The 137,679-nt window shown below is 40.6% G+C and overlaps 4 protein-coding genes and 3 pseudogenes across 14 annotated transcripts; 2 read left to right on the top strand and 5 right to left on the bottom strand.

Annotated features, from left to right (window-relative positions):
* Positions 1-13,369: 13,369 nt before the first annotated feature.
* LOC137888928 (serine/threonine-protein kinase pim-3-like) lies at positions 13,370-16,844 on the bottom strand (annotated as a pseudogene).
* A 20,411-nt stretch (positions 16,845-37,255) lies between these two features.
* LOC137888862 (E3 ubiquitin-protein ligase Mdm2-like) lies at positions 37,256-48,668 on the bottom strand. Of its 3 annotated transcripts, none has more exons than XM_068732374.1 (12): positions 48,617-48,668; positions 47,710-47,793; positions 46,068-46,185; positions 39,963-40,024; positions 39,762-39,836; positions 39,446-39,579; positions 39,206-39,327; positions 38,846-38,892; positions 38,452-38,545; positions 38,233-38,372; positions 37,999-38,130; positions 37,256-37,909 (listed from the first exon to the last, which is right to left on the bottom strand). In XM_068732374.1, exons 3-12 carry the CDS (start codon positions 46,078-46,080, stop codon positions 37,592-37,594), a joined length of 1,137 nt encoding a protein of 378 aa, XP_068588475.1. In that variant the 5' UTR covers positions 46,081-46,185; positions 47,710-47,793; positions 48,617-48,668; the 3' UTR covers positions 37,256-37,591. The 3 variants fall into 3 exon arrangements, with proteins under 3 accessions (XP_068588475.1, XP_068588481.1, XP_068588488.1); XM_068732380.1 differs by having other exon boundaries at positions 37,256-37,906; XM_068732387.1 differs by having other exon boundaries at positions 39,278-39,327; positions 48,617-48,667.
* Positions 48,669-59,697: 11,029 nt separating this feature from the next.
* Positions 59,698-70,626, top strand: LOC137888852 (serine/threonine-protein kinase pim-3-like; annotated as a pseudogene).
* Positions 70,627-80,772: 10,146 nt separating this feature from the next.
* Positions 80,773-94,511, top strand: LOC137889026 (UDP-N-acetylglucosamine transferase subunit ALG13-like). 5 transcript variants are annotated; one of them, XM_068732609.1, is made up of 25 exons: positions 80,773-80,953; positions 83,541-83,624; positions 85,726-85,776; positions 85,967-86,013; positions 86,135-86,207; positions 86,283-86,364; positions 86,465-86,630; positions 86,972-87,035; positions 87,505-87,622; positions 87,763-87,827; positions 88,198-88,298; positions 88,382-88,467; positions 88,985-89,258; positions 89,432-89,536; positions 89,638-89,788; positions 89,947-90,118; positions 90,196-90,231; positions 90,319-90,374; positions 90,482-90,550; positions 91,835-91,952; positions 92,048-92,167; positions 92,293-92,333; positions 92,423-92,537; positions 93,229-93,333; positions 93,760-94,510. In XM_068732609.1, exons 1-25 carry the CDS (start codon positions 80,834-80,836, stop codon positions 94,074-94,076), a joined length of 2,736 nt encoding a protein of 911 aa, XP_068588710.1. In that variant the 5' UTR covers positions 80,773-80,833; the 3' UTR covers positions 94,077-94,510. The 5 variants fall into 5 exon arrangements, with proteins under 5 accessions (XP_068588710.1, XP_068588701.1, XP_068588728.1 ...); XM_068732600.1 differs by having other exon boundaries at positions 89,429-89,536; XM_068732627.1 differs by lacking the exon at positions 85,726-85,776 and having other exon boundaries at positions 89,429-89,536; positions 93,760-94,511.
* A 7-nt stretch (positions 94,512-94,518) lies between these two features.
* LOC137889049 (protein EOLA1-like) lies at positions 94,519-95,725 on the bottom strand (annotated as a pseudogene).
* A 7,960-nt stretch (positions 95,726-103,685) lies between these two features.
* On the bottom strand, positions 103,686-112,908 carry LOC137888831 (serine/threonine-protein kinase pim-3-like). Of its 3 annotated transcripts, XM_068732345.1 has the most exons (6): positions 112,894-112,908; positions 112,650-112,725; positions 109,455-109,540; positions 105,020-105,359; positions 104,608-104,784; positions 103,686-104,501 (listed from the first exon to the last, which is right to left on the bottom strand). In XM_068732345.1, the coding sequence occupies exons 4-6, from the start codon at positions 105,273-105,275 to the stop codon at positions 104,320-104,322; spliced, it is 615 nt and encodes a 204-aa protein (XP_068588446.1). In that variant the 5' UTR covers positions 105,276-105,359; positions 109,455-109,540; positions 112,650-112,725; positions 112,894-112,908; the 3' UTR covers positions 103,686-104,319. The 3 variants fall into 3 exon arrangements, with proteins under 3 accessions (XP_068588446.1, XP_068588438.1, XP_068588452.1); XM_068732337.1 differs by lacking the exon at positions 112,894-112,908 and having other exon boundaries at positions 112,650-112,740; XM_068732351.1 differs by lacking the exons at positions 112,650-112,725; positions 112,894-112,908 and adding an exon at positions 112,241-112,330.
* Positions 112,909-124,417: 11,509 nt separating this feature from the next.
* Positions 124,418-135,049, bottom strand: LOC137888810 (E3 ubiquitin-protein ligase Mdm2-like). 3 transcript variants are annotated; one of them, XM_068732308.1, is made up of 11 exons: positions 134,965-135,049; positions 133,324-133,441; positions 127,227-127,288; positions 127,050-127,124; positions 126,734-126,867; positions 126,494-126,615; positions 126,134-126,180; positions 125,740-125,833; positions 125,521-125,660; positions 125,293-125,424; positions 124,418-125,071 (listed from the first exon to the last, which is right to left on the bottom strand). In XM_068732308.1, the coding sequence occupies exons 2-11, from the start codon at positions 133,334-133,336 to the stop codon at positions 124,754-124,756; spliced, it is 1,137 nt and encodes a 378-aa protein (XP_068588409.1). In that variant the 5' UTR covers positions 133,337-133,441; positions 134,965-135,049; the 3' UTR covers positions 124,418-124,753. The 3 variants fall into 3 exon arrangements, with proteins under 3 accessions (XP_068588409.1, XP_068588418.1, XP_068588427.1); XM_068732317.1 differs by having other exon boundaries at positions 124,418-125,068; XM_068732326.1 differs by having other exon boundaries at positions 126,566-126,615.
* Between the last annotated feature and the right edge of the window lie 2,630 nt (positions 135,050-137,679).

Raw genomic sequence — 137,679 nt, 5'->3', positions numbered from 1 at the left:
CGACACAGTTAAAGACTGTCAGAGGTGAATTTAATGATGAAATATTATACGAAACTTATAAAAAACTTACATTTCTGGTCTGTTTCTCTGCTGCGTTGGTGCTCAGCCTTCTGGTATCTCCGGACCGGGTAGCCTACCTTTGGACTACTGGAACAAAAAAATAAAATCACTCTTCTTCCACCTTAGCTAGACTAAAGTTAGCATATAGCAGACACCTGTAACGCCTGGAAGGGTGGAGCCAATCGAGGGCAGAGTAGGGGGCGGGTCTTTCCACAAGGCATTATGTCCCCTCCATTTACTGCCTGATAATAATCAATATAATATGTTGTTATCATAAGTAGTAGTGAGCTAATGACTGCTTCTGTCTGAAAGCTTCTCACACTGAAGTACACTCAAACAACACAAAGCTTGTTGTGATTGTATGTAATGGTGTGTGTGTGTTGGAGAAGTTTGGATGTGAGCTGCTATCTTCTTAACTTTGGACATTTCTCTTTTGTTAGCCCCTTCCCTCAGGATGCTCTGCCTTCTGAGGGAAGGGGCTGAATAAGAATTACAAATTAAATTAAAGCTGCAAGCAGCATTGATCGGGCCCTCGCAACGTCACACACGTCGAGGGTACTGGCAGGACTCTGGTTGATGCGGCAATAAATTTCTGTGACCATCATACACTGCATGCACAAGTTAGATGATATTTCCTGCGTCGACCAGCAGCATAGCAAGACCATGTTGCCAGGTCTTAAGCCTCAAATGTTTTGAGTGTACCTCCGATACAATCATAAATGTAAGCCTGTTAAGATCATTAAGAAAATGAATGTGTGAATGTGCTTCAGTATTTGTAACATAACAGACTGTCAGGTTACTGGGATGGAGTTCAACTCCCTGCAGTGTCCTACTGATTGTATTTGGACTTACATGAAAGTTAACAGAACAGCAGTGTCATTTGTTTTTACTTTAACACTTTAATTTAACACTGTTTTCATTTTAAGCTCTTCTGTAACTTTAGATTGTAGTGTGAAGCATTCATTGTAATATTTAACCTGATTCTCATGTAGAAGCTCTAGACAGATCATTTATACTAATGCCCACTGACATGGTTTGAAAAACACTGTTGATTAACTTTTGTTCTCCAAGCATCTTAGTTTGCACATATTTAGATCAGAGAAGTCTTTTTCTCATGGTGTGTCCACAAACCCTTTTTTTAAGATCAGTGTTCGGGCCGCTGTAATTATAGAATCCTGCTTACGTCCGTGGTTGCCAGTAGGTGGCGCTATGACTATGAGTTAATATTGGCATGCAGATGCCCTAAAATCATGACAGTAATCAAGCATGTCAACTTTGGGACAGTTTTGACAAAGTACAGTTGAGTTACAACAGCTTGATGGATGATGGCGAACCATGTAAAATGGCCACTACACCAAGTCCATGTTTGATGAATTCTAAAGTTTTAATCACAAAGGTCTTTAGATTGTTCTGACCAAATTCTAAGCTGATCTGATTAATTACCTAGGACTAGTTCGTAGTACAGCACCTGGAAATGGGAAAAATACACGAGAAATTCATAAAAAATTAGAAATGGCTGACTTCCGGTTGGGTTTAGAGCATGGACCCCTAAGACTTTTTTTTAAATCCACATGTGATACATCTGCTTACCAAATGTTATACATCTAGGTGAAACGTACTGCGAGGGCTGCATCGTCGAAATATTGGAGGGGGCGCTATCGAGCCGAGTTGCCACTCTGAAGCATTAAAATCACATCAGATAACTACATTCAGGATTTTAAATGTGTGTGACAAGTTTGATTTTGTTTTGAGTATTTTTAGCCCCTCAAAAACACCTTTGTTTTTCATGGCGAGGAATGCGTCGCCACGGCAACGGCATTTCACGAAACAACAAGCTTTGAGTAACTTTTAATCACAAAGGTCTTTAGATTGTTCTGACCAAATTCTAAGTTGATCTGATTAATTCCCTGGGAGGAGTTTGTTAAAGTAGAGCGCCTGGAAATTGCAAAAACAACACTAGAAATTCAGACTAAATTCAAAATGGCTGACTTCCGGTTGGGTTTAGGGCATGGCCCAAGAGACTTTTATTTAAGTCCACATGTGATACATGTGCCTACCAAATTTTGTTAATGTATGTGAAACGTACTGCGAGGGCTGCTTCGTCGACATTTTGTAGGGGGCGCTATTGAGCCGATTTAACACTCTGATTGAATAAAATCATATTATAGAACTACATTTTGGCCTTGTGATCTGTGTGTCAAGTTTGCTTGTGTTTCGAGCTTTTTTAACCTCTCCAAATGACCATCGTTTTTTACGGCGAAGACTGCGTTACCACGGCAACGGCGTTCGACGAAACATCAAAAGCTTAGAGAACTGGCATTATGAACTTCTTACATTTGTGTGGAACAAATTTGATGTTGATCTGATTTTCCAACTAAGAGAAACAAGCCAAAGTATAAAGACTTTAACTTACTGTTGCCAGTAGGTGGCGCTATGACTATGACTCAAAATTGGCTTGCAGATGTCTTCAGGCCTGGAGTTTAATCAAACATGTGAAATCTGGTAAAGATCTGATGATGCGGAGTCGAGTTACATCAGTTTATTCGTTCATGGCGAAGGATCGAAGTTCGCCGAGCCGCCACGTCGCCGCCCTTCGACAACTTCTTACAATCTTCACAATGAAGCATTATCAACATCTTAAGGCTTTTCTGACAAAACTTTAGAGGGATTGGAATAATCAGTGAGGAGCAGGATGTCAAAGTACAAAACGTACAACTTCCAGTTGCCACTAGGTGGCGCTATTACTATGATTCTAAATTGTCATATACATGTGTTCAGGGTCAAGATGTTATGACATCTGAGAAATTTGGAGCAGATTAGGCAATGTACAGCCGAGTTACAACAACTTCCTGTTTCATGGCAAATGGTGTTTTTTTGCCGCCACGCCACGGACACATAGTTCGATAACTTTTTGATCTTTGAGTATCGTTTCACTGCCAAGGTCTCAAGAGCATACTGACCAAATCTGAAGGCAATCGGGTTTAATCTCTTGGAGGAGTTTGTTAAAGTACGGTGCCTTGAAACGGTCCAAAAACGTCATAAAATTCAAAATGGCCGACTTCCTGTTTGGTTTAGGATATACCTCCTTTTGACTTTTTTGTACGTCCCATCACGTTCCACACACCTACCAAATTTCATACAGCTAGGTGAAACCCAAAGTTGGGGCTACTCTGTAGGGGGCGCTATCGAGCCAAAATGTCATGCCGCAGCTGGACACCCCAATAATACTGGAATTTTCACCACGATTGAATTTTGTGCCAAATTTCAAAAGATTCCCAGTATCCCAAGCACCTCCTTTTTGCGATGAAACTGGTACGATAATAATAATAATAATAATAAAAAACATTAGAATAACAATAGGTCCTCCGCTCCGACTACGTCGGTGCTCGGGCCCTAATTAAAGCTGCGAGCAGCGATGAACGGGCCCTCGCCTCCTCCCGCACGTCGGTGGTGCCGGCGGGACTCCGGCTTGCGCGGCCACCTGATGCTGGAAAATGCAAATAGTCCACCGCTTCCTGTGTCCACTGTGTGGCGCTACAGAACACGCTCAAACATGTATTATGTTGCTCTATAACAACTGTAAACCACATCGTGTAAAAGTCATGTCAATCGGATGCTGTTTGTCAGAAAGCGCAGATTTCCTTTCGCCAGCAGGTGGCGCTGTGAGTATTAGGGGATATGAGCTTGTAGACATCCTCAGGCAGTTCAGCTATTGGAAGAGAAATAGAGTTGCATGATGTTTGGACAATGATCAAAAAGATGAGTGGGAAAAGAAAATCAGTTAAAATCCCAGTTTTGATAGATGGAGACTATCGGGCAATTACAAACGAGGAGAAAGCTGAGTTATTGGGGAAGAAGTTTGCAAATGTTCATAGCGGACGCCATTTACATGAGATGCACAGACAGAGAAAAGAAGAAATTTTAGCAGCAAATACAGAAGTTAAAAAGAAAAAGGTCAATGAAGGAACACCTCTAGATATGGAGTTTACAATACAGGAGCTGAAAACAGCGTTGGAGGGAAGTGGGTATACTGCTCCAGGTCAAGACCAACTATGCTACGCTATGTTTAGACAATTACCAGAAGAAGCCTTGGAAATAATTCTAAAATTATTTAATAAGATTTGGAGGGAAGGTGTAATGCCAAGCAGCTGGAAGAGTGCTTTGATTCTACCTTTTGGTAAACCTGGTAAAGACCTAGCAAATGCTGGCAATTACAGACCAATAGCACTGACATCTCACTTGTGCAAGTGGATGGAAAAGATAGTTACGCGCAGATTAACTTATTTTATAGAACAAAGGGGCTTGCTAAATAAATCTCAGAATGGTTTTCGTAAAGGTAGATCGACACTTGACGCTTTAATAAAAGTCAGTAACGAGGCAGAGAAAGCAATAAGTATGAAGGAGATTATGGCTATAGTTTATTTTGATATAGAGAAAGCATATGACTCCATGTGGAGAGGGTCTACTGATTAAAATGTATAGAATAGGTATTGGTGGAAGGATGTATAACTGGATATTGGATTTCTTGTCAAGTCGATCATTCAAGGTAAAAGTTGGAGATGCTGTTTCAGATGAATTCAATATTGAAAATGGGATCCCTCAAGGTAGTGTTATTAGCCCTATATTATTTAATATTATGATAAATGACATCTTTATGGATATTGACAGAAATATTGGCTCCTTACTCTATGCTGATGATGGAGCGATATGGAAAAGGGGAAAACATATTAGACAAGTGATCAGTAGCATCCAAAAGGCTATATTTAATGTTGAAAAATGGTCATATGACTGGGGGTTTAAGATGCCTGTTGCTAAGTCCTGCTACATGATAATTACCAGAAAGAGAAATATAAACAATACTCATCTTAAATTATATGGACAAAGTATGGAGAGGGTGGCAGAGTTTAAATATTTAGGTTTATGGTTTGATGAAAAATGTTTGTGGAGAACTCATATTAAGCATATCGAAACTAAATGTAAAAAGGTGCTTAATGTTATGAGAGCAGTTTCTGGTCATGAATGGGGAGCAGACAAACGGTCACTAATGGATATCTATAGGGCCATTATACGATCAAGTATAGATTATGGATGTATGGTGTATGGAGCAGCTGCTAAGAGCACATTAGAAAAGTTAGATATAATTCAGTTCAGAGCTCTGAGACTTAGCTTGGGTGCAATTAAATCTACCCCAAACAACGCTCTTCTAGTGGAAGCTGACGAACTGCCATTGAGCTTAAGACGTTCAAAACTAGCTCTGGCATATTGGGTGAAGCTAAAGGGATCAGGAGAGGAACTTCCCACAACTAATGTGCTGTGTGAATGCTGGGAATACACCCGAATTAAAGGCAAAGGGTTTGGTTGGACAGTCAGTGCAATAGCCAAAGAATATGGTTTAAATGGGTTACAGTATGGTCCCAATGCAATGTGGGGAAATGTTCCTCCTTGGATATTACCAGTTCACAATGTAGATTTATCACTCATAGAACAGAGGAACAAATGGATGGAAAGAAACTCCTATGACATTGGACATCAGACTCAAGTATACATCAACAATAATTATTATAACTATCTGCAGATTTATACAGATGGATCTAAAGACAACGGGAATGGACACGTAGGATCAGGGGTTTTCATTCCAGAATTCAGTGTGACCTTATGTAAACGAATTAATGACAGACTGTCTGTGTTCACAGCTGAAATGACTGCAATCATCTTGGGACTGCAATGGGTAGAAGAGGTCAGGCCTGAGAGAGCGCTCATCTGTTCAGATTCTGCTGCAGCTTTAAACAGCCTAATCAAAACAAGCAATAAGAGAGGATTTAGTGATGGAAATATCTCTGATCATGTTGAGACTTCAAAGACTGGGAATAATTGTTAAATTTTGTTGGGTTCCTGCTCATGTAGGAGTGGAGGGCAATGAGAGAGCAGATATGATTGCAAAGAGAGCACTAAAACTAAAAGAAGAGCAAATATTGAATATTCCTTTTGGGAAGGGGGAAGCCAAAGCATTAATAAGAGAGGCAGTACGGGATTTATGGCAGAAGAAGTGGGACAACGACAACAAAGGAAGACATTATTATAACGTTCAAAAATCCATAAATGTGAAGACATACAAAGGGAAGTATAGAAGAGAGGAGGTAATAATATCGAGGTTAAGATTCGGACATACAGGACTTAACTCAACGCTGTATTTAATGGCAAAAAGGGATTCAGATAAGTGTACTGTTTGTAATGTCACTGAAGACGTGGAGCATGTTATCCTAAAATGTCGAAGATACAATTCAGAAAGGAACATCTTGAAGCAAAAAAATTCGTCAATTGGGACGGAGGTGGAGTTTGGAGGGAGTTCTTGTAGTGGACGAAGAATGGCGTGAGTGTTGCAGGGCACTATTGAGATTTCTTAAAGAAACGGGATTAGACCGTTAGCAGGTGTTGATTAGGTAAATATTATTAGTAGTATTATGTATTTATTTATTTATGTGTTTGAATTTATTTAATTTTTTTTAATTAGGGCCCGAGCACTGACGTAGTCGGAGCGGAGGACCTATTGTTATTCTAATGTTTTTTATTATTATTATTATTAATATTATTATTATTATTATCGTACCAGTTTCATCGCAAAAAGGAGGTGCTTGGGATACTGGGAATCTTTTGAAATTTGGCACAAAATTCAATCGTGGTGAAAATTCCAGTATTATTGGGGTGTCCAGCTGCGGCATGACATTTTGGCTCGATAGCGCCCCCTACAGAGTAGCCCCAACTTTGGGTTTCACCTAGCTGTATGAAATTTGGTAGGTGTGTGGAACGTGATGGGACGTACAAAAAAGTCAAAAGGAGGTATATCCTAAACCAAACAGGAAGTCGGCCATTTTGAATTTTATGACGTTTTTGGACCGTTTCAAGGCACCGTACTTTAACAAACTCCTCCAAGAGATTAAACCCGATTGCCTTCAGATTTGGTCAGTATGCTCTTGAGACCTTGGCAGTGAAACGATACTCAAAGATCAAAAAGTTATCGAACTATGTGTCCGTGGCGTGGCGGCAAAAAAACACCATTTGCCATGAAACAGGAAGTTGTTGTAACTCGGCTGTACATTGCCTAATCTGCTCCAAATTTCTCAGATGTCATAACATCTTGACCCTGAACACATGTATATGACAATTTAGAATCATAGTAATAGCGCCACCTAGTGGCAACTGGAAGTTGTACGTTTTGTACTTTGACATCCTGCTCCTCACTGATTATTCCAATCCCTCTAAAGTTTTGTCAGAAAAGCCTTAAGATGTTGATAATGCTTCATTGTGAAGATTGTAAGAAGTTGTCGAAGGGCGGCGACGTGGCGGCTCGGCGAACTTCGATCCTTCGCCATGAACGAATAAACTGATGTAACTCGACTCCGCATCATCAGATCTTTACCAGATTTCACATGTTTGATTAAACTCCAGGCCTGAAGACATCTGCAAGCCAATTTTGAGTCATAGTCATAGCGCCACCTACTGGCAACAGTAAGTTAAAGTCTTTATACTTTGGCTTGTTTCTCTTAGTTGGAAAATCAGATCAACATCAAATTTGTTCCACACAAATGTAAGAAGTTCATAATGCCAGTTCTCTAAGCTTTTGATGTTTCGTCGAACGCCGTTGCCGTGGTAACGCAGTCTTCGCCGTAAAAAACGATGGTCATTTGGAGAGGTTAAAAAAGCTCGAAACACAAGCAAACTTGACACACAGATCACAAGGCCAAAATGTAGTTCTATAATATGATTTTATTCAATCAGAGTGTTAAATCGGCTCAATAGCGCCCCCTACAAAATGTCGACGAAGCAGCCCTCGCAGTACGTTTCACATACATTAACAAAATTTGGTAGGCACATGTATCACATGTGGACTTAAATAAAAGTCTCTTGGGCCATGCCCTAAACCCAACCGGAAGTCAGCCATTTTGAATTTAGTCTGAATTTCTAGTGTTGTTTTTGCAATTTCCAGGCGCTCTACTTTAACAAACTCCTCCCAGGGAATTAATCAGATCAACTTAGAATTTGGTCAGAACAATCTAAAGACCTTTGTGATTAAAAGTTACTCAAAGCTTGTTGTTTCGTGAAATGCCGTTGCCGTGGCGACGCATTCCTCGCCATGAAAAACAAAGGTGTTTTTGAGGGGCTAAAAATACTCAAAACAAAATCAAACTTGTCACACACATTTAAAATCCTGAATGTAGTTATCTGATGTGATTTTAATGCTTCAGAGTGGCAACTCGGCTCGATAGCGCCCCCTCCAATATTTCGACGATGCAGCCCTCGCAGTACGTTTCACCTAGATGTATAACATTTGGTAAGCAGATGTATCACATGTGGATTTAAAAAAAAGTCTTAGGGGTCCATGCTCTAAACCCAACCGGAAGTCAGCCATTTCTAATTTTTTATGAATTTCTCGTGTATTTTTCCCATTTCCAGGTGCTGTACTACGAACTAGTCCTAGGTAATTAATCAGATCAGCTTAGAATTTGGTCAGAACAATCTAAAGACCTTTGTGATTAAAACTTTAGAATTCATCAAACATGGACTTGGTGTAGTGGCCATTTTACATGGTTCGCCATCATCCATCAAGCTGTTGTAACTCAACTGTACTTTGTCAAAACTGTCCCAAAGTTGACATGCTTGATTACTGTCATGATTTTAGGGCATCTGCATGCCAATATTAACTCATAGTCATAGCGCCACCTACTGGCAACCACGGACGTAAGCAGGATTCTATAATTACAGCGGCCCGAACACTGATCTTAAAAAAAGGGTTTGTGGACACACCATGAGAAAAAGACTTCTCTGATCTAAATATGTGCAAACTAAGATGCTTGGAGAACAAAAGTTAATCAACAGTGTTTTTCAAACCATGTCAGTGGGCATTAGTATAAATGATCTGTCTAGAGCTTCTACATGAGAATCAGGTTAAATATTACAATGAATGCTTCACACTACAATCTAAAGTTACAGAAGAGCTTAAAATGAAAACAGTGTTAAATTAAAGTGTTAAAGTAAAAACAAATGACACTGCTGTTCTGTTAACTTTCATGTAAGTCCAAATACAATCAGTAGGACACTGCAGGGAGTTGAACTCCATCCCAGTAACCTGACAGTCTGTTATGTTACAAATACTGAAGCACATTCACACGTTCATTTTCTTAATGATCTTAACAGGCTTACATTTATGATTGTATCGGAGGTACACTCAAAACATTTGAGGCTTAAGACCTGGCAACATGGTCTTGCTATGCTGCTGGTCGACGCAGGAAATATCATCTAACTTGTGCATGCAGTGTATGATGGTCACAGAAATTTATTGCCGCATCAACCAGAGTCCTGCCAGTACCCTCGACGTGTGTGACGTTGCGAGGGCCCGATCAATGCTGCTTGCAGCTTTAATTTAATTTGTAATTCTTATTCAGCCCCTTCCCTCAGAAGGCAGAGCATCCTGAGGGAAGGGGCTAACAAAAGAGAAATGTCCAAAGTTAAGAAGATAGCAGCTCACATCCAAACTTCTCCAACACACACACACCATTACATACAATCACAACAAGCTTTGTGTTGTTTGAGTGTACTTCAGTGTGAGAAGCTTTCAGACAGAAGCAGTCATTAGCTCACTACTACTTATGATAACAACATATTATATTGATTATTATCAGGCAGTAAATGGAGGGGACATAATGCCTTGTGGAAAGACCCGCCCCCTACTCTGCCCTCGATTGGCTCCACCCTTCCAGGCGTTACAGGTGTCTGCTATATGCTAACTTTAGTCTAGCTAAGGTGGAAGAAGAGTGATTTTATTTTTTTGTTCCAGTAGTCCAAAGGTAGGCTACCCGGTCCGGAGATACCAGAAGGCTGAGCACCAACGCAGCAGAGAAACAGACCAGAAATGTAAGTTTTTTATAAGTTTCGTATAATATTTCATCATTAAATTCACCTCTGACAGTCTTTAACTGTGTCGTTGAGAATATTGGCAGCGTGACTGGTCGTTTATCCAGATATTTAGTAAGCTTTTATCAATTTATCTCAAATAATCAGTAAATATAATTAAATTTCCTTCAGAGGATTAGTAAAACCAAAACAAGTTCACCCAGATATTGAGTAAATCAAAATTACTTTTTCTCCGATACTTAGTAAATATAAATCAGTTTTGCTTTAGAAATTGATTTGGATATACTTATTATTATATATACTCTTTTTTTAATTTATTCAATTTTTTTTTATCAAACTTAAAATCTATTCAAATATATTAAGTGTCACTTTATTGCCATCATTTTTAAATATATGTATGTATATGTACGTGTGTGTGTATATATATATATACACACAAATAAATGTATGTATATATATAAATATATCCATAATTCTATGTATGTATCTATATAAGGTATATATATATATATATAGAGGCAGTGAGTCATGATTTCAGTGATGAATACATTGTGTTTCCTGTGAGTTCTTCACAATAAAAGCTCCCATTGTGATTGTCTTGTTGAGGTGTTTTAATGTGAAGCAGCATCAGCAGGAACTGTTGAGTCAGCATTAGCAGTAACGTGACGCTGCTCTGATCCGTCTGTAGGAGAGTGAACAGGAAACAGTGAGGCTGATATCACTGATCACATGCTGCATCGTTTCCTGTCTATTAGTCATGAGTGTGAATCTATGGAGGACTCTACCACCAACACTATAAAACACTGCACACAGAGACCATTACTGAATATACATTCATTACAGGAATATTGATTTACTACAATTATAATCAATGACTTATGATTAGATTCATTTTTGGGGGATTTTTAACTTGAATGTGTTTGATTTGACAAAGTTCAGGAAACATCATCACGTTTTCTAAACCAAGAGGAAACTTTCGTGGTGTTTTTATTTAAACATGGAGGCCGGTACAGTTCATGCAGTCAATAATTAATAACACATCGATTTATATTTTTCAGTAAGAAGTTTTCTATTTGATTGTAATAATCTTGAACTGTTTTGTGAAATTTCAATGAAATAGTTTTTCAGTTTTATTGTTTCTTCCGTGTGTTTATACCTGAAATGTTGACCTTACATGGTTCAACACGTTTTGAAATATTTTGTCACAAGTTTCAAAATCATTCAAGTATTTTTTTAAATCAAATTCAAACCTGTATTTGTTCACAATCCATTTGTATTTAGTCTGTAGTAGTGTTGCATTCCAGTTGCTGAGCGTTTTAATTTAATGTTATATGTAATGTTAATACGTTTGATGAATGCATTTGGATACTTTTAAATCACTTTTGTGTGTTACTTTATGAAAATATCAAAATAAGACATTTACAAAATAAGTATGTGTTTGGCATTGTAGACACTCTGAGGGATACTTGTCAAAGTATTAGTGATAATGAATAGTAGGGAAATAGATATATATATATATATATATTTTTACAAATATGTGGTGGTGCCACCTGACATTTTTTAGTTGAAGTTAAAAAATACTGTTAAAAATATATTTAACCACTTTGAAAAGTGAACAAATGAGACCTTATTTTGTGAGTTTAAACACATTGTTCACAAATATGCATTACATCCAATTTGAAAAGAGTTATTTGTGGTTGACCCGTGTGTGTGTGTGTGTGTGTTCTCTGATTTAAAGATACAACAGAAATATTGTAATAAAACACATCATCTCTAATTCAGAGTCCTACCTGAGATCCACAACAACAACAGCAGCATCATCAACAGGTGATCCATGACGTCCAGGTGGACCGTCTCTCTGCCCGTCTGTCTCTCTGATTGTCTCATGTGCTGTCCTCAGTTTATGTCTGCGTACAGGATGAGGTGGAGCTTTACTGAGACTCGTCTTTAGTTTTACAGATCATATTCACATCTTTCCGAACTGCGGTTGTGTGAAACTGATTATATCTGATTTCACAAGAAGCTGCTGACTGACTGCAGACATAGGAATGTTTCCATGACAACCAGGACAGGCTGAGATGTATATCAGATTAATGCTGTCGGTGTTTTCTCATGATTTCCGATAGATGTGTTAACATCAGCAGCTACAGCTACTAACTACGACTACTACTACTACTACTACTAGTCAGGAACTCTAAAATACTTCAATTTATTAGCTGTTGATATGGTGGTATTTGGTTCTTGTTCATTTGAATATTAATCAAAGTTACAAATTGATAGTTTAGTATTAGCAATGTTATGAGTCTACCTTAAATGGCTGAAAGGTTCCTTTGGTAAAAAATGTGATTTCCTGTTAATTACATTGTATCATTTTGATAATAAATAATTACTTTTAGTAGACATTTTCATTCCTTTTTGAACTACTGAACCAACATCATTGTGGTTCCCCATTATTATTGAAATCTAATGTTTTTAAACATTGAGTTCTATTGATAACATTTATTATATTTGTCATTTCCTAACAACCAGACCAGCTCAAACTTCAACATAATGGTGTCCCGTGTGAGGCGTAGTACTGTTTGTAATCATCCATAATAGTGATTTCATAATTGTGAAATATTCATTGGTCAATGCCAACATTTTAGATTCCACTTCTAAACTTAAAAAAGTGTTTAAATTCATTAGAACTAAACACAACGGTGTCGTCCGCATAGAAACTATATTTTGTATTAAAAAGTTTAATTTGTCAGAATTTTATAAAGATAAAATACAAAAAGAATCCCTCTCTCAATGATCTCTTATGGCCCACTAGAAGTGTGTGGTGGGGTCTGTTTTCTCTGTTCTTCGGGATGTTTCTGGGTGTCATGTGTGTCCTCCAGTCAAAGTACCGATCCACATTCAGAGTGAACAGTGACGGTTTGAATTCAAGCAGTGACTACAACAACCAGCTATTACTACAACACATGTGCACAAAATAATCACAGAACGTGCTGCTTAAAATATAAGAGTTTACTTCTTTACCATCACTGATTAACACCAATGCTGTCCACGTGTTCACTGAGGGGTTTGTTTGCCCATTTCGTGGAGCTTCAATGATTATTAAATGGATTACCTTCAATTCAGCAATTAAATCATCAATAAATTATATTGTTATATTCAGTTATTCAGCGATTTCAACATTCGTTGCCTTAATGGAAGACTATGAGACTTCTTTAACCCTTGAAATGAGAAATAAAGAGTTGTGTCTTCCTATATTGTTCATTTCATTATCAATTAAATAGTCACAACATTAAGTGTTTGTTCAGGGCGGTCTTAAACAAAAGTTCAAATTCATGTATTTTGCTCCTCTATTAGAGACTTCATTATTTATGTTTTTTTTTTAGGTAAAAGACACACAAAATCACACAGAAAATCAGTTTATATACAAACAAGTTTTATGAAAAAATTGTTTGAACTAACATGAACTAACAGAATCAGAATGTGAGGAATCCTGATTCTGATTTTATTCCCGTTTTCAGGAAAAAAAAGAAAAAAATTTACAAAAAGTAAAAACATTTTAGAAAAGTTCGACAACTTAAATAAATAAACAAATGATGAGGAATGTCTCTTACTAAAGAAATATAACAGAATGTACAAAATATATATATAAAAAAAATATATATATTTGCATTGACCGTGCATTTAACACCCAGAGACCGAGGGCAGAGAGAAGACGTTGTAGTTTATCAACACAAAACATTTAACAACAGAAACAATCAACCAACCGTCTCCATGAACCGACACTGTAGAAAAATAAAGCTTTACCTGAAGAGGGGAGCAGACATATTCAAAAAAACATATCTTTTCCGACTCCTGATCTGCAGCTTTTCAAACTCAAGGCACTCTGAACACGAACCCTCGACGAGTGTCGAGCCTCTACGAGGAACTGCTCCGTCCCCCGTGAACAGCAGGGGGTCACTGTGGAGCACACAGAGTCACTCAGAGAAAAAAAAAAAAAAAAACTCTTCCCAGCAGCCAAACGCTGACCAATCAGAGGCTCTGCTGGCTGGGGGAGGAGTCAGGTGTGATGGGGTTGGCAGCGTTGGCAGCGTTGGCAGCGTTGGCAGCGTCGGCGGCGTCGGCGGCGTCTGTGCGCTGCCCGTCGCTGCCAGTCACCCACGTGTGGAGGAGGATCTGCTCCAGGGTTGGCCGGTCTGACAGCTGCTGGCTCAGGCACCAGCCAATCAGCTGCTGGCACTCTGAAGTAAAAACAAACAAGGAGGAGATGAAGAACACTCATCTCTGGTTTTGTTCCGACTTCGATGTAAAAACCTGGTCGCGTGATCTCGTCACGCTCCGGCTCACCTGAGGAGACGTCGCGTCTGAAGTAGATCCGTCCTCTCAGGATCTCCTTGTCCTGTTGGAAGGGGATGTCCCCGCACACCATGTCGTACAGCAGCACGCCGAGAGACCACACTGTAGCCGAGCGACCGTGGTACAGACGGAACCGGATCCACTCCGGAGGACCATACACCAGCGTGCCTGGAGGGAGGAGAGTTACATCACTACAGGTGTAATGTTCAGAAATTTCTCAAACAGAGAGGAAGAAGGCCATAGTTGAGAAGAAGGCCACTGAGGAGAAGAAGCAGCAGCCCCCCCCCCCCCCTTGCACTCTTTGTTCCATCAGCAAGCAGGGCAGGAGTCAGCAGGTCCAGGTCAAAATCAAAAGTATTTAATATTGTTAACAGAAGCCAAAACAATCACAAACCAAATTACACTATCGATAGTAAAATATTTCAAGAAATATGAGACCCCGTTCATACCACAGGACAGATAGATGTATCTGCCCCATGGTACGAAGGAAGTCTGATTCTCTCAGGGGACAAACAGCTCCTTTGCCCCCCCAGAGTTACATTCCTCAACCTATCGATCAGCTCCTCGATTGGCTGAAGTCCAATGGGCTCCTCCTTGGATCCTGACCCATTGTCCTGGGCAGACACCTCTGTGAACTACCCACTTCCCCCGCAGATTTACACCTTCTGACATTCCTCAAACCCCCATCACAGACTCAATATACATTCAATGACCACACTCCTTGGTTTAACACTTCCTAAGTAAACACACTGTGACACATAATATCCAGCACTAGGAATGCTTTAAAACTTAAAATTCCTCACACAGGTACAGTGTGTGTCAGAGTGGAGCAGGAAGTGACGGATCACCATCGTGCGGGAAAATACTCCCGGAGACGCTGACGACATTACAGAACCGGTGCATGATGGGACGGTAGTCACTGACCCAAAACACCTTCCCAATATTTTAAAACGTCTAGATTTTCAGAAACAATCCCCACAGCTCTTCAGATTCTCTCAGCTGATCGGACTCACCATTGAACTCGGTGAAAGCCTCGTCTTTGAGGAGGGCCCCCGAGCCGAAGTCGATCAGTTTGAGCTGCCCGGTCCTCAGGTCCACCAGCAGGTTCTCGTCCTTGATGTCCTGGCTCAGCTCGGGACGCTCCATCACCATCAGCCAGCCGTCCGCCTGCTCCCACCAGTCCAGCAGACGCACCACGCCGCCGAACGCCCCGCCCACTTTCTTCAACATCACCACCTCCAGAGGAACCACAGCGCCACACTGAGGAAGAAACGGATCATCAGCTCGCTGTGCATGAATTAAAATGCATGCAATTACTAAATGTGGGACTAATTAGTCTTTTGTGCTGGTAAATAATGCGTTTTAATTGTTCATTGTTGTCATCTTGTACACGGGCATTTTTCATAAAAGGATGAATGAACTAACATAGTAGCTGAAGTGGTGGTTAAACTGACAGGAAGTTGTTATACAACAGTTATATCTGCATGTATGATCTCACCAGAGAGCCCCACCCCGTCACTCTGTCTCTGCACACGTGCTTCACAGCAACCTGCATGTAAACAAACGCCATCAACACACCGTACAGTTATAACATACTATATAAGAGGGTAGATGATGGTTATCTGTAAAAACACATCATCAACTGCCATAATATCAATCTCTGACTGTTAACAGTCACACAAAGCTCTTTGTTTTTCTTCAATATTGAATTAAAAAGCATTCCCCCACCAGTTTTTGGATAATTTCATAAAAATATGATCAATCATGTAACTATTACCGTTTCCTCAAAGAGAATAAAGCGAAGTAACACGATTGATTTTCACTATAAGAGGAAGTGTAAGCGTCACAGACCACGTTTCTTTGTGAAAACAAAGACCACATGCCAGGCACACCCGGGATGAGTCAAGTTACACAGCTGACATGAGGGGAAACTGGAAGTAAGGTGGAATAGTCACCGCCTTCCAAATAAAAGCCAAACCATAATGCGCAGTTGGTTTTCACACATGGGAATTTACCTCGGTGTTTTGGTTCTGAACAATAAATATATGAAGAGAAAATTAAATGAAGTAAGAAAAACATCACAAAATAGAAATGTAGGTAAATAAGAAAGTAGAATATGGGAAAAAAAAAATAATATATGTGAAATATATCTGTTATCTACAACAGCTAGGATAATCGGAAGATGTTTTAGTTTTAGTCAATTTACAATTCAAATAACTTTTGCTAATATTTTGTAACGCTTTAGTGCTGCTTTTATTTTTGAAGGCAGAAACCGGAAGCCCAGCCGCCTGCGGTGTGTGTAGCTTGACGCGTGCTCGCCCAGCAGCGGCCATGTGCTGTGGGACCAAAACAAAGCGGCTCTCCGCGCTCTTCTTACCGGCAGCCCGTCGGAGAGGCGCGCGGCCGAGTAGACGGTGCCGAACCCCCCCCCTGCCGAGCACCGAGCCCAGTCGGTACAGCTTCTCAAACGGCTGCTTCTCCTCCGCTTTGACTAAAGAATAAATACAAACTAGAAAATGCATTTCCTGCTAAAAATGCGTTGGAATGCTGAAAGCTGAAATGAATTGCAAAAACATTGCTGAAAATACAGAAATGAGAGACTACCTGTCTGAAAAATGTTGAAGCCCGAAAGCATTTAAACTGCACTGCTGAAAACCCTTCTATTGAAACGTCTAACTATGGTGTCTGTAGCAGAAAGTATGAGAAAGAAGAAGGCTTTGAACGTTGAAGAAGTTTAACAGGATTTGAAGATTTTCTCCATAGATATCCCATTCAAAACAAATTGCAAAAAGCTTAATATTATAAATAGTTTAAAGATTACAAATATGAAGTCATATCACCCTCTCCTGAAAGAGCTGAACATTTTGATATTCTAACGGTTTCTGTGGCTTAAACAATGTCAGCAGTAGTGATATTTGTAGTAGTAGTAGTAGAAGTTGTAGTTGTAGTAGAAGTATTATCATTAGTAGAAGTACTAGTAGCATTAGAATAAGTACTAGTAGTAGCAGTAGTGATATTTGTAGTAGGAGTAGTAGTAGTAGTAGTAGAAGTATTATTAGTAGTAGAAGTATTAGTAATTAGAAGAAGTAGTAGAAGTAGTAGTATCAGTTGTCGTAGTAATAGCTGTAGTAGTGGTCGTAGTATTTAATATAACAGTAGTAGTAGTCGTAGTAGTAGTAGTTGTAATGGCAGTATTTGAAGTAGCAGTAATAGCAGTAGTAGTAGTACTATAGCAGTCCTACTAATAGCTGTAGTAGTATTAGTACTGGTAGTAGCATGAATAGCAGTAGTAGTAGCAGTTGTAGTATAAGTAATTGTAGTGGTAGGAATAGCAGTAGTGGTAGTAATAATATTGATAGTAGCAGTAATAGTAGTAGTAGTAGCAACAGCAAAAGTTGGAGTTGTAGTAGTAGTAGTATTAGCAGTAGTAGTAATACTAGAAATATTAGCAGCAGTAGTAGTAGTTGTCACAGTATTAATAACAGCATTAATTATTTCAACAAAAAAGCCTCATTTTGAGCTTAATGTTTAAATACAGTTAATCCATGGGGCTTTTATTTTGAAAGAGTTGGGCTGGGTGGGGGAGAGAGGAGGAGAGGACACAGAATCGGAATGTATGAAACACACAAACAGAGGTTATTAAATGACAGGATTCATTCACAGAAAGGGAGAGAGAGAGACAGGCAGACAGACAGACAGATGGACTGAGTGTGTAGAGAGAGACAGACAGACAGACACAGAGAGAGAGAGAGAGAGAGAGAGAGAGAGAGTGTGTGTGTGTGTGTTACTGGTTCCCACGGTGACGACGCAGCGGTTGGAGAGTCAATGAGTCTGTGTGTTTATAAACATCAGTAATTAGCTCAAGCACGAACACCTGGCAGCCTGGCAGCCTTTTCATGAGAAAAAGACTGGAAAACACCTGTCAAACAAAACCACAAACCCCCATAACCATACCCCCTATTTTTCCAATATTAATACTGGAGCGCAAGGATGACTTGAAGAACAGATCATGCGAAAATTGGATCTGTAGTGTAAAAAAAAGTGGCTTCAATGGCGATTTAGAAATGGGGTACGGTTGTCTGTGCAAGACTTTTTTGAAGTACGTTTTAACATTGGGGTCTATGGAGGAGAAAGTTGGTTTTCCTCTCAATTAAAGGCTTTTGTTCCAAATGTGTAAATATGTGGGATTCCACAGTCATTTGTCTACGACAAGGACAAGATTAGCTACGTTTCCATCCAAAAATTATGCATGAAGAGTGAAAATTGAGGAGTTAGTGGCAAAAGACAAATATTTTTTTCACAGGAATCTCAAGCTCCTCTTCACTCTAGCGGTGACATCACGCACTCTAAGCTGCGCAATACACACCCATTATAAAAGCAGAAAAGGACTGAAAAACACATAAAAGCAAAATTGCTACAGTTCAAAAAGTGTAAAAGATATCAAAATGATTATAACATACAATGATTGATCAGGGTTTTCTCAACATTCAAAAGTTTAAATGGTGTCTGTAGCTGAAAGTATGAGGAAGTAGAAGGATTTGAAAGTTGAAGAAGTTTAAGAGGATTTAAAAATATTCGCCATAGACATCCCATTCAAAAAATAGGTTGCAAAAAGCTTCATAATTCAAAAAGTTGAAAGATTGAAAATATGAAGAGACATAGCACACATGAGCTGAAAGAGCTGAACATTTACATAGTTGAACGGTTTCTGTAGCTTAAAAACTGAAGAAGAAGAAGAGTTTCAAGCGCGACGGAAGAAATAGTGGAATAAAGATTCGAAGAACAATACTTAAAATGCTGAATCAGCATGGCTGTCATAGACTGCATCATATATGATGAAGAGGCCCAGATGGTGTATATGTGGCACAACAAGTCATATGTCGTTCAGAAAGTACAATAATTGTTTGGGTGTAATGTAAGTTAAGAGAGTTTACTATGTTTCCTATGTGTTTATGAGGAGGAAGTGTTAATTGTAGTTAAAATTGAGGGTACAGCGTTATTTATCATCAGCTACATGTTAGGCAGTAGATCCAGTGGATCGCCAGTAGGTGTCAGTGTTGCGACATAAGCAGTGTCTGTGACGGAGAGCCACACTGAAGTCTCGCGAGGATGAGAATCTCTGTACAGGATAGAAGTGGAACGCGCTGTGGAGCGACTGTACACCTAAATGTATATTTTTGTATGTTACAGAGCACTTTCATTAAATGTGTAGCACCAGATTGAGCCTGTGTGACGTCATTTTGTGCACGCTACATATAGTGCTGGGTCACGTGGTGCAATTCTCCTGAAACTTGGTGTGCGTGTTAGTATGAAGCCAGAGCAGGTGTGTGTCAAGTTTGGTGGCTTTAGCTTGTTCCTATGGCATGGGTGTCATGTGGGCATGAATGATTTGATAGCAAGGGTGTGTTCTGGAGGCTAAGCAAAAACCCTACAGATGGCCATACTGAGCAATTTACTGAGGAGCATGGGGGAATGAATGCCTTCAAGGCTGGAGCGACTGCCCCCCGATTCCTCTACTTCAGGGCGGGGCGGTTCCACGCCATTTCAGCAGGCAGCAGCAGCAGATAACAGGCAAACAGTTTGCCTCTCCCCGAATTGCATGATGAAATACCGTATCTAAATGGCTCTTTTTCCTTCCTTTTCTTTTTTCTAGATATGACTCGCACAAAGATGGTTCACGCTTGCCCTCTCTGTCAGAAAGTATGTGCGGCCATGCCCCACCATCTGAAAAATGAAAGGCCACCTCGAGCTGGACCGTGGTGCTCGGGAGCTACAACAAAAGGCAGCCAAATATCAGGTGACGGTGATGCATCTGGCGCAGTTGAGAGCCTCGAACCCTGCCGTCCCCATGCACACGGAGATGGACTTGAGTCCAGAACATGAGCACGATGAGGAGGCGGTGGAGGAGGATGAGGAGACGGAGGAGGCGGTGGAGGAACCCCGTGATAGCGGGATTTTGGAGGCCAGCAGGCTAATGGAGCAGTCTAACATCTTCTGAAGTAAAAACACAGTGACATCTGATGAAACTATTACAAATACATAAAATATAGGGATTGAGGTGGAGACGAGGAGTTACCTGATAAACTATTTAAAGTACAAAGAATATACAGATTGAGATGCATACAAGTAAACATTTTAAATGTACGTCCTAATCACTCTTGACAAGTTCAACAGTAGACGGGGGATATGTGGCTACAAATGGGAGGTCAGAGGTCCCTGCTGTAGCTTGAGTTTGCTCAAAGGGCCTGTGACATTTTCTAAGAGAGGTCCTAGAGTGCCCTCTGCTGGCCAGAGCTAGGAACAGCAGAATCAAACTGCTGTCTGTCAAAAGTCCTACTGCGTGCTTCGCGTGGAAGCTTGTCTTATAGAGCAGAGCGAGGGTGTCTGCCCCGTAAAGAACCCTTCTACGTCCAGCGTGTGACTTTCAGGGAACCTGTCACCCGTAAAAGCGGTGGTGCCCAGGAAGTCACAACAGAGGTGAAATTGCTGGTCGATTTCACTCTTGATTGAGTCACTGTGATTGTTCAGAGTGACTAGAAATGTGCATTCTAAACATTTAGAATGTCTAGATAGCCCATGTCTAGTTAACGAATGTACGATTGATCCTCAATAAACGTTTCAGAGAGCAGGTATGAATTTGTCACACACTTGCCCATGGCAGCATAGTCACGTGCCTTACGGGTTTGGTGAGCGAAACTCTAGGCTCTAGGCTATCAAGAAAAGAAAGAGGACAGGAGTGGGGTTGTATTGAAGACCAACTCTGACTGGATGATCTGTGAAACCTGACACTCTGAGTTGAAGAGACCACCACCTGACCTGGGAGTGTCTAAGAGTGTCGGAGAAAGTACAAAAAAATGAAATGCAAAGATTTTTTTTTCGGTTTGATACTACAATATCAACAAGGCCATCTTTCCATCTACATGGACTGGAGAGGGAACGATGAAAATGTGAAAAGGAGTGTGCAGGATGGCGAGAGAGGAAAAGTATGATGGCATGGAAGAGAGGGGAAGGATAAAGGTATGAAGAGACATGAAATAACGTCAGAACGAAAACAATCTATCACATCTGTCTTTTCTCTGATAATGATCAACAAGTATGCCCAACAAATGGAAATGCTTGAGAAAAATGGTTGCTAATCTATTTCTGGTCAAAACAACTCAAGTCAAAACCTCTAGCATCCCTAAAACATGGGGGGAAATAATGAAAGTGATAAGAATATTAACATTTACGTTATCTCATCATTGTCTGTTCTTTAAATTTCCATGATGACAGCGGGCTCACTTTGGGGGTCACGTTGCCCCCCTGAGCTGCTCAGCCAATCAGAGTATGGGGTTTGGTAAAGCTTCTCAGAACGGCCCACCTCTGGCCTGTCGACACTCATCTTCAGACACGGTAAAAGCAGGTCCCTCTCTCTCTGTGTTTACCTCCGTTGCTTTTAATGGAAATAGAATGAAAAAAAGTGTGACACCTCTCTGCAATTAGCGCAATCATTTGCGCCCTGTCAGTTATGTGAACTGATACAGTAGTGTGTCAGTGGAATTATTCATTAGAATTAGTTGCTTCGCCTGGTTTAAGTGTTTGAACCGTCAAAGTTTTCCTGTTTTGTCACGCTTTTAGAAAGTTTGGACTTTAAAAAGGCATTACATGTTTACCCCAAACGTTTGCGCTGATTCAAGACGGGGGGAGGAGGAGGGGGGGCTGCGCCATTGTTAGAGGTGTTAGAGGAGGTTGCTGATTCATGAAGCATATCGGGTCAGAGTTAGGTAAGGGTGTGATAACCACCATGACTGAATCGGTTTCCTATCACAGACAATCTTTCTGCTTTGACGGTGTTTCTCCAAACTTTATTCTTTCCAGATTGCTCAAGTGAAGAGAAGACAATGGCAGAAGAAACTAAGAAGTAAGATTTGGTTGTGTCGTTAATGTTCCCTTCAGTGGATTTCTCTGCATTTTGAGTTGAAGAATTCCTTATTTCAATGTTAATGAAATGTTCATTTCAATAATAATTCAATGTCCAACCTTTTGACATCATCTTGAAGGTCCCCAGAGGATGGACTTTCAGGGGATAATATCTCAGTGTTGCTCTCAAAGTCCAGGCTTGTTTCCTATAAGGGAAAAACAAAACAATATAAAGCACTGGCAGTAGTTACTGTTATACAGTTAGGTCCATAAATATTTGGACATTGACACAATTTTCATCATTTTGGCTCTGTACACCACCACAATGGATTTTGAATGAAACAATCAAGATGTCAGCTTTAATTTGAGGGTATTTACGTGCCAATCAGGTGAACGGTGTAGGAATTACAACACATTTTATATGTGGCCCCTCCTTTTTAAGGGACCAAAAGTAATTGGACAATTGGCTGCTCAGCTGTTCCATGGCCAGGTGTGTGTTATTCCCTCGTTATTTCATTGACAAGGAGCAGATAAAAGGTCTAGAGTTCATTTCAAGTGTGGTATTTGTGTTTGGAATCTGTTGCTGTCAACTCTCAATATGAAGTCCAAAGAGCTGTCACTATCAGTGAAGCAAGCCATCATTAGGCTGAAAAATCAAAACAAACCTATCAGAGAGATAGCAAAAACATTAGGTGTGGCCAAATCAACTGTTTGGTACATTCTTAAAAAGAAAGAACGCACTGGTGAGCTCAGCAACACCAAAAGACCTGGAAGACCACGGAAAACAACTGTGGTGGATGACAGAAGAATTATTTCCCTGGTGAAGAAAAACCCTTCACAACAGTTGGCCAGATCAAGAACACTCTCCAGGAGGTAGGCGTATCTGTGTCAAAGTCAACAATCAAGAGAAGACTTCACCAGAGTAAATACAGAGGGTTCACCACAAGATGTAAACCATTGGTGAGCCTCAAAAACAGGAAGACCAGATTAGAGTTTGCCAAAAAAACATCTAAAAGAGCCTGTACAGTTCTGGAACAACATCCTATGGACAGATGAGGCAAAGATCAACTTGTACCAGAATGATGGGAAGAGAAGAGTATGGAGAAGGGAAGGAACTGCTCATGATCCAAAGCATACCACCTCATCAGTGAAGCATGGTGGAGGTAGTGTTATGGCGTGGGCATGTATGGCTGCCAATGCAACTGGTTCCCTTGTATTTATTGATCATGTGACTGCTGACAAAAGCAGTAGGATGAATTCTGAAGTGTTTCGGGCAATATTATCTGCTCATATTCAGCCAAATGCTTCAGAACTCATTGGACGGCGCTTCACAGTGCAGATGGACAATGACCCGAAGCATACTGCGAAAGCAACCAAAGAGCTTTTTAAGGCAAAGAAGTGGAATGTTCTGCAATGGCCAAGTCAATCATCTGACCGGAATCCAATTGAGCATGCATTTCACTTGCTGAAGACAAAACTGAAGGGAAAATGCCCCAAGAACAAGCAGGAACTGAAGACAGTTGCAGTAGAGGCCTGGCAGAGCATCACCAGGGATGAAATCCAGCGTCTGGTGATGTCTATGGGTTCCAGATTTCAGGCTGTCATTGACTGCAAAGGATTTGCAACCAAGTATTAAAAGTGACAATTACATTGATGATTATGTTAGTTTGTCCAATTACTTTTGGTCCCTTAAAAAGGAGGGGCCACATATAAAATGTGTTGTAATTCCTACACCGTTCACCTGATTTGGATGTAAATACCCTCAAATTAAAGCTGAAAGTCTGCACTTGACGCACATCTTGATTGTTTCATTTCAAATCCATTGTGGTGGTGTACAGAGCCAAAATGATGAAAATTGTGTCAATGTCCAAATATTTATGGACGTTATATAACACTGACTGTAACGTTACCACAGCAAACATTACTGCTTCATATTGTTGTCAGGATAGTTTGTTAAGTTGATGAAAATGACTTGTTTTATATTAGAAATAACCCGTTAATTAGCTTACTGGTTTCTTGTCAGTTAATAGAGAGATGAAGTCACGCCCTTGCCGGTGTCCTGTGGGACTTTATAAATACTATGTATAGCAGCTAACTGTGAGAGATAAATGTATATTTCATCCCGTTTGAATTGTGCCATGAATTACACATATGTTTGTGATTTTAATATTTAATTTTGCAAGTCAAGAAAGTCTCAGATCGTCATACATTTGTCATAGTATCATTTAGTTTTGTGTGAAACCGATCAGTGAACTACATCTCTGGTCTAGCATCATGCAGGTCAGCCGCACGGTCGTTACCGTGGCTAGCTAGCTAGCTAGGTAACTTAGCTACATTCATCTACAAATGTACCTATCTAACATGTGTTTTATCCTGCTACTGTTTTTATCAGCAAAGAATGGGAAATACCTGTTGTTCATGCAAGTACAGTCTTTTTTACAGTCTTACAGTTCAACACTTTGACAACAAAATGCTATGTTCTTGACTTAGAAATTAATATTTTACATTGACAAACATCATATGTGTAATTCATTCAGAAAATTCCACAGTCACGGCCGGCACGTGGTGCCCGTAGGCCCAGCAAGTGGACGTGGCGTTTGGTAGTTTAACACTTACATGTACACTTTACATGTCTAGGGATAATACAAAATAGGCCAATTTGTTTTAGATGCTTTCGAAACAGGTCTTCAAAATCTTAATATAAGTAAATATTTTGCAGCCTTTGTTTCTTCATAACGCATGTAATACTTGACAATTTCTTTACAGTGTTTGTATTAAGGCAATAAAGTAGTCCATGAATATGAGATATGAGTTGACAGATAATTACAAAGCCTCTTCATTGTAGATGTTTGATTATGGCGGTTTTGGTACACCTACAGTATATGAGCATATATATGACTTACATATGTCTATGTCTATATATGTCTTTTTAATTCTTCAAGTTAATTTTATTTGTTTGCCCTCTGGCGTTTTTGAGAATAATGCAGCGCTTAGCATAGAGTATAAACGCCTCAGTTCATGCTAGGAGCTCGCGCTACGGCGCGAAGCGAGAGTATAAACAAAGTTTAGGGTCACGTGGTCAACCGGAAAGAGCCGGACTTCGCCTCTCTGTATGACGAACGTTAGCGTTAGCAGCTATGCTAGCGTTAGCACTTCGCTAGTATTAGCAAGTCAATAACACAGTTTTACTTTGATTCACCGGGAAAAAGTTTGCTCTTCTTGCTAAATTTGAATCTTGTTTGAGTTAGAACCCAATTGCAATGCCATTGTAAATGAGAAAGCTTAATTTTTCACGTTGAGTATAGAAACACACTTTGTTACTCACCGGTCAAGACTCAAGAGAACAATGTAGAAGGTCTGTTTAGTTCCGGAGTGAGGTTAAGATGAGGCGTTTAAGGGTACTTGGAAATTCAAGAGTCAAAAAAAATTGATACATCATGTCTTTTACTTTTCATACAACATGTACACATCAAAATATATAAACGTGCTCTTTAACCATAAAGCAAGAGTACTTTGTCACAGTTGATTTTATACACTTTTGCTCTGGGTTTATAATGTCTAATACTCACCTCATCACTGCTTCTGCTTGACTCAGCAGTTCAAGGTGGATAATCTTTTAGAATTTTGAGAATTCTTTCCATTTTTTAAACTATTTATACAGTCAAACCTTAAATTGTTTCAGGCCCTAGATTCATTAACACAGAGCCAAGAGGAAAATATTGTACTTTTACTGCACTACCTTTGTCCAACAGCTTCACTTTCTTTTCAGATTGAAAAGCTTGAACTGTACTGCTGAAAACTGTCGGAAGCTAAACTGTATTATCTAAAGAAGCTAAGAGCTGAATTACAATGCAGGAAAAGCTTGAAGCTAAACGATTTTACTGTCAAAGTTATAGTAGTAGTGGTAGTAGTAGTAGTAATAGTAGAAGTAGTATAACTATTAGTAGTTTTAGTAGTAACAGTAGTAGTAGTAGTAGTAGTAGTTGCAGTAATAGTAGTAGTAATAGCAGTTGTAGTAGTAGCAGTAAAAGTGGTAGTTGTACTATACATAGTATTAGTCATAAAAGTATTCATATAATATATAGTCATATTAAAAGTAGTAGTAGTACTAGTAGTAACAGTAGTGGTATTTGTAGGAGTAGTAGTAGTAGTAGTAGAAGTAGAAGTAGAATTATTTTTCCCAAGGGGCGACATTAGAGACTGAGAGACTGAACTCAATCCTGCTCAATATTATTCCAACCCTTTATAAAAAGCAGTAAATTGTATGGTTTTGATAAGCTGCGAGTGGTAAGAGTAAATATTATGATCAGTGGTGGAATGTAACTAAGTATATTTGCTTAAGTACTGTACTCATGTACAAATTCAAGGTACTTTACTTGAGTCTGGCAGCTTAAGTGCTACTTGCACATTACAATTTTCCAAACTCTTCCTAACTAACAACAGAGTATAAGGGAGTAAAAATGAGCTCCACCTGAAACATCTGCAGCAGGAATAATGATCCAAACAAATATGTAATATCCATATATAATAGTAAAACACTGACAGGGATCATGTTTCTGATAAATTTGTACTTTTATTACTATTGTTTATAGTCCTGTGACCTCATGTTCAGTTCTTCAGTTCAGTGAACGATGCTCTGAAGTCAGGTTGAATGTGTGAGGTGAGATGTGAAGAACAGCTGACAGCTGATCGTCAGTGAGAGAGGATCTGGATCTGAATTTGTTAAACTTCATCACGGAGAAGGTTTGTTCACATATGGAGGTCGATCCAAAGAGAACCAATGTCTTCTGAGCGTGTTGCTTTTGCAGTTTAGCTAGCAAAGCCTCAGATGTCCGTGTCCGCTCAACACATCCCACGTATCCAAAATGACCTGGCCCAGCTCCGGCGTAAGCTCGGCATGGCGGAAGAAACATGTCGGGCTGAATCCGGTTGCCGACTCGGCTGTGATACGGCCGGCTGATACACCGGTCCTCTTCCGGGGGAATGTGATTGCAGTGACGCTGCTGCTCGCACACATCCACGAACATACTAACGTACGTAAATTGAGATACACAATTATAAAACAGCAACAGTCGCCTTCAAAATAAAAGCAATACAGCTGTATTCCGTGCATGATGTACAATTATTTACATTTTATTCCTAATTTCCCATTGACGTCCCACAGCCAACGGGCCGGGTATGGCCCGCCGGCCGTTGAATGCCCAGATCTGATTGGAGAAGGTCATGGAATACATCTGTATGCCCCGTACTACATAGATACCGCCCTCATTAAATTTAGTGGCAAACTCTTCCCTTCCGAAACTGTGGCCAATACATTCTTTTCAGTTGACGCTGGTACCGCAACAGTAGAGTCAAACTCCCAGGCCACCACCTGGGGTGCTCCTATACCACCACAACACAAGAAAACATGAGGAAATTTGGCTTTGGAGGCTTTGTCCTCCAAACTAAATTTGGAAATAGAAACACATAGTTTCAGACAGATGACAGATGACTTCTGTTTGGAAATACCGATTGCTAAGCAAGATATAGCCATAATGTTTCAAAAAATTCTGGCAATTTCATTCATCTTTAAAAAAAACAACTTTGAGACATAGGCTAATTTGTGACATGTTTTCTTAATATCACTCGATAATTTATAGGTTAACTTACGATTTGAATCATCACATTTTGAAAAGAGCAACAGTCACCTCTTACAACTTGCATCAGGCTGGACACAGCGTACCACAGAGAACATCTGTGCAGTCACTGAGCCTTTTCATCCCACCGCTTTGGACCTTGTGTGTGTGTGTGTGTGTGTGTGTATGTGTGTTTTGTTTTTGTTTCTTTGCCAGTCACAAATTAACATTGCTAGCTAGATATCTCGGTTAGCAATCGTTATTTCCAAATATCAAACATCTATCTCTTGTTTTAGGTAAACTGTAAGAACTCTTTAATACGAAACACTAGTTTCTAATAATAATGTGCTAAAGAGGCAACACACTGTGAAATAAAAGAAATGTTACAGATAAAAACGTGTAGGCTACTGGCCTACTCCTTAACTTATCCTATAACTTTGTGTGTATTGTATTATTTCAGAATGGCGTTACAAAAACTTCTCTGGACTAAGCCCCCAACGCCTTATTTCAAGCCGCCGCCAATTCACGTATGTGTGTATATACACACATACGTGAATTGGCGGCGGCTTGAATAGATATCTCGGTTAACGATTGCTAACCGAGATATCTAGCTAGCAATGTTAATTGTTTTTAGCAATTTCATGGTTTTCGTCATTATATATATATATATATATATATATATATATATATATATATATATAGAGAGAGAGAGAGAGAGAGAGAGAGAAAGAGACAGAGAATTAGAAATTAAAATATTATTTCACATGACCTTCTACAGGGGGATACACAGATGTGTCTCTGTCTTTGGAGGGAAGCTGCTGGGGACAGTAAGCTGCAGATTGGGACACGTATCAAGGTGTCCCATCTTAAAGGCACGCAGACTGACTATGGAATGCAGCTGCAGTCCACGAACTATACCAAAATTGAGGTAGGCCTACTTGGTTGTTGCTGTTGTATTTATTATTAATTTTTTTTAAATAACATTGACATTCGTTTTTTTAGACAATTCTTTTTACACAATCACATCTTCAAAATACACACAGTGAAGTCTGCTGAAGTGATGTAAATAAAATGTATTTGAAGTGACAATAAAAAAACAAATATGAACAAAGGGTGACATTTAAAATGAATAAGCAGCACCTACGGGCTGTGTAGTTTATTTGGATTTAAAAAATGGTAAAAAGTACGATTGATGTTTGGGTGATTGGTGACAGAGGGAGCATATCTAACAGAAGGGTATATGTCTACATTTCTCACGACAGGAGGTCAGCTCTGAAGACGTGGTGGGGGCATTGGGCGTGATGGACGTCGAGGGTGAGCCAGGCACCCTGAGCCTCCTCCTAGATGACGGTCGGACAGTTCTGATTGCAGAAGCTCTCTGGACACCAATCGAACCACACATGATTGAACCCCCAATCCAAGTATCAATAAAATTGACGGGCAATCGTGTCGGAACGATAGAAATTGTAAAATAATACATTGTTTAATGTTGTTGTATTCGCGTTCCTTAAAGTTGTTATTATAATGTAATAGTTGTGTATTCCATTTTTCATTGTGGTGTTATTTATGTCACTTCATATTCAACTGTTTTTATATCTATGAATTGTTATATCCCATTAAATACAAATATTTAAATTCAAACTCTGCCTTAGTAATGGTGTGTGTTGTTTCACGTGAACTTCATTTTTAATTTAAATGCTGTGATGCTTATATGTGATGCATATTTTCTATAGACGTTTATATGCGTCTGAGTCAAGCCGGGTCCGCAGAGCATGTTGGAGAACCAAACGGAGGGCGGGAGGTCTGCGGAGTCCCCACGGCAGAGTGCCAGCCATCAGCCGCTGTACAGTGTGTCGTACTCCTGCGGGTGTGGAGCCTTCAACATGCTTTGGGGGACCCTGCTCTCCTCTAACCCGCTATGACTGCCTCTAAAGCCCCGGCAAAATACATCCAAGCAACACATTAATATCATAATACGCACATGTTATTATAGTCAGATATATCGTGCTTTAGAGAGGCAGTGATATTAGAAACCCGTCTATTTATACATTCACGCCGTCGATGATTTATAGCCAGTTGTGATGGTAATACATCGTAAATAATAGTACTTTCTGCATTTGGCAGCTTCAACTGTTTCTTTTAGCCTAGATTAGGCTATGTGTTTAACTTCTTCGTAGGCTATCATACTCTTTTTTCACTATTGCCTACATAAAGATTTCCTTACTTATGGATCACAGTCGTCAGTTATTCTGCCTCTGTGTATTCTCTGATTAGGACTAACAAACAATCCAATTTTTGTTGGTTGATTCTCTCTGTTGTGTCAAGTAGTTTTCTTTTTCTTAAAGCATATTTCCTCGTTTCTTCTCTCCTCGCATGATTTCCTTGAGGAGGGACTAAGACGCAAGGAAAGGACCCAAGTAAGGGAAACGGGGATGCAATTAAGAGACTTGGGATGTACCCATAAACTATCATAACAAAGACAGAAACCCCCATTTGTAGGAGCAGATCGGCTAAGTAGAGAGCAGGGCCGCCTTTCAATCAGACGTCATCTGTTCGATCCCCTGCTCTGCTAGTCTCATGTCAATGTGTCCTTGAGCAAGACACTTAAGCCCAAAATTGCTCCCTTAGCTGAGCCTATGGTAGATAGATACTGAATTGTAAGTCGCTTTGGATAGAAGCGTCTGCTAAATGACTGAAATGTAATGCTTTGAATGCTTTTGCCATTGAGTGTTGTGTTTTTGTTACCATACCCCGTATCCCTTGGCTTGCCTTACTCTGACGATACGGCTGTCAGATTGAGAGATGACGAGTTTATCTATTGTCCGTATGAAGCAGACATCGGTGAAACAACAATATAAAACAAATAGTGGCCCAAATAGATCATACAAAGCAAAGGAGCGATGCTGTCTAGCATACAACGGTGGTCACAGTGGTGATATGTTATCATATTAAAAATATTGTTGTCATACAAACATTAGGAAAAAGCCTTCGGAGCGCTTTTCCATTGAAAGGGTGGGTTGAAGCGCTGTCCAGCGCCCTGCGGCTGATGTGTGGAGACAGGCCCTTAGAATAAACTAAATTAAGATACATGAACCGTCCTTTCTTCTGAAGCGTAAAATGAAGCGATGTCTGTTTCTGATGACGGCCGATCAGCTGATCACAGCTGTCAGCTGTAGAGACTTTTCAGAAGTTTGTGTCTGTACACATGATCACTGTACTTAATAATAGTAACTAATAATACTAATAACTAATAAATACACACAGTTTTCATCACTGTCAGAGTAGAGATGTGTTATATATACTGTTACCTCTTGAACAAACTGTGTCCTGCTTACAAGCTCAGGACCGATACCGACGGAATGCGTTTGTCATTTTTATGAATTATTTGCGTCTGTACGTTTTGAATTTCTGATTGTGACGTCATTATTGAATGACACAGAATATTATTATGGTTTCTCTTTTGATGTACCCTATATCCGAAAAACTTTCAGGTCTAGCCGTAGTACGTAGGAAATATCAATTACCATAATATCACTCATCGCTAGCACTACTAATACGAGTCTAGCAGAACAAGCGGTCAATTACAGGATCCAAGGTTATTGAGTGCACTGAAACAAATTCCTAATCAACTGCGGTTAGTACATAAATTATTGAATAATGATGAAACTGTTGGTAAACTGTTGCAATTTTGAACTATGCATTATTATTTGCATTGCTGCCACTATTACTGAAGCAATATGCCTTTAACCATGAAGCAGAATATGACTACCAACTCAGGGTAATATTTTATCACGATAAAAAAACAGGAATACATAATAATTCTGCTAGTATGTTGAATTTCAATTGATTTAATTAAAATACATTTATTTTTTGTCAAGTCCAAGGTTTGTTTTGTCTTCTGGAAGATTCTTTCTTCTAAATGACAAAACAGACTATTGTACAGATTATAAAGCACGAAAGCATTTAAACTGCACTGCTGAAAACCCTTCTATTGAAACGTCTAACTATGGTGTTTGTAGCTGAAAGGATGAGAAAGAAGAAGGCTTTGAACGTTGAAGAAGTTTAACAAGATTTGAAGATTTTCTCCATAGATATCCCATACAAAACAAATTGCAAAAAGCTTAATATTATAAATAGTTTAAAGATTACAAATATGAAGTCATATCACCCTCTCCTGAAAGAGCTGAACATTTTGATATTCTAATAGTTTCTGTGGCTTAAACAATGTCAGCAGTAGTGATATTTGTAGTAGTAGTAGTAGTAGAAGTTGTAGTTGTAGTTGTAGTAGAAGTATTGTTTAAAGTATCATAATGTTAGATAAACACAAACAGGTTATTAAATGACAGGCTTCATCAGAAGCATTTCAGTTGGAATTCATTCAGTGGGGCTTGTATTTTAAAATGGTGTGTGTGTGTGTGTGTGTGTGTGTGGGGGGGGGGTCCTCTAAAAGTCCCTAATATCTGAATGACTGTATGACAGAGAGACACACACACAGAGAGAGAGAGACACACACAGAGAGAGAGAGAGACACACAGAGAGAGAGAGACACAGAGAGAGAGAGAGACACACAGAGAGAGAGAGACACAGAGAGAGAGAGAGACACACAGAGAGAGAGAGAGACACACAGAGAGAGAGAGAGACACACAGAGAGAGAGACACACAGAGAGAGAGACACACAGAGAGAGAGAGAGACACACAGAGAGAGAGAGACACAGAGAGAGAGAGAGACACACAGAGAGAGAGAGAGACACACAGAGAGAGAGACACACAGAGAGAGAGAGTGAGGCTTGTGTCTGTGAGTCTGTGTGTTTATAAACATCAGTAATTAGTTCAAGCACGAACACCTGTGAGCCTGACAGCCTTTTCATCAGAAAAAGACTGGAAAACACCTGTCAAACAAAACCACAAACCCCATAACCATAGCCCCTATTTTTCCAATATTAATACTGGAGAGGGAGGATGACTTGAAGAACAGATCATGCGAAAAATTGGATCTGTAGTGTAAAAAAAAGTGGCTTCAATGGCGATTTAGAAATGGGGTACGGTTGTCTGTGCAAGACTTTTTTGAAGTACGTTTTAACATTGGGGTCTATGGAGGAGAAAGTTGGTTTTCCTCTCAATTAAAGGCAATTAAAGGCTTTTGTTCCAAATGTGTTCCACAGTCATTTGTCTACGACAAGGACAAGATTAGCTACGTTTCCATCCAAAAATTATGCATGAAGAGTGAAAATTGAGGAGTCAGTCGCAAAAGACAAATATTTTTTTCACAGGAATCTCAAGCTCCTCTTCACTCTAGCGGTGACATCACGCACTCTAAGCTGCGCCATACACACCCATTATAAAAGCAGAAAAGGACTGAAAAACACATAAAAGCAAAAATGCTAATATTCAAAAAGTGTAAAAGATATCAAAATGATTATAACAATCATTGATCAGGGTTTTCTCAACATTTGAAAGTTGAAATGGTGTCTGTAGCTGAAAGTATGAGGAAGTAGAAGGATTTGAAAGTTGAAGAAGTTTAAGAGGATTTAAAAATATTCTCCATAGACATCCCATTCAAAAAATAGGTTGCAAAAAGCTTAATAATTCAAAAAGTTAGAAATATTATGAGACATAGCACACATGAGCTGAAAAAGCTGAACATTTACATAGTTGAACGGTTTCTGTAGCTTAAAAACTGAAGAAGAAGAAGAGTTTCAACAAACTAGAAAATGCATTTCCTGCTGAAAATGCGTTGGAATGCTGAAAGCTGAAAGCTGAAATGAATTGCAAAAACATTGCTGAAAATACAGAAATGAGAGACTACCTGTCTGAAAAATGTTGAAGCCCGAAAGCATTTAAACTGCACTGCTGAAAACCCTTCTATTGAAACGTCTAACTATGGTGTCTGTAGCTGAAAGTATGAGAAAGAAGAAGGCTTTGAAAGTTGAAGAAGTTTAACAAGATTTGAAGATTTTCTCCATAGATATCCCATTCAAAACAAATTGCAAAAAGCTTAATAATTCAAAAATGGTTTCCACCATAACAGGCACCAATGACCTACTGGACACAACTTTGAGCAGCTCAGCTCAGCTGGGGGCTCGTCAGTACCTCCACACCGTCCTTCACCCTGGACACTCCTTCAGGAGAGAGTCCAGCCCCATCTCTTTCACATTTTAGGGATCATTTTATGAACAGATTTATATTCTGGGTCACAGATCTTCTAAGAAAAATAAGACAGAATGTTATTTAATGTCTGGTGTCTTTTATCTCTCGTCTCTTTCATCTTCTATCATCTCTCCAGACTCTGTCAGGCTGGTGAATGGGACTAGTCTGTGCCCAGGCAGACTGGAGGTGAAGTCTAACCAGTCTAACAGGTGGTGGTCTTCAGTGTGTGAAGATGACTTTGACCAAAAGGATGCAGAGGTGGGCTGTAGGGAGCTTGGCTGTGGAGCTCCATCAGTCCTCCAGGGGGCGCTCTATGGAGAAGTGGAGGCTCCAATGTGGACCAAAGAGTTCCAGTGTGGAGGCCATGAGTCTGCTCTCCTGGACTGTAGAAGCTCAGGCTCAGATAGAAACACCTGCTCACCTGGCAAAGCTGTTGGACTCACCTGCTCAGGTAGAATTTGGCAACAAGCTACAGCCACCAAACTTGACACACACCTGCTCTGGCTTCATACTAATACGCACACCAAGTTTCAGGAGAATTGCACCACGTGACCCAGCGCTATACACCATCTGAGCATCATATATCTATATCTATATATATATATATATATATATATATATATATATATATCACTTTATATATATATATCTATATATATCTATATATATATATATATATATATAGATATATCTATATATATATATATATATATATATATATCTATATAGATATATATCTATATAGATATCTATATATATAGACATCCTAAGCAGATGGCTGCATTTTTTGCAATTGATAACATCCCATTGGTTGCCACACTTAGTGTACCGTCCACTGTATCTACAATAGCAGAGCCTGCAATTTTCAGGCCTTCTCCTGCCGCAAAGAATATGCCCTGGATCAAACTCAAGTTTGTTAATTCATATGATTTTCTGTTCATGCAGATAGGGATACAGTTTCCAAACCCTATTTTAAATTTCCATCTGTTGGTGAGGGTCACAGTATCTTCTCTAAAGATAATGTCGCTGTGTGGATTATGTGCTTTTGGCTGTATCCACGACAGTTCTGTTTCCCCACATACCTCTGTCCATAACTGGTAGCCCCTTTTCCATCTTAAATCCCAAGGCACTGGGCTAGGCCAATTCGTTGAATCTCTCACTATGTTTCTAGCACTTGTCTCCAATTGTACAGCATTTTTACTACACCGGGTGGCCCATAATCCAGTGGTATTATTGTATTATGTATGAGCTAATACAGTTCACGCATATGGTCCCGTTTTTGTATCGGGGATAGGCTTGCTGTGGACTGAAGAGCAACTGGTTTTATATATATATATATATATATATATATCTATATATATATATATATATATATATATAAATATATATCTATATAGATACATATGTTTATATAGATCTACAGTGCTATAAAAAGTATTTGCCCCCTTCCTGGTTTTTTATTTTTTTGCATATTTGTCACACTTAAATGTTTCAGATCATCAAACAAATTTTAATATTAGACAAAGATAACCCGAGTAAAGACAAAATGCAGTTTTTAAATGATGATTTAATTTATTAAGGGAGAAAAGCTATCCAAACCTACTTGGCCCTATGTGAAAAAGTAATTGCCCCCTAAACCTGATAACTGGTTTTGTCACCCTTGGCGGCAACAATTGCAATCCAGCGTTTGCGATAACTGACAATGAGTCTTTCACATTGCTGTGGAAGAATTTTGGCCCACTCTTCTTTGCAGAATTGTTTTAATTCAGCCACATTGGATGGTTTTCGATCAGAAACAGCTTGTTGAAGCTCACGCCACAGCATCTCAATCAGATTTAAGTCCAGACTTTGACTAGGCCACTCCAAAACCTTCATTTTGCTTTTGTTGAGCCATTCAGAGGTGGACTTGCTGGTGTGTTTTGGATCATTGTCCTGCTGCATAACTTAAGTGCGCTTGAGTTTGAGGTCACGAACTGATGGCCGGACATTCTCTTTCAGGATGTTCTGGTAGAGAGCAGAACTCATGGTTCCATCAATTATGGAAAGTCGTCCAGATCCTGCAGTTGCAAAGCAGCCCCAGACCATCACACTACCACCACCATGTGTGACTGTTGCTATGATGTTGTTTTTATGAAATGCTGTGTCAGTTTTACGCCAGATGTAACGGGACGCACACCTTCCAAAAAGTTCAACTTTTGTCTCGTCAGTCCACAGAATATTTGCCCAAAAGTCTCGGGGATCATCAACATGTTTTTTGGCAAATGTGAGACGAGCCTTTGTGTTCTTTTTGCTCAGCAGTGGCTTTCGCCATGGAACTGTCCCATGATGCTATTTGTGCCCAGTGTGTTTCTTATTGTTGAATCATGAACACTGATCTTAACTGAGGAGACTGAGGCCTGCAGTTCTTCAGATGTTGTTCTGGGGTCTTTCCAGACTGAGTCATGTCAGTTACTTTGTTTCTCATCTGTTCTTGAATTTCTTTACAACATCATCAGCATGATGTGTTGCTTTTTGAGATCTTTTAGCCGACTTCACTTTGTCAGACAGGTTCTATTTAAGTGATTTCTTGATTCAACAGGTCTGGCAGTAATCAGGCCTGGGTGTGGATAGTGAAATTGAACTCAGCTTTCCAAAAAATCACAGTTCATTCTTGATTTATCAAGGGGGGGCAATTACTTTTTCACACAGGGCCAAGTAGGTTTGGATAGCTTTTCTCCCTTAATAAATGAAATCATCATTTGAAAACTGCATTTTGTATTTACTCGGGTTATCTTTGTCTAATATTAAAACAATTTTGATGATCTGAAACATTTAAGTGTGACAAATATGCAAAAAAATAAGAAACCAGGAAGGGGGCATATACTTTTTCACAGCACTGTATATATCTATATAGATATATATAATATAGATAGATATAGCTATATAGATATATAGAATATAGATAGATATAGCTATATAGATATATAGAATATAGATAGATATGTATCTATACAGATATATATAGATATATAGAATATAGATAGATATATAGAATATAGATATATATCTATATATATATATATCTATATCACTTTATCTATATATAGATCTATATCTATATAAATATATATATATCTATATAGATATACATATATCTATATATAGATATATATCTATAGATATATAGATATAGATATATATATATATATAGATTTATATATAAATATAGATTTATACATAAATATAAATATATATATATATAAATAAAGTGATAAAGCAAAAGTCAGTCCAAGTTAACAGATGTTAAACTTTATTTAATTCACAGCAAATCTATAACAAGAACATATTACAGCTCTCATATATTCATCTTATTATTTAAAGAGCTCCTAGAAAAGTCTCTGCTTAAATATACATGAGCATCTTAAATAAACATGTAATAAATAACAGAGGATGTTGGTAGCCATACGAGCTTTTAGAAAAAGAGACTCAGAGAGACAGAAAGTGCAAACGTGTGCCTGAGGACAGAAACTCAACTTCCTTCTTAATTTGGTAAATATTCAATGTAATTCTGTGGTCACTGGGATGTGTAGGGAGGTGAGGGGGTCTCAGCTGAGGACAGACCGGGGGTCTCAGCTGAGGTAGGTGAGGATGACCGACTGGATGGGCAGCCTGCAGACGGGACACAGCTTGTTCCTCTTCTTCAGCTTGCGGGCGCAGACGTAGCAGGACATCAGGTGTCCCGTCCGGCCGTGGACGATGCAGCCGTTCTTCGGCCGGGACTGACAGATGAGACAGGGGTTCAGGCACGAGTCCGGCAGCCGCCACTCCGCCGCAACGCTGCGGTCCAGCTGGGGGACCACGGGGTGAGGAGTAGGGGGGGAGGGGGGGAGAAGCTCCTGGGAGTCCATGGAGGAGGAGGACTGGGAGTCGGGGGTCCAGAGTGTCTGCTGTGAGGAGAAGGAGTGTGTGTACCTGGTCATCTGCAGACAGAGGACGGTGTGTGTGTGTGTGTGTGTGTGTGTGTGTGTGTGTGTACCTGGTCGTCTGCAGACAGAGAGGCGTTGTCTTCTCTGTAGTCGTCAGAGTCGATGGACTCCACCTCAAACTCCACGCTGAAGTTGTCGCTTTCTGAGTCCGAGGCCGCAACCGTGACTTCCGACCTCCCGGACTAAAACACACACACTGCGTTATAAACAAACACAACATCAGCTAAATAACAGTGTGTGTGTGTGTGTGTGTGTGTGTGTGTGTGTGTGTGTGTGATACTCACTGTGCTGTGAGAGTCTGACGATTGGCTGCTGTGTCTGTCCAGAACACTGTCGGACCACCGCCTCCTCTTCCTTCCTTCCCCTTCCTCTTCCTCCCCTGACTCCTCCTCCTCCTCCTCCTCCTCTAAACTGTCCGAGGGCCCTGAAGAGACGAAGCAGAGTTCAACATCACAGGTTCTGTGTTCATGAGCAATAACGAGGAGGCGGGAGGAGAAACTCACCTGGATCACTGCTCCTGCAGCTCCTCCAGCTCCTCCTCCTCCTCCTCCTTCCTCTCCTGTCTGGTGATGAAGAGCGACTTTCTGAAGCTGCCTCCTAAAAGCAAAAAAAAACAACACAAATTCAGTCTCACTTTTAGTGATCTTTTAAAATAACCCTGAAGAGAAGTGTGAATGTTGTCCATTTGAAAGCCTGTAGGACACTGTGTGCGACATGTTCTTAAAGTCTTATTGTCTTCTACTAAAGTCAGCATTAAAAGTACTTCATTAAGCTTTTCTTACCCAAAAGTGTAAGACGCTCAAAACAAACCAACACAATGATGTCTGAGAGGCTCTTTTGAATTTGGTGCAACACAACGTGGCTGCATTATTATGATATTATTATTATTAGTCTTACCTCTGTCCCTCTGTCTGTCTGAGGTTCACTCGAGCTCGGCGGCGACTCTGAGAAAGAAAGAGAGAAAATCTTCAGCATCAAAGAGTTGAAGTGGAAGAATAGAGCTGAATCCAAATGTCCACTCTTCAAACTTCATTCTCAGGAGCAGTGGGATGGTCATGGTTAAGTTTGGGGATGAATTAGCACACGCCTCACATATAAAGTTCATGATCCTGTTTAGAACTATTCATGTGAAACAATAAGGACATTCATGTGAGATTTGTGCAAAGTCTGTAGCTTGTTATTAGAGTATGAGGAGCAGAGGGGCAGACTTTCTTCAGGCCTCTCGTGGACGCGATGAGCGGCGGTTTGTAAACTCACTCGGCTCTAACTGAAGTCTGAAGACTGTGGAGACATGTTGGATCCGACCAGAGAGAAAAGAATCGGTCCTACCTTGGTTCTTCACGGCCACCAGGTTCTTGGTGATCATAGCAAACAGAGCTCTGGAGAACACAAACACACCAAATACATGTACATCATACTGTACTTTTATTACACGTATATGAATCCAAACAGACAGTTAATCATCTACTTCCTGTTCTGTGTGCGTCTATTTCTCACCGCGGCTCTTTAACAGAGAAGCTGTCGACTCCCAGCACCCGCCCCAGTGCATCCTGGGAGCAGTGGACGATGTGCTGCTGCTTCTGGTCGTACAGCTGCTTCTGGATGATGTACTGACCCAGGTAGAATATCACCTGCGAGACAGACCATCACAGATGCATCATGGGAGACGTGCAAAACACCCGACTGTGCAGAACACCAGCTCCCGATGTCCCCCATCACGCTCAACGAAGTGTTCAAAAGTGCAGGAAACTGGATTTAGACGAGTACTTTTTTAACTTTCCGTTCATAAATGCGGTCCTTTTTTTTTTTTTACCTCCTTCATGGTAAAAACTTCTTTTGTAGCTCCTGCATCTTGCAGCAAAGTCTGGAACTCTACCTTTGGTCTCACCTAAACACACACACACACACACACACACACACACACACACACACACACACACACAGGCTAAAGTTAATTCAAACCCTGAAACAACCAGTTAACCAGTAAAGAAGTGAGTTAACTAGTTTCTCTCACCAGTTGCTCAGCCGTGTCCGTGTTGAGCTCCTGATCAGCTGACATCGTGACGCTGATTGTTTCTGATCATAAAGACACAAACCGGTAGTTAGTACCTCTTAGAATACTATTTAATATCCGTATGAGCACGACAGTACGATGGAAAACACCAAATATAGAACCTAATGATGCGCTACAAAGTGTACGGATGACAAATTATGAATTGAAGTCTATTTAGGTTTCTGCTGTAAGCTACTGTAGCTAACACATATCATGTGAAAAACAGAGGAAAACATCTCTATACCTGTGGTGATAATTAAAACATATGTATGTTCCCTGCACTAGTTCAAGCCTGACAGAAGTGCTCACTTAAAGGTGTACTCCCTCTTGTGGCCAAATGGGTCAATAACGCTTGTCTTCAATATGTACTATTCCTGGGTGCAGAAAACTGGAGCAGTCACTATTTTGTAAACTACAACACCACATGAACAATACATATTTTGGAAAACAGTATACAGTTTAGGTCATGCTATGGAGCTTTAATGAGATGAAATAAAATGAAATCAAAAACCATATGTTGGGGTGGCTTCTTGCCATTAACTTTGAAGTCCTTGTCCGAACATACATTCATTTGTTTTATTTGTTTATTTATTTTGCAGGGACAATGCACACCAATCAACAGTAAAACTGTAAGTGAGCCAGAGTTAGCCAGAGAGGCTAGTTTCATCTGCTGTCCCCGGCCAGATATTTGAAGGCTGCCTAAAAATTACAAAATTTCAAATAAAAATAGAATTCAAATTCATAGATAGACAGTAACGTATAGACAAAACCAATACACATATAAGCAAAAGCAAAGTGTACAACACCATTCAAAACAAATTGCAAAAAGCTTAATATTATAAATAGTTTAAAAATTACAAATATGAAGTCATATCACCCTCTCCTGAAAGAGCTGAACATTTTGATATTTTAACGGTTTCTGTGGCTTAAAAATGTCAGCAGTAGTGATATTTGTATTAGTAGTAGTAGTAGAAGTTGTAGTTGAAGTAGAAGTATTATCATTAGTAGAAGTACTAGTAGCATTAGAATAAGTACTAGTAGTAGCAGTAGTGATATTTGTAGTAGTAGGAGTAGTAGAAGTTGTAGTAGAAGTATTATTAATAGTAGTATTAGTAATTAGAAGAAGTAGTAGAAGTAGTAGTATCAGTTGTCGTGGTAATAGCTGTAGTAGTGGTCGTAGTATTTAATATAACAGTAGTAGTAGTCGTAGTAGTAGTTGTAGTAGTACTATAGCAGTCGTACTAATAGCTGTAGTAGTATTAGTACTGGTAGTAGCATGAATAGCAGTAGTAGTAGTAGCAGTTGTAGTATAAGTAATTGTAGTGGTAGGAATAGCAGTAGTGGTAGTAATAATATTGATAGTAGCAGTAATAGTAGTAGTAGTAGTAGTAGCAACAGCAAAAGTTGTAGTTGAAGTAGTAGTAGTATTAGCAGTAGTAGTAGTAGTAATACTAGAAATATTAGCAGCAGCAGTAGTAGTAGTTGTCGCAGTATTAGTAAGAGCATTAATTATTTCAACAAAAAAGCCTAATTTTGAACTTAATGTTTAAATACAGTTAATCCATGGGGCTTTTATTTTGAAAGAGTTGGGCTGGGTGGGGGAGAGAGGAGGAGAGGACACAGAATCAGAATGTATGAAACACACAAACAGAAGTTATTAAATAACAGGATTCGTTCACAGAAAGGGAGAGAGAGAGACAGGCAGACAGACAGACAGATGGACTGAGTGTGTAGAGAGAGACAGACAGACAGACAAACAGACAGACAGATGGACTGAGTGTGTAGACAGAGACAGGCAGACAGACAGACAGACTGAGTGTGTAGAGAGAGACAGACAGGCAGACAGACAGACGGACTGAGTGTGTAGAGAGAGACAAGCAGACAGACAGACAGACAGATGGACTGAGTGTGTAGAGAGAGACAGACAGACAGACAGACAGATGGACTGAGTGTGTAGAGAGAGACAGGCAGACAGACAGTCAGATGGACTGAGTGTGTAGAGAGAGACAGACAGACAGACAGACAGAGAGAGAGAGAGAGAGAGAGAGAGAGAGAGAGAGAGTGTGTGTGTGTGTGTGTGTGTGTGTGTGTGTTACTGGTTCCCATGGTGACGACGCAGCGGTTGGAGAGTCTATGAGTCTGTGTGTTTATAAACATCAGTAATTAGTTCAAGCACGAACACCTGTCAGCCTGGCAGCCTTTTCATGAGAAAAAGACTGGAAAACACCTGTCAAACAAAACCACAAACCCCCATAACCATAGCCCCTATTCTTCCAATATTAATAGTGGAGCGCAAGGATGACTTGAAGAACAGATCATGCGAAAATTGGATCTGTAGTGTAAAAAAAAGTGGCTTCAATGGCGATTTAGAAATGGGGTACGGTTGTCTGTGCAAGACTTTTTTGAAGTACGTTTTAACATTGGGGTCTATGGAGGAGAAAGTTGGTTTTCCTCTCAATTAAAGGCAATTAAATGCTTTTGTTCCAAATGTGTTCCACAGTCATTTGTCTACGACAAGGACAAGATTAGCTACGTTTCCATCCAAAAATTATGCATGAAGAGTGAAAATTGAGGAGTCAGTCGCAAAAGACAAATATTTTTTTCACAGGAATCTCAAGGTCCTCTTCACTCTAGCGGTGACATCACGCACTCTAAGCTGCGCAATACACAGCCATTATAAAAGCAGAAAAGGACTGAAAAACACATAAAAGCTAAATTGCTACAGTTCAAAAAGTGTAAAAGATATCAAAATGATTATAACATACAATCATTGATCAGGGTTTTCTCAACATTCAAAAGTTTAAATGGTGTCTGTAGCTGAAAGTATGAGGAAGTAGAAGGATTTGAAAGTTGAACAAGTTAATAATTCAAAAAGTTGAAAGATTGGAAATATGAAGAGACATAGCACACATGAGCTGAAAGAGTTGAACATTTACATAGTTGAACGGTTTCTGTAGCTTACAAACTGAAGAAGAAGAGTTTCAAGCGCGACGGAAGAAATAGTGGAATAAAGATTCAAAGAACAATACTTGGAATGCTGAATCAACATTCCAACAATAAAGATTCAAAGAACAATACTTGGAATGCTGAATCAGCATGGCTGTCATAGACTGCATCATATATGATGAAGAGGCCCAGATGGTGTATATGTGGCACAACAAGTCATATGTCGTTCAGAAAGTACAATAATTGTTTGGGTGTAATGTAAGTTAAGAGAGTTTACTATGTTTCCTATGTGTTTATGAGGAGGAAGTGTTAATTGTAGTTAAAATTGAGGGTACAGCGTTATTTATCATCAGCTACATGTTAGGCAGTAGATCCAGTGGATCGCCAGTAGGTGTCAGTGTTGCGACATAAGCAGTGTCTGTGACGGAGAGCCACACTGAAGTCTCGCGAGGATGAGAATCTCTGTACAGGATAGAAGTAGAACGCGCTGTGGAGCGACTGTACACCTAAATGTATATTTTTGTATGTTACAGAGCACTTTCATTGAATGTGTAGCACCAGATTGAGCCTGTGTGACGTCATTCTGTGCACGCTACACATAGTGCTGGGTCACGTGGTGCAATTCTCCTGAAACTTGGTGTGCGTGTTAGTATGAAGCCAGAGCAGGTGTGTGTCAAGTTTGGTGGCTTTAGCTTGTTCCTATGGCATGGCTGTCATGTGGGCATGAATGATTTGATAGCAAGGGTGTGTTCTGGAGGCTAAGCAAAAACCCTACAGATGGCCATACTGAGCAATTTACTGAGGAGCATGGGGGAATGAATGCCTTCAAGGCTGGAGCGACTGCCCCCCGATTCCTCTACTTCAGGGCGGGGCGGTTCCACGCCATTTCAGCAGGTAGCAGCAGCAGATAACAGGCAAACAGTTTGCCTCTCCCCGAATTGCATGATGAAATACCGTATCTAAATGGCTCTTTTTCCTTCCTTTTCCCCCCTCCAGATATGACTCGCACAAAGATGGTTCACGCTTGCCCTCTCTGTCAGAAAGTATGTGCGGCCATGCCCCACCATCTGAAAAATGAAAGGCCACCTCGAGCTGGACCGTGGTGCTCGGGAGCTACAACAAAAGGCAGCCAAATATCAGGTGACGGTGATGCATCTGGCGCAGTTGAGAGCCTCGAACCCTGCTGTCCCCATGCACACGGAGATGGACTTGAGTCCAGAACATGAGCACGATGAGGAGGCGGTGGAGGAACCCCGTGATAGCGGGATTTTGGAGGCCAGCAGGCTAATGGAGCAGTCTAACATCTTCTGAAGTAAAAACACAGTGACATCTGATGAAACTATTACAAATACATAAAATATAGGGATTGAGGTGGAGACGAGGAGTTACCTGATAAACTATTAAAAGTACAAAGAATATACAGATTGAGATGCATACAAGTAAACATTTTAAATGTACGTCCTAATCACTCTTGACAAGTTCAACAGTAGACGGGGGATATGTGGCTACAAATGGGAGGTCAGAGGTCCCTGCTGTAGCTTGAGTTTGCTCAAAGGGCCTGTGACATTTTCTAAGAGAGGTCCTAGAGTGCCCTCTGCTGGCCAGAGCTAGGAACAGCAGAATCAAACTGCTGTCTGTCAAAAGTCCTACTGCGTGCTTCGCGTGGAAGCTTGTCTTATAGAGCAGAGCGAGGGTGTCTGCCCCGTAAAGAACCCTTCTACGTCCAGCGTGTCACTTTCAGGGAACCTGTCACCCGTAAAAGCGGTGGTGCCCAGGAAGTCACAACAGAGGTGAAATTGCTGGTCGATTTCACTCTTGATTGAGTCACTGTGATTGTTCAGAGTGACTAGAAATGTGCATTCTAAACATTTAGAATGTCTAGATAGCCCATGTCTAGTTAACGAATGTACGATTGATCCTCAATAAACGTTTCAGAGAGCAGGTATGAATTTGTCACACACTTGCCCATGGCAGCATAGTCACGTGCCTTACGGGTTTGGTGAGCGTAACTCTAGGCTCTAGGCTATCAAGAAAAGAAAGAGGACAGGAGTGGGGTTGTATTGAAGACCAACTCTGACTGGATGATCTGTGAAACCTGACACTCTGAGTTGAAGAGACCACCACCTGACCTGGGAGTGTCTAAGAGTGTCGGAGAAAGTACAAAAAAATGAAATGCAAAGATTTTTTTTCCGGTTTCATACTACAATATCAACAAGGCCATCTTTCCATCTACATGGACTGGAGAGGGAACGTTGAAAATGTGAAAAGGAGTGTGCAGGATGGCGAGAGAGGAAAAGTATGATGGCATGGAAGAGAGGGGAAGGATAAAGGTATGAAGAGACATGAAATAACGTCAGAACGAAAACAATCTATCACATCTGTCTTTTCTCTGATAATGATCAACAAGTATGCCCAACAAATGGAAATGCTTGAGAAAAATGGTTGCTAATCTATTTCTGGTCAAAACAACTCAAGTCAAAACCTCTAGCATCCCTAAAACATGGGGGGAAATAATGAAAGTGATAAGAATATTAACATTTACGTTATCTCATCATTGTTTGTTCTTTAAATTTCCATGATTACAGCGGGCTCACTTTGGGGGTCACGTTGCCCCCCTGAGCTGCTCAGCCAATCAGAGTATGGGGTTTGGTAAAGCTTCTCAGAACGGCCCACCTCTGGCCTGTCGACACTCATCTTCAGACACGGTAAAAGCAGGTCCCTCTCTCTCTGTGTTTACCTCCGTTACTTTTAATGGAAATTGAATGAAAAAAAGTGTGACACCTCTCTGCAATTAGCGTAATCATTTGTTGTTGTTGGTGTTAGAGGAGGTTGCTGATTCATGAAGCATATCGGGTCAGAGTTAGGTAAGGGTGTGATAACCACCATGACTGAATCGGTTTTCTATCACAGACAATCTTTCTGCTTTGACCGTGTTTCTCCAAACTTTATTCTTTCCAGATTGCTCAAGTGAAGAGAAGACAATGGCAGAAGAAACTAAGAAGTAAGATTTGGTTGTGTCGTTAATGTTCCCTTCAGTGGATTTCTCTGCATTTTGAGTTGAAGAATTCCTTATTTCAATGTTAATGAAATGTTCATTTCAATAATAATTCAATGTCCAACCTTTTGTCATCATCTTGAAGGTCCCCAGAGGTGGAACGTCTGGGTCATCACCAACACCAGAGGATGGACTTTCAGGGGATAATATCTCTGTGTTGCTCTCAAAGTCCAGGCTTGTTTCCTATAAGGGAAAAACAAAACAATATAAAGCACTGGCAGTAGTTACTGTTATACATTGAAGAAGGATATGAAACCCTTGTAGTTTTAAGTAAAGGTACATGATAACAACACAGCGGTGAATGTATGGTTGGGACCATGTTTGCCATTTTTTCCCATGTGATGAAAATATGACAACCTAACTCATTCTGATACAAACTGTACATTATAAAAAAGTGAATGGGCTGCAAACAAGCAGATATCAAGAGTAGATACATGCTGCAAGTTCCAAATGCAGTAGATTTTCCCATTAGTAACAATGGCAAAGTAAAATGTGAGGCGCTGCCCAGGTGTAGACATTGTAGCCAAATGTTAGGTTTGGTGAATGCATATAGCTTGCACACAACCACTAATGAATTATTTTGTCTCAAAACACCCACAACTCAAATATAGTGCAATCTCATTGTAGCTGCACATATAGCTGGGGCTCTACCCAATGTCATTTTTTGACATTTGTTTGAGGTTTACGGATGAAGCTCAGAATGTCTGTCATCTGCTTATGTCGTCATCACCCAAAAAATGTATTTCTCAAACAAAATTGTCATTGAATGAAGTGATTCATCAAATGAAATGAGGTAGTCCTTTTTATTAAATGAACTTCCTTGAATGAAAATAACTTTTGTTCACAAAATGACATAACAATAGGTGCAGAGTGCCGTGGTGCTTGCTGTCAATGAGAGAGAGAGTGACAGAGAGAGGGGAAGGGAAGGTAAAAGGTGGACTATTGCATGCAATGTTCCTTTAACTTTCTTTTGCTATACTGAATAGTTTGAAGCTTTTAAGCATCATTCATAACGTTGACACTCAAGTTACTAATATTAATAACTTACAGAAACATTGAATGCAATAGTACACCTTTCACCTTCTTTCTCACTCACACACACACAGCGAGTGACGCAGTCCTCATCTCTGTAATTGTCCAGTCCAAAACTCAAAATTGATTGAAAAAAGAACATGTTTTATTGAACAAACTATTGTGCATCAATCCATATTTTTTGGAGTTAAGGCTTTCGCTTTCGATTATACGCAAATCTTTTATTTGCGTATAATAGTTGTGTAGAATGGAGTTTGTAGTTTGTAAAAATGTGTTAGATTGTACGTTTTACCCAGATCTTTTATTTTTTGGGGGGATATTCATATTCATATTCATAAATTGTACACATGCATAAATGGACTTTTTTCGACGGTAAATGCTACAGCGGACCCGAATTCGGGTCCGTCGGGCTTTAACACAATGAATGAATAGACATGCAAAAAAAAAAAAAAGCAGTGGAGAATTCAAATGTTGATTTAGAATTTGCCTATCATCTTTTATGATTGAAGATTTGAAGCTTCCAACTCTACAGTACAGCCAGCAAGTAATCATTTCTGATTACCTGGGTGGATACTTGCATTGTAACTGGCAAGTAACAATAACAGGGTGAAGTAAACTATTAGGAGGCCTGTCATTAGGGACAGGACCAGTTCAAAGGGTTTGTTTGACACTTACCAAGCTCGTGGAAGCTGCAAGTGGCTCAGATGAAAGTTCTGATAGTGATGAGATCTCCCCATCTTTGTTTGGACTTCCTGAGGGCTAAAACAGCAGGGAGAGAGGCAGATACAGAGGACACATGTATTCGCATTTCTCAAGAAAATGAGTTTCAGAAAGAGAAAAATAGAAAAAGTGTTTAGTGTGTCAACATTAAAAATTGCAGTTCTCTGTCTCTCCCTTCGCCCTTTCTAATTGTTTCACTGCTATGAACTGGTCTGCTTGCATCAAGGAGAGAAAGAGAAAAAGAAAGAGACACACCGAGAGATAGAGATAGTTTGTGTGTGTGTGTGAGAGAGAAGAGGAGAGTGTGCATGATAGAGCTAGTTGTCATGGAGAGCTAATTAAACCTTTAAATGTGTTTGTTAAAGAATGGGGTTTGATGTTTAATTTCCAATTCAATTTGTTTCTTATATAAATGTATTATTTGTTCAAGTATTTGTTTCATTACACTTCTGTTGAGCTGTATTAACACATAGTTTAGTCATGGTGTGGTGACTGTGGCTAAGTGGAGAGCAGGGCCGTCCTTCAATCAGAGGATCGGCAGTTTGAACCCCGGCTCCTGCTCCACCAGTCGCATGTCGATGTGTCCTTGAGCAAGACACTTCACCCTGAAATGTCTCCCGTAGCTGTGCCTACGGTGTGATAGAATCTGAATTGGAAGTCGCTTTGGATAAAAGCGTCTGCTAAATCACTGTCATGTAATGTGTGAGTTTTTCAGGTCAAAGAGGCAAAGTATATAGAATTTGGGGGAAGATATGCATTTCCATCTATATATAACATACCAGCCATGAAGGCCAGGTTAAAGTAACCTATCAGGAGGCTGTCATATGGGACAAACTAAAAGCACTACTTGTTTGACACTTACCAAACACTTGGAAGACTCCAGTAGCTCAGATGGAAGGCTTGGTGCTGATGAGGTCTCCCTCTCTGGGTTTGGACTTCCTGAGGACTAAACACCAGAGACAAACACATATTACCATTTCTCCAGAACAAGACGTTCACAAAGAGCTGAAGAGCCAGATCTCTACACTCATACACACATTTTCTTTATTACTAAAACTAAAACATAATGTGCAGGAGGCCCCATTGAAAAGTCTTTGTAATTTAAGATCAGATGTTCAAGTCTTGGTTCTATGAATACTGTATCACTTTTTAAAGAGCCCCACCATCATTACCTGCATTTGGTGTTTTTCATATTCCATGTGCCTGAATAAGCATTGATTGTGATGCTTCCTCAGGCGATCTAAGCGTGCGCTCAGCCTGGTGGATGGTGCACTCTGTCTGCAGGAGGTTAAACACAGAACAGTTGATGTGACGTCTATTTACCTAGAGATCCATCACTTTTAACTTCTAATAGAAATATCTGTCATTTGAGGTGTGACCAGCTCTACAGTTAACCTGGCTATATTTAAGTCAAGAAAACTTCATGTTTACAGCTTGTGGAGATAAAGTGAATCAAGTCCATGCTTGAACCTATTCAAAGTAATAATCTTCCATACTTAAACACTTGTTATAGAGATAATAAACTGGCTTGAGTGAAGTTCAAGAAGCTCTAGTCAGTGTGTTAACCTGCACTTAATTCATCAGCTTACAGTGGCTTTCTCCAGTCAGCTGGCTTCTTAACTGGCATGACTGTCAACAAGAAGTATGGTTTCTGGGGACAGGGTAGTGGATTTCAGAGACCAGTGCAGGTAACGCTAAACGGGTTTCTAGCCTGCTTCTTACATGAGTGAGCACTTGCAGAACAGATGGAGCGGATGAAAGCAAAGATCTTTAATCGAAACGATGCGTCCTCGTATTTAAAATAGCTGCAACCAAAGTCCGACTGAAACTTAAAGTAACAAAGCAGACTAAGTCCGTTTCCACTAGTGCCCAACTGACTGTTTCTACATTTAGACCCGTTCATCGTTGAGAGGCTCTCTGTCTAACTCACTGCGCAGTTCGGCTCCGACACGACCCCCCCCACACACACACACACGCCGCCAGCAGCGTCAATCAGTAATAATTTGATAAGTAATTATAAAAAATATTCGAAATTCAAGTCTGTTACTGATCTGCAGAACTATGTAATAACCTGGTTACCTGGTGCATGCAAACACATTGGGAAGAGTAATTGAACAAAATAAGTTATGGTAACTTGAGATACTCAATATAAAAAGCTAATGATAGCTACTGGTGGCTGTAAAGTAGCAGGTGAAAAAGCTTTTATTTAAATATTTTATTAGCAGTCCATAATCTGGAAAATGCTGACAACATAGTCCAATGCTGGCGGGAAGCTATGTCACGTTAGCATAACCATCCCATGCTAATATACAATTGAGTGAGATTTTGGCCGCAAACATGTGCTTAGCCGAACAAATATCAACTAAAACGGTTAACGGTTTAGTTTTATGTAATGTTACTTACTTTGTTGTCATTTGTTTACCCTTCTTGGGCATCAGTTGCGTTTCTGTCCTGTGCGGCCTGCTGCTGATGCGTCGTGATCCTTCTGATTGTCATCAGGAAGGAGAAACTTATAGACTGCGGCGAGTGGGGGGTGGGGACAGGTGAACCGGGGAGCGCAAATGTCAGGAAAAGTGTGTTCCTCCCTCACTTCTTTGAGTCAGTGCAGAAATAGTACCATTGCATTGCTTAATTCGTGTTTCTTTAAAATATCAGTGCTTCGAAATAAAAAATATTTAAGCACATTTTGAATATCCTTATTTCTAAATTAATATTACAAAGTTGTGCTGATGTTGCAAACTATGTAAAAAAAACATAGCAAGTTGACGATCATAGTGTGCTGTATTAATAGTTTGGTATTGAATGCTTGTGTCTATAATTAATATTAATAAACATTATATAACGCATGTTCCTAATGTGTGTGTGTATATATATATATATATATATATATATATATATATATATATATATATATATATATATATGTTTATATTGCAGGTCATTTGGAGCAAGCAGAGTGGAGTTATGAATTTTTCACACACTTACCCATGCCAGCATAGTCACGTAACAGGGGTTTCGTGACCGTTAACTGATCCTTAAATAATTAATAGCGTTTGAGGAGTTAGTGCTAGACTTACGAAATTTTGTGTGTGTGTTTGTCTTATGCCAGTGCTAATGTTATCCGATTGTGGTGTTTCTAGCTCTTTCCTTTGGTATAGCTGCCATTGGCTCCCATTCAATAAGAGGATTTTTTTCGCATTTTCGGGGGCGGGTTCACACACGCTGAGAGCATTTGTGTCAGCGGCAAGAAGGATGGACATGGATGATGAGCTCTATGATGTGGGCACCGAAAACACAACCAATCTCCTGGATAAATTTGAAATGTATGAACAACTGACGGATTTCATGCATGCGGATGTGCACATGCCCGTGCACTGCACTACGGTGTCGCATCCGCATCATTTTCTCAGATATATGTTTGATATTGATGAGGTGGTAGTCGGGTTCAAGAAACTTCAAGGCTTGCATCGTGGCCTTCACTATCTCCTACTACCACGCCTCTTCCCGAACACACTCAAGGACTATTACCATTTTGAGAAGAAACATATGGATATGGGCACTTACAGCCAAGATGGCAAAAGGGCACTGCGGAATGTAGTTGGACACACTCTGGGATACTCACTTAGCCACACACACACAGGTTCAAGTTTCAGTTGGGGCAAAGCCACTCATCCTTGATAAAGAGCTATTAAGAAATGTGTATCCACCTTTGCTGTTTACTGATTATCACTAGATTGTAGTGGCAGACAGATTATGTCAAGTACTTGACTTAATTATGGCAGACACTTGTGTATATTGTAAATAGTTTGAACTTTTGTGCACACACTTATGTATATTGTAAATAGTTTGAACCTTCATCCACACACTTGTGTCTTCATGCACACACTTGTGTATATTGTAAATAGTTTGAACCTTCTTAACACACTTGTGTATATTGTAAATAGTTTGAACCTTCTTAACACACTTGTGTATATTGTAAATAGTTTGAACCTTCGTGCACACACTTGTGTATCTTGTGTATATTGTAAATTGTTTGAACCTTCATGCATACACTTGTGTATATTGTAAATAGTTTAAACCTTCGTTTCCAAAGAAAGGGGAGTGGTACAGCTAGAGGAACACGAAACTGGGGCTCAGTGTTAAAACAGCTTCGCAGCAGAGCACCCACCAGCGGGGCAGTCGGAGAGGGAATGTTTAAGGGAGAGGAGGTTAAAAGTTAAAACAGGATAAGAGCTCCATGTTCCCCCCAGCCGGGGGGGGGGGGGGGGGGGGGGGGGGGGGGTACAGGTCCATCCACTGAAAGAAACCCTCGCTTTAAAAGACTGGAAATAAAATTCATAAAAACAGACAGCAGGGGATAAAAGAACAAGAACAAAATAATACATTGTGTTTCCTTAATAAATATATAAATAAAAACATAAATATAACACACATATATAATAAAATAAATTATAAAACACAACAAGAGTATAAATACACAGACACCACATCTAAAAGGTAAGTGCTTTAAAACTGGGCTGAGGGGAAAAAAGGGGGGAAAGTAAAACCATGCAAAAGGAAACACTGGTTAAAGGGATAAGTGCTTTAAAAATGTGTAAAATTGTGCCAAATAAAATCATCCCATGTCTGCCGTTAAAAGATTATAATGAATTAATACAATAACATAGCATATTTCTTTGCTTTGTTTCCACTGACCGTTACTTTAAGTCTCTTCTTAAAATCCTGAAATCCACAGATGAATGATGCTACTTAGTCTATTCTGATAAATCCCTGCTGTGATACATCATAACGTATTGTATTGTAATTCCTAATAATAACTTAATAAAATACAAATATTTATCGCTGCAGTTCTTTTACATTCCTTAATGCCAGTTAACAACTAATTTGAATACAGTGATATTTATATTATTTAATGTAGAGGCTCAGCTCATCATGTCACCATGTTATCTTGAGAGTTTAGATAGTAGATAGATAGATAGATGGATGGATGGATGATAGATAGATACTTTATTCATCCTGCAATGGGACTTAAAACTTCATATTTCCCTTGTACCATGTTATCTCTGCTGTGAGCTAATTTAGTGTGCTACTGGAAGAGAGCATGTGGCAATTGTCTGCAATAATTGAATATCATAAGTGAGGGATACTTCTGTAGGCTCACCTAGCATAAGTGTTGTGAGCTAAAAAGAGTAACCTGATAATAAAAAACCCGCTTGCTTAATCGTAGCATCAGCTGCAGCATTTCCTGTTGAAATGGGATCAGAAGCGTTAGTGTGAACATCACATTTCATAACACAGACAGTTTTAGGGAATACCTTCTTTACTTGTCATCTGAATATAAGAAGTCTTCCTAGCAACTATGACAAATTAATTCATTATTTGTCTTTACTTAAGCATGAATTTGCATTTATTGGCCTGTCAGAAACATGGTTTACTGAGGACTCTAGATACATCTTTAAAATAACAAAATACAGTTCAGTTCACCATGCAAGAGAGGATGGATCTGGAGGTGGAATATCTCTGTTTATTCATGGTGACTTTCAATTCAAAATGTTGTCTTTACTCTAGTTACTTTTTCCTCTTATTCATAAAGCAACAAGAGTTACATGAGTTCTGTATTCACGATTAATAGAGCTAAACATATTAATAAAATAATGGATAATACATCGTTCCACAGTAATGTTAGGCACATCTAATGTATTAATCTAATCTAATATGTGAAACGGCAGAAAGGAACCATGAGCTCCCCATGTTCGTGAGTCTAAACTGATGTCATGTAAACGTCTCTTTCGTCCACGTCTAGTTTAGGTAGTCCAAGTGTCGGAGCTGACAGTAAAGCGTCCTTTATGTCATTAAAGGCAGCAGTCGAGCAGTCAGTCCAGGTCAGTTTGTTCTGAGCAGAAAGATGTTTACCATGAATCATAGAAGAGAGGGATGCCTCTCTTTCTGAGAAGTTTAGGATCCACTGATCTAATATGACGTCATTCATATAAAGCTCATCATTTGTTTCTTAGTTGTGTTTTAGGCACATTTTGAATTGCCTGTATTCTCTTGGGAGAGAGGGTTTTGCCCTCTGCTGTGATCACATGTCCCAGATATGAAACTATCCAGAGCAAATTTCAATTTGACGGATAGCCTTGTGACCATTTGCAGCCAACATTTAAGTAGGATAACTGTAATTGTAAATTACTCTAATCTGCATGCTTCTTCTGTTGGGCTGCAAATCATGATGTCATCAACATATTGTAACAAGGCAGAACCATTTGGTAACAATAAATCAGCCAGATTGTCTCTCAAGACACTGTTTAACGCCAGGGCATTCTGGATATCCCTGAGGACACCGGGTCCCTTTAAATTAGAAGCTACCCAAAAGTGACTCTTTGTGCACAGGTACAGAAATTAAAATATTAAAAAAAAACATTGGCCAAGTCGAAGATGGAGAAACTGTGTCTGGAGGGATGAGATACACAAGTGTGTGCACAAAGGTTCAAACTATTTCTAATATACACATATACACAAGTGTTTGCATGAAGGTTGTGAGGAATTTAAGTTTAGAAGTACAATAGTTTGATTTAAAGCACACCTAAAGAAAGTATAAAATATCATATGTTCACAAAATATTCACTTATGAAATGTATAATAGGTTTACAGTATATTCACTTGTAAAGGATAGTATAAGTGCAACATATATTACTTACAAAAGTGATAAACCACACAATCTTAATCAATTGAATGTATTAGACTAGAAGTATAGTAGTTGACTGTTTGGAGTAGAGAGAGGGCAAGGAGAGGAAGGGTGAGAGTTTCAGAGTTTTTCATGACCATATATGGAGATGTGATGGGTCGGAGGTGAATCGGCACCGCGGGAGACAGGACGGTGGTCAAGCGGGGGTCGGATGGACGAAGCTTTTACGAGGAGGTGGACCAACGGACATTACAAGGATCATCATATGGACCAATGGAGAGCATTGTCTGAGGCCAGGAGGAGACAATTGAATTTTAGCCAGCCACTGAAGTTGTTACTAGATTTTGAATGTAAACCGTTGACTTTTGGGTATAAAAACATTGTTCGGAGAGACGCTATTCAGTTCTTGGCGATCTTCTTTACTGTAAACTGGCGTTTGTTGGCCGGTTAGGGGGGGAGAGTGTTTGAACTCGGTTTCGCGATTCCTTACTGTCGACAGTGTAATTCAGTTTGTAATTGTCTTTTTAGCATTTGTGAATTATAAATACTTTTTCATTGTAAGCCGGATCCAGCTGATTTTTCTTAGCGTGACTTCGTTGCTCAAACAACAACGAAAGAGCGAGAGGTCCGTGGCCTCCTGCGAGCAGAGGTCTCACTCCATTACAAGGTTCAAACTAGTTACAATATACACAAGTGTATGCATGACGGTTCAAACTATTTACAATATACACAAGTCTGTGCGTGAAGGTTCAAATTATTTACAATATACACAAGTCAATGCATGAAGGTTCAAACTATTTACAATATACACAAGTCTGTGCGTGAAGGTTGAAATTATTTACAATATACACAAGTCAATGCATGAAGGTTCAAACTATTTACAATATACACAAGTCTGTGCATGAAGGTTCAAACTATTTACAAGATACACAAGTCTGTGCATGAAGACACAAGTGTGTGCATAAAGGTTCAAACTATTTACAATATACACAAGTCTGTGCATGAAGTTTCAAACTATATACAATATACACAAGTGTGTGCATGAAGGTTCAAACTATTTACGATATACACAAGTGTGTTAAGAAGGTTCAAACTATTTACAATATAAACAAGTGTGTGCACAAAGGTTCAAACTATTTACAATTTACACAAGTGTATGCATGAAGGTTCAAAATATTTACAATATACACAAGTCTGTGCGTGAAGGTTCAAATTATTTACAATATACACAAGTCTGTGCGTGAAGGTTCAAACTATTTACAATATACACAAGTCTGTGCATGAAGGTTCAAACTATTTACAAGATACACAAGTCTGTGCATGAAGACACAAGTGTGTGCATAAAGGTTCAAACTATTTACAATATACACAAGTCTGTGCATGAAGGTTCAAACTATTTACAATATACACAAGTGTGTTAAGAAGGTTCAAACTATTTACAATATAAACAAGTGTGTGCACAAAGGTTCAAACTATTTACAATATACACAAGTGTGTGCATGAAGACACAAGTGTGTGCATGAAGGTTCAAACTATTTACAATATACACAAGTCAATGCATGAAGGTTCAAACTAATTACAATATACACAAGTCTGTGCATGAAGGTTCAAACTATTTACAAGATACACAAGTCTGTGCATGAAGGTTTAAACTATTTACAATATACACAAGTGTATGCATGAAGGTTCAAACAATTTACAATATACACAAGAGTGCATGAAGGTTCAAACTATTTACAATATACACAAGTCTGTGCATAAAGGTTCAAACTATTTACAATATACACAAGTCTGTGCATAAAGGTTCAAACTATTTACAAGATACACAAGTCTGTGCATAAAGGTTCAAACTATTTACAATATACGCAAGTCTGTGCATGAAGTTTCAAACTATATACAATATACACAAGTGTGTGCATGAAGGTTCAAACTATTTACGATATAAACAAGTGTGTGCACAAAGGTTCAAACTATTTACAATATACACAAGTGTGTGCATGAAGACACGAGTGTGTGCATGAAGGTTCAAACTATTTACAATACATACAAGTCAATGCATGAAGGTTCAAACTAATTACAATATACACAAGTCTGTGCATGAAGGTTTAAACTATTTACAATATACACAAGTGTATGCATGAAGGTTCAAACAATTTACAATATACACAAGATACACAAGTGTGTGCACGAAGGTTCAAACTATTTACAATATACACAAGTGTGTTAAGAAGGTTCAAACTATTTACAATATACACAAGTGTGTTAAGAAGGTTCAAACTATTTACAATATACACAAGTGTGTGCATGAAGACACAAGTGTGTGGATGAAGGTTCAAACTATTTACAATATACATAAGTGTGTGCACAAAAGTTCAAACTATTTACAATATACACAAGTGTCTGCCATAATTAAGTCAAGTACTTGACATAATCTGTCTGCCACTACAATCTAGTGATAATCAGTAAACAGCAAAGGTGGATACACATTTCTTAATAGCTCTTTATCAAGGATGAGTGGCTTTGCCCCAACTGAAACTTGAACCTGTGTGTGTGTGGCTAAGTGAGTATCCCAGAGTGTGTCCAACTACATTCCGCAGTGCCCTTTTGCCATCTTGGCTGTAAGTGCCCATATCCATATGTTTCTTCTCAAAATGGTAATAGTCCTTGAGTGTGTTCGGGAAGAGGCGTGGTAGTAGGAGATAGTGAAGGCCACGATGCAAGCCTTGAAGTTTCTTGAACCCGACTACCACCTCATCAATATCAAACATATATCTGAGAAAATGATGCGGATGCGACACCGTAGTGCAGTGCACGGGCATGTGCACATCCGCATGCATGAAATCCGTCAGTTGTTCATACATTTCAAATTTATCCAGGAGATTGGTTGTGTTTTCGGTGCCCACATCATAGAGCTCATCATCCATGTCCATCCTTCTTGCCGCTGACACAAATGCTCTCAGCGTGTGTGAACCCGCCCCCGAAAATGCGAAAAAAATCCTCTTATTGAATGGGAGCCAATGGCAGCTATACCAAAGGAAAGAGCTAGAAACACCACAATCGGATAACATTAGCACTGGCATAAGACAAACACACACACAAAATTTCGTAAGTCTAGCACTAACTCCTCAAACGCTATTAATTATTTAAGGATCAGTTAACGGTCACGAAACCCCTGTTACGTGACTATGCTGGCATGGGTAAGTGTGTGAAAAATTCATAACTCCACTCTGCTTGCTCCAAATGACCTGCAATATAAACATATATATATATATATATATATATATATATATATATATATATATATATATATATATATATATATATATATATATATACACACACACATTAGGAACATGCGTTATATAATGTTTATTAATATTAATTATAGACACAAGCATTCAATACCAAACTATTAATACAGCACACTATGATCGTCAACTTGCTATGTTTTTTTTACATAGTTTGCAACATCAGCACAACTTTGTAATATTAATTTAGAAATAAGGATATTCAAAATGTGCTTAAATATTTTTTATTTCGAAGCACTGATATTTTAAAGAAACACGAATTAAGCAATGCAATGGTACTATTTCTGCACTGACTCAAAGAAGTGAGGGAGGAACACACTTTTCCTGACATTTGCGCTCCCCGGTTCACCTGTCCCCACCCCCCACTCGCCGCAGTCTATAAGTTTCTCCTTCCTGATGACAATCAGAAGGATCACGACGCATCAGCAGCAGGCCGCACAGGACAGAAACGCAACTGATGCCCAAGAAGGGTAAACAAATGACAACAAAGTAAGTAACATTACATAAAACTAAACCGTTAACCGTTTTAGTTGATATTTGTTCGGCTAAGCACATGTTTGCGGCCAAAATCTCACTCAATTGTATATTAGCATGGGATGGTTATGCTAACGTGACATAGCTTCCCGCCAGCATTGGACTATGTTGTCAGCATTTTCCAGATTATGGACTGCTAATAAAATATTTAAATAAAAGCTTTTTCACCTGCTACTTTACAGCCACCAGTAGCTATCATTAGCTTTTTATATTGAGTATCTCAAGTTACCATAACTTATTTTGTTCAATTACTCTTCCCAATGTGTTTGCATGCACCAGGTAACCAGGTTATTACATAGTTCTGCAGATCAGTAACAGACTTGAATTTCGAATATTTTTTATAATTACTTATCAAATTATTACTGATTGACGCTGCTGGCGGCGTGTGTGTGTGTGTGGGGGGGGTCGTGTCGGAGCCGAACTGCGCAGTGAGTTAGACAGAGAGCCTCTCAACGATGAACGGGTCTAAATGTAGAAACAGTCAGTTGGGCACTAGTGGAAACGGACTTAGTCTGCTTTGTTACTTTAAGTTTCAGTCGGACTTTGGTTGCAGCTATTTTAAATACGAGGACGCATCGTTTCGATTAAAGATCTTTGCTTTCATCCGCTCCATCTGTTCTGCAAGTGCTCACTCATGTAAGAAGCAGGCTAGAAACCCGTTTAGCGTTACCTGCACTGGTCTCTGAAATCCACTACCCTGTCCCCAGAAACCATACTTCTTGTTGACAGTCATGCCAGTTAAGAAGCCAGCTGACTGGAGAAAGCCACTGTAAGCTGATGAATTAAGTGCAGGTTAACACACTGACTAGAGCTTCTTGAACTTCACTCAAGCCAGTTTATTATCTCTATAACAAGTGTTTAAGTATGGAAGATTATTACTTTGAATAGGTTCAAGCATGGACTTGATTCACTTTATCTCCACAAGCTGTAAACATGAAGTTTTCTTGACTTAAATATAGCCAGGTTAACTGTAGAGCTGGTCACACCTCAAATGACAGATATTTCTATTAGAAGTTAAAAGTGATGGATCTCTAGGTAAATAGACGTCACATCAACTGTTCTGTGTTTAACCTCCTGCAGACAGAGTGCACCATCCACCAGGCTGAGCGCACGCTTAGATCGCCTGAGGAAGCATCACAATCAATGCTTATTCAGGCACATGGAATATGAAAAACACCAAATGCAGGTAATGATGGTGGGGCTCTTTAAAAAGTGATACAGTATTCATAGAACCAAGACTTGAACATCTGATCTTAAATTACAAAGACTTTTCAATGGGGCCTCCTGCACATTATGTTTTAGTTTTAGTAATAAAGAAAATGTGTGTATGAGTGTAGAGATCTGGCTCTTCAGCTCTTTGTGAACGTCTTGTTCTGGAGAAATGGTAATATGTGTTTGTCTCTGGTGTTTAGTCCTCAGGAAGTCCAAACCCAGAGAGGGAGACCTCATCAGCACCAAGCCTTCCATCTGAGCTACTGGAGTCTTCCAAGTGTTTGGTAAGTGTCAAACAAGTAGTGCTTTTAGTTTGTCCCATATGACAGCCTCCTGATAGGTTACTTTAACCTGGCCTTCATGGCTGGTATGTTATATATAGATGGAAATGCATATCTTCCCCCAAATTCTATATACTTTGCCTCTTTGACCTGAAAAACTCACACATTACATGACAGTGATTTAGCAGACGCTTTTATCCAAAGCGACTTCCAATTCAGATTCTATCACACCGTAGGCACAGCTACGGGAGACATTTCAGGGTGAAGTGTCTTGCTCAAGGACACATCGACATGCGACTGGTGGAGCAGGAGCCGGGGTTCAAACTGCCGATCCTCTGATTGAAGGACGGCCCTGCTCTCCACTTAGCCACAGTCACCACACCATGACTAAACTATGTGTTAATACAGCTCAACAGAAGTGTAATGAAACAAATACTTGAACAAATAATACATTTATATAAGAAACAAATTGAATTGGAAATTAAACATCAAACCCCATTCTTTAACAAACACATTTAAAGGTTTAATTAGCTCTCCATGACAACTAGCTCTATCATGCACACTCTCCTCTTCTCTCTCACACACACACACACACACACAAACTATCTCTATCTCTCGGTGTGTCTCTTTCTTTTTCTCTTTCTCTCCTTGATGCAAGCAGACCAGTTCATAGCAGTGAAACAATTAGAAAGGGCGAAGGGAGAGACAGAGAACTGCAATTTTTAATGTTGACACACTAAACACTTTTTCTATTTTTCTCTTTCTGAAACTCATTTTCTTGAGAAATGCGAATACATGTGTCCTCTGTATCTGCCTCTCTCCCTGCTGTTTTAGCCCTCAGGAAGTCCAAACAAAGATGGGGAGATCTCATCACTATCAGAACTTTCATCTGAGCCACTTGCAGCTTCCACGAGCTTGGTAAGTGTCAAACAAACCCTTTGAACTGGTCCTGTCCCTAATGACAGGCCTCCTAATAGTTTACTTCACCCTGTTATTGTTACTTGCCAGTTACAATGCAAGTATCCACCCAGGTAATCAGAAATGATTACTTGCTGGCTGTACTGTAGAGTTGGAAGCTTCAAATCTTCAATCATAAAAGATGATAGGCAAATTCTAAATCAACATTTGAATTCTCCACTGCTTTTTTTTTTTTTTGCATGTCTATTCATTCATTGTGTTAAAGCCCGACGGACCCGAATTCGGGTCCGCTGTAGCATTTACCGTCGAAAAAAGTCCATTTATGCATGTGTACAATTTATGAATATGAATATGAATATCCCCCCAAAAAATAAAAGATCTGGGTAAAACGTACAATCTAACACATTTTTACAAACTACAAACTCCATTCTACACAACTATTATACGCAAATAAAAGATTTGCGTATAATCGAAAGCGAAAGCCTTAACTCCAAAAAATATGGATTGATGCACAATAGTTTGTTCAATAAAACATGTTCTTTTTTCAATCAATTTTGAGTTTTGGACTGGACAATTACAGAGATGAGGACTGCGTCACTCGCTGTGTGTGTGTGAGTGAGAAAGAAGGTGAAAGGTGTACTATTGCATTCAATGTTTCTGTAAGTTATTAATATTAGTAACTTGAGTGTCAACGTTATGAATGATGCTTAAAAGCTTCAAACTATTCAGTATAGCAAAAGAAAGTTAAAGGAACATTGCATGCAATAGTCCACCTTTTACCTTCCCTTCCCCTCTCTCTGTCACTCTCTCTCTCATTGACAGCAAGCACCACGGCACTCTGCACCTATTGTTATGTCATTTTGTGAACAAAAGTTATTTTCATTCAAGGAAGTTCATTTAATAAAAAGGACTACCTCATTTCATTTGATGAATCACTTCATTCAATGACAATTTTGTTTGAGAAATACATTTTTTGGGTGATGACGACATAAGCAGATGACAGACATTCTGAGCTTCATCCGTAAACCTCAAACAAATGTCAAAAAATGACATTGGGTAGAGCCCCAGCTATATGTGCAGCTACAATGAGATTGCACTATATTTGAGTTGTGGGTGTTTTGAGACAAAATAATTCATTAGTGGTTGTGTGCAAGCTATATGCATTCACCAAACCTAACATTTGGCTACAATGTCTACACCTGGGCAGCGCCTCACATTTTACTTTGCCATTGTTACTAATGGGAAAATCTACTGCATTTGGAACTTGCAGCATGTATCTACTCTTGATATCTGCTTGTTTGCAGCCCATTCACTTTTTTATAATGTACAGTTTGTATCAGAATGAGTTAGGTTGTCATATTTTCATCACATGGGAAAAAATGGCAAACATGGTCCCAACCATACATTCACCGCTGTGTTGTTATCATGTACCTTTACTTAAAACTACAAGGGTTTCATATCCTTCTTCAATGTATAACAGTAACTACTGCCAGTGCTTTATATTGTTTTGTTTTTCCCTTATAGGAAACAAGCCTGGACTTTGAGAGCAACACAGAGATATTATCCCCTGAAAGTCCATCCTCTGGTGTTGGTGATGACCCAGATGTTCCACCTGTGGGGACCTTCAAGATGATGACAAAAGGTTGGACATTGAATTATTATTGAAATGAACATTTCATTAACATTGAAATAAGGAATTCTTCAACTCAAAATGCAGAGAAATCCACTGAAGGGAACATTAACGACACAACCAAATCTTACTTCTTAGTTTCTTCTGCCATTGTCTTCTCTTCACTTGAGCAATCTGGAAAGAATAAAGTTTGGAGAAACACCGTCAAAGCAGAAAGATTGTCTGTGATAGGAAACCGATTCAGTCATGGTGGTTATCACACCCTTACCTAACTCTGACCCGATATGCTTCATGAATCAGCAACCTCCTCTAACACCTCTAACAATGGCGCAGCCCCCCCTCCTCCTCCCCCCGTCTTGAATCAGCGCAAACGTTTGGGGTAAACATGTAATGCCTTTTTAAAGTCCAAACTTTCTAAAAGCGTGACAAAACAGGAGAACTTTGACGGTTCAAACACTTAAACCAGGCGAAGCAACTAATTCTAATGAATAATTCCACTGACACACTACTGTATCAGTTCACATAACTGACAGGGCGCAAATGATTGCGCTAATTGCAGAGAGGTGTCACACTTTTTTTCATTCAATTTCCATTAAAAGTAACGGAGGTAAACACAGAGAGAGAGGGACCTGCTTTTACCGTGTCTGAAGATGAGTGTCGACAGGCCAGAGGTGGGCCGTTCTGAGAAGCTTTACCAAACCCCATACTCTGATTGGCTGAGCAGCTCAGGGGGGCAACGTGACCCCCAAAGTGAGCCCGCTGTCATCATGGAAATTTAAAGAACAAACAATGATGAGATAACGTAAATGTTAATATTCTTATCACTTTCATTATTTCCCCCCATGTTTTAGGGATGCTAGAGGTTTTGACTTGAGTTGTTTTGACCAGAAATAGATTAGCAACCATTTTTCTCAAGCATTTCCATTTGTTGGGCATACTTGTTGATCATTATCAGAGAAAAGACAGATGTGATAGATTGTTTTCGTTCTGACGTTATTTCATGTCTCTTCATACCTTTATCCTTCCCCTCTCTTCCATGCCATCATACTTTTCCTCTCTCGCCATCCTGCACACTCCTTTTCACATTTTCATCGTTCCCTCTCCAGTCCATGTAGATGGAAAGATGGCCTTGTTGATATTGTAGTATCAAACCGAAAAAAAAATCTTTGCATTTCATTTTTTTGTACTTTCTCCGACACTCTTAGACACTCCCAGGTCAGGTGGTGGTCTCTTCAACTCAGAGTGTCAGGTTTCACAGATCATCCAGTCAGAGTTGGTCTTCAATACAACCCCACTCCTGTCCTCTTTCTTTTCTTGATAGCCTAGAGCCTAGAGTTTCGCTCACCAAACCCGTAAGGCACGTGACTATGCTGCCATGGGCAAGTGTGTGACAAATTCATACCTGCTCTCTGAAACGTTTATTGAGGATCAATCGTACATTCGTTAACTAGACATGGGCTATCTAGACATTCTAAATGTTTAGAATGCACATTTCTAGTCACTCTGAACAATCACAGCGACTCAATCAAGAGTGAAATCGACCAGCAATTTCACCTCTGTTGTGACTTCCTGGGCACCACCGCTTTTACGGGTGACAGGTTCCCTGAAAGTGACACGCTGGACGTAGAAGGGTTCTTTACGGGGCAGACACCCTCGCTCTGCTCTATAAGACAAGCTTCCACGCGAAGCACGCAGTAGGACTTTTGACAGACAGCAGTTTGATTCTGCTGTTCCTAGCTCTGGCCAGCAGAGGGCACTCTAGGACCTCTCTTAGAAAATGTCACAGGCCCTTTGAGCAAACTCAAGCTACAGCAGGGACCTCTGACCTCCCATTTGTAGCCACATATCCCCCGTCTACTGTTGAACTTGTCAAGAGTGATTAGGACGTACATTTAAAATGTTTACTTGTATGCATCTCAATCTGTATATTCTTTGTACTTTTAATAGTTTATCAGGTAACTCCTCGTCTCCACCTCAATCCCTATATTTTATGTATTTGTAATAGTTTCATCAGATGTCACTGTGTTTTTACTTCAGAAGATGTTAGACTGCTCCATTAGCCTGCTGGCCTCCAAAATCCCGCTATCACGGGGTTCCTCCACCGCCTCCTCCGTCTCCTCATCCTCCTCCACCGCCTCCTCATCGTGCTCATGTTCTGGACTCAAGTCCATCTCCGTGTGCATGGGGACGGCAGGGTTTGAGGCTCTCAACTGCGCCAGATGCATCACCGTCACCTGATATTTGGCTGCCTTTTGTTGTAGCTCCCGAGCACCACGGTCCAGCTCGAGGTGGCCTTTCATTTTTCAGATGGTGGGGCATGGCCGCACATACTTTCTGACAGAGAGGGCAAGCGTGAACCATCTTTGTGCGAGTCATATCTAGAAAAAATTAAAGGAAGGAAAAAGAGCCATTTAGATACGGTATTTCATCATGCAATTCGGGGAGAGGCAAACTGTTTGCCTGTTATCTGCTGCTGCTACCTGCTGAAATGGCGTGGAACCGCCCCGCCCTGAAGTAGAGGAATCGGGGGGCAGTCGCTCCAGCCTTGAAGGCATTCATTCCCCCATGCTCCTCAGTAAATTGCTCAGTATGGCCATCTGTAGGGTTTTTGCTTAGCCTCCAGAACACACCCTTGCTATCAAATCATTCATGCCCACATGACAGCCATGCCATAGGAACAAGCTAAAGCCACCAAACTTGACACACACCTGCTCTGGCTTCATACTAACACGCACACCAAGTTTCAGGAGAATTGCACCACGTGACCCAGCACTATGTGTAGCGTGCACAGAATGACGTCACACAGGCTCAATCTGGTGCTACACATTTAATGAAAGTGCTCTGTAACATACAAAAATATACATTTAGGTGTACAGTCGCTCCACAGCGCGTTCTACTTCTATCCTGTACAGAGATTCTCATCCTCGCGAGACTTCAGTGTGGCTCTCCGTCACAGACACTGCTTATGTCGCAACACTGACACCTACTGGCGATCCACTGGATCTACTGCCTAACATGTAGCTGATGATAAATAACGCTGTACCCTCAATTTTAACTACAATTAACACTTCCTCCTCATAAACACATAGGAAACATAGTAAACTCTCTTAACTTACATTACACCCAAACAATTATTGTACTTTCTGAACGACATATGACTTGTTGTGCCACATATACACCATCTGGGCCTCTTCATCATATATGATGCAGTCTATGACAGCCATGCTGATTCAGCATTCCAAGTATTGTTCTTCGAATCTTTATTCCACTATTTCTTCCGTCGCGCTTGAAACTCTTCTTCTTCTTCAGTTTTTAAGCTACAGAAACCGTTCAACGATGTAAATGTTCAGCTCTTTCAGCTCATGTGTGTTATGTCTCTTCATATTTTCAATCTTTCAACTTTTTGAATTATGAAGCTTTTTGCAACCTATTTTTTGAATGGGATGTCTGTGGAGAATATTTTTAAATCCTCTTAAACTTCTTCAACTTTCAAATCCTTCTACTTCCTCATACTTTCAGCTACAGACACCATTTAAACTTTTGAATGTTGAGAAAACCCTGATCAATCATTGTATGTTATAATCATTTTGATATCTTTTACACTTTTTGAACTGTAGCAATTTTGCTTTTATGTGTTTTTCAGTCCTTTTCTGCTTTTATAATGGGTGTGTATTGCGCAGCTTAGAGTGCGTGATGTCACCGCTAGAGTGAAGAGGAGCTTGAGATTCCTGTGAAAAAAATATTTGTCTTTTGCCACTAACTCCTCAATTTTCACTCTTCATGCATAATTTTTGGATGGAAACGTAGCTAATCTTGTCCTTGTCGTAGACAAATGACTGTGGAATCCCACATATTTACACATTTGGAACAAAAGCCTTTAATTGAGAGGAAAACCAACTTTCTCCTCCATAGACCCCAATGTTAAAACGTACTTCAAAAAAGTCTTGCACAGACAACCGTACCCCATTTCTAAATCGCCATTGAAGCCACTTTTTTTTACACTACAGATCCAATTTTCGCATGATCTGTTCTTCAAGTCATCCTTGCACTCCACTATTAATATTGGAAGAATAGGGGCTATGGTTATGGGGGTTTGTGGTTTTGTTTGACAGGTGTTTTCCAGTCTTTTTCTCATGAAAAGGCTGCCAGGCTGACAGGTGTTCGTGCTTGAACTAATTACTGATGTTTATAAACACACAGACTCATAGACTCTCCAACCGCTGCGTCGTCACCATGGGAACCAGTAACACACACACACACACACACACACACACACACACTCTCTCTCTCTCTTTCTCTCTCTCTCTCTCTCTGTCTGTCTGTCTGTCTATCTGTCTGTCTCTCTCTCCCACACACTCAGTCCATCTGTCTGTCTGTCTGCCTTTCTCTCTCTCTCCCTTTCTGTGAATGAATCCTGTCATTTAATAACCTCTGTTTGTGTGTTTCATACATTCCGATTCTGTGTCCTCTCCTCCTCTCTCCCCCACCCAGCCCAACTCTTTCAAAATAAAAGCCCCATGGATTAACTGTATTTAAACATTAAGCTCAAAATGAGGCTTTTTTGTTGAAATAATTAATGCTGTTATTAATACTGTGACAACTACTACTACTGCTGCTAATATTTCTAGTATTACTACTACTACTACTGCTAATACTACTACTACTACAACTCCAACTTTTGCTGTTGCTACTACTACTACTATTACTGCTACTATCAATATTATTACTACCACTACTGCTATTTCTACCACTACAATTACTTATACTACAACTGCTACTACTACTACTGCTATTCATGCTACTACCAGTACTAATACTACTACAGCTATTAGTAGGACGGCTATAGTACTACTACTACTGCTATTACTGCTACTTCAAATACTGCCATTACAACTACTACTACTACGACTAGTACTACTGTTATATTAAATACTACGACCACTACTACAGCTATTACTACGACAACTGATACTACTACTTCTACTACTTCTTCTAATTACTAATACTTCTACTACTAATAATACTTCTACTACTACTACTCCTACTACAAATATCACTACTGCTACTACTAGTACTTATTCTAATGCTACTAGTACTTCTACTAATGATAATACTTCTACTACAACTACAACTTCTACTACTACTACTACAAATATCACTACTGCTGACATTGTTTAAGCCACAGAAACCGTTAGAATATCAAAATGTTCAGCTCTTTCAGGAGAGGGTGATATGACTTCATATTTGTAATCTTTAAACTATTTATAATATTAAGCTTTTTGCAATTTGTTTTGAATGGGATATCTATGGAGAAAATCTTCAAATCCTGTTAAACTTCTTCAACGTTCAAAGCCTTCTTCTTTCTCATACTTTCTGCTACAGACACCATAGTTAGACGTTTCAATAGAAGGGTTTTCAGCAGTGCAGTTTAAATGCTTTCGGGCTTCAACATTTTTCAGACAGGTAGTCTCTCATTTCTGTATTTTCAGCAATGTTTTTGCAATTCATTTCAGCTTTCAGCATTCCAACGCATTTTTAGCAGGAAATGCATTTTCTAGTTTGTATTTATTCTTTAGTCAAAGCGGAGGAGAAGCAGCCGTTTGAGAAGCTGTACCGACTGGGCTCGGTGCTCGGCAGGGGGGGGGTTCGGCACCGTCTACTCGGCCGCGCGCCTCTCCGACGGGCTGCCGGTAAGAAGAGCGCGGAGAGCCGCTTTGTTTTGGTCCCACAGCACATGGCCGCTGCTGGGCGAGCACGCATCAAGCTACACACACCGCAGGCGGCTGGGCTTCCGGTTTCTGCCTTCAAAAATAAAAGCAGCACTAAAGCGTTACAAAATATTAGCAAAAGTTATTTGAATTGTAAATTGACTAAAACAAAAACATTTTCCGATTATCCTAGCTGTTGTAGATAACAGATATATTTCACATATATTAGTTTTTTTTTCCCATATTCTACTTTCTTATTTACCTACATTTCTATTTTGTGATGTTTTTCTTACTTCATTTAATTTTCTCTTCATATATTTATTGTTCAGAACCAAAACACCGAGGTAAATTCCCATGTGTGAAAACCAACTGCGCATTATGGTTTGACTTTGTGCTTTTATTTGGAAGGCGGTGACTATTCCACCTTACTTCCGGTTTCCCCTCATGTCAGCTGTGTAACTTGACTCATCCCGGGTGTGCCTGGCATGTGGTCTTTGTTTTCACAAAGAAACTTGGTCTGTGACGCTTACACTTCCTCTTATAGTGAAAATCAATCGTGTTACTTCGCTTTATTCTCTTTGAGGAAACGGTAATAGTTACATGATTGATCATATTTTTATGAAATTATCCAAAAACTGGTGGGGGAATGCTTTTTAATTCACTATTGAAGAAAAACAAAGAGCTTTGTGTGACTGTTAACAGTCAGAGATTGATATTATGGCAGTTTATGATGTGTTTTTACAGATAACCATCATCTACCCTCTTATATAGTATGTTATAACTGTACGGTGTGTTGATGGCGTTTGTTTACATGCAGGTTGCTGTGAAGCACGTGTGCAGAGGCAGAGTGATGGGGTGAGGCTCTCTGGTGAGATCATACATGCAGATATAACTGTTGTATAACAACTTCCTGTCACTTTAACCACCACTTCAGCTACTATGTTAGTTCATTCATCCTTTTATGAAAAATGCCCGTGTACAAGATGACAACAATGAACAATTAAAACGCATTATTTACCAGCACAAAAGACTAATTAGTCCCACATTTAGTAATTGCATGCATTTTAATTCATGCACAGCGAGCTGATGATCCGTTTCTTCCTCAGTGTGGCGCTGTGGTTCCTCTGGAGGTGGTGATGTTGAAGAAAGTGGGCGGGGCGTTCGGCGGCGTGGTGCGTCTGCTGGACTGGTGGGAGCAGGCGGACGGCTGGCTGATGGTGATGGAGCGTCCCGAGCTGAGCCAGGACATCAAGGACGAGAACCTGCTGGTGGACCTGAGGACCGGGCAGCTCAAACTGATCGACTTCGGCTCGGGGGCCCTCCTCAAAGACGAGGCTTTCACCGAGTTCAATGGTGAGTCCGATCAGCTGAGAGAATCTGAAGAGCTGTGGGGATTGTTTCTGAAAATCTAGACGTTTTAAAATATTGGGAAGGTGTTTTGGGTCAGTGACTACCGTCCCATCATGCACCGGTTCTGTAATGTCGTCAGCGTCTCCGGGAGTATTTTCCCGCACGATGGTGATCCGTCACTTCCTGCTCCACTCTGACACACACTGTACCTGTAGTGATGTAACTCTCCTCCCTCCAGGCACGCTGGTGTATGGTCCTCCGGAGTGGATCCGGTTCCGTCTGTACCACGGTCGCTCGGCCACAGTGTGGTCTCTCGGCGTGCTGCTGTACGACATGGTGTGCGGGGACATCCCCTTCCAACAGGACAAGGAGATCCTGAGAGGACGGATCTACTTCAGACGCGACGTCTCCTCAGGTGAGCCGGAGCGTGACGAGATCACGCGACCAGGTTTTTACATCGACGTCTGAACAAAACCAGAGATGAGTGTTCTTCATCTCCTCCTTGTTTGTTTTTACTTCAGAGTGCCAGCAGCTGATTGGCTGGTGCCTGAGCCAGCAGCCGTCAGACCGGCCAACCCTGGAGCAGATCCTCCTCCACACGTGGGTGACTGGCAGCGACGGGCAGCGCACGGACGCCGCCGACGCCGCCAACGCTGCCAACCCCATCACACCTGACTCCTCCCCCAGCCAGCAGAGCCTCTGATTGGTCAGCGTTTGGCTGCTGGGAAGAGTTTATTTTTTTTGTGTGCTCCACAGTGACCCCCTGCTGTTCACGGGGGACGGAGCAGTTCCTCGTAGAGGCTCGACACTCGTCGAGGGTTCGTGTTCAGAGTGCCTTGAGTTTGAAAAGCTGCAGATCAGGAGTCGGAAAAGATATGTTTTTTTGAATATGTCTGCTCCCCTCTTCAGGTAAAGCTTTATTTTTCTACAGTGTCGGTTCATGGAGACGGTTGGTTGATTGTTTCTGTTGTTAAATGTTTTGTGTTGATAAACTACAACGTCTTCTCTCTGCCCTCGGTCTCTGGGTGTTAAATGCACGGTCAATGCAAATATATATATTTTTTATATATATATATTTTGTACATTCTGTTATATTTCTTTAGTAAAGAGACATTCCTCATCATTTGTTTATTTATTTAAGTTGTCGAACTTTTCTAAAATGTTTTTACTTTTTGTAAAAAAAAAATCTTTTTTTCCTGAAAACCAGAATCAGGATTCCTCACATTCTGATTCTGTTAGTTCATGTTAGTTCAAACAATTTTTTCATAAAACTTGTTTGTATATAAACTGATTTTCTGTGTGATTTTGTGTGTCTTTTACCTAAAAAAAAATACATAAATAATGAAGTCTCTAATAGAGGAGCAAAATACATGAATTTGAACTTTTGTTTAAGACCGCCCTGAACAAACACTTAATGTTGTGACTATTTAATTGATAATGAAATGAACAATATAGGAAGACACAACTCTTTATTTCTCATTTCAAGGGTTAAAGAAGTCTCATAGTCTTCCATTAAGGCAACGAATGTTGAAATCGCTGAATAACTGAATATAACAATATAATTTATTGATGATTTAATTGCTGAATTGAAGGTAATCCATTTAATAATCATTGAAGCTCCACGAAATGGGCAAACAAACCCCTCAGTGAACACGTGGACAGCATTGGTGTTAATCAGTGATGGTAAAGAAGTAAACTCTTATATTTTAAGCAGCACGTTCTGTGATTATTTTGTGCACATGTGTTGTAGTAATAGCTGGTTGTTGTAGTCACTGCTTGAATTCAAACCGTCACTGTTCACTCTGAATGTGGATCGGTACTTTGACTGGAGGACACACATGACACCCAGAAACATCCCGAAGAACAGAGAAAACAGACCCCACCACACACTTCTAGTGGGCCATAAGAGATCATTGAGAGAGGGATTCTTTTTGTATTTTATCTTTATAAAATTCTGACAAATTAAACTTTTTAATACAAAATATAGTTTCTATGCGGACGACACCGTTGTGTTTAGTTCTAATGAATTTAAACACTTTTTTAAGTTTAGAAGTGGAATCTAAAATGTTGGCATTGACCAATGAATATTTCACAATTATGAAATCACTATTATGGATGATTACAAACAGTACTACGCCTCACACGGGACACCATTATGTTGAAGTTTGAGCTGGTCTGGTTGTTAGGAAATGACAAATATAATAAATGTTATCAATAGAACTCAATGTTTAAAAACATTAGATTTCAATAATAATGGGGAACCACAATGATGTTGGTTCAGTAGTTCAAAAAGGAATGAAAATGTCTACTAAAAGTAATTATTTATTATCAAAATGATACAATGTAATTAACAGGAAATCACATTTTTTACCAAAGGAAACTTTCAGCCATTTAAGGTAGACTCATAACATTGCTAATACTAAACTATCAATTTGTAACTTTGATTAATATTCAAATGAACAAGAACCAAATACCACCATATCAACAGCTGATAAATTGAAGTATTTTAGAGTTCCTGACTAGTAGTAGTAGTAGTAGTAGTCGTAGTTAGTAGCTGTAGCTGCTGATGTTAACACATCTATCGGAAATCATGAGAAAACACCGACAGCATTAATCTGATATACATCTCAGCCTGTCCTGGTTGTCATGGAAACATTCCTATGTCTGCAGTCAGTCAGCAGCTTCTTGTGAAATCAGATATAATCAGTTTCACACAACCGCAGTTCGGAAAGATGTGAATATGATCTGTAAAACTAAAGACGAGTCTCAGTAAAGCTCCACCTCATCCTGTACGCAGACATAAACTGAGGACAGCACATGAGACAATCAGAGAGACAGACGGGCAGAGAGACGGTCCACCTGGACGTCATGGATCACCTGTTGATGATGCTGCTGTTGTTGTTGTGGATCTCAGGTAGGACTCTGAATTAGAGATGATGTGTTTTATTACAATATTTCTGTTGTATCTTTAAATCAGAGAACACACACACACACACACACACACACACACACGGGTCAACCACAAATAACTCTTTTCAAATTGGATGTAATGCATATTTGTGAACAATGTGTTTAAACTCACAAAATAAGGTCTCATTTGTTCACTTTTCAAAGTGGTTAAATATATTTTTAACAGTATTTTTTAACTTCATCTAAAAAATGTCAGGTGGCACCACCACATATTTGTAAAAATATATATATATATATCTATTTCCCTACTATTCATTATCACTAATACTTTGACAAGTATCCCTCAGAGTGTCTACAATGCCAAACACATACTTATTTTGTAAATGTCTTATTTTGATATTTTCATAAAGTAACACACAAAAGTGATTTAAAAGTATCCAAATGCATTCATCAAACGTATTAACATTACATATAACATTAAATTAAAACGCTCAGCAACTGGAATGCAACACTACTACAGACTAAATACAAATGGATTGTGAACAAATACAGGTTTGAATTTGATTTAAAAAAATACTTGAATGATTTTGAAACTTGTGACAAAATATTTCAAAACGTGTTGAACCATGTAAGGTCAACATTTCAGGTATAAACACACGGAAGAAACAATAAAACTGAAAAACTATTTCATTGAAATTTCACAAAACAGTTCAAGATTATTACAATCAAATAGAAAACTTCTTACTGAAAAATATAAATCGATGTGTTATTAATTATTGACTGCATGAACTGTACCGGCCTCCATGTTTAAATAAAAACACCACGAAAGTTTCCTCTTGGTTTAGAAAACGTGATGATGTTTCCTGAACTTTGTCAAATCGAACACATTCAAGTTAAAAATCCCCCAAAAATGAATCTAATCATAAGTCATTGATTATAATTGTAGTAAATCAATATTCCTGTAATGAATGTATATTCAGTAATGGTCTCTGTGTGCAGTGTTTTATAGTGTTGGTGGTAGAGTCCTCCATAGATTCACACTCATGACTAATAGACAGGAAACGATGCAGCATGTGATCAGTGATATCAGCCTCACTGTTTCCTGTTCACTCTCCTACAGACGGATCAGAGCAGCGTCACGTTACTGCTAATGCTGACTCAACAGTTCCTGCTGATGCTGCTTCACATTAAAACACCTCAACAAGACAATCACAATGGGAGCTTTTATTGTGAAGAACTCACAGGAAACACAATGTATTCATCACTGAAATCATGACTCACTGCCTCTATATATATATATATATATATATATACCTTATATAGATACATACATAGAATTATGGATATATTTATATATATACATACATTTATTTGTGTGTATATATATATACACACACACGTACATATACATACATATATTTAAAAATGATGGCAATAAAGTGACACTTAATATATTTGAATAGATTTTAAGTTTGATAAAAAAAAATTGAATAAATTAAAAAAAGAGTATATATAATAATAAGTATATCCAAATCAATTTCTAAAGCAAAACTGATTTATATTTACTAAGTATCGGAGAAAAAGTAATTTTGATTTACTCAATATCTGGGTGAACTTGATTTGGTTTTACTAATCCTCTGAAGGAAATTTAATTATATTTACTGATTATTTGAGATAAATTGATAAAAGCTTACTAAATATCTGGATAAACAACCAGTCACGCTGCCAATATTCTCAACGACACAGTTAAAGACTGTCAGAGGTGAATTTAATGATGAAATATTATACGAAACTTATAAAAAACTTACATTTCTGGTCTGTTTCTCTGCTGCGTTGGTGCTCAGCCTTCTGGTATCTCCGGACCGGGTAGCCTACCTTTGGACTACTGGAACAAAAAAATAAAATCACTCTTCTTCCACCTTAGCTAGACTAAAGTTAGCATATAGCAGACACCTGTAACGCCTGGAAGGGTGGAGCCAATCGAGGGCAGAGTAGGGGGCGGGTCTTTCCACAAGGCATTATGTCCCCTCCATTTACTGCCTGATAATAATCAATATAATATGCTGTTATCATAAGTAGTAGTGAGCTAATGACTGCTTCTGTCTGAAAGCTTCTCACACTGAAGTACACTCAAACAACACAAAGCTTGTTGTGATTGTATGTAATGGTGTGTGTGTGTTGGAGAAGTTTGGATGTGAGCTGCTATCTTCTTAACTTTGGACATTTCTCTTTTGTTAGCCCCTTCCCTCAGGATGCTCTGCCTTCTGAGGGAAGGGGCTGAATAAGAATTACAAATTAAATTAAAGCTGCAAGCAGCATTGATCGGGCCCTCGCAACGTCACACACGTCGAGGGTACTGGCAGGACTCTGGTTGATGCGGCAATAAATTTCTGTGACCATCATACACTGCATGCACAAGTTAGATGATATTTCCTGCGTCGACCAGCAGCATAGCAAGACCATGTTGCCAGGTCTTAAGCCTCAAATGTTTTGAGTGTACCTCCGATACAATCATAAATGTAAGCCTGTTAAGATCATTAAGAAAATGAACGTGTGAATGTGCTTCAGTATTTGTAACATAACAGACTGTCAGGTTACTGGGATGGAGTTCAACTCCCTGCAGTGTCCTACTGATTGTATTTGGACTTACATGAAAGTTAACAGAACAGCAGTGTCATTTGTTTTTACTTTAACACTTTAATTTAACACTGTTTTCATTTTAAGCTCTTCTGTAACTTTAGATTGTAGTGTGAAGCATTCATTGTAATATTTAACCTGATTCTCATGTAGAAGCTCTAGACAGATCATTTATACTAATGCCCACTGACATGGTTTGAAAAACACTGTTGATTAACTTTTGTTCTCCAAGCATCTTAGTTTGCACATATTTAGATCAGAGAAGTCTTTTTCTCATGGTGTGTCCACAAACCCTTTTTTTAAGATCAGTGTTCGGGCCGCTGTTATTATAGAATCCTGCTTACGTCCGTGGTTGCCAGTAGGTGGCGCTATGACTATGAGTTAATATTGGCATGCAGATGCCCTAAAATCATGACAGTAATCAAGCATGTCAACTTTGGGACAGTTTTGACAAAGTACAGTTGAGTTACAACAGCTTGATGGATGATGGCGAACCATGTAAAATGGCTGCTACACCAAGTCCATGTTGTTTGATGAAACCTCAAGCTTTTAGTAACTTTTAATCGCTACGGTCTTTAGATTGTTCTGACCAAATTCTAAGTTGATCGGATTAATTCACTAGGAGGAGTTCGTAGTACAGCACATGGAAATGGAAAAAAACAGGAGAAATTCATACAAAATTCAAAATGGCTGACTTCCGGTTGGGTTTAGAACATGAACCCCTAAGACTTTTTGTTAAGTCTACATGTGATACATCTGCTTACCAAATTTTATACAGCTAGGTGAAACGTACTGCGAGGGCTGCATCGTCAAAAAATTGTAGGGGGCGCTATCGAGCCAACTTGCCGCTCTGAAGCATTAAAATGACATCAGATAACTACATTCAGGATTTTAAATGTGTTTGACAAGTTTGGTTACGTTTTGAGCATTTTTAGCCCCTCAAAAACACTTTTGTTTTTCGTGGCGAAGAATGCGTCGCCACGGCAACGGCCTTTCACGAAACAACAACCTTTGAGTAACTTTTCATCACAAAGATCTTTAGATTGTACTGACCAAATTTGAAGTCGATCTGATTAATTCCCTAGGAGGAGTTCGTTAAAGTAGAGCCCCTGGAAATGTCTAAAATGACACTAGAAATTCATACAAATTTCAAAATGGCTGACTTCCGGTTGGGTTTAGGGCATGGCCCCAAGAGACTTTTATTTAAGTCCACATGTGATACATGTGCCTACCAAATTTTGTTCATCTATGTGAAACGTACTGCGAGGGCTGCTTCGTCGAAATTTTGTAGGGGGCGCTATTGAGCCGATTTAACACTCTGATTGAATAAAATCATATTATAGAACTACATTTTGGCCTTGTGATCTGTGTGTCAAGTTTGCTTGTGTTTCGAGCTTTTTTAACCTCTCCAAATGACCATCGTTTTTCATGGCGAAGACTGCGTTACCACGGCAACGGCGTTCGACGAAACATCAAAAGCTTAGAGAACTGGCATTATGAACTTCTTACATTTGTGTGGAACAAATTTGATGTTGATCTGATTTTCCAACTTAGAGAAACAAGCCAAAGTATAAAGACTTTAACTTACTGTTGCCAGTAGGTGGCGCTATGACTATGATTCAAAATTGGCTTGCAGATGTCTTCAGGCCTGGAGTTTAATCAAACATGTGAAATCTGGTAAAGATCTGATGATGCGGAGTCGAGTTACATCAGTTTATTCGTTCATGGCGAAGGATCGAAATTCGCAGAGCCGCCACGTCGCCACGCTTTGACAACTTCCTACAATTTTCACAATGAAGCATTATCAAGGTCTTAAGGCTTTTGTGACAAAATTTGAGAGGGATCCGATTAATCTGTGAGCAGTAGGGTGTCAAAGTACACAACCTATGACTTCCTGTTGCCACTAGGTGGCGCTATTACTATGATTCTAAATTGTCATATACATGTGTTCAGGGTCAAGATGTTATGACATCTGAGAAATTTGGAGCAGATTAGGCAATGTACAGCCAAGTTACAACAACTTCCTGTTTCATGGCAAATGGTGTTTTTTTGCCGCCACGCCACGGACACATAGTTCGATAACTTTTTGATCTTTGAGTATCGTTTCACTGCCAAGGTCTCAAGAGCATACTGACCAAATCTGAAGGCAATCGGGTTTAATCTCTTGGAGGAGTTTGTTAAAGTACGGTGCCTTGAAACGGTCCAAAAACGTCATAAAATTCAAAATGGCCGACTTCCTGTTTGGTTTAGGATATACCTCCTTTTGACTTTTTTGTACGTCCCATCACGTTCCACACACCTACCAAATTTCATACAGCTAGGTGAAACCCAAAGTTGGGGCTACTCTGTAGGGGGCGCTATCGAGCCAAAATGTCATGCCGCAGCTGGACACCCCAATAATACTGGAATTTTCACCACGATTGAATTTTGTGCCAAATTTCAAAAGATTCCCAGTATCCCAAGCACCTCCTTTTTGCGATGAAACTGGTACGATAATAATAATAATAATAATAAAAAACATTAGAATAACAATAGGTCCTCCGCTCCGACTACGTCGGTGCTCGGGCCCTAATTAAAGCTGCGAGCAGCGATGAACGGGCCCTCGCCTCCTCCCGCACGTCGGCGGTGCCGGCGGGACTCCGGCTTGCGCGGCCACCTGATGCTGGAAAATGCAAATAGTCCACCGCTTCCTGTGTCCACTGTGTGGCGCTACAGAACACGCTCAAACATGTATTATGTTGCTCTATAACAACTGTAAACCACATCGTGTAAAAGTCATGTCAATCGGATGCTGTTTGTCAGAAAGCGCAGATTTCCTTTCGCCAGCAGGTGGCGCTGTGAGTATTAGGGGATATGAGCTTGTAGACATCCTCAGGCAGTTCAGCTATTGGAAGAGAAATAGAGTTGCATGATGTTTGGACAATGATCAAAAAGATGAGTGGGAAAAGAAAATCAGTTAAAATCCCAGTTTTGATAGATGGAGACTATCGGGCAATTACAAACGAGGAGAAAGCTGAGTTATTGGGGAAGAAGTTTGCAAATGTTCATAGCGGACGCCATTTACATGAGATGCACAGACAGAGAAAAGAAGAAATTTTAGCAGCAAATACAGAAGTTAAAAAGAAAAAGGTCAATGAAGGAACACCTCTAGATATGGAGTTTACAATACAGGAGCTGAAAACAGCGTTGGAGGGAAGTGGGTATACTGCTCCAGGTCAAGACCAACTATGCTACGCTATGTTTAGACAATTACCAGAAGAAGCCTTGGAAATAATTCTAAAATTATTTAATAAGATTTGGAGGGAAGGTGTAATGCCAAGCAGCTGGAAGAGTGCTTTGATTCTACCTTTTGGTAAACCTGGTAAAGACCTAGCAAATGCTGGCAATTACAGACCAATAGCACTGACATCTCACTTGTGCAAGTGGATGGAAAAGATAGTTACGCGCAGATTAACTTATTTTATAGAACAAAGGGGCTTGCTAAATAAATCTCAGAATGGTTTTCGTAAAGGTAGATCGACACTTGACGCTTTAATAAAAGTCAGTAACGAGGCAGAGAAAGCAATAAGTATGAAGGAGATTATGGCTATAGTTTATTTTGATATAGAGAAAGCATATGACTCCATGTGGAGAGGGTCTACTGATTAAAATGTATAGAATAGGTATTGGTGGAAGGATGTATAACTGGATATTGGATTTCTTGTCAAGTCGATCATTCAAGGTAAAAGTTGGAGATGCTGTTTCAGATGAATTCAATATTGAAAATGGGATCCCTCAAGGTAGTGTTATTAGCCCTATATTATTTAATATTATGATAAATGACATCTTTATGGATATTGACAGAAATATTGGCTCCTTACTCTATGCTGATGATGGAGCGATATGGAAAAGGGGAAAACATATTAGACAAGTGATCAGTAGCATCCAAAAGGCTATATTTAATGTTGAAAAATGGTCATATGACTGGGGGTTTAAGATGCCTGTTGCTAAGTCCTGCTACATGATAATTACCAGAAAGAGAAATATAAACAATACTCATCTTAAATTATATGGACAAAGTATGGAGAGGGTGGCAGAGTTTAAATATTTAGGTTTATGGTTTGATGAAAAATGTTTGTGGAGAACTCATATTAAGCATATCGAAACTAAATGTAAAAAGGTGCTTAATGTTATGAGAGCAGTTTCTGGTCATGAATGGGGAGCAGACAAACGGTCACTAATGGATATCTATAGGGCCATTATACGATCAAGTATAGATTATGGATGTATGGTGTATGGAGCAGCTGCTAAGAGCACATTAGAAAAGTTAGATATAATTCAGTTCAGAGCTCTGAGACTTAGCTTGGGTGCAATTAAATCTACCCCAAACAACGCTCTTCTAGTGGAAGCTGACGAACTGCCATTGAGCTTAAGACGTTCAAAACTAGCTCTGGCATATTGGGTGAAGCTAAAGGGATCAGGAGAGGAACTTCCCACAACTAATGTGCTGTGTGAATGCTGGGAATACACCCGAATTAAAGGCAAAGGGTTTGGTTGGACAGTCAGTGCAATAGCCAAAGAATATGGTTTAAATGGGTTACAGTATGGTCCCAATGCAATGTGGGGAAATGTTCCTCCTTGGATATTACCAGTTCACAATGTAGATTTATCACTCATAGAACAGAGGAACAAATGGATGGAAAGAAACTCCTATGACATTGGACATCAGACTCAAGTATACATCAACAATAATTATTATAACTATCTGCAGATTTATACAGATGGATCTAAAGACAACGGGAATGGACACGTAGGATCAGGGGTTTTCATTCCAGAATTCAGTGTGACCTTATGTAAACGAATTAATGACAGACTGTCTGTGTTCACAGCTGAAATGACTGCAATCATCTTGGGACTGCAATGGGTAGAAGAGGTCAGGCCTGAGAGAGCGCTCATCTGTTCAGATTCTGCTGCAGCTTTAAACAGCCTAAAGTCAAAACAAGCAATAAGAGAGGATTTAGTGATGGAAATATCTCTGATCATGTTGAGACTTCAAAGACTGGGAATAATTGTTAAATTTTGTTGGGTTCCTGCTCATGTAGGAGTGGAGGGCAATGAGAGAGCAGATATGATTGCAAAGAGAGCACTAAAACTAAAAGAAGAGCAAATATTGAATATTCCTTTTGGGAAGGGGGAAGCCAAAGCATTAATAAGAGAGGCAGTACGGGATTTATGGCAGAAGAAGTGGGACAACGACAACAAAGGAAGACATTATTATAACGTTCAAAAATCCATAAATGTGAAGACATACAAAGGGAAGTATAGAAGAGAGGAGGTAATAATATCGAGGTTAAGATTCGGACATACAGGACTTAACTCAACGCTGTATTTAATGGCAAAAAGGGATTCAGATAAGTGTACTGTTTGTAATGTCACTGAAGACGTGGAGCATGTTATCCTAAAATGTCGAAGATACAATTCAGAAAGGAACATCTTGAAGCAAAAAAATTCGTCAATTGGGACGGAGGTGGAGTTTGGAGGGAGTTCTTGTAGTGGACGAAGAATGGCGTGAGTGTTGCAGGGCACTATTGAGATTTCTTAAAGAAACGGGATTAGACCGTAGAATTTAGTTGTTAGCAGGTGTTGATTAGGTAAATATTATTAGTAGTATTATGTATTTATTTATGTGTTTGAATTTAATAATTTTTTTTATTTATTTATTTTTTAAGAACAGTAATGAAACTTTTACTCTGAAACTGCACACTCCGGTACAGTAGGTGGCGGTATGCACCTATTCAAGTTGGTTGCGACCCGCCAATCAAATTTAAAGAAGAAGAAGAAGAAGAAGAAGAAGAAGACGGCAGCGGCTCGTGCAGCGGCGTCTGAAACCGGAGCGAGTGTTTACCGAGTTTACCGTGAGTACCGGGATGCAGAAAGGCCTGAAGAAGTACTTCGTCAGCATGGACGAGTACCTGTGCAGTCTAGGCCTCTACCGGAAGATGGTGGCGCGAGACGCGTCCAGTCTGTTCAGAGCCGTGTCCGAACAGGTGAGTCCGTTTAGGGGGGGGGGGGGTCAGAGCGGCGCTAGCGCGCGCGCGTGCGTGCGTGTGTATACAGTTGTGGTCAAAAGTTTACATACACTTGTAAAGAACATAATGTCATGGCTCTCTTGAGTTTCCCCGTTATTTCTACAACTCTGATTTTTCTCTCATAGAGTGATTGGAACAGATACTTCTTTGTCACAAAAAACATTCATGAAGTTTGGTTCTTTCATGACTTTATTATGGGTTAACAGAAAAAGTGATCAAATCTGCTGGGTCAAAAATATACATACAGCAGTGCTAATATTTGGTTACATGTCCCTTGGCCATTTTCACTTCAATTAGGCGCTTTTGGTAGCCATCCACAAGCTTCTGGCAAGCTTCTCGTTGAATCTTTGACCACTCCTCTTGACAGAATTGGTGCAGTTCAGTTAAATTTGATGGCTTTCTAACATGGACTTGTTTCTTCAGCATTGTCCACATGTTCTCAATGGGATTTTAGGAAGGCCATTCTAAAACCCTAATTCTAGCCTGATTTAGCCATTCCATTACCACTTTTGATGTGCGTTTGGAGTCATTGTCCTGTTGGAACACCCAACTGCGCCCAAGACCCAACCTTCGGGCTGATGATTTTAGGTTATCTTGAAGAATTTGAAGGTAATCCTCCTTCTTCATTATCCCATTTCCTCTCTGTAAAGCACCAGTTCCATTGGCAGCAAAACAGCCCCACAGCATAATACTACCACCACCGTGCTTGACGGTAGGCATGGTGTTCTTGGGGTTAAAGGCCTCACCTTTTCTCCTCCAAACATATTGCTGGGCATTGTGGCCAAACAGCTCGATTTTTGTTTCGTCTGACCACAGAACTTTCCTCCAGAAGGTCTTATCTTTGTCCACGTGATCAGCAGCAAACTTCAGTCGAGCCTTAAGGTGCCGCTTTTGGAGCGAGGGCTTCCTTCTTGCACGGCAGCCTCTCAGTCCATGGAGATGCAAAACACGCTTGACTGTGGACACTGACACCTGTGTTCCAGCAGCTTCTAATTCTTGGCAGATCTGCTTTTTGGTGGTTCTCGGTTGACTCTTCACCCTCCTGACCAATTTTCTCTCAGCAGCAGGTGATAGCTTGCGTTTTCTTCCTGATCATGGCAGTGACAAAACAGTGCCATGCACTTTATACTTACAAACAATTGTTTGCACTGTTGCTCTTGGGACCTGCAGCTGCTTTGAAATGGCTCCAAGTGACTTTCCTGACTTGTTCAAGTCAATGATTCGCTTTTTCAGATCCATGCTGAGCTCCTTTGACTTTCCCATTGTAGCGTTTGTGGGCGTTTGTATCCAATGAGCCCTATTTAAATGGCCTCAGAGAAGTCACCAGCTGTAGTCACTCATAATCACTCACAAGAAGTTAAGAGGCCATGCTATGAAGCTCATTTCATTGACACAACTTTCTAAGTCACCAAAATTGCTAATTCATGTTGCTGTATGTATATTTTTGACCCAGCAGATTTGATCACTTTTTCTGTTAACCCATAATAAAGTCATGAAAGAACCAAACTTCATGAATGTTTTTTGTGACAAAGAAGTATCTGTTCCAATCACTCTATCAGAGAAAAATCAGAGTTGTAGAAATAACTGGAAACTCAAGAGAGCCATGACATTATGTTCTTTACAAGTGTATGTAAACTTTTGACCACAACTGTATATATGTATATATGTATATATATATATATATATATATATATATATATATACACACACACCGTATTTTCCGCACTATAAGGCGCACTTAAAAGCCTTTAATTTTCTCAAAAAACGACAGTGCGCCTTGTAATCCGGAGCGCCTTATATATGGATCAATTGGTTAATTGGTTGATCCATACTGGTTGTACACGGCGCTCTGTCAAAATGTTTCAGTACGACTGGTAAACTACAAAGCCGCACCGCTTGCAGCATTACGGCTACCGTAGTCAGGGGCGTCGCCGAAGTAATAGCGGTAAACACCGGTACTGTGCTTACCGCTTGACTGAGTTTGACTGAATGATTTATCTGACTGTTTTGTTGACATTCCCTTTAGCACAGCTCCATCTAGTGGATGCATAATGCAACCCCAGTCAAACGTTTGACTGTAGTAGCTTCTATTCTATGCGCCTTATAATCCGGTGCGCCCTATATATAAAAACAGTTCTAAAATAGGCCATTCATTGAAGGTGCGCCTTATAATCCGGTGCGCCTTATAGTGCGGAAAATACGGTGTGTATATATATATATGTATATGTATATATGTGTATATGTGTGTGTGTATATATGTATGTATGTATGTATGTATGTATATATATATATATGTGTGTGTGTGTATATGTATGTATGTATGTATGTATGTATGTATGTATGTATATGTGTGTGTGTGTGTGTGTGTGTGTGTGTGTGTGTGTGTGTGTGTGTGTGTGTGTGTGTGTGTGTGTGTGTATATATGTGTGTGTGTGTGTGTGTGTGTGTGTGTGTGTGTTTGTGTGCTACACACCTGTACTACTCAGCACATCTGGTGTCAACTACCTGTGTGTGTGTGTGTGTGTGTGTGTGTGTGTGTGTGTAGTTGTATTACTCTCAGAACTACCATCAGAGGATCCGTCAGGACTGCGCCGACTTCATGAGAGCCAACAGATGCAACTTTGAACCGGTATGTTACATCATTAACTAGCTAGTTAACAGACACTTACTAGTTAATTAACATACACTAACCTGCTGGTAAACAGACACTAACCGGCTAGTTGACAGACACTGACCGGCTAGTGAACAGGCACTGACCGACTGGTGGACAGGCACTGACCGGCTAGTTGACAGGCTAGTGGACAGATACTGACCGGCTAGTGGACAGGCACTGACCGGCTAGTGGACAGGCACTGACCGGCTAGTTGACAGGCTAGTGGACAGATACTGACCGGCTAGTGGACAGGCACTGACCGGCTAGTGGACAGGCACTGACCGGCTAGTTGACAGGCTAGTGGACAGATACTGACCGGCTAGTGGACAGGCACTGACCGGCTAGTTGACAGGCACTGACCGGCTAGTGGACAGGCACTGACCGGCTAGTTGACAGATGTTGACAGGCACTGACCGGCTAGTGGACAGGCATTGACCGGCTAGTGGACAGGCACTGACCGGCTAGTTGACAGGCACTGACCGGCTAGTGGACAGGCACTGACCGGCTAGTTGACAGATGTTGACAGGCACTGACCGGCTAGTGGACAGGCATTGACCGGCTAGTGGACAGGCACTGACCGGCTAGTGGACAGATGTTGACAGGCACTGACCGGCTAGTTGACAGGCACTGACCGGCTAGTTGACAGACACTGACTGGCTAGTGGACAGGCACTGACCGGCTAGTGGACAGATACTGACCGGCTAGTGGACAGGCACTGACCGGCTAGTTGACAGACACTGACCGGTCAGTGGACAGGCATTGACCGGCTAGTGGACAGGCACTGACCGGCTAGTGGACAGATATTGACCGGCTAGTGGACAGGCACTGACCGGCTAATTGACAGACACTGAACGGCTAGTTGACAGACACTGACCGGCTAGTTGACAGGCACTGACCGGCTAGTGGACAGGCACTGACCGGCTAGTTGACAGGCACTGACCGGCTAGTGGACAGATATTGACCGGCTCGTGGACAGGCAAGGCAAGTTTAGTTGTATAGCACATTTCAACAACAAGGTAATTCAAAGTGCTTCACATAAAACCATTAAAAGCATCAAAACACAAGACAAAAGAAAAGATTTAAAAACAATTAAGAACATTCCTAGAAACATTAAAAACAGTCATTAAAACACTAAGACGCAGTTTAAGAAATAAAATACAGTATTAAAATGCAGGAGGGTGATTAATATCCTTGAATCTGGTTCAGTTATTAAAGGCAGCAGCAAACAGAAAAGTCTTCAGTCTGGATCTAAAGGAGCTGAGGGTCTCAGCAGACCTGCAGCTTTCTGGGACTTTGTTCCAGATATGTGGAGTAGAAGAACTGAACGCTGCTTCTCCATGTTTAGTTCTGACTCTGGGAACAGAAAGTAGACCGGTCCCAGACCACCCGAGGGGTCGGGATGGTTCATAAGATAGCAGCAGATCCCTAAACCATTCAGTGCTTTATAAACCAACAGCAGGATTTTAAAGTCAGTTCTTTGTTGGACAGGAAGCCAGTGAAGACCTCAGAACTGGAGTGATGTGATCCACTTTCTTGGTCTTAGTGAGGACTCTGAATCAGCTGCAGCATTCTGATTGACTTTTTACAGAGACCTGTAAACACACCGTTACAGTAGTCCAGTCTACTGAAGATAAATGATGGACACGTTGAGACATAAGTCCTCTAGTCCTTGATATGTTCTTCAGGTGATAGGACGCTGGTTTTGTGATTGTCTTGATGTGGCAGTTCAGGTTGAGGTCTGAATCCATAACTACACCTAGACTTCTGGCTTGGTTTGTGGTTTTTAATGTCAGTGATTGAAGCTTTCAATCGTTCGTCCTCGATACCAAAACCAATTACTTCTGTTTTATCTTTGTTTAATTGAAGAAAATTCTGGCTCATCCAGTTGTTGATTTGTTCAATGCATTTAGCAGCCCCTGTATGGGATTATAGTCGGCTGGTGATATAGTTATGTAGATTTGTGTGTCGTCTGCATAATTATGATAACACACAGACACTGACCGGCTAGTTGACGGGCACTAACCAGTTAGTTAACCTACACTAACCCACTAGTTAACCAGGTTGTTTACTCTTTCAGTTTGTTGAAGGTTCTTTTGAGAAATATCTGGAGCGTCTGGAGGACCCTAAGGTGAGTGTGTGTGTGTGTGTGTGTGTGTGTGTGTGTGTGTGTGTGTGTGAGACAGACAGGCGGGGTGTGTATGTGTAACAAGCGGTGTGTGTGTGTGTGTGTGTGTGTGTGTGTGTGTGTGTGTATAACAGGCGGGGTGTGTATGTGTAACAAGCGGTGTGTGTGTGTAACAGGTGGGGTGTGTTTTCAGGAGACAGTGGGTCAGGTGGAGATCAAGGCTCTGTCTCAGTTCTACAGGTGAGAAACACTCAGGTACACATGATCAAGTCTTTCATTGACTACAGACAGTGACTACAGACTTTTGTACTGCAGACTGCAGACATGTGCAGTCTGTAGTACAAATGTGTTTTGTGTGCAGCCGTTGTTTCCTGATCTACCGTTACCCGGGGAAACCAGCCACGGTGATCTCAGAGGACGACTTTGTTGACAAGGTGAAGAAGTTTGTGTCGTTTATTGTATAAAAATCATCTCTCAGTATTTTCTACAATTGTTACTTTGTTGCCTAGGTGACGCTGTGTTGCTCCATCAACGGTCACTATGACATCGTTTACCCGAGGACTTACCCCGTCTCTGCTGCCCTCTGTCAGTGTGAGTACTGGTCACTGATTGGTGGCTCGGAGTGAGTGACAGCTTTAAAGGGACAGTACAACATTTGTGTGTGTGTGTGTGTGTGTGTGTGTGTGTGTAGCTCTTTTCTATGAGCTGCTCTACACTCAGGTGTTTGGGTTTGAGGAGGCGGAGCTCTGTCAGGCTATGGAGGCCTTCAGGGTCGGAGGTCGTCGCTATAGAAACAGCCCATCAGTGTGTAGTGACGTCGACTTTGGGTATGACACACCTGAGGACCGATGTCACAGGTACGCACACAAACATACACATAGATGATGTCATGAAACAACATTCACCCAAACTTTAGTCCTGCAGCAAAAACATTTAACAAAAAAGCAGTTTGAGTCAAAATTGTATAAATGTGTTGTAGATCATTATAACTGACAATATAATAAGATACTCTTCATCATCACTTCCTCTTTGTTCTCTGTGTTTACTGAGTCACTCTTCATTGTCACTTCCTGTTTGTTCTGTGTTTACCGAGTCACTCTTCATCGTCACTTCCTGTTTGTTCTCTGTGTTTTGATGGCTGCTCACCTGTACTGTGACATCATGTTGTACTCAGGTGTGTGTTTGTTTTGCTCCACAGGGAGGAGGCGGAGTCGGCTGGAGCTGCAGACGATAAACTGCGCACCGTGACAGCCGAGACAAAGGTGAGGGGCCGACTCGTCATGATGTCATGTGACCATATCAGGGTGTTTTGTGGTGGTTAATGAAGAGTACTCAAGTTCTTTTCTATTTTGTTTTCCACTGCAGATAGCCGCCTCTAAATCCTGACTGAAAATCAAATTGTCTAATAAACTATAGTTGTAGTGTAAAAGATTGTTACATGTTCTATTTCAAAGCCAGAATAACGTGTCGCTTTAAAACAGCGAGAGGGTTCATGTTCACTCTTACAAGAAGCCAGTCAAATCTAATAATGAGATAAAGTACTAAAGCTATCATTATCAACGTCCACGTGAATATTAAGATCACCTACAATAAGTACTTTATCTGTTTTAAGGACTAAACTTGATAAGAACTCTGGACCTGAGACGCGGTACAAGATAAATATATAGAAGTGTTTTATTATACAATCCTAAAAGCTGCATTCATCCTGACCCGTTGTTTTTAATTGGTCAGCCTCCTGCTGAAGCCCCGCCCCCTTCCAGACTGTCTCTTCCTTATAAGGTCATGAAGTCTCTGGATGGAGAAGCATACAGAAACCTGGAGTTTGACGTGTGGCAGGACACCTGTAAAGGTACGAGTCCTGGAGAGGAACCTTTTTAAAACCTCAAAACATTCATATTGTATATATAATTTAGTTTTAAATATGAGCTCATATGTACTCACAATGATGGTTTCTAACATATGAATCAATAATCAATGTTTATCTGACAGAGATGCAGAAGACGGACTACGTGGTGTTTGCAGGGAGGCAGTACTTCCTGGGAGACAAGTGTCAGGTAACATTAATACTGGAACCACTATATCCAAATACTGCTTCAGGATCAGTACTGCTGGTAGTACAGCAGTAGAGTAGTTCTCTAAAGGATTCAATGTATCTCGTATCTTTTGTACTTGTAATTCTTTAAAGGATTCGATGTGTCTCGTGTCTTTTGTACATGTAGTTCTCTAAAGGATTCATGTGTCTTTTGTGCTTGTAGTCTTTCTACTTGTGTTTCACCTGCTTTTGAAACCTCCCTCAAGGAGTTGCATCGACCAATTGGCTTGATCGAGGTCAACATGATGGTTGTCATGTGGACGTCTCTGGGACGTTGTCCTCCTGTAAGACAGCCTCAGGTGTCTCCATAGTTCCATCTGTGTCTGTCTCAGGTGCGTCTGGAGCCAAAGGGGAAGTACTACAATGCCTTCATCCAGGAAGTAGAAACACACCCATCAGCTGTCACTGTCTTCATCGAGGAGCTGGGAGAAAAGTAACACACAACCTGACTGAAACTGACTTGAGCTGAGAACCACAAAGACGTCTTTCATGTCCACATGTCCTTCTCTGTCTCAGACAACTGGTTCCTCTAACGGATCTGAAACCAGTCAATCCAGTTCCAGCCTGGAACGTTGCTGCTCCCACCAGAAAGGGAGACCTGGGTTCGTTCACTATGAGGTCCACTTTGTCCCCTCTCCAGATGTTTGGTCTAATACCTCATGTCTCTACTGACTCCATGTTTCTACTGTCTCTATTGTCTTCATGTCTCTACTGACTCCATGTCGTCTTGTCTCCATGTCACCTCGTCGCCTTGTCTCCGTGTTGCCATGTCGCCTTGTCGCCATGTCTCGCAATGTGTTGCCATGTCTCGTTATGTATCGCCATGTCTCGTTATGTGTCGCCATGTCTCGTTATGTGTCGCCATGTCTCGCTATGCGTCGCCATGTCTCACAATGTGTCTCGCCATGTGTCACCATGTGTCGCCATGGCTCGTTATGTCTCCTTGTCCTCATGTCTCACTGTCGCCTTGACTATATGTCTCGGTATATCGTTATGTCTCGTTGTGTCTCGTTATGTATTGCCATGTCTCGTTATGTCGTTATGTCTCGTTATGTGTCGCCATGTCTCGTTATGTCTCCATGTCTTCTTGTCTCACTGTCTCCATGTTTCTTCTGCCAGACACGGACCCTCGTGGTCAGCGACATCATCACCGTCATCGCTACTTCAGGAAGTCTCGTGGCAGCAACGGGTTGAAGGGGGCGGAGCTTCTAATGCCGCCGCCGTCCTACGGAGGCCCGGCTCCCTCCGCCCTGCCCCCCCGCTTCCAGCCAGCGGGCCACCCCCGCCCGCCCCCACCCCTGTCACCGGGAGCCATGACCTACGACCCCTACGCCCCCCCACACCACCACCACCACCATCCCTCAGCCAGACCTCCTCGCTACGGAGCCTCCAGGTGGGACTCAAGCAGACCAACACCTGAGTGTCACCTGTAGGTCACAAACATGTCTGAGGAACTCCGCTCTCTCTCTGTGTGTGTGTGTGTGTGTGTGTGTGTGTGTGTGTGTGTGTGCGTGCGTGCGTGCGTGCGTGCGTGCGTGTGTGTGTGTCATGGATTCCGGTCAGAAGCTCCACCCGTTTCCTGAACCGTCACTTGATTGGTCCTCAGTTGACCTATTACCACCCTGGCAGGAGATATTACCATGACTACGAGAGCTATGCCTTCAGGTCACGGTAAACATCACATGACACATGGTGACCATGACTTTGTGGTAGTCTAACAGGACTACCACAAAGACAAACTTTTGTTGTTAACGTCGTTTGTTGTTGTTCAGTCGCAGTCGCCGTCAGCTGGCGGCAGCCATGAATAAAGACGGTCAGTTTGGTTTCCCCCCGGAGGTCGAGGAGGAGGAGCCGTCCGACCTGGACGCGACCATCACCTTCTACCAGCTGGACGACGCCGACGGTGTCTTCCCTCCACTGGCCGTGAGGAAAATACCTTGTCGTCGTATCTTCATGTCTCCTTGTCGTCGTGTCTTCATGTTTCCATGTCTCCTTGTCGTCTCATCCTCATGTCTCCTCGTTGTCATGTCTCCTTGGCGTCATGTGACTGTGTAATATAATGTGGCTCCTCCCCTTCTCAGGGCCCCACTGTGGCCCCTCCTCCATCCATGGGAGCTCCGCCCCCTCCCACTGGCTCCTCCTACAGAGTTCAGAGAGGCTCGGGGCCCCTCCCCCCCGCTCCTCCTCCAGGGAGCACCCCCGTCTGTTCATCAGAGGAGGACCAGGAGGACACCAGTACTTTGGAGGACCAGGGTAAGTCCTCTTTTATTGTGGAGGAGTCAGCAGGAAGTTGTTCCATGTAATCTGATTACTGTGTGTGTTTCTGTCAGTCGAGTACACTGACGATTACATCTACATCACTCAGGGTGAGTAAAGTTTACCTGGAAGTCTTCACTAAGGGACAAGGTCACAAGAAAAAGATGTGATGCAGTCTGAATGTGACCTGTTTTCAGATCAGAACTACCAGACCTCAGGTGTTTACTCTGCTGCTGAGCCCTCCACCAACCAGGTAACACACCTGACCTCAGACCTGCTGGATGTTTTCATACTGGGTTTGTGTTGTGGCATCTCAAATCTACAAATGAGACAAAACATGTTTTTCTCTTATTTTGAAAGGACGACCAGGAAAGAGGAACTGCTGACTCTCCACCGAGACCAGAGATGAACTACAGCTACACACAGCAGGTACACACCATGTTTACACATGTTGCCCTCGCCTACGTCTCACTTATGTCCCCTCGCCTACGTCCCCTCGCCAACGTCCCCTCGCCAACGTCCCTTTGCCTACGTCCCCTCGCCAACGTCCCCTCGCCTACGTCCCCTCGCCAACATCCCTTTGCCAACATCCCTTTACCTACGTCTAGGGATGCACCGATCCACGTTTTTCACTTCCGATACCGATACAGATATCTGAGGTTTAGTATCGGCCGATACCGATCTAATAGAGAAAAACAGTGCTGAATTGATTTAAAAAACGCAGCCGACGCTACGCGCCCCCAGATTGTCCATCGCTTTTCTCATGTTGCTGGCGTTGTCCCTCAGAATCACGTGGATTTTGCTCAACTGAATTTGCCACTTGTCAAACATTTCCTTCAGGCTAGCTGCTATCGCTTCGCTGGTGTGCGACCCACGAAAGTTTGTTGCATTTAATATTGCACTGTGTGGCACAAAAGTTTCATCCAGCCAGTGTGCTGTTAAACTTAAAAGTGACACAGGGGAAACGTCGGAGCTCCAGATGTCTGTCGTGAAACTTATCGATTTGACATCTTTTATCTCCTTCAATATGTGTTTGCACACTTTACCGTGCAGTTCAGGTAGCGCCGTCTCCGACAAATATTTTCGGCTTACCATGTCGTAGCGTGGTTCCAGGTGGTTAACTAGCAGCCGGAATCCCTTATCCCCGACAACTGAGAACGGCTGCCCGGTTCCAGATGGCTGATCCTTTAGCTCGCTCCATTTTGAAAACAATCTATGCGGCCAGTTCGCTAGCGCATGACGTTACGCAGAGCACAACGCATATAATTGGACTGAATAGATTTGCCTTTATGGATCGGTCACATTGTCACCGATACCCGATCTAGAATTTTTTCCTATATCGGGACCGATACAGATATTGATATCGGATCGGTGCATCTCTACCTACGTCCCCTTGCCTACGTCCCCTCGCCAACGTCCCCTCACCAACGTCCCTTTGCCTATGTCCCTTTGCCTACGTCCCCTCGCCAACGTCCCCTCGCCAACGTCCCCTCGCCTCGACTGCGTCCCGTGATCCTCTTCCTCACCCCCCTCTCACCATCGTTGTCAACATTGTCACTCGGCCGACGCATCTGATCTTCTCTTCACTTAAAACACGACGATAGCCGACTGAACTTCCTGAAATGGTTTGATTCTGAACTAATCCCTGTGTGTGTGTGTGTGTGTGTGTGTGTGTGTGTGTGTGTGTGTGTGTGTGTGTGTGTGTTTTTTCAGGTAGTGAAACCATTAGTCATTTGCTCTTCACCCTCCTCTTCCTCCTCCTCACCCTCTTCTCCATCATCACGTGTACCTGCAACTGCCCACCTGCCGGCAGGCACACAGACACGCTCAGGTACACACACACACACACACACACACACACACACACACACACACACACAGCAATACAACAAATGTGATTGTGTTTTGTTTTTTTTCTGTTCTTAGTTGCCATGGCGATTCCAGCCTCTTCTCCTTGGTTGGTTAATGAGTTAGGTGAGCCTGTCTGCACCAAGGTAGCTCCGCCCCCTTACTCCTATGACCCTAATGGCAACGATTTACCCCGAGGTCAGAGGTCAACCAACATAAACAACACACTGTGTCACTTTTTGTTGCAGCTTGTCGTCTCACTTCCTGGCTTGTGTGTGTGTGTGTGTGTGTGTGTGTGTGTGTGTGTGTGTGTGTGTGTATAGACTGCAGAGTTCTCCAGTATTACTTCAACTTAGGAGTCCAGGTAAGAGAATAACTAACTCTGCGCGGCCCCCCCCCCCTTAACTATTTACTAACTAACCCCCCCCCCCCCCCCCCCCTCCTCCTCTACAGTGGTACCATCAGAGCTGTTGGCAGCAGCAGCAGGCGTACCCCGCCACCTCGCCGGAGGCCTCCTACTCCTACCAGCACTACACCCCCTACCTGAACCAGGAGCCCCCCCTGCATGGTAAGACCTACTCACTCTCTGATTGGCTGCTGGGTGAGAGAGAGCTGTCAGTTCATTGGTGGAGGTGTGACCACCAATCAGCAGCATCCTCAGCTCTTATTGTCAAATGTCAAACTGACACTTTTTACTGTACTTAATTAATGAGTGAGTTAATGCGTTAGTTTGAGTGAGTTAATGAGTTGGTTTGAGTGAGTTAATGAGTTGGTTTGAGTGAGTTAATGCGTTAGTTTGAGTGAGTTAATGAGTTGGTTTGAGTGAGTTAATGAGTTGGTTTGAGTGAGTTAATGAGTTAGTTTGAGTTGGTTCATGAGTTGGTTCAGTGGGAGCTGCGTTCACATGCTCTGACTGTATGAAGACAGAAGAACACATGTTGCTGAAACGTGTGGAACATTGTATTCATGTTGCACAGCAGTGGAAGGTTTAAATACAGTCACACACTGAGCACAGATAGTAGAAATATAACCGTGTGAAGAATACTGCTGTTAACAAGAACCTGATCTGTTTAAAGTGATTCAAACCAAATGTTATTGTACTTCTGTTCATATAGCAGTACTTTAAAATACAAGTGAGTAATACACTACTTTTAATTCATTATTGAACTTTGTGCACAACAGTGAGATTAATCAAGATTAAACATTGTAATCGTTGCCCAGCACTAATTATTATATACATTATACTTCTGCCCCCCCAGCCATCCCTCCTTTGTACCCTGAAACAGGAGGACTCCATCAACCCCCCTCCTATTACCCAGAATCCACCAGGGCAGGAGACGGACAGACTGACGGACACAGCGGCGGTCTGTACTCTGTTGTGTCATATAGTGAAGATGTGTGTGTGTATATGTGTATTTGTGTGCGTATATATGTGTGTGTGTGTGTGTGTGTGTGTGTGTGTGTGTGTGTATATATATATATATATCTCTCTTCTTCCTTCTCAAAACCTGCTGCCTACATTACCCACAATGCACCTCTCCCTGCTGACAGCAGTGTGGTAGGTTGTATTGTTATACAAATAAGCTTTGATATTATTATGGTCATTATTGGTTAATATTAATCGTATTATTAATAACAAAGATTATGATGATTATCAATCACACAAGAAGTTTTTAGATTAAACATGAGGTCATCGATGACCACGCCTTGTGATGAGGACTCATCTCTGACTCGACTGACATCACTGGAGGCTCCTCTGATCTAATGTGATCTGTTGTCTCCTCCATCAGGCCCCGCCCCCTCAGGAGAAGGCTCCTCCTCATCGACTAGCCCCGCTCCTCCAGGCACCGCCCCCTCTCTCCTGTACCAGGATCAGACGCCCCTCCCCTCTCCGTCGCTGCTGCACCTGCCGTACAAAACTTCGCCCCCCGCCACTTACCTGCCCTCGGCCCCTCCCCCTCACCTCACCCATCACTCCTCCTACTGCCTCCCCCCCTCCGCCCACTGGGGGGCGCTGCAGACTGGAGGCCACGCACAGCGGGTCTACTGCCCCGCCCCTAACTCCGCCCACATGGTCGGTTACATCACAGCGCCGCCCCCCCACTAAGTTCCCCCCCCCATCTAACATTTGTGTTCAATGAACAGGGCTAGCAGCTAACAAGTCAGCAGGAAAACCTTGTTTATCAAACAATAAAATAATAATAAAGAGCCAAGAAGACCAAAACAAAGTAAACATTTTAATGTTGAATAGACGTTTTAAAAATCTAAATTGAACTGTAGTTTTCCTGTGTTAGCTTCACATGCTAAATGTTAGCTGGTGGCTAAGTGAATTCGAAGTGAATCACTTCCTGTTCAAAAGGTTCGTTATTTTTTTTTTTTAGAGAACCTACAACAACGTCAAGAGTTCTCATGTTTTGTCAGCCAGCCAATCAGAGAAGAGAGGGGGCGTGGCCAGTCCCTGTTTATTGATGAGGGATCTATTTGTGTTGAGTTTGTTTGTTTTTGTTTTTTGTTTTAATAAAGTTTGTGTTTCACCAGCAGATGATGATGCTTCCTGTCGGGTCACATGACCGTTCTCATGTCTTCACGTGCTAACAGGCTAGCATCCTCAGTTTATTTGGATTTAAACGCGTGTCTCGTTGTTGTCAAGGTAACAGCTCGGGGGGGATCTCCACAGTCCAGAGGTCCCGACCCCCCCGGGTCCTCAGAGGCCCCCTGAGCCAGCGGGGGTTGGACAGGTGAGTCAGGTGTTTCTCCTGTAGACCAATCAGAACAGCCGACCGCTCCAGATGCCGTAGCTCCTCCTCCTCCTGCAGGGAGGTGGGGCACAGCCAGGTCCCGCCCACATCCACCAATCCTTAAAAAAAGAGGTAGTCGTCACAGGTGAGGTGATGATGCCTTCAGGGACGACTCGTAAACACAGACTGACGTCACATTCTATGGAAGCCCATTCCACCAGAAACAAAACTAAAAACACAAAAAATCTCACAAAAAATCTCACAGTTAAGACTTTAAATCTCAGTTAAGACTTTAAATCTCATAGTTTCTCTTTAGTTCTTGTATTTTTTTTAATGTAAATTTTATTTTTACTAACAGTAATGGGTTTCCATACACGTCCCACCTGCCACCACGCCGCGGCCGAACCTCTCTCCGGAGTCCAGGAGCGCTCGTATCTGGACCCGGTTCATCCCCAGCGGGCCGCTCAGCACCGCCCTCCAGTCCTCATCCTGGTCCCAGTCCCGCTAGGCGATGTGGACCGCCAGGGTCTGGTTCTCCAGCGGGGCCAGCAGGGGCCTCCAGCGGCTCTCCACCGTCTTCAGCCCGTCCAGAACCAGACCTGCGTACGGCTGCCGGAACGACAAGCACCGCACCTGGAGCGACATGTCTGCAAAACAAGCGCACCTTTAACAAATCACGATGTTAATACGTTTAATTCTTTCATTAATATAAATGTTTGACCGTTATTACAGTAACACATTCACTGTGATCATGTATTCTTTAATGAATTAGTGTTTGGTTCTAGACAGAGGAACACTAAAGGAGCAGCTCTCTGAATGGAGTCTGGTAGAACGTTAGAACACGGTACTAAAGGAGCAACTGTCCGGAGAGAGAAACGGTCCGTTAATGTTCATCGTTACCGGTCAGTAAAGTATTCACGTCTCTCTTCTGTTGTTCCCGCTGCTTTCACTCACTTCCGGTCCGAGTGAGTTTCTTCTTCACGTTAAACAATGCGCAGCTCTGCTGCCCTCCACAGGTGTGTGTGTGTGTGTGTGTGTGTGTGTGTGTGTGTGTGTGTGTGTGTGTGTGTGTGTGTGCGCGTGTGGATTCCATAGACAGTTGTGTGTGACAATATTTCCTATAATTTTGGCCATAAATGGTGAATAGAGAGTATAAACTGTGACTGGAGCAATTTGTTTGTAAAAGTCACAGAATATTTTCCTGCTCTGCTCCACTCTGACCGTGATGTCATCACTCTAACAAGTGAATGGGGCGATTTTGCTCCGTTCGTGATTTTTGGGAAAATGGGAAAATTGATTTTACACAAATCAAGACACAAACATTCTTCTCCCACATTCCCCCTTGAGTGACTCGAGTCACTCGTACTACAAAAACGTTAGAACCTCCCGCTGGTCTTCAGGTCCATGTACTTTTGTTTCTTCTATGTTTAAATTTTCATTGGTCGGTTATCTAACATAAAGAGCTTATGCATATGTTTGTGGACCGTCTACTGTCCTAAGTTTGTCATGTTTTCTCTGTAATATTTCACTGTATTGTTACTGAATCAGTTACCTAGTTAACATACTAAGTTTACTTTCTCTTCTCTTTTAACCTCTAGCTGTGGTTCTAGACTCTTTTAGACTGGGATCAGGATTAAGGGATACAAGTTATATCTAAAAGAACAACAGTTCCCCTCTTCGGCCATTCAAGTATTTAAAATGTATCAAAACAACACATATCACCCAGAATGGTTTATTATGCACATCATTAATCGATGTTGTAGCTATCAGTGGAATGTTAACTTCAACATGTTGAAATAAATCTCCTGAGATGAGATGAGACGCCTTCATCTCTGGTTAACTGTATAATGAGACAAGTCAGTGAGGTTCATAACAAACAATAAGCAAACAAACAATTTGTAAGAAATGACATCATCTAAGTATTTATATTACATTACATTACAGTCATTTAGCAGACGCTTTTATCCAAAGCGACTTACAATAAGTGCATCAACATTGGTAATCAAAAGAACTATCACCAGAAGTCATAAGTACATTTCCTTTAAACAAGCATCTAAGAGCATGAAGCAGAGCATAACTCAGAGCCAAAGTACAGAAACAAGAAAAACAGTTAGTGCTATAAGTAATACAAATACAATTAAAGCTGCAAGCAGCATTGATCGGGCCCTCGCAACTTCACGCACGTCGAGGGTACTGGCAGGACTCTGCTTGACGTGGCCATACATTTCTGTGACCGTCATACACTGCGTGCACTAGTTAAATGATTTTTCCTGCGTCGACCTGCAGCGTAGCAAGATCATGTTGCCAGGTCTTAAGCCTCAAATGTTTTAAGTGTACCTCCAATACAATCATAGATGTAAGCCTGTTAAGATCTTTAAGAAAATGAATGTGCATGAATGCACTTCAATGTTTGAAATATAACAGACTGTCAGTTTACTGTGACGAAGTTCAACTCCCTACAGTGTCCTACTGATTGTATTTGGACTTACATAAAGTTAACAGAACAGCAGTGTCATTTGTTTTTACTTGAACACTTTAATTTGACACTGTTTTCATTTTAAGCTCTTCTGTAAATTTAGATTGTAGTGTGAAGCATTCATTGTAACATTTAACCTGATTCTCATGTAAAAGCTCTAGACAGATCATTTATACTAATGCCCACTGACATGGTTTGAAAAACACTGTTGATTAACTTTTGTTCTCCAAGCATCTTAGTTTGCACATATTTAGATCAGAGAAGTCTTTTTCTCATGGTGTGCCCACAAACCCTGTTTGGGCCGTTGTTATTATAGAATTCTGTTTACGTCGGTGGTTGCCAGTAGGTGGCGCTATGACTATGAGTTAATATTGGCATGCAGATGTCCTAAAATCACGACACGAATCATGTAAAATTGCCGCGACACCAAGTCCATGTTATCCGATGAAACATCAAGCTTTTAGTAACTTTTAATCGTTAAGGTCTTTAGGTTGTTCTGACCAAATTCTAAGCTGATCGGATTATTTCCCTAGGAGGAGTTCGTAGTGCAGCACCTGGAAAAGGAAATAAAACCACAAGAAATTCATACAAAATTCAAATTGGCTGACTTCCGGTTGGGTTTAGAGCATGGACCCCTAAGACTTTTTTTTAAGTTTACATGTGATACACCTGCTTACTTAATTTCATACATCTAGGTGAAACGTACTGCGAGGGCTGCATCGTCGAAATATTGTAGGGGGTGCTATCGAGCCGATTTGCCACTCTGAAGCATTAAAATCACATCAGATAACTACATTCAGGATTTTAAATGTGTGTGACAAGTTTGATTTTGTTTTGAGTATTTTTAGCCCCTCAAAAACACCTTTGTTTTTCATGGCGAGGAATGCATCGCCACGGCAACAGCATTTCACGAAACAACAAGCTTTGAGTAACTTTTAATCACAAAGGTCTTTAGATTGTTCTGACCAAATTCTAAGTTGATCTGATTAGTTCCCTGGAAGGAGTTCGTTAAAGTAGAGCGCCTGGAAATTGAAAAAACGACACTGGAAATTCAGACTAAATTCAAAATGGCTGACTTCCGGTTGGGTTTAGGGCATGGCCCCAAGAGACTTTTATTTAAGTCCACATGTGATACATGTGCCTACCAAATTTTGTTAATCTCTGTGAAACGTACTGCGAGGGCTGCTTCGTCGAAATTTTGTAGGGGGCGCTATTGAGCCGATTTAACACTCTGATTGAATAAAATCATATTATAGAACTACATTTTGGCCTTGTGATGGGTGTGTCAAGTTTGCCTGTGTTTCGAGCTTCTTTAACCTCTCCAAATGACCATTGTTTTTCACGGCGAAGACTGCATTACCACGGCAACGGCGTTCGACGAAACATCAAAAGCTTAGAGAACTGGCATTATGAACTTCTTACATTTGTGTGGAACAAATTTGATGTTGATCTGATTTTCCAACTAAGAGAAACAAGCCAAAGTATAAAGACTTTAACTTACTGTTGCCAGTAGGTGGCGCTATGACTATGATTCAAAATTGGCTTGCAGATGTCTTCAGGCCTGGAGTTTAATCAAACATGTGAAATCTGGTAAAGATCTGATGATGCGGAGTCGAGTTACATCAGTTTATTCGTTCATAGCGAAGGATCGAAATTCGCAGAGCCGCCACGTCACCACGCTTTGACAACTTCCTACAATTTTCACAATGAAGCATTATCAAGGTCTTAATGCTTTTGTGACAAAATTTGAGAGGGATCCGATTAATCTGTGAGCAGTAGGGTGTCAAAGTACACAACCTATGACTTCCTGTTGCCACTAGGTGGCGCTATTACTATGATTCTAAATTGTCATATACATGTGTTCAGGGTCAGGATGTTATGACATCTGAGAAATTTGGAGCAGATTAGGCAATGTACAGCCGAGTTACAACAACTTCCTGTTTCATGGCAAATGGTGTTTTTTTGCCGCCACGCCACGGACACATAGTTCGATAACTTTTTGATCTTTGAGTATCGTTTCACTGCCAAGGTCTCAAGAGCATACTGACCAAATCTGAAGGCAATCGGGTGTAATCTCTAGGAGGAGTTCGTTAAAGTACGGCGCCTTGAAACGGTCCAAAAACGTCATCAAATTCAAAATGGCCGACTTCCTGTTTGGTTTAGGATATACCTCCTTTTGACTTTTTTGTACGTCCCATCACGTTCCACATACCTACCAAATTTCATACAGCTAGGTGAAACCCAAAGTTGGGGCTACTCTGTAGGGGGCGCTATGGAGCCAAAATGTCACGCCACAGCTGGACACCCCAATAATACTGGAATTTTCACCACGATTGAATTTTGTGCCAAATTTCAAAAGATTCCCAGTATCCCAAGCACCTCCTTTTTGCGATGAAACAAGCGATGAAACTGATGTAACCAGTAGTCCAAAGGTAGGCTACCCGGTCCGGAGATACCAGAAGGCTGAGCACCAACGCAGCAGAGAAACAGACCAGAAATGTAAGTTTTCCATAAGTTTCGTATAATATTTCATCATTAAATTCACCTCTGACAGTCTTTAACTGTGTCGTTGAGAATATTGGCAGCGTGACTGGTCGTTTATCCAGATATTTAGTAAGCTTTTATCAATTTATCTCAAATAATCAGTAAATATAATTAAATTTCCTTCAGAGGATTAGTAAAACCAAATCAAGTTCACCCAGATATTGAGTAAATCAAAATTACTTTTTCTCCGATACTTAGTAAATATAAATCAGTTTTGCTTTAGAAATTGATTTGGATATACTTATTATTATATATACTCTTTTTTTAATTTATTCAATTTTTTTTTATCAAACTTAAAATCTATTCAAATATATTAAGTGTCACTTTATTGCCATCATTTTTAAATATATGTATGTATATGTACGTGTGTGTGTATATATATATACACACAAATAAATGTATGTATATATATAAATATATCCATAATTCTATGTATGTATCTATATAAGGTATATATATACAGTTGTGGTCAAAAGTTTACATACACTTGTAAAGAACATAATGTCATGGCTCTCTTGAGTTTCCAGTTATTTTTACAACTCTGATTTTTCTCTGATAGAGTGATTGGAACAGATACTTCTTTGTCACAAAAAACATTCATGAAGTTTGGTTCTTTCATGACTTTATTATGGGTTCACAGAAAAAGTGACAAAATCTGCTTGGTCAAAAATATACATACAGCAACATGAATTAACAATTTTGGTGACTTAGAAAGTTGTGTCAATGAAATGAGCTTCATAGCATGGCCTCTTAACTTCTTGTGAGTGATTATGAGTGACTACAGCTGGTGACTTCTCTGAGGCCATTTAAATAGGGCTCATTGGATACAAACGCCCACAAACGCTACAATGGGAAAGTCAAAGGAGCTCAGCATGGATCTGAAAAAGTGAATCATTGACTTGAACAAGTCACTTGGAGCCATTTCAAAGCAGCTGCAGGTCCCAAGAGCAACAGTGCAAACAATTGTTTGTAAGTATAAAGTGCATGGCACTGTTTTGTCACTGCCACGATCAGGAAGAAAACGCAAGCCATCACCTGCTGCTGAGAGAAAATTGGTCAGGAGGGTGAAGAGTCAACCGAGAACCACCAAAAAGCAGATCTGCCAAGAATTAGAAGCTGCTGGAACACAGGTGTCAGTGTCCACAGTCAAGCGTGTTTTGCATCTCCATGGACTGAGAGGCTGCCGTGCAAGAAGGAAGCCCTTGCTCCAAAAGCGGCACCTTAAGGCTCGACTGAAGTTTGCTGCTGATCACATGGACAAAGATAAGACCTTCTGGAGGAAAGTTCTGTGGTCAGACGAAACAAAAATCAACTGTTTGGCCACAATGCCCAGCAATATGTTTGGAGGAGAAAAGGTGAGGCCTTTAACCCCAAGAACACCATGCCTACCGTCAAGCACGGTGGTGGTAGTATTATGCTGTGGGGCTGTTTTGCTGCCAATGGAACTGGTGCTTTACAGAGAGTAAATGGGATAATGAAGAAGGAGGATTACCTTCAAATTGTTCAAGATAACCTAAAATCATCAGCCCGAAGGTTGGGTCTTGGGCGCAGTTGGGTGTTCCAACAGGACAATGACCCCAAACACACATCAAAAGTGGTAATGGAATGGCTAAATCAGGCTAGAATTAGGGTTTTAGAATGGCCTTCCTAAAATCCCATTGAGAACATGTGGACAATGCTGAAGAAACAAGTCCATGTTAGAAAGCCATCAAATTTAACTGAACTGCACCAATTCTGTCAAGAGGAGTGGTCAAAGATTCAACGAGAAGCTTGCCAGAAGCTTGTGGATGGCTACCAAAAGCGCCTAATTGAAGTGAAAATGGCCAAGGGACATGTAACCAAATATTAGCACTGCTGTATGTATATTTTTGACCCAGCAGATTTGATCACTTTTTCTGTTAACCCATAATAAAGTCATGAAAGAACCAAACTTCATGAATGTTTTTTGTGACAAAGAAGTATCTGTTCCAATCACTCTATCAGAGAAAAATCAGAGTTGTAGAAATAATGGGGAAACTCAAGAGAGCCATGACATTATGTTCTTTACAAGTGTATGTAAACTTTTGACCACAACTGTATATATAGAGGCAGTGAGTCATGATTTCAGTGATGAATACATTGTGTTTCCTGTGAGTTCTTCACAATAAAAGCTCCCATTGTGATTGTCTTGTTGAGGTGTTTTAATGTGAAGCAGCATCAGCAGGAACTGTTGAGTCAGCATTAGCAGTAACGTGACGCTGCTCTGATCCGTCTGTAGGAGAGTGAACAGGAAACAGTGAGGCTGATATCACTGATCACATGCTGCATCGTTTCCTGTCTATTAGTCATGAGTGTGAATCTATGGAGGACTCTACCACCAACACTATAAAACACTGCACACAGAGACCATTACTGAATATACATTCATTACAGGAATATTGATTTACTACAATTATAATCAATGACTTATGATTAGATTCATTTTTGGGGGATTTTTAACTTGAATGTGTTCGATTTGACAAAGTTCAGGAAACATCATCACGTTTTCTAAACCAAGAGGAAACTTTCGTGGTGTTTTTATTTAAACATGGAGGCCGGTACAGTTCATGCAGTCAATAATTAATAACACATCGATTTATATTTTTCAGTAAGAAGTTTTCTATTTGATTGTAATAATCTTGAACTGTTTTGTGAAATTTCAATGAAATAGTTTTTCAGTTTTATTGTTTCTTCCGTGTGTTTGTACCTGAAATGTTGACCTTACATGGTTCAACACGTTTTGAAATATTTTGTCACAAGTTTCAAAATCATTCAAGTATTTTTTTAAATCAAATTCAAACCTGTATTTGTTCACAATCCATTTGTATTTAGTCTGTAGTAGTGTTGCATTCCAGTTGCTGAGCGTTTTAATTTAATGTTATATGTAATGTTAATACGTTTGATGAATGCATTTGGATACTTTTTAATCACTTTTTTGTGTTACTTTATGAAAATATCAAAATAAGACATTTACAAAATAAGTATGTGTTTGGCATTGTAGACACTCTGAGGGATACTTGTCAAAGTATTAGTGATAATGAATAGTAGGGAAATAGATATATATATATATATATATATATTTTTACAAATATGTGGTGGTGCCACCTGACATTTTTTAGTTGAAGTTAAAAAATACTGTTAAAAATATATTTAACCACTTTGAAAAGTGAACAAATGAGACCTTATTTTGTGAGTTTAAACACATTGTTCACAAATATGCATTACATCCAATTTGAAAAGAGTTATTTGTGGTTGACCCGTGTGTGTGTGTGTGTGTGTGTTCTCTGATTTAAAGATACAACAGAAATATTGTAATAAAACACATCATCTCTAATTCAGAGTCCTACCTGAGATCCACAACAACAACAGCAGCATCATCAACATCAAGATGTTTCTGGGTGTCATGTGTGTCCTCCAGTCAAAGTACCGATCCACATTCAGAGTGAACAGTGACGGTTTGAATTCAAGCAGTGACTACAACAACCAGCTATTACTACAACACACGTGCACAAAATAATCACAGAACGTGCTGCTTAAAATATAAGAGTTTACTTCTTTACCATCACTGATTAACACCAATGCTGTCCACGTGTTCACTGAGGGGTTTGTTTGCCCATTTCGTGGAGCTTCAATGATTATTAAATGGATTACCTTCAATTCAGCAATTAAATCATCAATAAATTATATTGTTATATTCAGTTATTCAGCGATTTCAACATTCGTTGCCTTAATGGAAGACTATGAGACTTCTTTAACCCTTGAAATGAGAAATAAAGAGTTGTGTCTTCCTATATTGTTCATTTCATTATCAATTAAATAGTCACAACATTAAGTGTTTGTTCAGGGCGGTCTTAAACAAAAGTTCAAATTCATGTATTTTGCTCCTCTATTAGAGACTTCATTATTTATGTATTTTTTTTTAGGTAAAAGACACACAAAATCACACAGAAAATCAGTTTATATACAAACAAGTTTTATGAAAAAATTGTTTGAACTAACATGAACTAACAGAATCAGAATGTGAGGAATCCTGATTCTGATTTTATTCCCGTTTTCAGGAAGAAAAAAAAAAAGTTACAAAAAGTAAAAACATTTTAGAAAAGTTCGACAACTTAAATAAATAAACAAATGATGAGGAATGTCTCTTTACTAAAGAAATATAACAGAATGTACAAAATATATATATAAAAAAAAATATATATACACACACAAATATAATACTGAATATTTGCATTGACCGTGCATTTAACACCCAGAGACCGAGGGCAGAGAGAAGACATTGTAGTTTATCAACACAGAACATTTAACAACAGAAACAATCAACCAACCGTCTCCATGAACCGACACTGTAGAAAAATAAAGCTTTACCTGAAGAGGGGAGCAGACATATTCAAAAAAACATATCTTTTCCGACTCCTGATCTGCAGCTTTTCAAACTCAAGGCACTCTGAACATGAACCCTCGACGAGCGTCGAGCCTCTACGAGGAACTGCTCCGTCCCCCGTGAACAGCAGGGGGTCGCTGTGGAGCACAAAAAAAAAATAAACTCTTCCCAGCAGCCAAACGCTGACCAATCAGAGGCTCTGCTGGCTGGGGGAGGAGTCAGGTGTGATGGGGTTGGCGGCGTTGGCGGCGTTGGCGGCGTCCGTGCGCTGCCCGTCGCTGCCAGTCACCCACGTGTGGAGGAGGATCTGCTCCAGGGTCGGCCGGTCTGACGGCTGCTGGCTCAGGCACCAGCCAATCAGCTGCTGGCACTCTGAAGTAAAAACAAACAAGGAGGAGATGAAGAACACTCATCTCTGGTTTTGTTCAAACGTCGATGTAAAAACCTGGTCGCGTGATCTCGTCACGCTCCGGCTCACCTGAGGAGATGATGCGTCTGAAGTAGATCCGTCCTCTCAGGATCTCCTTGTCCTGTTGGAAGGGGATGTCCCCGCACACCATGTTGTACAGCAGCACGCCAAGAGACCACACTGTGGCCGAGCGGCCATGGTACCGATGGAACCGGATCCACTCCGGAGGACCATACACCCGCGTGCCTGGAGGGAGGAGAGTTACATCACTACAGGTACAGTGTGTGTCAGAGTGGAGCAGGAAGTGACGGATCACCATTGTGCGGGAAAATACTCCCGGAGACGCTGACGACATTACAGAACCGGTGCATGATGGGACGGTAGTCACTGACCCAAAACACCTTTCCGATATTTTAAAACGTCTAGATTTTCAGAAACAATCCCCACAGCTCTTCAGATTCTCTCAGCTGATCGGACTCACCAGTGAACTCGGTGAAAGCCTCGTCTTTGAGGAGGGCCCCCGAGCCAAAGTCGATCAGTTTGAGCTGCCCGGTCCTCAGGTCCACCAGCAGGTTCTCGTCCTTGATGGCTCGGTGGATAATGCTGCAGCCGTAGCAATGACGCACCGCCTCCAGCACCTGCAGGAAGAAGCCGCGCGCAGCCGCCTCGTCCAGCGCGCCGCGCTCCGTGATGTAGTCGAACAGGTTCTGGCTCAGCTCGGGACGCTCCATCACCATCAGCCAGCCGTCCGCCTACTCCCACCAGTCCAGCAGACGCACCACGCCGTCGAATGCCCCGCCCACTTTCTTCAACATCACCACCTCCAGAGGAACCACAGCACATACAACAGTTATATCTGCATGTATGATCTCACCAGAGAGCCCCATCCCGTCACTCTGTCTCTGCACACGTGCTTCACAGCAACCTGCATGTAAACAAACGCCATCAACACACCGTACAGTTATAACATACTATATAAGAGGGTAGACGATGGCTGAAATGAATTGCAAAAACATTGCTGAAAATACAGAAATGAGGTTGCAAAAAGCTTAATAATTCAAAAAGTTGAAAGATTAGAAATATTATGAGCTGAACATTTACAGAGTTGAACGGTTTCTGTAGCTTAAAAACTGAAGAAGAAGAAGAGATTCAAGCGCGACGGAAGAAATAGTGGAATAAAGATTCGAAGAACAATACTTGGAATGCTGAATCAGCATGGCTGTCATAGACTGCATCATATATGATGAAGAGCCCAGATGGTGTATATGTGGCACAACAAGTCATATGTCGTTCAGAAAGTACAATAATTGTTTGGGTGTAATGTAAGTTAAGAGAGTTTACTATGTTTCCTATGTGTTTATGAGGAGGAAGTGTTAATTGTAGTTAAAATTGAGGGTACAGCGTTATTTATCATCAGCTACATGTTAGGCAGTAGATCCAGTGGATCGCCAGTAGGTGTCAGTGTTGCGACATAAGCAGTGTCTGTGACGGAGAGCCACACTGAAGTCTCGCGAGGATGAGAATCTCTGTACAGGATAGAAGTAGAACGCGCTGTGGAGCGACTGTACACCTAAATGTATATTTTTGTATGTTACAGAGCACTTTCATTAAATGTGTAGCACCAGATTGAGCCTGTGTGACGTCATTCTGTGCACGCTACATATAGTGCTGGGTCACGTGGTGCATTTCTCCTAAAACTTGGTGTGCATGTTAGTATGAAGCCAGAGCAGGTGTGTGTCAAGTTTGGTGGCTTTAGCTTGTTCCTTTGGCATGGCTGTCATAGAAGGTTAAGTTTAGAGTTAGAGGTAGGGTTAGGGTTATGTAAGGATTTCTTAAAATTTGTGCTAGGCTCCTGAAATTTTGGGAGCGTATTTCTAGCCCACCATACGACGTTTGTGGTAAGTTTGGTGCTTCCAGCTGCTTCCTTTAGTATATGCTGTTGTCTAAGTACAGGGGTAATAACCACGATCACCAAAACGGTGATCGTCTATAACTTCTTGCAAGTTTGTGCTAAAATCCTGAGATTTTGTGTGTGTGTTCCCAGCACTTTGTGGCACCTTCGTATTAAGTTTGGCATTTGTAGCTACTTCCTCTGGTATGGCTGTCATAGACGGCCGTTGTAATAAATCCCAGGCTGCGTCATATATGATGAAGAGGCCCAGATTACCAAGAGCTATTGTGTAAAGCTCTTGGTCACTTAGTGCTATTCTCCTAAAACTTGGTGTGCGTGTTAGTATGAAGCCAGAGCAGGTGTGTGTCAAGTTTGGTGGCTTTAGCTTGTTCCTATGGCATGGCTGTCATGTGGGCATGAATGATTTGATAGCAAGGGTGTGTTCTGGAGGCTAAGCAAAAACCCTACAGATGGCCATACTGAGCAATTTACTGAGGAGCATGGGGGAATGAATGCCTTCAAGGCTGGAGCGACTGCCCCCCGATTCCTCTACTTCAGGGCGGGGCGGTTCCACGCCATTTCAGCAGGCAGCAGCAGCAGATAACAGGCAAACAGTTTGCCTCTCCCCGAATTGCATGATGAAATACCGTATCTAAATGGCTCTTTTTCCTTCCTTTTCTTTTTTCTAGATATGACTCGCACAAAGATGGTTCACGCTTGCCCTCTCTGTCAGAAAGTATGTGCGGCCATGCCCCACCATCTGAAAAATGAAAGGCCACCTCGAGCTGGACCGTGGTGCTCGGGAGCTACAACAAAAGGCAGCCAAATATCAGGTGACGGTGATGCATCTGGCGCAGTTGAGAGCCTCGAACCCTGCCGTCCCCATGCACACGGAGATGGACTTGAGTCCAGAACATGAGCACGATGAGGAGGCGGTGGAGGAACCCCGTGATAGCGGGATTTTGGAGGCCAGCAGGCTAATGGAGCAGTCTAACATCTTCTGAAGTAAAAACACAGTGACATCTGATGAAACTATTACAAATACATAAAATATAGGGATTGAGGTGGAGACGAGGAGTTACCTGATAAACTATTAAAAGTACAAAGAATATACAGATTGAGATGCATACAAGTAAACATTTTAAATGTACGTCCTAATCACTCTTGACAAGTTCAACAGTAGACGGGGGATATGTGGCTACAAATGGGAGGTCAGAGGTCCCTGCTGTAGCTTGAGTTTGCTCAAAGGGCCTGTGACATTTTCTAAGAGAGGTCCTAGAGTGCCCTCTGCTGGCCAGAGCTAGGAACAGCAGAATCAAACTGCTGTCTGTCAAAAGTCCTACTGCGTGCTTCGCGTGGAAGCTTGTCTTATAGAGCAGAGCGAGGGTGTCTGCCCCGTAAAGAACCCTTCTACGTCCAGCGTGTCACTTTCAGGGAACCTGTCACCCGTAAAAGCGGTGGTGCCCAGGAAGTCACAACAGAGGTGAAATTGCTGGTCGATTTCACTCTTGATTGAGTCACTGTGATTGTTCAGAGTGACTAGAAATGTGCATTCTAAACATTTAGAATGTCTAGATAGCCCATGTCTAGTTAACGAATGTACGATTGATCCTCAATAAACGTTTCAGAGAGCAGGTATGAATTTGTCACACACTTGCCCATGGCAGCATAGTCACGTGCCTTACGGGTTTGGTGAGCGTAACTCTAGGCTCTAGGCTATCAAGAAAAGAAAGAGGACAGGAGTGGGGTTGTATTGAAGACCAACTCTGACTGGATGATCTGTGAAACCTGACACTCTGAGTTGAAGAGACCACCACCTGACCTGGGAGTGTCTAAGAGTGTCGGAGAAAGTACAAAAAAATTAAATGCAAAGATTTTTTTTCCGGTTTCATACTACAATATCAACAAGGCCATCTTTCCATCTACATGGACTGGAGAGGGAACGATGAAAATGTGAAAAGGAGTGTGCAGGATGGCGAGAGAGGAAAAGTATGATGGCATGGAAGAGAGGGGAAGGATAAAGGTATGAAGAGACATGAAATAACGTCAGAACGAAAACAATCTATCACATCTGTCTTTTCTCTGATAATGATCAACAAGTATGCCCAACAAATGGAAATGCTTGAGAAAAATGGTTGCTAATCTATTTCTGGTCAAAACAACTCAAGTCAAAACCTCTAGCATCCCTAAAACATGGGGGGAAATAATGAAAGTGATAAGAATATTAACATTTACGTTATCTCATCATTGTCTGTTCTTTAAATTTCCATGATGACAGCGGGCTCACTTTGGGGGTCACGTTGCCCCCCTGAGCTGCTCAGCCAATCAGAGTATGGGGTTTGGTAAAGCTTCTCAGAACGGCCCACCTCTGGCCTGTCGACACTCATCTTCAGACACGGTAAAAGCAGGTCCCTCTCTCTCTGTGTTTACCTCCGTTACTTTTAATGGAAATAGAATGAAAAAAAGTGTGACACCTCTCTGCAATTAGCGCAATCATTTGCGCCCTGTCAGTTATGTGAACTGATACAGTAGTGTGTCAGTGGAATTATTCATTAGAATTAGTTGCTTCGCCTGGTTTAAGTGTTTGAACCGTCAAAGTTTTCCTGTTTTGTCACGCTTTTAGAAAGTTTGGACTTTAAAAAGGCATTACATGTTTACCCCAAACGTTTGCGCTGATTCAAGACGGGGGGAGGAGGAGGGGGGGCTGCGCCATTGTTAGAGGTGTTAGAGGAGGTTGCTGATTCATGAAGCATATCGGGTCAGAGTTAGGTAAGGGTGTGATAACCACCATGACTGAATCGGTTTCCTATCACAGACAATCTTTCTGCTTTGACGGTGTTTCTCCAAACTTTATTCTTTCCAGATTGCTCAAGTGAAGAGAAGACAATGGCAGAAGAAACTAAGAAGTAAGATTTGGTTGTGTCGTTAATGTTCCCTTCAGTGGATTTCTCTGCATTTTGAGTTGAAGAATTCCTTATTTCAATGTTAATGAAATGTTCATTTCAATAATAATTCAATGTCCAACCTTTTGACATCATCTTGAAGGTCCCCAGAGGATGGACTTTCAGGGGATAATATCTCAGTGTTGCTCTCAAAGTCCAGGCTTGTTTCCTATAAGGGAAAAACAAAACAATATAAAGCACTGGCAGTAGTTACTGTTATACAGTTAGGTCCATAAATATTTGGACATTGACACAATTTTCATCATTTTGGCTCTGTACACCACCACAATGGATTTTGAATGAAACAATCAAGATGTCAGCTTTAATTTGAGGGTATTTACGTGCCAATCAGGTGAACGGTGTAGGAATTACAACACATTTTATATGTGGCCCCTCCTTTTTAAGGGACCAAAAGTAATTGGACAATTGGCTGCTCAGCTGTTCAATGGCCAGGTGTGTGTTATTCCCTCGTTATTTCATTGACAAGGAGCAGATAAAAGGTCTAGAGTTCATTTCAAGTGTGGTATTTGTGTTTGGAATCTGTTGCTGTCAACTCTCAATATGAAGTCCAAAGAGCTGTCACTATCAGTGAAGCAAGCCATCATTAGGCTGAAAAATCAAAACAAACCTATCAGAGAGATAGCAAAAACATTAGGTGTGGCCAAATCAACTGTTTGGTACATTCTTAAAAAGAAAGAACGCACTGGTGAGCTCAGCAACACCAAAAGACCTGGAAGACCACGGAAAACAACTGTGGTGGATGACAGAAGAATTATTTCCCTGGTGAAGAAAAACCCTTCACAACAGTTGGCCAGATCAAGAACACTCTCCAGGAGGTAGGCGTATCTGTGTCAAAGTCAACAATCAAGAGAAGACTTCACCAGAGTAAATACAGAGGGTTCACCACAAGATGTAAACCATTGGTGAGCCTCAAAAACAGGAAGACCAGATTAGAGTTTGCCAAAAAAACATCTAAAAGAGCCTGTACAGTTCTGGAACAACATCCTATGGACAGATGAGGCAAAGATCAACTTGTACCAGAATGATGGGAAGAGAAGAGTATGGAGAAGGGAAGGAACTGCTCATGATCCAAAGCATACCACCTCATCAGTGAAGCATGGTGGAGGTAGTGTTATGGCGTGGGCATGTATGGCTGCCAATGCAACTGGTTCCCTTGTATTTATTGATCATGTGACTGCTGACAAAAGCAGTAGGATGAATTCTGAAGTGTTTCGGGCAATATTATCTGCTCATATTCAGCCAAATGCTTCAGAACTCATTGGACGGCGCTTCACAGTGCAGATGGACAATGACCCGAAGCATACTGCGAAAGCAACCAAAGAGCTTTTTAAGGCAAAGAAGTGGAATGTTCTGCAATGGCCAAGTCAATCATCTGACCGGAATCCAATTGAGCATGCATTTCACTTGCTGAAGACAAAACTGAAGGGAAAATGCCCCAAGAACAAGCAGGAACTGAAGACAGTTGCAGTAGAGGCCTGGCAGAGCATCACCAGGGATGAAATCCAGCGTCTGGTGATGTCTATGGGTTCCAGATTTCAGGCTGTCATTGACTGCAAAGGATTTGCAACCAAGTATTAAAAGTGACAATTACATTGATGATTATGTTAGTTTGTCCAATTACTTTTGGTCCCTTAAAAAGGAGGGGCCACATATAAAATGTGTTGTAATTCCTACACCGTTCACCTGATTTGGATGTAAATACCCTCAAATTAAAGCTGAAAGTCTGCACTTGACGCACATCTTGATTGTTTCATTTCAAATCCATTGTGGTGGTGTACAGAGCCAAAATGATGAAAATTGTGTCAATGTCCAAATATTTATGGACGTTATATAACACTGACTGTACCGTTACCACAGCAAACATTACTGCTTCATATTGTTGTCAGGATAGTTTGTTAAGTTGATGAAAATGACTTGTTTTATATTAGAAATAACCCGTTAATTAGCTTACTGGTTTCTTGTCAGTTAATAGAGAGATGAAGTCACGCCCTTGCCGTGTCCTGTGGGACTTTATAAATACTATGTATAGCAGCTAACTGTGAGAGATAAATGTATATTTCATCCCGTTTGAATTGTGCCATGAATTACACATATGTTTGTGATTTTAATATTTAATTTTGCAAGTCAAGAAAGTCTCAGATCGTCATACATTTGTCATAGTATCATTTAGTTTTGTGTGAAACCGATCAGTGAACTACATCTCTGGTCTAGCATCATGCAGGTCAGCCGCACGGTCGTTACCGTGGCTAGCTAGCTAGCTAGCTAGGTAACTTAGCTACATTCATCTACAAATGTACCTATCTAACATGTGTTTTATCCTGCTACTGTTTTTATCAGCAAAGAATGGGAAATACCTGTTGTTCATGCAAGTACAGTCTTTTTTACAGTCTTACAGTTCAACACTTTGACAACAAAATGCTATGTTCTTGACTTAGAAATTAATATTTTACATTGACAAACATCATATGTGTAATTCATTCAGAAAATTCCACAGTCACGGCCGGCACGTGGTGCCCGTAGGCCCAGCAAGTGGACGTGGCGTTTGGTAGTTTAACACTTACATGTACACTTTACATGTCTAGGGATAATACAAAATAGGCCAATTTGTTTTAGATGCTTTCGAAACAGGTCTTCAAAATCTCAATATAAGTAAATATTTTGCAGCCTTTGTTTCTTCATAACGCATGTAATACTTGACAATTTCTTTACAGTGTTTGTATTAAGGCAATAAAGTAGTCCATGAATATGAGATATGAGTTGACAGATAATTACAAAGCCTCTTCATTGTAGATGTTTGATTATGGCGGTTTTGGTACACCTACAGTATATGAGCATATATATGACTTACACATGTTGTCTTTTTAATTCTTCAAGTTAATTTTATTTGTTTGCCCTCTGGCGTTTTTGAGAATAATGCAGCGCTTAGCATAGAGTATAAACGCCTCAGTTCATGCTAGGAGCTCGCGCTACGGCGCGAAGCGAGAGTATAAACAAAGTTTAGGGTCACGTGGTCAACCGGAAAGAGCCGGACTTCGCCTCTCTGTATGACGAACGTTAGCGTTAGCAGCTATGCTAGCGTTAGCACTTCGCTAGTATTAGCAAGTCAATAACACAGTTTTACTTTGATTCACCGGGAAAAAGTTTGCTCTTCTTGCTAAATTTGAATCTTGTTTGAGTTAGAACCCAATTGCAATGCCATTGTAAATGAGAAAGCTTAATTTTTCACGTTGAGTATAGAAACACACTTTGTTACTCACCGGTCAAGACTCAAGAGAACAATGTAGAAGGTCTGTTTAGTTCCGGAGTGAGGTTAAGATGAGGCGTTTAAGGGTACTTGGAAATTCAAGAGTCAAAAAAAATTGATACATCATGTCTTTTACTTTTCATACAACATGTACACATCAAAATATATAAACGTGCTCTTTAACCATAAAGCAAGAGTACTTTGTCACAGTTGATTTTATACACTTTTGCTCTGGGTTTATAATGTCTAATACTCACCTCATCACTGCTTCTGCTTGACTCAGCAGTTCAAGGTGGATAATCTTTTAGAATTTTGAGAATTCTTTCCATTTTTTAAACTATTTATACAGTCAAACCTTAAATTGTTTCAGGCCCTAGATTCATTAACACAGAGCCAAGAGGAAAATATTGTACTTTTACTGCACTACCTTTGTCCAACAGCTTCACTTTCTTTTCAGATTGAAAAGCTTGAACTGTACTGCTGAAAACTGTCGGAAGCTAAACTGTATTATCTAAAGAAGCTAAGAGCTGAATTACAATGCAGGAAAAGCTTGAAGCTAAACGATTTTACTGTCAAAGTTATAGTAGTAGTGGTAGTAGTAGTAGTAATAGTAGAAGTAGTATAACTATTAGTAGTTTTAGTAGTAACAGTAGTAGTAGTAGTAGTAGTAGTTGCAGTAATAGTAGTAGTAATAGCAGTTGTAGTAGTAGCAGTAAAAGTGGTAGTTGTACTATACATAGTATTAGTCATAAAAGTATTCATATAATATATAGTCATATTAAAAGTAGTAGTAGTACTAGTAGTAACAGTAGTGGTATTTGTAGGAGTAGTAGTAGTAGTAGTAGTAGTAGAAGTAGAAGTAGAATTATTTTTCCCAAGGGGCGACATTAGAGACTGAGAGACTGAACTCAATCCTGCTCAATATTATTCCAACCCTTTATAAAAAGCAGTAAATTGTATGGTTTTGATAAGCTGCGAGTGGTAAGAGTAAATATTATGATCAGTGGTGGAATGTAACTAAGTATATTTGCTTAAGTACTGTACTCATGTACAAATTCAAGGTACTTTACTTGAGTCTGGCAGCTTAAGTGCTACTTGCACATTACAATTTTCCAAACTCTTCCTAACTAACAACAGAGTATAAGGGAGTAAAAATGAGCTCCACCTGAAACATCTGCAGCAGGAATAATGATCCAAACAAATATGTAATATCCATATATAATAGTAAAACACTGACAGGGATCATGTTTCTGATAAATTTGTACTTTTATTACTATTGTTTATAGTCCTGTGACCTCATGTTCAGTTCTTCAGTTCAGTGAACGATGCTCTGAAGTCAGGTTGAATGTGTGAGGTGAGATGTGAAGAACAGCTGACAGCTGATCGTCAGTGAGAGAGGATCTGGATCTGAATTTGTTAAACTTCATCACGGAGAAGGTTTGTTCACATATGGAGGTCGATCCAAAGAGAACCAATGTCTTCTGAGCGTGTTGCTTTTGCAGTTTAGCTAGCAAAGCCTCAGATGTCCGTGTCCGCTCAACACATCCCACGTATCCAAAATGACCTGGCCCAGCTCCGGCGTAAGCTCGGCATGGCGGAAGAAACATGTCGGGCTGAATCCGGTTGCTGACTCGGCTGTGATACGGCCGGCTGATACACCGGTCCTCTTCCGGGGGAATGTGATTGCAGTGACGCTGCTGCTCGCACACATCCACGAACATACTAACGTACGTAAATTGAGATACACAATTATAAAACAGCAACAGTCGCCTTCAAAATAAAAGCAATACAGCTGTATTCCGTGCATGATGTACAATTATTTACATTTTATTCCTAATTTCCCATTGACGTCCCACAGCCAACGGGCCGGGTATGGCCCGCCGGCCGTTGAATGCCCAGATCTGATTGGAGAAGGTCATGGAATACATCTGTATGCCCCGTACTACATAGATACCGCCCTCATTAAATTTAGTGGCAAACTCTTCCCTTCCGAAACTGTGGCCAATACATTCTTTTCAGTTGACGCTGGTACCACAACAGTAGAGTCAAACTCCCAGGCCACCACCTGGGGTGCTCCTATACCACCACAACACAAGAAAACATGAGGAAATTTGGCTTTGGAGGCTTTGTCCTCCAAACTAAATTTGGAAATAGAAACACATAGTTTCAGACAGATGACAGATGACTTCTGTTTGGAAATACCGATTGCTAAGCAAGATATAGCCATAATGTTTCAAAAAATTCTGGCAATTTCATTCATCTTTAAAAAAAACAACTTTGAGACATAGGCTAATTTGTGACATGTTTTCTTAATATCACTCGATAATTTATAGGTTAACTTACGATTTGAATCATCACATTTTGAAAAGAGCAACAGTCACCTCTTACAACTTGCATCAGGCTGGACACAGCGTACCACAGAGAACATCTGTGCAGTCACTGAGCCTTTTCATCCCACCGCTTTGGACCTTGTGTGTGTGTGTGTGTGTGTATGTGTTTTGTTTTTGTTTCTTTGCCAGTCACAAATTAACATTGCTAGCTAGATATCTCGGTTAGCAATCGTTATTTCCAAATATCAAACATCTATCTCTTGTTTTAGGTAAACTGTAAGAACTCTTTAATACGAAACACTAGTTTCTAATAATAATGTGCTAAAGAGGCAACACACTGTGAAATAAAAGAAATGTTACAGATAAAAACGTGTAGGCTACTGGCCTACTCCTTAACTTATCCTATAACTTTGTGTGTATTGTATTATTTCAGAATGGCGTTACAAAAACTTCTCTGGACTAAGCCCCCAACGCCTTATTTCAAGCCGCCGCCAATTCACGTATGTGTGTATATACACACATACGTGAATTGGCTTGAATAGATATCTCGGTTAACGATTGCTAACCGAGATATCTAGCTAGCAATGTTAATTGTTTTTAGCAATTTCATGGTTTTCGTCATTAATATATATATATATATATATATATATATATATATATATATATATAGAGAGAGAGAGAGAGAGAGAGAGAGAGAGAGAAAGAGACAGAGAATTAGAAATTAAAATATTATTTCACATGACCTTCTACAGGGGGATACACAGATGTGTCTCTGTCTTTGGAGGGAAGCTGCTGGGGACAGTAAGCTGCAGATTGGGACACGTATCAAGGTGTCCCATCTTAAAGGCACGCAGACTGACTATGGAATGCAGCTGCAGTCCACGAACTATACCAAAATTGAGGTAGGCCTACTTGGTTGTTGCTGTTGTATTTATCATTAATTTTTTTTAAATAACATTGACATTTGTTTTTTTAGACAATTCTTTTTACACAATCACATCTTCAAAATACACACAGTGAAGTCTGCTGAAGTGATGTAAATAAAATGTATTTGAAGTGACAATAAAAAAACAAATATGAACAAAGGGTGACATTTAAAATGAATAAGCAGCACCTACGGGCTGTGTAGTTTATTTGGATTTAAAAAATGGTAAAAAGTACGATTGATGTTTGGGTGATTGGTGACAGAGGGAGAATATCTAACAGAAGGGTATATGTCTACATTTCTCACGACAGGAGGTCAGCTCTGAAGACGTGGTGGGGGCATTGGGCGTGATGGACGTCGAGGGTGAGCCAGGCACCCTGAGCCTCCTCCTAGATGACGGTCGGACAGTTCTGATTGCAGAAGCTCTCTGGACACCAATCGAACCACACATGATTGAACCCCCAATCCAAGTATCAATAAAATTGACGGGCAATCGTGTCGGAACGATAGAAATTGTAAAATAATACATTGTTTAATGTTGTTGTATTCGCGTTCCTTAAAGTTGTTATTATAATGTAATAGTTGTGTATTCCATTTTTCATTGTGGTGTTATTTATGTCACTTCATATTCAACTGTTTTTATATCTATGAATTGTTATATCCCATTAAATACAAATATTTAAATTCAAACTCTGCCTTAGTAATGGTGTGTGTTGTTTCACGTGAACTTCATTTTTAATTTAAATGCTGTGATGCTTATATGTGATGCATATTTTCTATAGACGTTTATATGCGTCTGAGTCAAGCCGGGTCCGCAGAGCATGTTGGAGAACCAAACGGAGGGCGGGAGGTCTGCGGAGTCCCCACGGCAGAGTGCCAGCCATCAGCCGCTGTACAGTGTGTCGTACTCCTGCGGGTGTGGAGCCTTCAACATGCTTTGGGGGACCCTGCTCTCCTCTAACCCGCTATGACTGCCTCTAAAGCCCCGGCAAAATACATCCAAGCAACACATTAATATCATAATACGCACATGTTATTATAGTCAGATATATCGTGCTTTAGAGAGGCAGTGATATTAGAAACCCGTCTATTTACACATTCACGCCGTCGATGATTTATAGCCAGTTGTGATGGTAATACATCGTAAATAATAGTACTTTCTGCATTTGGCAGCTTCAACTGTTTCTTTTAGCCTAGATTAGGCTATGTGTTTAACTTCTTCGTAGGCTATCATACTCTTTTTTCACTATTGCCTACATAAAGATTTCCTTACTTATGGATCACAGTCGTCAGTTATTCTGCCTCTGTGTATTCTCTGATTAGGACTAACAAACAATCCAATTTTTGTTGGTTGATTCTCTCTGTTGTGTCAAGTAGTTTTCTTTTTCTTAAAGCATATTTCCTCGTTTCTTCTCTCCTCGCATGATTTCCTTGAGGAGGGACTAAGACGCAAGGAAAGGACCCAAGTAAGGGAAACGGGGATGCAATTAAGAGACTTGGGATGTACCCATAAACTATCATAACAAAGACAGAAACCCCCATTTGTAGGAGCAGATCGGCTAAGTAGAGAGCAGGGCCGCCTTTCAATCAGACGTCATCTGTTCGATCCCCTGCTCTGCTAGTCTCATGTCAATGTGTCCTTGAGCAAGACACTTAAGCCCAAAATTGCTCCCTTAGCTGAGCCTATGGTAGATAGATACTGAATTGTAAGTCGCTTTGGATAGAAGCGTCTGCTAAATGACTGAAATGTAATGCTTTGAATGCTTTTGCCATTGAGTGTTGTGTTTTTGTTACCATACCCCGTATCCCTTGGCTTGCCTTACTCTGACGATACGGCTGTCAGATTGAGAGATGACGAGTTTATCTATTGTCCGTATGAAGCAGACATCGGTGAAACAACAATATAAAACAAATAGTGGCCCAAATAGATCATACAAAGCAAAGGAGCGATGCTGTCTAGCATACAACTGTGGTCACAGTGGTGATATGTTATCATATTCAAAATATTGTTGTCATACAAACATTAGGAAAAAGCCTTCGGAGCGCTTTTCCATTGAAAGGGTGGGTTGAAGCGCTGTCCAGCGCCCTGCGGCTGATGTGTGGAGACAGGCCCTTAGAATAAACTAAATTAAGATACATGAGCCGTCCTTTCTTCTGAAGCGTAAAATGAAGCGATGTCTGTTTCTGATGACGGCCGATCAGCTGATCACAGCTGTCAGCTGTAGAGACTTTTCAGAAGTTTGTGTCTGTACACATGATCACTGTACTTAATAATAGTAACTAATAATACTAATAACTAATAAATACACACAGTTTTCATCACTGTCAGAGTAGAGATGTGTTATATATACTGTTACCTCTTGAACAAACTGTGTCCTGCTTACAAGCTCAGGACCGATACCGACGGAATGCGTTTGTCATTTTTATGAATTATTTGCGTCTGTACGTTTTGAATTTCTGATTGTGACGTCATTATTGAATGACACAGAATATTATTATGGTTTCTCTTTTGATGTACCCTATATCCGAAAAACTTTCAGGTCTAGCCGTAGTACGTAGGAAATATCAATTACCATAATATCACTCATCGCTAGCACTACTAATACGAGTCTAGCAGAACAAGCGGTCAATTACAGGATCCAAGGTTATTGAGTGCACTGAAACAAATTCCTAATCAACTGCGGTTAGTACATAAATTATTGAATAATGATGAAACTGTTGGTAAACTGTTGCAATTTTGAACTATGCATTATTATTTGCATTGCTGCCACTATTACTGAAGCAATATGCCTTTAACCATGAAGCAGAATATGACTACCAACTCAGGGTAATATTTTATCACGATAAAAAAACAGGAATACATAATAATTCTGCTAGTATGTTGAATTTCAATTGATTTAATTAAAATACATTTATTTTTTGTCAAGTCCAAGGTTTGTTTTGTCTTCTGGAAGATTCTTTCTTCTAAATGACAAAACAGACTATTGTACAGATTATAAAGCACGAAAGCATTTAAACTGCACTGCTGAAAACCCTTCTATTGAAACGTCTAACTATGGTGTTTGTAGCTGAAAGGATGAGAAAGAAGAAGGCTTTGAACGTTGAAGAAGTTTAACAAGATTTGAAGATTTTCTCCATAGATATCCCATACAAAACAAATTGCAAAAAGCTTAATATTATAAATAGTTTAAAGATTACAAATATGAAGTCATATCACCCTCTCCTGAAAGAGCTGAACATTTTGATATTCTAATAGTTTCTGTGGCTTAAACAATGTCAGCAGTAGTGATATTTGTAGTAGTAGTAGTAGTAGAAGTTGTAGTTGTAGTTGTAGTAGAAGTATTGTTTAAAGTATCATAATGTTAGATAAACACAAACAGGTTATTAAATGACAGGCTTCATCAGAAGCATTTCAGTTGGAATTCATTCAGTGGGGCTTGTATTTTAAAATGGTGTGTGTGTGTGTGTGTGTGTGGGGGGGGGGGGGGGGGGGGGGGGGGGGGGGTCCTCTAAAAGTCCCTAATATCTGAATGACTGTATGACAGAGAGACACACACAGAGAGAGAGAGACACACACAGAGAGAGAGAGAGACACACAGAGAGAGAGAGACACACACAGAGAGAGAGAGAGACACACAGAGAGAGAGAGACACAGAGAGAGAGAGAGACACACAGAGAGAGAGAGAGACACACAGAGAGAGAGAGAGACACACAGAGAGAGAGAGACACACAGAGAGAGAGACACACAGAGAGAGAGAGAGACACACAGAGAGAGAGAGACACACAGAGAGAGAGAGACACAGAGAGAGAGAGTGAGGCTTGTGTCTGTGAGTCTGTGTGTTTATAAACATCAGTAATTAGCTCAAGCACGAACACCTGTGAGCCTGACAGCCTTTTCATCAGAAAAAGACTGGAAAACACCTGTCAAACAAAACCACAAACCCCATAACCATAGCCCCTATTTTTCCAATATTAATACTGGAGAGGGAGGATGACTTGAAGAACAGATCATGCGAAAAATTGGATCTGTAGTGTAAAAAAAAGTGCCTTCAATGGCGATTTAGAAGTGGGGTACGGTTGTCTGTGCAAGACTTTTTTGAAGTACGTTTTAACATTGGGGTCTATGGAGGAGAAAGTTGGTTTTCCTCTCAATTAAAGGCAATTAAAGGCTTTTGTTCCAAATGTGTTCCACAGTCATTTGTCTACGACAAGGACAAGATTAGCTACGTTTCCATCCAAAAATTATGCATGAAGAGTGAAAATTGAGGAGTCAGTCGCAAAAGACAAATATTTTTTTCACAGGAATCTCAAGCTCCTCTTCACTCTAGCGGTGACATCACGCACTCTAAGCTGCGCCATACACACCCATTATAAAAGCAGAAAAGGACTGAAAAACACATAAAAGCAAAAATGCTACTATTCAAAAAGTGTAAAAGATATCAAAATGATTATAACAATCATTGATCAGGGTTTTCTCAACATTTGAAAGTTGAAATGGTGTCTGTAGCTGAAAGTATGAGGAAGTAGAAGGATTTGAAAGTTGAAGAAGTTTAAGAGGATTTAAAAATATTCTCCATAGACATCCCATTCAAAAAATAGGTTGCAAAAAGCTTAATAATTCAAAAAGTTAGAAATATTATGAGACATAGCACACATGAGCTGAAAAAGCTGAACATTTACATAGTTGAACGGTTTCTGTAGCTTAAAAACTGAAGAAGAAGAAGAGTTTCAACAAACTAGAAAATGCATTTCCTGCTGAAAATGCATTGGAATGCTGAAAGCTGAAAGCTGAAATGAATTGCAAAAACATTGCTGAAAATACAGAAATGAGAGACTACCTGTCTGAAAAATGTTGAAGCCCGAAAGCATTTAAACTGCACTGCTGAAAACCCTTCTATTGAAACGTCTAACTATGGTGTCTGTAGCTGAAAGTATGAGAAAGAAGAAGGCTTTGAAAGTTGAAGAAGTTTAACAAGATTTGAAGATTTTCTCCATAGATATCCCATTCAAAACAAATTGCAAAAAGCTTAATAATTCAAAAATGGTTTCCACCATAACAGGCACCAATGACCTACTGGACACAACTTTGAGCAGCTCAGCTCAGCCGGGGGCTCGTCAGTACCTCCACACCGTCCTTCACCCTGGACACTCCTTCAGGAGAGAGTCCAGCCCCATCTCTTTCACATTTTAGGGATCATTTTATGAACAGATTTATATTCTGGGTCACAGATCTTCTAAGAAAAATAAGACAGAATGTTATTTAATGTCTGGTGTCTTTTATCTCTCGTCTCTTTCATCTTCTATCATCTCTCCAGACTCTGTCAGGCTGGTGAATGGGACTAGTCTGTGCCCAGGCAGACTGGAGGTGAAGTCTAACCAGTCTAACAGGTGGTGGTCTTCAGTGTGTGAAGATGACTTTGACCAAAAGGATGCAGAGGTGGGCTGTAGGGAGCTTGGCTGTGGAGCTCCATCAGTCCTCCAGGGGGCGCTCTATGGAGAAGTGGAGGCCCCAATGTGGACCAAAGAGTTCCAGTGTGGAGGCCATGAGTCTGCTCTCCTGGACTGTAGAAGCTCAGGCTCAGATAGAAACACCTGCTCACCTGGCAAAGCTGTTGGACTCACCTGCTCAGGTAGAATTTGGCAACAAGCTACAGCCACCAAACTTGACACACACCTGCTCTGGCTTCATACTAATACGCACACCAAGTTTCAGGAGAATTGCACCACGTGACCCAGCGCTATACACCATCTGAGCATCATATATCTATATCTATATCTATATATATATATATATATATATATATATATATATATCACTTTATATATATATATATCTATATATATATCTATATATATATATATATATATATATATATATATATATATCTATATAGATATATATATATATATAGATATATATATATATCTATATAGATATATATCTATATAGATATCTATATATATAGACATCCTAAGCAGATGGCTGCATTTTTTGCAATTGATAACATCCCGTTGGTTGCCACACTTAGTGTACCGTCCACTGTATCTACAATAGCAGAGCCTGCAATTTTCAGGCCTTCTCCTGCCGCAAAGAATATGCCCTGGATCAAACTCAAGTTTGTTAATTCATATGATTTTCTGTTCATGCAGATAGGGATACAGTTTCCAAACCCTATTTTAAATTTCCATCTGTTGGTGAGGGTCACAGTATCTTCTCTAAAGATAATGTCGCTGTGTGGATTATGTGCTTTTGGCTGTATCCACGACAGTTCTGTTTCCCCACATACCTCTGTCCATAACTGGTAGCCCCTTTTCCATCTTAAATCCCAAGGCACTGGGCTAGGCCAATTCGTTGAATCTCTCACTATGTTTCTAGCACTTGTCTCCAATTGTACAGCATTTTTACTACACCGGGTGGCCCATAATCCAGTGGTATTATTGTATTATGTATGAGCTAATACAGTTCACGCATATGGTCCCGTTTTTGTATCGGGGATAGGCTTGCTGTGGACTGAAGAGCAACTGGTTTTATATATATATATATATATATATATATATATATATATATATATATATATATATCATTATAGAGATATATATCTATATCTATATAGATATATATCTATATAGATATATATAAATATATATCTATATAGATACATATGTTTATATAGATCTACAGTGCTATAAAAAGTATTTGCCCCCTTCCTGGTTTTTTATTTTTTTGCATATTTGTCACACTTAAATGTTTCAGATCATCAAACAAATTTTAATATTAGACAAAGATAACCCGAGTAAAGACAAAATGCAGTTTTTAAATGATGATTTAATTTATTAAGGGAGAAAAGCTATCCAAACCTACCCTATGTGAAAAAGTAATTGCCCCCTAAACCTGATAACTGGTTTTGTCACCCTTGGCGGCAACAATTGCAATCCAGCGTTTGCGATAACTGACAATGAGTCTTTCACATTGCTGTGGAAGAATTTTGGCCCACTCTTCTTTGCAGAATTGTTTTAATTCAGCCACATTGGATGGTTTTCGATCAGAAACAGCTTGTTGAAGCTCACGCCACAGCATCTCAATCAGATTTAAGTCCAGACTTTGACTAGGCCACTCCAAAACCTTCATTTTGCTTTTGTTGAGCCATTCAGAGGTGGACTTGCTGGTGTGTTTTGGATCATTGTCCTGCTGCATAACTTAAGTGCGCTTGAGTTTGAGGTCACGAACTGATGGCCGGACATTCTCTTTCAGGATGTTCTGGTAGAGAGCAGAACTCATGGTTCCATCAATTATGGAAAGTCGTCCAGATCCTGCAGTTGCAAAGCAGCCCCAGACCATCACACTACCACCACCATGTGTGACTGTTGCTATGATGTTGTTTTTATGAAATGCTGTGTCAGTTTTACGCCAGATGTAACGGGACGCACACCTTCCAAAAAGTTCAACTTTTGTCTCGTCAGTCCACAGAATATTTGCCCAAAAGTCTCGGGGATCATCAACATGTTTTTTGGCAAATGTGAGACGAGCCTTTGTGTTCTTTTTGCTCAGCAGTGGCTTTCGCCATGGAACTGTCCCATGATGCTATTTGTGCCCAGTGTGTTTCTTATTGTTGAATCATGAACACTGATCTTAACTGAGGAGACTGAGGCCTGCAGTTCTTCAGATGTTGTTCTGGGGTCTTTCCAGACTGAGTCATGTCAGTTACTTTGTTTCTCATCTGTTCTTGAATTTCTTTACAACATCATCAGCATGATGTGTTGCTTTTTGAGATCTTTTAGCCGACTTCACTTTGTCAGACAGGTTCTATTTAAGTGATTTCTTGATTCAACAGGTCTGGCAGTAATCAGGCCTGGGTGTGGATAGTGAAATTGAACTCAGCTTTCCAAAAAATCACAGTTCATTCTTGATTTATCAAGGGGGGGCAATTACTTTTTCACACAGGGCCAAGTAGGTTTGGATAGCTTTTCTCCCTTAATAAATGAAATCATCATTTGAAAACTGCATTTTGTATTTACTCGGGTTATCTTTGTCTAATATTAAAACAATTTTGATGATCTGAAACATTTAAGTGTGACAAATATGCAAAAAAATAAGAAACCAGGAAGGGGGCATATACTTTTTCACAGCACTGTATATATCTATATAGATATATATAATATAGATAGATATAGCTATATAGATATATAGAATATAGATAGATATAGCTATATAGATATATAGAATATAGATAGATATGTATCTATACAGATATATATAGATATATAGAATATAGATAGATATATAGAATATAGATATATATCTATATATATATATATCTATATCACTTTATCTATATATAGATCTATATCTATATAAATATATATATATCTATATAGATATACATATATCTATATATAGATATATATCTATAGATATATAGATATAGATATATATATATATATAGATTTATATATAAATATAGATTTATACATAAATATAAATATATATATATATAAATAAAGTGATAAAGCAAAAGTCAGTCCAAGTTAACAGATGTTAAACTTTATTTAATTCACAGCAAATCTATAACAAGAACATATTACAGCTCTCATATATTCATCTTATTATTTAAAGAGCTCCTAGAAAAGTCTCTGCTTAAATATACATGAGCATCTTAAATAAACATGTAATAAATAACAGAGGATGTTGGTAGCCATACGAGCTTTTAGAAAAAGAGACTCAGAGAGACAGAAAGTGCAAACGTGTGCCTGAGGACAGAAACTCAACTTCCTTCTTAATTTGGTAAATATTCAATGTAATTCTGTGGTCACTGGGATGTGTAGGGAGGTGAGGGGGTCTCAGCTGAGGACAGACCGGGGGTCTCAGCTGAGGTAGGTGAGGATGACCGACTGGATGGGCAGCCTGCAGACGGGACACAGCTTGTTCCTCTTCTTCAGCTTGCGGGCGCAGACGTAGCAGGACATCAGGTGTCCCGTCCGGCCGTGGACGATGCAGCCGTTCTTCGGCCGGGACTGACAGATGAGACAGGGGTTCAGGCACGAGTCCGGCAGCCGCCACTCCGCCGCAACGCTGCGGTCCAGCTGGGGGACCACGGGGTGAGGAGTAGGGGGGGAGGGGGGGAGAAGCTCCTGGGAGTCCATGGAGGAGGAGGACTGGGAGTCGGGGGTCCAGAGTGTCTGCTGTGAGGAGAAGGAGTGTGTGTACCTGGTCATCTGCAGACAGAGGACGGTGTCTGTGTGTGTGTGTGTGTGTGTGTGTGTGTGTGTACCTGGTCATCTGCAGACAGAGGACGGTGTGTGTGTGTGTGTGTGTGTGTGTGTGTGTACCTGGTCGTCTGCAGACAGAGGACGGTGTGTGTGTGTGTGTGTGTGTGTGTGTGTGTGTGTGTGTGTGTGTGTACCTGGTCGTCTGCAGACAGAGAGGCGTCGTCTTCTCTGTAGTCGTCAGAGTCGATGGACTCCACCTCAAACTCCACGCTGAAGTTGTCGCTTTCTGAGTCCGAGGCCGCAACCGTGACTTCCGACCTCCCGGACTAAAACACACACACTGCGTTATAAACAAACACAACATCAGCTAAATAACAGTGTGTGTGTGTGTGTGTGTGTGTGTGTGTGTGTGTGATACTCACTGTGCTGTGAGAGTCTGACGATTGGCTGCTGTGTCTGTCCAGAACACTGTCGGACCACCGCCTCCTCTTCCTTCCTTCCCCTTCCTCTTCCTCCCCTGACTCCTCCTCCTCCTCCTCCTCCTCTAAACTGTCCGAGGGCCCTGAAGAGACGAAGCAGAGTTCAACATCACAGGTTCTGTGTTCATGAGCAATAACGAGGAGGCGGGAGGAGAAACTCACCTGGATCACTGCTCCTGCAGCTCCTCCAGCTCCTCCTCCTCCTCCTCCTTCCTCTCCTGTCTGGTGATGAAGAGCGACTTTCTGAAGCTGCCTCCTAAAAGCAAAAAAAACCAACACAAATTCAGTCTCACTTTTAGTGATCTTTTAAAATAACCCTGAAGAGAAGTGTGAATGTTGTCCATTTGAAAGCCTGTAGGACACTGTGTGCGACATGTTCTTAAAGTCTTATTGTCTTCTACTAAAGTCAGCATTAAAAGTACTTCATTAAGCTTTTCTTACCCAAAAGTGTAAGACGCTCAAAACAAACCAACACAATGATGTCTGAGAGGCTCTTTTGAATTTGGTGCAACACAACGTGGCTGCATTATTATGATATTATTATTATTAGTCTTACCTCTGTCCCTCTGTCTGTCTGAGGTTCACTCGAGCTCGGCGGCGACTCTGAGAAAGAAAGAGAGAAAATCTTCAGCATCAAAGAGTTGAAGTGGAAGAATAGAGCTGAATCCAAATGTCCACTCTTCAAACTTCATTCTCAGGAGCAGTGGGATGGTCATGGTTAAGTTTGGGGATGAATTAGCACACGCCTCACATATAAAGTTCATGATCCTGTTTAGAACTATTCATGTGAAACAATAAGGACATTCATGTGAGATTTGTGCAAAGTCTGTAGCTTGTTATTAGAGTATGAGGAGCAGAGGGGCAGACTTTCTTCAGGCCTCTCGTGGACGCGATGAGCGGCGGTTTGTAAACTCACTCGGCTCTAACTGAAGTCTGAAGACTGTGGAGACATGTTGGATCCGACCAGAGAGAAAAGAATCGGTCCTACCTTGGTTCTTCACGGCCACCAGGTTCTTGGTGATCATAGCAAACAGAGCTCTGGAGAACACAAACACACCAAATACATGTACATCATACTGTACTTTTATTACACGTATATGAATCCAAACAGACAGTTAATCATCTACTTCCTGTTCTGTGTGCGTCTATTTCTCACCGCGGCTCTTTAACAGAGAAGCTGTCGACTCCCAGCACCCGCCCCAGTGCATCCTGGGAGCAGTGGACGATGTGCTGCTGCTTCTGGTCGTACAGCTGCTTCTGGATGATGTACTGACCCAGGTAGAATATCACCTGCGAGACAGACCATCACAGATGCATCATGGGAGACGTGCAAAACACCCGACTGTGCAGAACACCAGCTCCCGATGTCCCCCATCACGCTCAACGAAGCGTTCAAAAGTGCAGGAAACTGGATTTAGACGAGTACTTTTTTAACTTTCCGTTCATAAATGCGGTCCTTTTTTTTTTTTTACCTCCTTCATGGTAAAAACTTCTTTTGTAGCTCCTGCATCTTGCAGCAAAGTCTGGAACTCTACCTTTGGTCTCACCTAAACACACACACACACACACACACACACAGGCTAAAGTTAATTCAAACCCTGAAACAACCAGTTAACCAGTAAAGAAGTGAGTTAACTAGTTTCTCTCACCAGTTGCTCAGCCGTGTCCGTGTTGAGCTCCTGATCAGCTGACATCGTGACGCTGATTGTTTCTGATCATAAAGACACAAACCGGTAGTTAGTACCTCTTAGAATACTATTTAATATCCGTATGAGCACGACAGTACGATGGAAAACACCAAATATAGAACCTAATGATGCGCTACAAAGTGTACGGATGACAAATTATGAATTGAAGTCTATTTAGGTTTCTGCTGTAAGCTACTGTAGCTAACACATATCATGTGAAAAACAGAGGAAAACATCTCTATACCTGTGGTGATAATTAAAACATATGTATGTTCCCTGCACTAGTTCAAGCCTGACAGAAGTGCTCACTTAAAGGTGTACTCCCTCTTGTGGCCAAATGGGTCAATAACGCTTGTCTTCAATATGTACTATTCCTGGGTGCAGAAAACTGGAGCAGTCACTATTTTGTAAACTACAACACCACATGAACAATACATATTTTGGAAAACAGTATACAGTTTAGGTCATGCTATGGAGCTTTAATGAGATGAAATAAAATGAAATCAAAAACCATATGTTGGGGTGGCTTCTTGCCATTAACTTTGAAGTCCTTGTCCGAACATACATTCATTTGTTTTATTTGTTTATTTATTTTGCAGGGACAATGCACACCAATCAACAGTAAAACTGTAAGTGAGCCAGAGTTAGCCAGAGAGGCTAGTTTCATCTGCTGTCCCCGGCCAGATATTTGAAGGCTGCCTAAAAATTACAAAATTTCAAATAAAAATAGAATTCAAATTCATAGATAGACAGTAACGTATAGACAAAACCAATACACATATAAGCAAAAGCAAAGTGTACAACACCATTCAAAACAAATTGCAAAAAGCTTAATATTATAAATAGTTTAAAAATTACAAATATTAAGTCATATCACCCTCTCCTGAAAGAGCTGAACATTTTGATATTTTAACGGTTTCTGTGGCTTAAAAATGTCAGCAGTAGTGATATTTGTATTAGTAGTAGTAGTAGAAGTTGTAGTTGAAGTAGAAGTATTATCATTAGTAGAAGTACTAGTAGCATTAGAATAAGTACTAGTAGTAGCAGTAGTGATATTTGTAGTAGTAGGAGTAGTAGAAGTTGTAGTAGAAGTATTATTAATAGTAGTATTAGTAATTAGAAGAAGTAGTAGAAGTAGTAGTATCAGTTGTCGTGGTAATAGCTGTAGTAGTGGTCGTAGTATTTAATATAACAGTAGTAGTAGTCGTAGTAGTAGTTGTAGTAGTACTATAGCAGTCGTACTAATAGCTGTAGTAGTATTAGTACTGGTAGTAGCATGAATAGCAGTAGTAGTAGTAGCAGTTGTAGTATAAGTAATTGTAGTGGTAGGAATAGCAGTAGTGGTAGTAATAATATTGATAGTAGCAGTAATAGTAGTAGTAGTAGTAGTAGCAACAGCAAAAGTTGTAGTTGAAGTAGTAGTAGTATTAGCAGTAGTAGTAGTAGTAATACTAGAAATATTAGCAGCAGCAGTAGTAGTAGTTGTCGCAATATTAGTAAGAGCATTAATTATTTCAACAAAAAAGCCTAATTTTGAACTTAATGTTTAAATACAGTTAATCCATGGGGCTTTTATTTTGAAAGAGTTGGGCTGGGTGGGGGAGAGAGGAGGAGAGGACACAGAATCAGAATGTATGAAACACACAAACAGAAGTTATTAAATAACAGGATTCGTTCACAGAAAGGGAGAGAGAGAGACAGGCAGACAGACAGACAGATGGACTGAGTGTGTAGAGAGAGACAGACAGACAGACAGACAGATGGACTGAGTGTGTAGACAGAGACAGGCAGACAGACAGACAGACTGAGTGTGTAGAGAGAGACAGACAGGCAGACAGACAGACGGACTGAGTGTGTAGAGAGAGACAAGCAGACAGACAGACAGACAGATGGACTGAGTGTGTAGAGAGAGAGACAGACAGACAGACAGATGGACTGAGTGTGTAGAGAGAGACAGGCAGACAGACAGTCAGATGGACTGAGTGTGTAGAGAGAGACAGACAGACAGACAGACAGACAGACAGACAGAGAGAGAGAGAGAGAGAGAGAGAGAGAGAGTGTGTGTGTGTGTGTGTGTGTGTGTGTTACTGGTTCCCATGGTGACGACGCAGCGGTTGGAGAGTCTATGAGTCTGTGTGTTTATAAACATCAGTAATTAGTTCAAGCACGAACACCTGTCAGCCTGGCAGCCTTTTCATGAGAAAAAGACTGGAAAACACCTGTCAAACAAAACCACAAACCCCCATAACCATAGCCCCTATTCTTCCAATATTAATAGTGGAGCGCAAGGATGACTTGAAGAACAGATCATGCGAAAATTGGATCTGTAGTGTAAAAAAAAGTGGCTTCAATGGCGATTTAGAAATGGGGTACGGTTGTCTGTGCAAGACTTTTTTGAAGTACGTTTTAACATTGGGGTCTATGGAGGAGAAAGTTGGTTTTCCTCTCAATTAAAGGCAATTAAAGGCTTTTGTTCCAAATGTGTTCCACAGTCATTTGTCTACGACAAGGACAAGATTAGCTACGTTTCCATCCAAAAATTATGCATGAAGAGTGAAAATTGAGGAGTCAGTCGCAAAAGACAAAAAAAATTTTCACAGGAATCTCAAGGTCCTCTTCACTCTAGCGGTGACATCACGCACTCTAAGCTGCGCAATACACAGCCATTATAAAAGCAGAAAAGGACTGAAAAACACATAAAAGCTAAATTGCTACAGTTCAAAAAGTGTAAAAGATATCAAAATGATTATAACATACAATCATTGATCAGGGTTTTCTCAACATTCAAAAGTTTAAATGGTGTCTGTAGCTGAAAGTATGAGGAAGTAGAAGGATTTGAAAGTTGAACAAGTTAATAATTCAAAAAGTTGAAAGATTGGAAATATGAAGAGACATAGCACACATGAGCTGAAAGAGTTGAACATTTACATAGTTGAACGGTTTCTGTAGCTTACAAACTGAAGAAGAAGAGTTTCAAGCGCGACGGAAGAAATAGTGGAATAAAGATTCAAAGAACAATACTTGGAATGCTGAATCAACAGTCCAACAATAAAGATTCAAAGAACAATACTTGGAATGCTGAATCAGCATGGCTGTCATAGACTGCATCATATATGATGAAGAGGCCCAGATGGTGTATATGTGGCACAACAAGTCATATGTCGTTCAGAAAGTACAATAATTGTTTGGGTGTAATGTAAGTTAAGAGAGTTTACTATGTTTCCTATGTGTTTATGAGGAGGAAGTGTTAATTGTAGTTAAAATTGAGGGTACAGCGTTATTTATCATCAGCTACATGTTAGGCAGTAGATCCAGTGGATCGCCAGTAGGTGTCAGTGTTGCGACATAAGCAGTGTCTGTGACGGAGAGCCACACTGAAGTCTCGCGAGGATGAGAATCTCTGTACAGGATAGAAGTAGAACGCGCTGTGGAGCGACTGTACACCTAAATGTATATTTTTGTATGTTACAGAGCACTTTCATTGAATGTGTAGCACCAGATTGAGCCTGTGTGACGTCATTCTGTGCACGCTACACATAGTGCTGGGTCACGTGGTGCAATTCTCCTGAAACTTGGTGTGCGTGTTAGTATGAAGCCAGAGCAGGTGTGTGTCAAGTTTGGTGGCTTTAGCTTGTTCCTATGGCATGGCTGTCATGTGGGCATGAATGATTTGATAGCAAGGGTGTGTTCTGGAGGCTAAGCAAAAACCCTACAGATGGCCATACTGAGCAATTTACTGAGGAGCATGGGGGAATGAATGCCTTCAAGGCTGGAGCGACTGCCCCCCGATTCCTCTACTTCAGGGCGGGGCGGTTCCACGCCATTTCAGCAGGTAGCAGCAGCAGATAACAGGCAAACAGTTTGCCTCTCCCCGAATTGCATGATGAAATACCGTATCTAAATGGCTCTTTTTCCTTCCTTTTCTTTTTTCTAGATATGACTCGCACAAAGATGGTTCACGCTTGCCCTCTCTGTCAGAAAGTATGTGCGGCCATGCCCCACCATCTGAAAAATGAAAGGCCACCTCGAGCTGGACCGTGGTGCTCGGGAGCTACAACAAAAGGCAGCCAAATATCAGGTGACGGTGATGCATCTGGCGCAGTTGAGAGCCTCGAACCCTGCCGTCCCCATGCACACGGAGATGGACTTGAGTCCAGAACATGAGCACGATGAGGAGGCAGTGGAGGAACCCCGTGATAGCGGGATTTTGGAGGCCAGCAGGCTAATGGAGCAGTCTAACATCTTCTGAAGTAAAAACACAGTGACATCTGATGAAACTATTACAAATACATAAAATATAGGGATTGAGGTGGAGACGAGGAGTTACCTGATAAACTATTAAAAGTACAAAGAATATACAGATTGAGATGCATACAAGTAAACATTTTAAATGTACGTCCTAATCACTCTTGACAAGTTCAACAGTAGACGGGGGATATGTGGCTACAAATGGGAGGTCAGAGGTCCCTGCTGTAGCTTGAGTTTGCTCAAAGGGCCTGTGACATTTTCTAAGAGAGGTCCTAGAGTGCCCTCTGCTGGCCAGAGCTAGGAACAGCAGAATCAAACTGCTGTCTGTCAAAAGTCCTACTGCGTGCTTCGCGTGGAAGCTTGTCTTATAGAGCAGAGCGAGGGTGTCTGCCCCGTAAAGAACCCTTCTACGTCCAGCGTGTCACTTTCAGGGAACCTGTCACCCGTAAAAGCGGTGGTGCCCAGGAAGTCACAACAGAGGTGAAATTGCTGGTCGATTTCACTCTTGATTGAGTCACTGTGATTGTTCAGAGTGACTAGAAATGTGCATTCTAAACATTTAGAATGTCTAGATAGCCCATGTCTAGTTAACGAATGTACGATTGATCCTCAATAAACGTTTCAGAGAGCAGGTATGAATTTGTCACACACTTGCCCATGGCAGCATAGTCACGTGCCTTACGGGTTTGGTGAGCGTAACTCTAGGCTCTAGGCTATCAAGAAAAGAAAGAGGACAGGAGTGGGGTTGTATTGAAGACCAACTCTGACTGGATGATCTGTGAAACCTGACACTCTGAGTTGAAGAGACCACCACCTGACCTGGGAGTGTCTAAGAGTGTCGGAGAAAGTACAAAAAAATGAAATGCAAAGATTTTTTTTCCGGTTTCATACTACAATATCAACAAGGCCATCTTTCCATCTACATGGACTGGAGAGGGAACGATGAAAATGTGAAAAGGAGTGTGCAGGATGGCGAGAGAGGAAAAGTATGATGGCATGGAAGAGAGGGGAAGGATAAAGGTATGAAGAGACATGAAATAACGTCAGAACGAAAACAATCTATCACATCTGTCTTTTCTCTGATAATGATCAACAAGTATGCCCAACAAATGGAAATGCTTGAGAAAAATGGTTGCTAATCTATTTCTGGTCAAAACAACTCAAGTCAAAACCTCTAGCATCCCTAAAACATGGGGGGAAATAATGAAAGTGATAAGAATATTAACATTTACGTTATCTCATCATTGTTTGTTCTTTAAATTTCCATGATGACAGCGGGCTCACTTTGGGGGTCACGTTGCCCCCCTGAGCTGCTCAGCCAATCAGAGTATGGGGTTTGGTAAAGCTTCTCAGAACGGCCCACCTCTGGCCTGTCGACACTCATCTTCAGACACGGTAAAAGCAGGTCCCTCTCTCTCTGTGTTTACCTCCGTTACTTTTAATGGAAATTGAATGAAAAAAAGTGTGACACCTCTCTGCAATTAGCGTAATCATTTGTTGTTGTTGGTGTTAGAGGAGGTTGCTGATTCATGAAGCATATCGGGTCAGAGTTAGGTAAGGGTGTGATAACCACCATGACTGAATCGGTTTTCTATCACAGACAATCTTTCTGCTTTGACCGTGTTTCTCCAAACTTTATTCTTTCCAGATTGCTCAAGTGAAGAGAAGACAATGGCAGAAGAAACTAAGAAGTAAGATTTGGTTGTGTCGTTAATGTTCCCTTCAGTGGATTTCTCTGCATTTTGAGTTGAAGAATTCCTTATTTCAATGTTAATGAAATGTTCATTTCAATAATAATTCAATGTCCAACCTTTTGTCATCATCTTGAAGGTCCCCACAGGTGGAACATCTGGGTCATCACCAACACCAGAGGATGGACTTTCAGGGGATAATATCTCTGTGTTGCTCTCAAAGTCCAGGCTTGTTTCCTATAAGGGAAAAACAAAACAATATAAAGCACTGGCAGTAGTTACTGTTATACATTGAAGAAGGATATGAAACCCTTGTAGTTTTAAGTAAAGGTACATGATAACAACACAGCGGTGAATGTATGGTTGGGACCATGTTTGCCATTTTTTCCCATGTGATGAAAATATGACAACCTAACTCATTCTGATACAAACTGTACATTATAAAAAAGTGAATGGGCTGCAAACAAGCAGATATCAAGAGTAGATACATGCTGCAAGTTCCAAATGCAGTAGATTTTCCCATTAGTAACAATGGCAAAGTAAAATGTGAGGCGCTGCCCAGGTGTAGACATTGTAGCCAAATGTTAGGTTTGGTGAATGCATATAGCTTGCACACAACCACTAATGAATTATTTTGTCTCAAAACACCCACAACTCAAATATAGTGCAATCTCATTGTAGCTGCACATATAGCTGGGGCTCTACCCAATGTCATTTTTTGACATTTGTTTGAGGTTTACGGATGAAGCTCAGAATGTCTGTCATCTGCTTATGTCGTCATCACCCAAAAAATGTATTTCTCAAACAAAATTGTCATTGAATGAAGTGATTCATCAAATGAAATGAGGTAGTCCTTTTTATTAAATGAACTTCCTTGAATGAAAATAACTTTTGTTCACAAAATGACATAACAATAGGTGCAGAGTGCCGTGGTGCTTGCTGTCAATGAGAGAGAGAGTGACAGAGAGAGGGGAAGGGAAGGTAAAAGGTGGACTATTGCATGCAATGTTCCTTTAACTTTCTTTTGCTATACTGAATAGTTTGAAGCTTTTAAGCATCATTCATAACGTTGACACTCAAGTTACTAATATTAATAACTTACAGAAACATTGAATGCAATAGTACACCTTTCACCTTCTTTCTCACTCACACACACACAGCGAGTGACGCAGTCCTCATCTCTGTAATTGTCCAGTCCAAAACTCAAAATTGATTGAAAAAAGAACATGTTTTATTGAACAAACTATTGTGCATCAATCCATATTTTTTGGAGTTAAGGCTTTCGCTTTCGATTATACGCAAATCTTTTATTTGCGTATAATAGTTGTGTAGAATGGAGTTTGTAGTTTGTAAAAATGTGTTAGATTGTACGTTTTACCCAGATCTTTTATTTTTTGGGGGGATATTCATATTCATATTCATAAATTGTACACATGCATAAATGGACTTTTTTCGACGGTAAATGCTACAGCGGACCCGAATTCGGGTCCGTCGGGCTTTAACACAATGAATGAATAGACATGCAAAAAAAAAAAAAGCAGTGGAGAATTCAAATGTTGATTTAGAATTTGCCTATCATCTTTTATGATTGAAGATTTGAAGCTTCCAACTCTACAGTACAGCCAGCAAGTAATCATTTCTGATTACCTGGGTGGATACTTGCATTGTAACTGGCAAATAACAATAACAGGGTGAAGTAAACTATTAGGAGGCCTGTCATTAGGGACAGGACCAGTTCAAAGGGTTTGTTTGACACTTACCAAGCTCGTGGAAGCTGCAAGTGGCTCAGATGAAAGTTCTGATAGTGATGAGATCTCCCCATCTTTGTTTGGACTTCCTGAGGGCTAAAACAGCAGGGAGAGAGGCAGATACAGAGGACACATGTATTAGCATTTCTCAAGAAAATGAGTTTCAGAAAGAGAAAAATAGAAAAAGTGTTTAGTGTGTCAACATTAAAAATTGCAGTTCTCTGTCTCTCCCTTCGCCCTTTCTAATTGTTTCACTGCTATGAACTGGTCTGCTTGCATCAAGGAGAGAAAGAGAAAAAGAAAGAGACACACCGAGAGATAGAGATAGTTTGTGTGTGTGTGTGAGAGAGAAGAGGAGAGTGTGCATGATAGAGCTAGTTGTCATGGAGAGCTAATTAAACCTTTAAATGTGTTTGTTAAAGAATGGGGTTTGATGTTTAATTTCCAATTCAATTTGTTTCTTATATAAATGTATTATTTGTTCAAGTATTTGTTTCATTACACTTCTGTTGAGCTGTATTAACACATAGTTTAGTCATGGTGTGGTGACTGTGGCTAAGTGGAGAGCAGGGCCGTCCTTCAATCAGAGGATCGGCAGTTTGAACCCCGGCTCCTGCTCCACCAGTCGCATGTCGATGTGTCCTTGAGCAAGACACTTCACCCTGAAATGTCTCCCGTAGCTGTGCCTACGGTGTGATAGAATCTGAATTGGAAGTCGCTTTGGATAAAAGCGTCTGCTAAATCACTGTCATGTAATGTGTGAGTTTTTCAGGTCAAAGAGGCAAAGTATATAGAATTTGGGGGAAGATATGCATTTCCATCTATATATAACATACCAGCCATGAAGGCCAGGTTAAAGTAACCTATCAGGAGGCTGTCATATGGGACAAACTAAAAGCACTACTTGTTTGACACTTACCAAACACTTGGAAGACTCCAGTAGCTCAGATGGAAGGCTTGGTGCTGATGAGGTCTCCCTCTCTGGGTTTGGACTTCCTGAGGACTAAACACCAGAGACAAACACATATTACCATTTCTCCAGAACAAGACGTTCACAAAGAGCTGAAGAGCCAGATCTCTACACTCATACACACATTTTCTTTATTACTAAAACTAAAACATAATGTGCAGGAGGCCCCATTGAAAAGTCTTTGTAATTTAAGATCAGATGTTCAAGTCTTGGTTCTATGAATACTGTATCACTTTTTAAAGAGCCCCACCATCATTACCTGCATTTGGTGTTTTTCATATTCCATGTGCCTGAATAAGCATTGATTGTGATGCTTCCTCAGGCGATCTAAGCGTGCGCTCAGCCTGGTGGATGGTGCACTCTGTCTGCAGGAGGTTAAACACAGAACAGTTGATGTGACGTCTATTTACCTAGAGATCCATCACTTTTAACTTCTAATAGAAATATCTGTCATTTGAGGTGTGACCAGCTCTACAGTTAACCTGGCTATATTTAAGTCAAGAAAACTTCATGTTTACAGCTTGTGGAGATAAAGTTAATCAAGTCCATGCTTGAACCTATTCAAAGTAATAATCTTCCATACTTAAACACTTGTTATAGAGATAATAAACTGGCTTGAGTGAAGTTCAAGAAGCTCTAGTCAGTGTGTTAACCTGCACTTAATTCATCAGCTTACAGTGGCTTTCTCCAGTCAGCTGGCTTCTTAACTGGCATGACTGTCAACAAGAAGTATGGTTTCTGGGGACAGGGTAGTGGATTTCAGAGACCAGTGCAGGTAACGCTAAACGGGTTTCTAGCCTGCTTCTTACATGAGTGAGCACTTGCAGAACAGATGGAGCGGATGAAAGCAAAGATCTTTAATCGAAACGATGCGTCCTCGTATTTAAAATAGCTGCAACCAAAGTCCGACTGAAACTTAAACTAACAAAGCAGACTAAGTCCGTTTCCACTAGTGCCCAACTGACTGTTTCTACATTTAGACCCGTTCATCGTTGAGAGGCTCTCTGTCTAACTCACTGCGCAGTTCGGCTCCGACACGACCCCCCCCACACACACACACACGCCGCCAGCAGCGTCAATCAGTAATAATTTGATAAGTAATTATAAAAAATATTCGAAATTCAAGTCTGTTACTGATCTGCAGAACTATGTAATAACCTGGTTACCTGGTGCATGCAAACACATTGGGAAGAGTAATTGAACAAAATAAGTTATGGTAACTTGAGATACTCAATATAAAAAGCTAATGATAGCTACTGGTGGCTGTAAAGTAGCAGGTGAAAAAGCTTTTATTTAAATATTTTATTAGCAGTCCATAATCTGGAAAATGCTGACAACATAGTCCAATGCTGGCGGGAAGCTATGTCACGTTAGCATAACCATCCCATGCTAATATACAATTGAGTGAGATTTTGGCCGCAAACATGTGCTTAGCCGAACAAATATCAACTAAAACGGTTAACGGTTTAGTTTTATGTAATGTTACTTACTTTGTTGTCATTTGTTTACCCTTCTTGGGCATCAGTTGCGTTTCTGTCCTGTGCGGCCTGCTGCTGATGCGTCGTGATCCTTCTGATTGTCATCAGGAAGGAGAAACTTATAGACTGCGGCGAGTGGGGGGTGGGGACAGGTGAACCGGGGAGCGCAAATGTCAGGAAAAGTGTGTTCCTCCCTCACTTCTTTGAGTCAGTGCAGAAATAGTACCATTGCATTGCTTAATTCGTGTTTCTTTAAAATATCAGTGCTTCGAAATAAAA

This window comes from Cebidichthys violaceus, unplaced genomic scaffold, assembly GCF_023349555.1.
Source record: "Cebidichthys violaceus isolate CVI_PGR_0920_01 unplaced genomic scaffold, fCebVio1.0.p SCAF_107, whole genome shotgun sequence".
In the NCBI taxonomy this organism is placed as follows: Eukaryota; Metazoa; Chordata; class Actinopteri; order Perciformes; family Stichaeidae; genus Cebidichthys; species Cebidichthys violaceus.
The sequence above is the reverse complement of the archived record's forward strand: the minus strand, read 5'-3'. Positions and strand labels throughout refer to the sequence as shown.

Coding starts and splice junctions, on each gene's coding strand:
- LOC137889026 (XM_068732600.1), top strand. CDS start 80,834: ATGCAGAAAGGCCTGAAGAAGTACTTCGTCAGCATGGACGAGTACCTG. Junction 80,954..83,540: donor TCAGAGCCGTGTCCGAACAG/GTGAGTCCGTTT, acceptor GTGTGTGTGTAG/TTGTATTACTCTCAGAACTA. Junction 92,334..92,422: donor ACTTCAACTTAGGAGTCCAG/GTAAGAGAATAA, acceptor CCTCCTCTACAG/TGGTACCATCAGAGCTGTTG.
- LOC137888862 (XM_068732374.1), bottom strand. Junction 39,837..39,962: donor CGGACACGGCTGAGCAACTG/GTGAGAGAAACT, acceptor GTGTGTGTTTAG/GTGAGACCAAAGGTAGAGTT. Junction 39,580..39,761: donor AAGTTTTTACCATGAAGGAG/GTAAAAAAAAAA, acceptor TCTGTCTCGCAG/GTGATATTCTACCTGGGTCA.
- LOC137888810 (XM_068732308.1), bottom strand. Junction 125,425..125,520: donor CGTCAGACTCTCACAGCACA/GTGAGTATCACA, acceptor TGTGTGTTTTAG/TCCGGGAGGTCGGAAGTCAC. Junction 125,072..125,292: donor CTCTGTCTGCAGACGACCAG/GTACACACACAC, acceptor TTCTCCTCACAG/CAGACACTCTGGACCCCCGA.
- LOC137888831 (XM_068732345.1), bottom strand. CDS start 105,275: ATGGTGATGGAGCGTCCCGAGCTGAGCCAGAACCTGTTCGACTACATC. Junction 104,785..105,019: donor GGCTTTCACCGAGTTCACTG/GTGAGTCCGATC, acceptor TCCTCCCTCCAG/GCACGCGGGTGTATGGTCCT. Junction 104,502..104,607: donor CAGACGCATCATCTCCTCAG/GTGAGCCGGAGC, acceptor TTTTTACTTCAG/AGTGCCAGCAGCTGATTGGC.